This window comes from Aotus nancymaae, unplaced genomic scaffold, assembly GCF_030222135.1.
Source record: "Aotus nancymaae isolate 86718 unplaced genomic scaffold, 86718_ANA_hifiasm-v0.15.2.pri h1tg000029l, whole genome shotgun sequence".
Lineage (NCBI taxonomy): Eukaryota > Metazoa > Chordata > Mammalia > Primates > Aotidae > Aotus > Aotus nancymaae.
Window position 1 is genome coordinate 38,120,496 of NW_026988442.1, and position 144,179 is coordinate 38,264,674.

The following is a 144,179-nucleotide window of genomic DNA, read 5'->3' on the forward strand; positions in this document are numbered from 1 at the left end:
GGGGAATTTATCCCACAGTCCTTGTTCCTGTTGCCTGGCCACAGGCTGCCCCCATGCCTGGATGGGAGAAGTGAGTAGTGGACTTACAGGGTGTGAGAGAAGATGTGCTGACAGTGACCCACAGTTCTGATAGATCATCAGTGTGTGGTCCCATTCACACTCTGTTCATGAACCAGAACCACAGTCTCATGTTCATTGAAAACCATCTGTGGCCCCTTGGTTAATACCAAGCTGATAGTGTCCTTAAATGGTGAACTTTGACCTGCCCCATTCCCTATATGTATCCTTTCCTGCCCAGTCTCGCTCTCTGGCTGAAATAATTGAATCAGGTCATGTTAACGTTGGGCTGAGGGACGAAAGATTGTGTGTGTGTGTGTGTGTGTGTGTGTGTGTGTGTGTGATTTTCATTGTTAAGGGAGAGGACGGGTCCTTTAAGGTCTTACACACTTTGAAAATGTTGGTTAAACAAAGTAAAACAAGATTCTTTATTGCAGGACTTCTCAGAGCATTTACCTGGTAATGTGCTCTATGTTTATTCCAGAGCAATATAGGATACAACATTTCCCAAAGTAATTTGACTACACGACTTCTTTTCTTTTCATGGAGTATCACATTCCACTGTGTGCATAATGTTCTGTGGGAAAAGTGTCACCTAGATATGAAGGTACACCTTGCCCCACTTTGTGTTTAGCCATTTCTAAGGTGGCTTTGAAACTAGGAAGGATGAAAGATTGTCAGCTGTGGAAGCCCACACCCTCTTTTGGTTTGGTGGCTCTCAGTGGCTGGATTCTGAGCAAGATCCTGGAGGCAAGAAAATCCTTCTCACATGACTGTACATTCCCAAAGCCAGGGGAGTCAGTTTGGAAGACCTGACCTCCCTGTCCATGTCAGTGGCCATGGAAGTGGTGTGGTCAGAAAAGAGGGGGCCAGGGAGCTCAGAGAGAGAAATGCCTACCTTCACCCTCCTCTTCAACCCAAGAGGAGAGGTGCAAGGGGAAAGAGTGCAGAAAGAGAAAGGAGAACAGAAGTTTCCATTTGTACCGGATGGTTTTGTTTTTTTATCTGTTTGCAAATGTTCAGTGTAATGGTTTGAAACCCAGCCGTGTAGCTGCCGCCGCCCACACACAGAGCTGCTGTGGCACTGAGCTTCAGCAGGCAAACCCTACCACCAGCGTCGGCCATTAAACCCGAGCCCACACCAGGGCAGGCTGCACACCTACCCCCGGTGTCCCTCTGCCACCCCCACCGCCCCAGCGCCCCGAACACCCACCACCCTTCACACACACAATTTTTCTTTTTTTAAATTTCCAGCACTCGGTTTTTCTCTAGAGAAGGCATAAAGAGAAGCAGAGGCAGAGATGGGACGAGCAGGGAGAATGCTCCTGCCTCATCGGAGCCACCGGTTTTCGGGAGAGAGCGGCAGCCCCCACCTGCCTGTGGACTGAGCACTTAAAGGTGAGAGAGGACTTTGTGATTTCTTTGTGCACCTGGAGGTCTGGGATGCAAGGCCAGATGATGGGATCTTAATCATTGAGCCTGGTCTGTTGCCTCCCGAGTGATTCTATCAGGCAAGCATGATGGATGATTCCTTACAAGCACACGCAGTTATCTCTGACACGAGCCCCACTCAGGTCCCTGTGAGATCTTGCGAACCAAGGGGCTTCTAGCCCCTCCTCCCCACCTTTCAGCACAGCCTTGTAAACCTCTGATGTGGATGAAGGTGCCGTCCTGCCTTTGACTTGACCTGTTGATTTCCAGCTGGGGCTGCTGGCCCTTCCTCTCTAGAGAGTAGTGACCCAGACTTTTGGGGCCATATGGAATGGTCCTTCATCCAAGGGGCTTTGGGAAGCCAGTTTCCCTAGTGGCCCCAAGCCCAGTAATCAGAAGCAATCAGACTCAGCTGTCCAGCTAATCTGTATAAAATAGGTTTCCTTCCTAGTAGAAATCAACAAAGTCTAAAATAGAAGGGACTGTAATAGGAAACGAAGCTGCAGAGTTCTCTGTGGAATGCAACAGGCAGGGCATTGGCGTGGAAAATGCTAAGTGCAAATTACATGGCTGACAACCATGGGAGCAGGAGAAGGAGTGATCTCCTTGCTTATCGAGCATATCTCTGGGTCGGAGGGGAGCTGAGTGGGGGACATCGCTTCTGGAAGGTTTAGACCTTTCACCAAGAAGGAGAGGAAAAAGAAACAACAACAAAGATGGAGAAAAGGGGGCAAAAAGACCGGAATGTAATGTACATGTAGAAGAGAAGCAGATAAAAAGCTCCAAATTCTGTGCAGTCAGGGGATGAATCAGTTAGTAAAGATCTATTTTTAGTTTCCAAGATCTGCTGTTAGATTTTGCCTGGCATTAATTAATGTCACAGGCATGTTCCATGCACAGGCTCTGAAGGGCCCTCGCGTGTCACTCTAGCTGGAGGTGCCAGCCCTTCTGAATGGGAGCTCTCCAGTCCTTTGGGGTCTGGACTTCGACACAAACTTGTGTCCAGAATGTTCTGCTCTCTGACCTTGTCCCCTCCGGATGTATCCGTTAATCTCCTCGCCCCGGCCCTCAGATGTCTGGCCGCTGGCCAAGCGAGAATTGCAATTGTTATGCTTTGTTTTTTTTAAAGGAAAGGCTATACAGCTGAAATTGGGAAAAGACAAAGATGTTGGATCATGGCTTAGAGTTTAAAGAAAATGCTTTGAGGGCAGCTCTCCCACCCCGAGGAAAAAGAATGAGGCCCCTTCAATCTCCAACCAAGGCTGATTTTGACAAATCAGATTTCATAACTGGAGAACATCTTCCAATATAGTTTAGGCAAAGTGCAATATGTTAGCAAGAACTAATTATGTGACTGGGGTTGATCAGATATTGGCTGAAATTGTGTGTGAGGCTAATTACCCCGAAAAAATCTGTTAGTATTTCAGGGGTGAGGCTGTAAATCTGAAGAGCGGCTGAAATGCAGGAATTATTGTATGCATGGAGCCTTGCTTTCTGAGGCCGTAAGTGGGTATTAACAGGCGAGAGGGAGAAACCCAAGGCCACGTAGCAGCACACTGTTGAGACAGCTGTTTTTGTGTGTTTGCACCAATTATTAGATCAATGAGAAAGTATGACTACATCATGGACCTTAATTAGAAGAGACGTCCATTATACTCTCTGAAAGTTTTGAGATTATTATCCTATTTACCTAGAGCCTGACAGAGCCATTGACGCTAATTGTTCAGTGCCGGTCAAGGCCAATGTATAGCCTTCATTTAGTTCCTAAGTCATTTGTGGTTGGCCCATCCAAGACAGGGCATGGACAGTCTCATCAGAATAGGCTGGGAGGGTTTCCATGATGGCTTGTGGCATGGGGCTGGCCTCTCTGGAGGGAATCCAGGGGGTGTGCATGAGCTCTGAGGACCAATGGCAGAGTCCACGTTCAGTCCTTAGGAAGCATCGCCACTGCTACATTTCTGATGTTCTGAAGACGGGTTAGAACAGAGTGTGAGAACAAGCAGGGCACTGACCTTGGGCTTCATGTCCTGAGGCTCAATTCCATCCTCTTACCCAGCCAGGAGATTCAGAGGCCCTGCAGCCTCCCACCTCAGACCCACATACCTGGTGTGAGTTCTGCCCTCCTGACCACACCCCTGCACCTTGGACACAGCTTACCACATCCTTCCCCAGAGCATCTTGAGCCTTGAAAAGCAGGTGCAGTTGTAGCGTTCTGGGCTGAGAACACTCGAGTTCAGCCCTGGCCGGAGGCCATGAGGGGCAGAGCCAGGGGATGGTGTCTCCATTGGTAATGAGGGTCTCCATCCCTTCCAGGCTGGCCTTGTCTGTGGCCACAGGTGTACAGGATGGGTGCCCATCTTGATGGATCAGACAAGGTAAGGGGCTCTCAGACCCCATCCTTTGAGACTGGACCAGAGGTGCCATCAGAAAGTCAACTGAAGATTAACCAGCTTCTTCTGATGCTCAAAACCTAGGCTCTTTTTGCTGCTGTGCAGTTTCTTTCTGCATGTGGTTGTCTGATGAGCCAGATGAGATAAAGGGATCTGAGTCCTTGGGCCCAGTCTCCATGGCAAAGCTTTGGAGCCTTGCTTTCCTGGGTGGTAACGGAGGAAGAAAATGTGACTGTGGCTGGAGCTGTGCCGAAGATGGGCTTTGCTTGCGTCTCTTTGTCTAATCTCTGTAATGGCCCCATGAGGTTGGTGTCCTCCCCAGTACCATTTTATGGAGGAAGAAATGGAGCCTCACAAATTTCATTTTGCCTTTTGCACTGTATCTTAAAAATATAAAACATTAACCTTACACTTCGTAATATATCCATTGATCTTACAATAAAATGAGGTCTCCCTCCTCCAAAAAAATATCTTGAAGGAAAACGGTTCCCTCCTGGGTGAGCGCCAAAAGCCTGGGCTTAGCCTGTTGGAGACAGAGGCTGCAGAGCCCCTGTGTGGAGAGTGGACGCCCTCCACAGGGCCCCCGACACATGCCTCGTGCCTGTGATGTTGGCGCTGTGTGGATGGCGGGGCTGGAACTTGCTCTCAGGGCCCCCGGGAATCAAGCAAGGCTCAGTCTCCACAGCCTATCTTTGTGGAATGTTCCAGCTGGCTGGTGTGCATAGGGGAAGCTAAGCTGAGGGCTTGAGGGGGGGTTCTCATCCCACACAAGGCTGGGGCTCTCTAGGGAGCCCCAATGGCTGGACCCCCATCCAACGCCGGGGCCAGGGCAGCCTCCTTCGCCCTGCCACGGCCCGCCTCTTCCTCTGTGGCCTGTCACGGGCCTCACATCCTGAGAGGAGCCCTAGAAACGGGCTCTGTTGATAAAAACACACATACCCTTTGCCACAGGAAATGTGGCCTCACGTTCACAATGGTAACCACCAGGCTCCTCACAGAAACCAAAGAGGAACAGATTTTAGATTTTTACCTAAATTAGGAAGCACATGTTCTCTCTCTCCCCTTCCCTCCCTCTCTCCTCTCAGCAAGTCTCAATTTTCCTCACATGTAACCTCTGCCCTCCCTATCCTCAATTGGGAAGCTGCAGATTTAGGAAATAGAGACCATGTTTCTTTGAGTTTAGGTAAAAACTGTGAGAAAACAGGATATACGTTGTAATGGAAACCAGTGGGCCTTGGGTCACAGGTAGGGTTGTCAGATAATATACAGGATGCCCAGTTAAAATGTGAATTTCAGGTGAACAATGAATACTTTGTTAGTATAAGCGTGTCCCAAAGACTGCACAGGATGGACTTATACTGAAATATTTATGATTTCTTTGAAATTCAAATTTAACTGGGCAATCCTGTATTTTTATATATTTGCTATGACTGGTAACCATAGCATAGGGCCCACCACATGAGACTCAGAACCATCATCTGGGAAGAACACAGAGGCAAACTTCTCCATCCAGATTAATTCCTGATCTTCTGAGAATAACAAGCAGCCCACTATGGCCAGTACTTCACACCAGCACACACTCACATTTTGTGGGCAAGGCGCTCTTCTTGAGTCTGCCCAGTGGAGGTGTGTAGTTGTTTGTTGTCCAGGAGAGAAACTGAGGCCCAGGGAGGTTGGCATGATGCTCCCAAGCTCTCAGTCAGCTCCCGGCCTGTCTCTCTGCATAGTACTCACTGGCTGTGGGCGGGCAGGCAGAGCCAGCCTCAGAGGAGCAGTAATAACAGGTTAGCTTGGAAGTGCTCAGTGCAGAAATGAGAACGGCTGTGTCAACACATGCAAATTATATGCAAATACACTTGGCCTGCCTGCCCAGATGGGAGACCCATGAGCACAGCCTCCAGCCATCCATGGGTTTCCGGCAGGGCAGGGGTACCAGGCTGATAGTGGCTGGGCCCCCAGAGAGGCCCATGATCCCAGTGCACATGGGCTGGGACACACACACACACTTGTTCTCCTGGCGTGGATGAGGATGCAAGGGGGCTGGTGTGGAGGTGGATGCGTGAGGCTGGAGGGGGTGTGTTGATGTGTGCATGACCTGCCACCGTGATCTATGCATTTCCAGCAAGCCACGTGGCTTCCATCTCATGGGATAACCCCTCCTGAGGCTCTAGCACCCATCTCTGGAGAGAAGGAAGTGGCCCTTTCCCTGGGCACCCTCCTGCTGAGTTGCCCCAGGACTGCAGGCCTTTGAGGGGACTCATCCTAACCACAGTGATGCTACCATGAGCATTGACCGGGTGTTTATGATACACTGACCCTTTGCTGAGCATCTTGTACTTAATTCTTCCACATGTCAGGGGTTCTTGTTGCCCTGACTTGACAGATAAAAACCTTGAGGCTTAGAAAGGTAAAGTAACTTGGCCTCCACTGGTGAGATACCAAGCCAAGATTCCACCTGAGTTGTGCAGGCTGGTCAGGTGAATCGCTGCCAGGTTAATGAGAGATGGCTTTCAACACCGGCTCCTGAGCATGGACTTTCTGAAGAGAGTACTGTTTTGAAAAGTCCTTTATGGAGATTTGTAGTAGTTGTACCTAAGATTGTTTGGGATTTGTGCTCCTAGAATGAGTAGGGTTGGCCTCAAATACGGTGCCAACCGAGCCCCATGTGTTGGGAGATGTTCTCCATAAGGGAACACTGAGCCTTCAGGAGACCTGTGGGAGGTGGCTGCCCAGCCCCTCTGTCTGGCAGTGCGAGGGGAAGGTGTCCGCCAAACGCGGGGCTTAGCCGAATGGTGGAACATGCTGGTGCGGGGCCCGGTAGCCTCGACCACAGGTTGTCTTTGCCGATCTCTGACCAAGTGGTTTGGGGCAAGCTGCTTCACTGCTATCAACTTCCTTTTCTCACCTGCTAAGTAATGTTTGTAATGACAGCACCTCCCTCACACCCCACTGGTCAGTTGCTTGATCAATCATAATAGTTGTTAGTCATTGCCATTTGCCAGGCAACAGCTTAGGTGCTAGAAAGAGCTAGCAATGAGAAAAAAGTGCAGCTCTCACTTTTGAAGAACTTAGGAGTCCAGAGAGCTAAGCTAAATCCACCGCAACGTGAGACAGGCAGAGATTCACCTGCAAGTGTCATAGGGGCCTTGCTGCTGAGGTTTGGGAGCGGGGAGATCTCAGGGGGTTGGGGGGTTCCAGAGGGCTTTGTGGAGGAGGCAGCGAGTAGGTGGACAGATGGATTTTGGGTTTGTGGATCAAGAGGAGGAAGGGAATTCCTGGCTGAGGAACAGCATAAGCAAAGCATAGAGGAGAGCCTGGGGGCCTTCAGTTTGACAGGAGGGTGCACACGTCCATCCATGCATGCCGGGCAGTGGGCTCGGAGCTGGGGAATAGGGTAGAAAGTCACTGCACTTATGGGGATGGCAACGTTAAGCAAGTAATGATACATTTAATTTTGTAATTGCAGTTGTGATGAGCACTGGGGAATCTGAGCTGGTCAGGGAGCAGGCGCGAAGGCTCCCGAGGCTTCCCTGAGGACATAACTGAAGGTTGAGTAGGAGGCAGTAGGGATGGAAAGAGCACTTCGGGCCATGAGTGCAGCTCCCCAGGGGCCCCTGACATGGGCCAACATCCAAGGAGCTGAAAGGCCCACGAGTGGCTGCGCTGCAGGCAACCAGAAATGGGGCTTGGGAAGGGACTGAGGAGGTGGGCAGAGGCCGGCCCACGTGGGGCCCTGGTAGGTGGAGGATATTACCTTGTCCCAGGAGTGACGGGGCTACTGCAGGGTTCCAGCTAGAGTGGGGACGTGTGGGTGGAATTTTTTGTTTTAAAAAGATCCTTCTGGTGGTGGTGGAGAAGGCTTTGCCTGTAGCAGGGGTGAAGGAGAAGGTGAACTGGACTTTGGCCAGCTGTGGACTACACAACTTCACCAAAATCCCACTTTGACACAGCCACCATCCTCAGCCCAACACACTCAACAGCTCACTCTTTCCCACCCGCAGTGTCTCCTGCACACCCTGTTCCTGAGCTCAGCACCCACCTGATTTTCCCACCACCCTGGCTGCTGAGCACACTTGCATTGGCCCCCAGCCCGCTTGCTCTGTGTTCTTCCCAACAGAGCCAAACCCTGTAGAACTGGACCTGGAGAGAACAGGAAGAAGCCAAAAAGATCTTAAGCCTGCTCCAGACCCCTTGCCTGACTTTTGAGAAGGTCAGGGTCTGATTTCTGTTTGGCCCTCCTCTCTGGGCTGGGCGCATCTTCCTGGGACAGCCTCCACCAGGGAGCAGGAGGTTTGGCAGGAGCGTTGGATTGCTTCACCAGGGCAGTGAGTGCCGAGGCACACAGGGCCAAGTGCTTATTCATGCTGGATTCTGCCCTGGCAGCCTGGGTGTCCCGCTGCCAGGAGCTGATCGCAAGGCTGGACGGACATGTTTGATGGTCCTGGGGGCTCATCAGCACACCCTATGAAGGGCTAATGGGGGTAGGGGGCTGGCCACCCATCAAGCTGAACTCCAGGAGGTCAAGGACAGGGCAGGAGGAGGCTTTGGCCAGCATGGTCTTGGAGAGGGAATTACTGCCCTGCTACTTCCTACTGTGCCAAACTCTTTGAAAAAGCCACAAGCAATTTTTCCTCTCCCAAAATAGCTGAGAAGCTCCATCGGACGATTGCTTGCCAAGTACCTACTTGGAGCTGGGCTAAGAAAGTGAAATTTTCATCTACTTCTTCAAGGAGTGCACGGTCTGGTAGAAAGCCTGATGTATAAACCAGTCATTACAGGGCACTGTCCTGTTCAGGTGGCAAGGAGTGACTATGGTGGCATGGGACCCTAGAGGTGGTGGAAACTCCTGCAGCCTGGGGGGTCAGTCATGCTTCACAGAGGATGCTAGAAAGAGCTAGCCATGGAAAAAATGCAGCTCTCACTTTTGAAGATCTTAGAGTCCAGAGAGCTAAGCTAAATCCACTACAATGTGAGACAAAGATTCACCTAAAAGTGTCATAGGGACCCTGCTGCTGAGGTTTGGGAGCGCGGAGATCACTTCTTGAAGTGAGTTGGGAGATCCGGATCTGTTTTTCCCATGTAGGACTAGGGAAAGACACACACAGACTAGTGCTTCTCCGAGTATGCACATATGCTCATTCACACAGGTTAGTAACCCGCATAGAAGGCACACATCACCCTCTTGGGACGGGACCCAGGTGGTCCAGTCCCAGAGCAGCTTTATGAGCCCCAGACTCAGAGCAGCAAGCAGAAAACACCCTGAGAACTCAAGCTCTCTGCTCAAACCCTGTGAAACCGAAGCAGGCTCCATACCAATCCTCTGCGATGGCTGCCTCCTTTGTCATCCATGTGCCTCTCATCCTGCAGTAACTCCAGTGGCCCTCTTCTTCAGACACCATGACAAGTTCCTCCTTCTGCTCTGCCCCTGTTGCTTTTCTCAATGGCTTTCTCTATGGAGACAAGTCCTATGCCACTTGGAACAAAACTTCTCCTGTGGCCTAAGCCGTGTGTCATCTGTCCCCAGCATGCCGCCTGGCTTCTCTCCTGACTCTGCCCATTTTGTGGTGACCCTGACAACTCATGAGCCTTCTGCTGGTTTCTCCATCACCTGGAGAAGTGCCCACCTCAGTGCCTTGGCACTCACCCTACCCTCTGGCTTGTGCCCCGTGCTCTCAGATGTGCCCTGGGCTGAATCTTTCTTGTCTCCCAGGTCTGTCTCACAGGCCGCCTCCTACCCTGCCCCCGTGACTCATCATACCACTCTATTCCTTTTCCTTCATTGCTCTTTTCTCTAAAATCACTTCACTCATGTAGGTATTTTCCTATTTGTACCCGTCTCTCATGCTGAAATGTCAGCCCCGTGAGGGCAAGGGAGCCGCTGTCTTATTCTCCCCCAGTCTTACAGCCCTGAATGAAACTTGGGATGTGATGGGGACTCAGTCAGTATTTGCTGGACAAGTGAGTAACTGTTGAATACAATTTCCCTGACACCTGAGAGGGATAATGTCTTCTTCTCTTATAGCTTTTTTTCATTACAGTCTGCCTGTTTGGTGTTTGTCATTTTTTTCTCCCCAATTATCTTAATTATGCAGCACACAAAAGACTATAGAACAGTCTAGTAAAGGCAAAACCTCTCAGAGGTAGGAGGAAGGGAAGGAAGAGATTGGACACAGCCAGAACGCTTGTTAGCAGACGGGCAAGCAGGCAAGGCTGGGCACATGAATGCACTCATATTTTTGTCTGTGTCTGCACCTACACGTCTAGAGCACCCTGATGTGAATGGGGGCAGCTGGGATTTGGTGTTTCGGGTGATTGGCTGGGCTCTGGTGAGAGCTGGGACTGTTCCCATCTTGCTCATTAGCTGGTCAACTTTTCTTGCTCTGTGATCTTTGGAACAAGGGGGTAGCAAGTTGGGTTTATCTCAGGTGCTAAATCTTACTGGGAATGATTGCCTTGGAAGTCCAGGTAAAGCTGGCTTCATGCCCGACACAGCAGGGAAAAGTGCTTGGGCCAGGCCGCACTGTCCACCCTGAGTGTAGGAAGGAGGGAGGGGCACCATACTGTATTTGATGTGGCTGGATTAGATAATCCTGGAAGCATCATAGGCTCTAAAATTCCAAAAGTATCCCCTCCTTTGGGAATGGTAAGAGATGGGTTAGAGATCCTGAGTGAAAGGAGTAATTCTCCTCCTCCGGGAAGGCTTCATCTTCAGAGTCTGGCCTTGAGGAAACCCCTCCTAGAGAGGAAGAAGGGAGGTCTGCCTAAAGGGCACATGATGAGATGTGTGCTTCCTCTTGTGCTCAACTGAAGACTGAAGTTCTCAGCACTTAAAAGCGAGTCCCGTAAAATACTGTATATATTTAGTATATACTCTATGACTTTAGGGATAGCACCTGTGAGACCATCACCACCATAAAGGCCATAGACATATTCACCTCCCAAAGTTTCCTCTTGCCTCCTTTATTATTATTATCTGTGGCCAGAAAACTTAACATATGATCTACTCCCTTAGAAAATTTTAAGCACGTGGACCGGGTGCAATGGCTCATGCCTGTAATCCCAGCACTTTGGGAGGCTGAGGCGGGTGGATCACCTGAGGTCAAGTCCGAGACCAGCCTGGCCAACATGATGAAACCCTATTCTACCAAAATACAAAAAATTAGCTGGGTGTGGTGGTGGGTACCTGTAATCCCGGGAGAATTGTTTGAACCCAGGAGGTGGAGGTTGCAGTGAGCTGAGATCGCACCATTGCACTCCAGCCTGGGTGACAGGGTGAAACTCTGTCTCAAAAAACAAAAAACAAAAAGAAAGAAAATGTTGGGTATGCAATACAGACGCTCCACTGTACTCCAGGCCTCCAGAATTTAGTCGTCTCACATAACCGAACCTCGTGCCCTTTGACTCTCACCTTCTGCATTTCCCCCCTCCCTCCCTGGTGATCACCACTCTACTCTCCGCTTCTATATGTTTGACTGTTTTATATTCCACGTAGAAGCAAGATCAGATACTATTTTTCTTTCTCTGCCTGGCACTTAAAAGCGAGTCTCGTAAAAAGCTGTATATATTTAACATACACTCTATGACGTTAGGGATAAACCTGTGAGACCGTCACCACCATTAAGGCCATAGACATATTCACCTCCCAAAGTTTCCTCTTGCCTCCTTTATTCCCAGCATTCAGTGAAATAACACTGAGAATAACATCCTCCAGGTCCCTCTATGTTGTTGCAAAGGCAGAATTTTTAAAAGGCGGAATAAATATCTCAATTTTTTTTAAAAAAGAAGAAAGAGCTTCTAAAAGTCATTTAAAATTTTATTTTTATTTTTACTTTTTATGGGTACATGGTAGGTGTATATATTTATGAGGTATGTGGGATATTTGGATAGGGGCACACAGTGTGTAGTAATCACATCAGGGTAAACGGCGCATCCATCACCTCAAGCATTTATCATTTCTTTGTGTTACAAACATTCTGATCATACTCCTAATTTTTAAATGCACTAGAAGCGATTGTTGAGTATAGTCATTGGGTTGTGCTAGCAAACCCTAGCTTATTCATTTTATCCAACTACAGTTTTGTACCCATTAACCATCCCCACCTTTCCCCTACTCTCTATCTCGGTGAGTTAAGTTGTTTTAATTTTTACCTCCCACAAATGACTGAGAAAGAAGAAAACAAAATTAAAAACTTAAATGAAAACAAGTCCTGGCCGGGCGCGGTGGCTCACGCCTGTAATCCCAGCACTTTGGGGGGCCGAGGCAGGTGGATCATGAGGTCAAGAAATCGAGACCATCCTGGTCAACATAGAGGTTGCAGTGAGCCGAGATCGCGCCATTGCACTCCAGCCTGGGTAACGAGCGAAACTCCATCTCAAAAAAAAAAAAAAAAAGTCCTTCTGAAAGTGTGGGGGTGGGTCCCTGTGCTAAGGGAAGAGGGAAATGAAGCCATGCTGGCTCCTTCCTTCGGCTGTGGATGGGATTCCGAACTCTGGCTTGGGAGGCGAACTGGTTGGCTTTTAATTTGAGCCCTGCCTCCTTTCAAAAAGGATTTGAGGGGACTTACAGTAAGAACACACCCAGAGGATAGACAGTGGGAAATAAAGCCAGAGGGAGAGGTCAGAGGCCACCAAAAGGAAGAGAAAACCAAACCCTGGGAAGGGCCGGGGTCTCTCAGGCCAGGATGTGGATTCAAGGAACAGTCATCGTTTGGTTTCATAAGGACAAAGCATTCTTGGCTTGGAGGAGCAGCTGGCAGAGGCTAATATACAAATCTGTGTTTAAATCTGTTTATTGAAATGTTTAAACATATTGTTTTTGTAAATACATCCGAAAGACACTGATTAGCCAGCCCCCCACCAAGTGATGGGTGTGGCAGGGTCCCAGCCTTGCCATTTTGTTCCCCATCTGGACCGGTAAACTCTTCATTCTAAAAAAACTGTTAAGAAAGCAAACTCCTTACGTAAGAAACTTTTAGGGATGTGAGGAGGGGGAACCAGCTTTTCTTGTTGTAGTTGAAATATAAACATTTTTTCTTTCTGGTCTGAAAAATGAATCTACAGAAACAGTGGGTGACGCCAAAGAAATCACTTCAGGTGCTGGAAATGATTTCATTTTTACACTCCACGATTAAAAGTAACTAAGTGCTCAGAGCCGCATCTCATCTTCCTAAGTGGGAATACAACGCGCCCTGCCCTCCTCTGGCTTTGCTTCTGTTCCTCAGGCACTTTCATTATCTGTGATGTGGTAAGTCTGTGGCCTGCAGCGACAGGAGCTGCAGAAGGCGATGACTCTGGGGTAACATTGGGCGCTGGGAGGCTGTGTGCCTTTCCCCCAGGACGCCATAGTCACAGCCTGGCATGCGCAGGAAGCCAGCTTGATGGAGCCATCTCCGTCAATGTGATGGGAGCATTTCCAGAAAGGGTCCAGGGAGCATTTATTTCCCAAACAGTCTGTGCTGCACTGGGAGAGGGTATGAGGCGACAGGTCAGCAGAGGTGAGGGGAGGGCAGGATGCGAGGAACTTGCTTGTGGGTCAGAAGGACACTGTCTTGGCAAAGTTCTGCCCATTCTGTGCCCACTGAGCCACAGGTGATGGGGATCGTCCATTTTCTCTTACTCACTTAGCCTTCCCTGTAGGAGTTTCGGCTGGAGAAACCACCCCAAACCCAGGCCATCCCTGTTGTTCAAAGTATCAGACCATTCAGACCTGCAGACGGCCCATTTCCCAAAGGCTGGCATGCAACCCCTAGGGGCACTTTTGTTTGCTCTTTAACTTTTTACCTCCTTTATTTGACGTTAGGAGGGACTTTTGTTTTCTCTTTTTAATAAACTTTTTATTTTGGAATCATTTTAGATGTATAGAAAACCTGCACAGTTAGCACAGAAATTTCCACATCCCTTCACCCAGTGACCACCCCCCAGCCACATAGCATCTTACGTGCCCACGGGACATTTGTCATGATTAAGAAATGCACGTGGGTACATTCCTATGAACTAAACTCCAGACTTTATGTGCATGTCACCAGTCTTTTAACTGTTGTCTCTTTCTGCTCTAGGGTCCAAGCCGGGGTGGGTGGTAACTTTTCATATAACGTTTTTTTAAGTACCATAATTATGGAGTTATTTTAATGAATATTACAAAAAATATTATCACACCAATTATTATAGCTTGGGACTAATTAAATGACAAAAGCAAGTCAATCTGAAGAAGTATGTTATGAAAACAAATAAAGGTGATATGTGGTACAGCTCTTTACTTCACACCCCACCACAAAGCACCAAGCAAATCCCTAACAAAGTCCTGGCGGGGCTGCGATAAGCAACACAGTTCCCCTTCCACGGCCCAACAGCGCCCCTCTTCCTGTTTGGATGCTGCGCAAGGGAGGGAGGAGGTGGAGAGGAGAGGAACTCTCAGTGGAAATAAAGTTTCCATTGCAATTATTCAGCTGCTCCTTGACCCCCATTACCATGGATAATCAGAAACTGGCTGGATACATCATGCTTTAAATAAAAACATCACGGAAATGGCCCTGAGGATGTGCAGACAGATAATTGCATGAGTTCGTCCAATGACACTTCAGGGGGAGGCAATTTTCTATACGCACAGAGATGAGAGCAGCGGCCCTCAGCATGATGTCGCACATCTGTGGAGTGTTCCTTCCTGAAGGGCCTCCCCAGGTACAGCTTCCTGTTCCCTCGCAAAGGGCTGGTGATGATCAACCTCTTCTGACAATGGAGAGAGCGTGGGGAGGATGTTAAGGGGAAACAAACCCCAAGAGGGAACCAGCTTCAGTTGAAAGCAGAGCGCATGCCTTCCCAAGACAGGGCATTGCCGAGCCCCAGAGAAGAGCCCTGGGTTCCACCACCTCCCCTACAGGACGAGGTGTGACAGCACCTGCATTGGAATATAGACTGTGGTTTGAAGCCTTTGGCATCAGGCCCCACCTGGTGTGTAAGTTTGTGGTCTCTCCAGCAAGGTCAGGGAAGTCAGGGGGTCACAGTTCTCTGTCATTCAGCAGGTGTGGACTAAGGGCTGGCTCTGTGCCAGGCACCGTGCTAGTTGCTGGGTTCCATTGTGAGGCCAGGCACAGCCAAGGCAGAGACAAACACTCCTATAGTCACTCACAGCACCAAGCTCCACAGGTCAGAGAATGGGCAGATCCACAGGAAGGAGAGACAGGCTGCCAGGTGCCCAGCCCTGGGGAGCCTCTGAAAGAGGAGAGACGGCCACCCATCATGGCTCACCTTGGGAGGACTTGGGTCTTCACAAATTGTGTTCCTTGTTACATACAAGAGTGTTAGACACACGGAAATATCCATCTATTCGCATGCATTTATTTGACACATACTCTTGGGGCCATGAGTTCAATCCCCAGAAGAGGGTCATGATGTGGGGAAGAAAGGGTGTGGCCAGGGGCCGTGCAGGAGCCCAGGGAGACTTGTCTTATGGCCACTCTTGATCACACTCCTCCGAGGCCCCAGAGGTGCTCCTTCATCCCCAGCTATCTTGTGAGGCTGTGTTGGCTCCCAAGCCCCAATTTCCTGCTGAGACTCAGCTACACTCTTATCCCTGGGCACACCAGGTGGTTCCACTTGGAGTCTGCTCCAGCTCCTCTCACTGGGGCTTCCTGCAATGTGACTGCACAGATGAGGTCTGGAGAAGGGCCCAGGGACTGAACTGCAAAGGTGAGGGCTGTCTTTGCTCCTCCTGACCACAGCTTCTGGACAGGCACGTGTATCTGATGGTGCGAGGCCAGAGGGGCATGGCCAATGAGACAGTTATTCTTTCCACCTGTGAGTCTCCCCTCGACACACAGGGTATCTCATGCCTCCTCCTGGTTCTGCTGCTATTTCTTCTAGCTGCATGAGGTAGTTTTGTTTGAAAGAACAGTCAATGCGGACTGCTGTTTTCCGAATGAGGCTTGCTCTTGGCGAGTGAGTGTGATAGCTTTTTGTTTGTTTGTTTGTTTCTTTCAGAAAAAAAGTGTCTGAGAAAGCAAGTTAATTTTTGGAAACTATTTTTCATTTTCTTTGGTGACTGTTGCCACGTGCTTAATGCATTTGTTATTGGTTATGTGCTCTAGAGAGTCTGTCTGTACCATGGTGCTTAGAAAAATTAGGAGAGTGATGGATTTATTTGCTATATTGATATGACTCACATACCATGCAATACACCCTTTTAAAGTGTTGGATTCAGTGGGTTTTAGTATATTCACAAGGTTGTGCAACCATCACTGTGACCTAATTCCAGAACATTTTCAACACCCGCAAAGAAACCCCATACATTACAATCACTCTCACTTTTTTTTTTTTGAGATGAAGTCTCGCTCTGTAGCCCAGGCTGGAGTGCAGTGGCATGATCTCGGATCACTGCAACCTCTGCCTCCTGGGTTCAAGTGATTCTCCTGCCTCAGCCTCCTGAGAAAAGGACTACAGGTGTGTGCCACCCTGCCTGGCTAATTTTTTTGTATTTTTAGTAGAGATGGGGTTTCACTGCATTGGCCAGACTGGTCTTGAACTTCTGACCTCAAATGTTCTGCCCACCTTGGCCTCCCAAAGTACTGGGATTACAGGCATGGGGTTACATATTGCTACATGGATACATGATTTTATCATTTTTACGGCTTTGTATATTCCATGGTGTATATATGCCACTTTTTCTTCATCCAGTCCACCGTTGATGGGCACCCAGGTTGAATCCATGCCTTTGCTATTGTGAACAGTGCTGTGATAAACATAGGAGTGCAGGTGTCTTTTTGGGAGAATGATTTATCTTCCTTTGGGTAGATACCCAGTAATGAGGTTGCTGGGTTGAATGGTAGTTCTATCTTTAGTCCTTTAAGAAATATCCAAACTGTTTTCCGTAGGGGTTGAACTAATTTCCATTCCCACTAACAGTATATAAGTGTTCCTTTTTTTTCCTGCAACCTCGCCAACATCTGTTTTTTGACTTTTTAGTCATAGCCATTCTGACTATTGTGAGATGGTATCTCATTGTGGTTTTGATTTGCATTTCTCTGATAATCAGAGATGATGAGCATTTTTTCATATGCTTGTTGGCTGCTTGTATGTCTTCTTTTGAGAAGTGTCTCTTTATGCTCTTTGGCCACTTTTTAATGGGGTTGATTTGTTTAAGTTCCTCATAGATTGTGGACATTAGACCTTTGTTGGATGCTTAGTTTGCAAATCTTTTCTCTCTTTTCACGGGTTGTCTGTTTACTCTGTTGATAGTTTCTTTTGCTGTATAGAAACACTTTGGTTTAATTAGGTACCAGTTGTCAATATTTGTTTTTGTTGCATTTGCTTTTGAGGACTTAGTTTTAAATTCTTTGCCTAGGCTGACATTCAGAAGAGTATTTCTTTGGTTTTCTTGTAGGATTTTTATAGTTTCAGGTCTTAAATTTCAGTATTTATTTCACTTTGGGTTAATTTTTGTATATGTTGAGAGGTAAAAGTCCAGTTTCATTCTGGAATTAGAGTGGCATCAATCACTCTATTCAACATTCTTCTCCATATGGTTAGCCAGTTTCCCCAGCACCATTTATTGATTAAAGGGTCCTTTCTTTCACTGTTTATTTTTGTTGACTTTGTTGAAAATCAGTTGGTTGTAGGTGTACAGCTTTATTTCTGGGTTCTCTATTCTGTTCCATTGGTCTATGTGTCTATTTTTATACCAATGCCATGCTGTGTTGGTTATTGTAGCCTTGTAGTATAGTTTGAAGTCAGGTAATGTGATGCTTTGTTATCTTTGCTTAGGATTGATTTGGCTATTCAGGCTCCTTTTTGGTTCCATCCAAATTTGGAATAGTTTTTTCTAATTTTGTGAAAAATGACATTGGTAATTTGATAGGAATAGCATTGAATTGCTTTGGGCAGTATGGACATTTTAATGATACTGAGTTTTCTAATCCATGAGGATGGAATGGTTTTCCATTTGTTTGTGTTGTGTGTGATTTCTTTAAGTAGTGTTTTGTAGTTCTCCTTGTAGACATATTTTACCTCCTTGGTTAGATGTATTCCTAGGTTTTTTTTTTTTTTGTGTGTGTGTATGTGTGTGTGGCTATTGTAAATGGGACTGTGTTCTTGATTTGGCTCTCAGCTTGAACGTTAGTGGTATATAGAAATGCTACTGATTTTTATACGTTGATTTTTGTATCCTTAAACTACTGAAGTCATTCATTGGGTCTAGAAGTCTTTTGGTGGAGTCTTTAGGGTTTTGTAGATGTAGAATCATATCATCAGTGAAAAGAGATAACTTGACTTCCTCGTTTCCTATTTGGATGCCTTTTATTTCTTTCTCTCGCCTGATTTCTCTGGCTAGGATTTCCAGTACTATGTTGAATGGAGTGATTAGTGCCACATCTTAAAAATAAAATATTAATTCAAACAAATCCATATTGAACAAAATATCAACATTTACATAAAGATAACATCACAGAGATCTTTCACTGGGACCTTCCACCATAGTCAACTGCAGTGGAAATGCTCATTCTGGGCCCTCGGGAACCTCTGGGGTTATGTGTGGAGGCTCTGCAAACACTTATTCCATCTACATCTCCAGGAAAAAAACACCCAGGCTCTAATTCTTACTTGCCTGCACAGAAACAGCCTCATCTCCAATGCAGAGTATTTTGTACACCTACATTTCTGGGCAGCAGGCTCTGTTTATAGGTTGTTAGACCAATAGTAACAATTACTAAAGAGCTGAGCTGTGGCTCTTTTTTTCTCTCTCTCTCTGCTTCTGTCTCTTCCTGTTTTCTAAGGGTTGCTACTGTGACCTTAAGTAATGTATAGGAAATAATTTACTTCCTATTTCTGGGCCATACCAAGTTTCATCTCTGCATGAGTCTCTTCCAGGTTGCTTGAAATGGTGCTTTTCTCAGTTAAACGTGGAGTTGACATAAAGGCCAAGCCACAGGAGGCTGCCCCTTTTATTCTATTTTCTAAGGCTCAGGGAGCATCTCTCTGTTCTCTGAGATGCTGCCTGCAGAGTAGGAACTTGGAGAGAACACTAAAATGCCCTCTCAGCAAAGAGTAGTGAGCTCCCTACAGAGAGTGTGAGCAGGGGCCCTTGAGCTCATCTCTCCTCTGCGGGACCAGCCTGGTGGTCCTTTCTGGAACTGTGGGTGTCTTTTCTGGGCAACCAGATCATTGTGTTTGAATCAGTGCATCATTGGCTGAAAATACTCCACTCTTCATAAAGGTATGTAACATGCTCTATGCCATAAGCATATATAAAATATCAGTTAAAAAAAAAACTCTTTTACTGTGTTCTTAGTGATATATTTATGTTCAAGCACACAGTTAAAATGAAAATGCTACGTAAAACTGTGTCTGACCCAGCTCAAGTAATTCTCTTGTGTGCTTAATACCACTGCTGCTTTTGTCAAAATATTTACTGCAATTCATAATGGCTGTCAGAAACCAGGTCCACAATCCACATTCTACTAAATAAAAAAACATTCATGAGAAAATTTATTGCTTTATAAGCTGGTTTTTCCCCCCCAATGATGGACCTATTAAACCAAAAATGTGAATTGGCCAAGAGAGTGTGTGTGTGTGTGCGCGCGTGCGCGTGTGCCTGTATGCACGTGCGTGCATGTGTATGTATATATATGTGTATATATATATGTTTTATTAGCCCAAGTTTTTATAATATAATATAATTGAAATATCAAGGTATTTGATAGAGCTACTATTTATAGCAGTTCTACTAATCAACCACCCAAGGGTAATATATTTCAATGAGATTTATAAGGGCCAATAGACCGTGTATTTATACATGTATCTGGCTTCTCAGTGTCCAAAATAGCAAAGAGCTGGAGGCTATCTCAGATCAGCCATGGAAGCTATGCTCTGAGAGGTAATGTGTTTCTCCTTTCTCGTAGCAAATCTTTCTGTAAGAATGAAACCAGAGATGTTATCTACCAAAATGCAACGAAGGACAGGATACAACTTAGAAAAATGATAACATTAGCTGACTGGGAAAAACAGAATCAACGTCAGGGCCAGTTTAAAATAATATGCCTTTTAACCACCCTCTCTTTATTGCCCCAGCTAATAGCAAGTATTTAGGACCATAGGCTAATATTAATCAGAGAGAATGCTTAGGTTCTGTGGCAGTGTTAGGGCCTGTGAGATTTGCTTCCTTAGTTGTGCTTCTGCTGGGAAGCTGGGGAGGGGGTGGTCATGAAGGAGGAGTGCCATGTGAACAGGATTACCCAAAAGGCCTGCCTAGGGGAGATGGGCTCATCATCAGTGGCCATGGAGTTATCAGCTAGAGAGACCTTTCTTCTGGTAAAGACCATGAACATCATGTATGCAGAGAACCAAGACTGTAAAAGGGAGGTAGGGTAGGCTGTTTGGTTAAGGGATAGGGTGGTAATAGACACAGGGAGAATCTACCACGTCTAGACAAATCACATCTACGGTTTTATCTAATCCTTTGAACAAATGAACAGGAGCCCCACTTTTCAGATAAGGAAAACACAGCCTGGAGAGTTTAAGTGACTTATTCTAGGTTACAGGGTTTGTAGGTAGTAGAGAAAGGTTCAAAGACAGGTCTTATCTCCAAGGTCTGGGAACTTTACCCACCATGCTGCCTATCTGGGTGTGTCATGTCAGGGAAGACTGAGTTATGCTGAAAGGTCACACTCAGGAATTTCTGCAGAGCTGCTTTGGGGCATAGGTAGGAAGCTTGTTCTCAGCACTGGCCTGTCACCGAGTGAGAGGTCTTTGCATGTTTTTTGCTTTCCTTGTAGTTTCTTTTTTCTTTTTCTTTTTTTTTTTTGAGACGTAGTCTTGATCTGTCACCCAGGTTGGAGTGCAGTGGCATGATCTCAGCCCACTGCAACCTCTGCCTCCTGGGTTAAAGTGATTCTCCTGCCCAAGCCTCCCGAGTAGCTGGGATTATAGGCACCTGCCACCACGCCCTGCTAATTTTTTTCTATTTTTAGTAGAGACAGGGTTTTACCATGTTGGCCAGGCTGGTCTCAAACTCCTGACCTCAGATGATCTACCTGCCTTGGCCTCACAAACTGCTGGAATTACAGGCATGAGCCACAGAACCCTGCCCCTTGTAGTTTCTTTATGACATTTGGTATTCATAACAATGTTGGAGCTTTTCCATATATGGTAGATGGTAGTGTTGTCAATTTTCCTTTGAATATATAAGGGTTCATAAGGAAAAGTGAGTTGATATAAAGAAAATAAAAGGAAAATGGTCTGTGCGGAGTCAGTGTTTCTCCAAGGGTAAGCTGTGGTGCTCATGGCTAGAGTCACGGTTCTAGATACACTGCAGTATATAACATTGATTCACACGCTGGGAAAGTTGTGCCTGTTTTGATTCTATTTATGTATTTATTATTTTTATAAATTAGCCTCTTTGTTTTCAGATCATTGCAGATTAACCTGCAGTTGTAAAAAAAAAATACAGAGATCCCATGTATTTTTTACCCAGTTTCCTCCAATAGCAACATCTTGCAAATCGCAATCAGAATATTGACAATTATATAGTCAAGATACAGAACATTTCCATCACTGCAAGGATTCCTTGTGGACACCCCTACTCCCTCCTGCTCACCCCCCCCACCCCCACTACCTCTTAATCCCAAGCAGTTAAGGATTAGTCTGTCCTCCAGTTTTATAATCTGTCATTTCAAGAATGTTATATGAATGGAATCATTCAGTGTGGTGGGTAACCTTTGTGGATTGACTTTTTTCATTCAGCATAATTCTCTGGAGATTCATCCAAATCTTTCATGTGTCAATAGTATGTTTCTTTTTATTGCTCAGTAGTGTTCTGTGATATGGATGTACCACAGTTCGTTTAAATCTGGGCTAATTCCAGTTTTTGACTATTACAAACAGAGCTTTAGAAACATTCATGCACAAGCTTTTGTGTGAATGTAAGTTTTCATTTGTTTGGAATAAATACCCAGGAGTGCAGTTGCTGGGTTGAGTAATAGTTCCATGTTTGATTTGTTAACGAACGGCCACACGTTTTTCTGGAATGGCTGTGCCACTTCACATCCACACCTAAATACTGGCAGCATGTGCAGTATTTCCAGATCCTCTCCAGCATTTGCTGTTTCACTATTTTTTATTCTAGCCATTCTGACAGGTATGAAATGGTATTTTATTGTGACTTTAATTCGTATTTCCCAGGTGGCTAAAGATGTTGAACTTCTCTTCACGTGCTTCTCTGCTGTCTATAGACCTTCTTTGGTGATAATTTTCTTCATGTGTTTGCTCATTTTCTAATTGGATTGGTGTGGATTTTTTTTTTTTTTTACTGTTAAATTTTCATAGTTCTGTATATATACTAAATATAAGTCCCATCAGCTATGTTGTTTATGAATAGTTTCTCCAGATTTGAAGCTAGTGTTTTTATCCTCTTATAAGCAGGGGTTTGCAAAGGGCAAAAAAATTTTGACTTTGATAAGGTCCATTTTATTTTTTCCTTTTATGGCTCATACATTTTGTTTCAAATCTAGAAACCCTTTCCCACATCATAGATCCTAAAGATTTTCTCATATGCTTTTTTCCCCTAAAGCCTTTACAGTTTTATATTTCACATTTAAGCCTGTTTTAAGTGTTTTGAGTTAATTTCTTTATTAGTAAGATGTGACTTTAGGACAAGGGTTTTTTTTTTCTTCTCTTTTCTTTTGCTTATGAAAGTCAGTTGTTTCAGCATCATTTGTTGAAACAGCTACACTCTCTCTAAAAAATTGCTTTCAACCTTTTTCAAAAATCAGTTGGCTGAGGCAGGAGAATCACTTGAACCCGGGAGGCAAAGGTTGCACCGAGCAGAGATCATGCCACTGCACTCCAGCCTGGGAGACAGAGCAAGACTACATCTTAAAAAAAAAAAAAAAAAAAAAAAAAAATCAGTTGGGTATATTTGTGCAGATTGATTTCTGTGTGTGTTTTTTTTAAAATTATTCTGTTCTACTCATCTATGTGTCTATTCTGACAATACAGTCTTGATTACTTTGGTTATATAAGTTTTCAAGATAGGTAGACTGATTCTTTACACTTTATTATCTTTCTTCATACTTGTTTGAGTTATTTTAGTTCTTTTGCTTTTCTATGTAAATTTTAGAACAATCTTGTCTGTGCCCACAGAAAAAATCTTACTAGGATTTCGATAGGAATTGCATTAAACCTGTATATCAATTTAGGGAGAATTGACATTTTTACTACGTTGAATCTTCTAATGCATGAACACAATATGCTTCTTTATTATTTAGATCTTCTTTGAGTTAGTTCATCAGCATTTTGTAGTTTTCAGTGTATAAGTCTTGTACATGTTTTGTTAGATTTACAACTACATATTTCATTTTTCATTTAATTTTGGTTTCCAGTCATTCACAGCTAGTATATATATAGAGAGAGAAATGTAATTGACTTTTGCATGTTGATCTTGTATCCTGTGTCCTTGCTGCACTCATTTATTAGTGTGAGGAGGTTTTTTTTTTTTTTTGCAGATTCTTTGAGAATTTGTATGTATATAGTAATCTCATCTGCAAATAGGGATAGTTTTATTTTTTCTTTTCCTGCTTGTATTAAGTCTTTCCTTTCCCTGTATGCATTTTGTATTTCTTTCTTGCTTCATTGTACTGGCTAGAACTTTCAGTCATCTTCTAAATGGGAGTGATGAAAGTGACAGCTTCCTCTTTTTCCTGATCTTAGGGAGAAAAGATTCAGTTTTTCACCATTAAGTATAATGTAAACTTTGATGTTTTGTAGATGCTTTTAATTATATTAAGAGATTTCCTTCTATTTCTATTTTTCAAAGGGATTTTATTATGAATGGGTGTTGAATTCTGTCAAAAGCTTTTTCTACATCAGTTGATATAATTATGTGATTTTTTTTTACCCTCTTAATATGGTCGATTACACTGAATGCATTCCTGGAATCCTTGTTCAAGGTGTATAATTATTTTCTTATCACAGAATTCTATTTGCTGATATTTTGGGAGAGGTTTTGCATCTGTGTTCATGAGGGATGTTGGTCTGTAGTTGTCTCTTTTCATGCTGTCTTTGTCTAGTTTGGTGGCAGGGTAATACCTAGGTGCTTAAAGTTAACTGGGAAGTTTTATTTCTTTTTCGGTTTTCTAGATGAAATTGTGTCAAATTTATGTTAATTCTTCTTTAAAAGTTAGAATTCTCCACGTCAAGGCCTAGAGACTTCTTAGAAGGGAGTTTCAAAATTGCAAATTCAATCTGATAAATAGTTATAATGTGATTCTCGTGTGATTCAAATGATCTGTTTCACATTAGGTGGATCATGCATGATAGTTTGTGCGTTTTGAGAAATTGGTCCACACTAAGTCATCAAATATATGTGAGCTGAGTTACTTACAATATTCCCTTAAGGTCCTTTGTATGTCTGCAGGGTCTGTGGTGATAACCCCTGTTTCCTTCCTGACATTGATAGTTTGTGTCTTCTCTCATTTGTCCTTTGTCAGTTTTTGTAGAGATTCTAAAGGCCAATTTAAGGCCAGGCACAGTGGCTTATGCCTATAATCTCAGCACTTTGGGAGGCTGAGATGGGTGGATTACTTGAGGCGAGGAGTTTGAAACCAGCCTGGCCAACATGGTGAAACCCCATCTCTACTAAAAATACAAAAATTAGCCCAGTGTGGTGGTACGATTCTGTAGTCCCAGCTACTCGGGAGGCTGAGGCAGGACAATCACTTGAACCTAGGAGGTGGAGGTTGCACTGACCCGAGATCATGCCACTTAACTCCAGCTTGGGCAATAGAGCAAGCCTGTATCTCAAAAAACCAACCAACCAAACAAAACAAAACAAAACAAAAGAACCAATTTTATTCATCTTGTCTAAGAACAAGCTCTTTCTTTCATTGATTTTTCTCTATTATTTTTGTTTTGATTTGACCAATTTCTTCCCCCACCTTCATTATCTCCTTTCTTCCGCTTGCTCTGGGTTTATTATGCCTTCCTTTTACTACATTGAAGTGGTAAACACTTCTCTTTTCTAATGTAAACATTTAGTACTATAAATTTCCCTCCCCGCGCTGCTTTAGCTGTGTGCCACAAATTTTGCGATGTATTTTTTGTTTTCACGTGTCAGCGTACTTTTTGGTTACCCTTGGGGCTTCTTTTTTGACCCATGGATTATTTAGAAGTTTGCCATTTCATTTTCCTGTTATCTTTCTGTTGTTGATTCATAGTTTGATTCCATTGTGGTCAGAGAACATGCTTTATATGATTTTAATTCTTTAAATTTGTTGAGGTTCATTTTATGGCCTGGAATGTGGTCTATCTTGATGTAGCAGTCTAGGTCCAATCAGGAAGTAGGAGCCATACAATAGGCTAAACAAGAGAGGCTTAATAATACTAACTATAATGAACAGTGACTATAAGACATAAGGGAAATCCATGTGGCACCCTAGGATTGAGATTCAGCTCCCCAGTTGAGAGAGACAGCTTCCATTTCTCCCAGGGCACACGTGGAAGGAGTCAGACCTTCTTGGAGGAGATGTGATTTGGCCACTGGATAGCAGAGGAGTTGGCTGGCTTAGCCAGACTTGAGCTTATCTGGAATTGCTGGGAAAACAGTGGGCAACTTTCTGGAGTGCATGTGGGAGGTGGCAGGCAATCTACAACCGAGATGGGGGTGTGTTTTGGGAGTCTGGCACTAGTGGGACAGAGGTCTCCAGAGCTCCCAGGAAGACAGTGTGCAGGCTCTGTGTTTGCAGAAGGAGCAGATCCCTGTGAGCCCCCCAGCCACAGGCGGGCTGTGTAAGAGCTTATGTTTTCATGTGGGGGCTGCAGACAGGTTACTGCTGGGCTGAAGCTGGAAGATTGCAGAGGGAATGAGTCCTGGAGCCTGTGACTGGGGGAGGCTCCACAGCATATCTTCATATCCACACCACTGGCCCTCTCCTCGACCCCTCCTGGAAACTATAGGAAGCCTTTTCCTCCTGCAGTGACCCTCCAGTGTCCTCTGTTGGATAAACTTACCATTGTGCCCACTTTAAAGGAGAAAAGCTTTAAAAGTTTGCATCCTTTATCATACAGCATGTACTGAATGGCATTTTTGGAGCTGAGAGGCAATACATTTCTACCTGGCACAGTCTGTCCCTTTGCCTGTGCAGCCCCATGTGTACCCTTTACATACATTTGAACTTTCTTACAACGAAATGGTTCTATATTTCCACCTAACAAGATACATCCGTCCTTTCAGCGAGTGAAGTTCTCACTTGTTCGAAATAAGGAGACACAGTCATTGTACTCAGCACGGGCTGTAGCAATTTCTCCTCAAATTCAGTCACGATCTCACTGAATATTCTGTTTCCAAAAGCCTAAATTGTAAAGTTAACTTCCAATAACTCATGTATAAAAATTTAAAACATGAAGTAGGAGAAAGAAATAGAGAATGATTAGTAAAGATAAAATAAAACTCATTCATATAACACACATAGAGACGATATACAGATCCCCTCCAGTCCTTGTTTGTGTAACTGATCATGGAGTCGTAGTTCATATCTGTGTCTTTCTTCTTCCACCAGCCATTCCACATCTTCCTTGGCCTCAGCTGCTCTGGGTTCTTTATCTCCTGGAATATCTACTAACTCCTGAAAAGTTTGAGTATTTACTTTTCTCCCAAATCACAGTTGCTCTAGTACGTGGCAACAGGTCCCTTTGAGATGGCATAAAGAAAGATTTACAACGTGTCCTTGGGCAATAGCATAGTGTCCTTTTCAAGGGTACCTGGGTTTCCCTTCAATCAAGGGCCTGTAGGTCTGCAAACTGCCTTCGTTCTGAAAACTGGGTGAAGGGCTGTGAGTCTCCATTTGGCAACTAAGTCAGGTTACTTGCTACCACACTTAGAACTTTTCCTATGATTTCCTATGATATTAGGTGATATTCTAGTAGGCTGATTAGTCTTTCCCTCCGAGGGACAATGTGATCAGTCAGCTACTACTAAAGATCTCTGCAAGCCAAAGAATTCAGATTCCTGGCATTGCCCGTTGCTCTTGTGGTTGGCATGCTCACCTTGTCTTTGGCAATTAAGTGGTGCCACTTGGTCCTCTGCTATTCTGGGACCCCCGTTATCCACAGTGAAATAAGGGAGCCTGTCTCCATAGTGGTGTCCCCTACAGTCCTTCCTGGCCTGGAAAAAGAGCTGTCACAGATCTTTTTGGGGATACAGGTGTTCCCCTCATTAATGCATTTCTCAGTACCCTCCTGAAGAGGGGGCCTTCTGGGTCTTCGTGAGGAGTGCCGTTGGGAGAGTTGAAGGTTGCCTGTGATGCGCCTGGCCCAGCAGGCATATTTACCATAGTCTTTAGATCCTCTCCTCTGTGTCATGCCAGGGAGGCTTCTGCATTTCAGCCTTACTAAATGCAGGTCACCATCATTTCCAGATTTCAGTCAACCAGCCTAGTAAGCTGTAAAAGCCTTATTCAGCTGCACAACTAATACGTTAAATTGAGGATCTCTGGTAAGTGCACTCTTATCAATGAATTTGGTCCAATGGCTGGTGGTGTTTTCTGCCCTCCTTGGTATAAACCTATGGAATCCATTTGCACACACATGTTCCCTAGGTTTCTGCTGACACATTAGCAAGAGCCTTCAGCTCTTCTGGTGCGAGCCATTTACTCCTGGGTAATAGCAAGTGCCTGTCTCCGTGCTCAGATTTTACTCTAGTTAAATCTAGTTAAGTCTAGAGGGAACGGGCTGGTTGTGGTAGGTTCTAAGAAGGATCGGTATCCTCTTTAAAGGCATCTACCCCAAATGAAGACATCGTAAGGTTTTCCAGCTCAGGAAGTCTAGCCTCTGTGGACAGTGGAGGGGAAGCTGCTGCCACTTAAATGGGAGGCTCAGAATGACCTGGAGGCCAATGTTGTCAGTTTCTCTAGATACAGTAAGATGTCCTCACCTCAAGTTTTAGGATCCTATTTTTTCCTGATTAATGCTTAAACTTTGACATGAGAAGCTTGGCATGACTGTGAATTCAGCTGCCATTTTAATTTAGTAACTTGCACCATTAAATATTTTGTTGATTTTCAGCAATGTCAGCCCTATAGGCTACAAAACATAAGAGATTCTTTTGGGGCTGTCATGGAAGCTGTCTGATTCTCAGACCATGACTCAAGGTAGGAGTTAATGGGCCTGAGCTTGTCATTTTCTCTCTGTAAGTGCTCAAGGACACCAAAAGAAATCCATTTCATACTACATCCCATATGGTCATCATTCCTGCCATACAGCAGGAACAGAAGCCGCTTGAGCTTCCAAGGCACGTGCTTGAAACTGGCACTTTGCCACAATCGATCACAGGTGATGGCTTGATCAATTGTGATGCTGTCGCACATCATGAGTTACAAGAGTCATGTTTCTCATTGGCAAGGAGCTCAGCACCGTGCTCACATCCAAAAGCACAACCACATCAGTCCCTAAATCCCATCATTAGGGATTAATGGGACCATTCCCAGTACCAATTCTGTAGACGTCTGTGCCCAGTCAGAAGACAGAAACCACCCATTTGGTTATGCAGGGGAAATTTAGCACAGGAATGATTAGTTACAATGAAAGAGTGACTATAAGACACAAGGAAACTCTATAGGGTGCCCTGGGATTGAGGGAGAGTAGTCAAGGAACAACACACTTGGAAGGCATTTGGGTCTCATCAGAGAGGCTGTGATTTTAGCCACCAGAAAGCAGAGAAGCTGGCTGATTCAGCTAGACTTGAGATTGTACAGAGTTGCTAGGCAAACAGCTGACAGCCCTCTGGGGTGCTGCTGAAAAGCCGAGCATGCACAAGCAGAGATGCGGGTGTGCATCTGGGAGCCTGGGCACCAGCGGGATGGAAAGCTTTGGAGCTTGTGGCGTGCATAGAGGAAGTGGGGCTTGCAGAGGAAATAGCCACTTTGTGTGGACTTCTGGCCACGGGAGGCTAAGTGCTAGCTGCATGCGGCTTTAGCTCTCCTGTCTGGAAGGCTGCAGATGGATTGTCCCTGATCCAAGGCTGTAGGCTGCCCAGGGAACACTTTTGCAGCCTGCAGTTCAGGCTGGCTCTCTCAGATACCCCCACATAATGGTTGCTCTAGGTATCACTATACATACATATATGTATGTATGGATGTGTGTGTGTGTGTACGTGTGTGTATATATATGTAAGTATATATCTTATCACAGTCTGCTGGTGTTACTATTTTACCAGTTGGAGTGAAGAGTAGAAATCTCACCTCCGTACACTCACATTTAGAATTATCTTAAATATTTCTTTACATACATTTAGAACCGTTATCAGACAGTGTTATAAATTTTGTTTCAACCACCAAACATGATTAGGAAAACCTGGCCAGGAGTGGTGGCTCACTTGGGGGTCCAAGGCCGGAGGATTGCTTTAGCCCAGGAGGTTGAGGCTGCAGTGATCCAGGTACGCGCCACTGATCCATGTATGTACACTCCAGCCTGGGTGACAAAGCAAGACCCTGTCTCAAAACAAACAAACAAAAAAGCACCCAAAACAAACAGACACAAGAACTCAAAAGGAAACGTTGTTTTTATCCACTTCTTTACTCTTTCCACTGTTCTTTTTCCTGCCTGATGTTCCAGGTTCTTCTCTTTTGTTACTTCCTTTCTGTTTAGAGAACTTCATTCCTCGAGGGTGGGCCTGCTGGTGACAGATTCTATTTGTTTCTATTTATTTGAGAATATCTTGATTTCCCCTTCATTCCAGGAGGATATTTTCATATTTTCACTGGATATAAAATTTTGGGTTGACACTTCCTTTCCATCAACCTTGATAAATATTGTGCCCTTTTCTGCTTGCCTCCCAAGTTTCTGATGAGAACCCTGCTTTCATTAGAATTGTTTTCTCCATAGCCAAGGCACTGTTTGTCACTTGCTGCTTTCAACGTTTTTTATCCTTAGAGTTCAGAAGTTTGACTATGACATGTTTTGGTGTGAATTTCCTTGGGTTTATACTGGGAGAGTGGGGGCTGGTGGCTCACTCAGCTTCCTGAACCTGTAGCTTTATGTCTTCTGCCAAATTGAGGCTCCTGACTATTATTTCTTTGAGCACTTTTTAAGCCCATCTTCTTTCTCTTCTCCTTCCCGGACTCCAGTGACATGAATATTAGACCTTTTGTTAGTGCCATGGGTCCCTGAGGCTGTTGATTTTTTTTCATCCTGTTTTCTTTCTGTTGCCCAGATTGGGTAATTTCTTTTGTCCTATCTTCAAGTTCATTGATTCTTTTTTTCTGTCCTGTCCATTTTGCTGTGGATTCCATTGTTTCTATGTGTTCTTTTCTCCGATATCTTTGCTGGGGCTTTCTATGTTTTTTTGTTTCAAGCATATTTGTAAGTGTTCATGGAAACATGTTCATGGTGGCTGCTTCACAGCTGTCAGGGAATCCCAGCATCTCTTGCATCTTGGTGTTGGCATCTGTGCATTGTCTTTTTTCATTCAGTTTGAGATCTTCTTGGTTCATGGTATGACAAGTGATTTTTAATTAAGACTTGGACATTTTGTGATGAGTCTGGGTTTAGTGGCCCTTCTGTGTTAGCTGGCTTCCTTTGCTACTGCTCTGGCTGGGGAAGAGGTGAGTGGGAGTCCGGGTTCCCCACTCAGCCTCTGTTGGTGCCCGTTAGGAAGGTCCTGTTACCTCCTGGGAAGGATAGTAGCACCGGCTCCCTGCCAGGCCTTCATGGACATTTCCCTGTCTGGAAGAGCTAGGAATGCCTTGTAATTGCTTCCCACAGAAAGAGGGAGTGGATTAACACACTGTGGCATACCCACACTGTAAAATAGGACTTGGATGGCTCTCAAAGGTATTGTCCTGAGTGAAAGAAGCTAGACCAAAAAAGCCACATAATATGCGGTTGCATTTATAGAACATTCTGGAAAAGACAAACCTATAGGGACAGAAAATAGATCTGTGGTTGCCAGAGGCTGGAGGTGGAGGAAGAGATTGACCAGAGAGAGGAGGGATGATGTAGGGGGTGATGGTCTTCTTCATTTTGCTTATGTTGGTTGTTACAGAACTATATTTACTTGTCAAAATTCATAGAACCATACACTAAAGAGGGTGAATTTTACTGTATGTAAATTGCACCTTAATTTAAAAAAGTACATCCTGTTGAGAGATGGAGAAATTTGAGGAACATGATCTCTTGCCACCTCTCAGTCTGCAGCCATAGAATGGCCTTGGGTCCTAACTGACATACCTTTTATGAGTAACCCCCCCATCCCCCCTGTAATATGCACGTGCATTTTGCTTTAGTGCGTACACTGTGTCCATTTACAGAGTGCCAGTCATACCTTGTAGTTCCCACATGGGCAGTTTAAGAGGTAGGGTTAACTCATATAGTATTCTGAATCATGTCAGTATTTGGGATGCTTCTTCCTACCCTTTCTTTGAATTCAGCATTGCATCTGTTTGCTATTTTCCTGGGTAATTATTGTAATTATATAAAATAATAACCATCACCAATGCAATATTCTGAATTCATTATTTCACATCATAAACAAATCTGTTGATAGTCTGCTAGGCGATGGCAAATTGTGGTGCTATGTAGCCTTTTATTTTATGTTCTAAGTCACGAGGAATCAAGATAAACCTCCAACACAGCCAGGTCCATACTCGGAAGAGCTGTCCTTGGCACACATGACAGCCAGCAAAGGTCACCTTCAAAGTGGCCTTCAGTGGCAGAAGGAGAGCAGTCCTGGATAGCAGTTCTCATCCTTGTGCTGGCTTTGTCTTCTATCCGGCAATAAAGCTTTAGGCTTTGCTTTCTCCATCTGCCATAGAGGAGAGTAACAGTCACAGCAGTAATAAAGACAGGCCTCTTGTCATTTACTAAGCATGGCATCTCTAGTATCCATAATTTCAGGTCATTATGTACCCAGACATTGTTCTCTCCATTTTGCAGATGAGAAAACAAAGGCCCAGGGAAATAGAATACTTGCCCAGAAAGAATTTGAAAAAATACTGTTGAGCAAGCTAGCGTCTGTGGGTGCCGTTGCTCCAGATTCAGTGTGTCATGGTGCAAACATGCCAGGCATTCCCACCTCAGGGCCTCCATTGGCCTTTGCACTGCTGGAAACACTCTTAGCCCAGGTACCAGCACGGCTCATTCCACCACTAGGTTCCCATGTTAAAACCAGGTAAGTCTAGGGCAAACTAGGATGAGTTAGTGTATAGTACACCAGTACATGAAAGAGTGGGTGTTATGGAGCTGACCTTCTTGTTAGGGATGCTCACCTGCCCCATCTCATTTAAAATTGCACTCCTCTCTCCCTTCTTGACCCTTCTGAAGTTCCTCTGCCATGCTCCTACCCCCCTTCAGCCTACTGTATTTTTTCCCATGTTACCTGCCATTTTTCAATATATTATATCATTTATGTTTAAAAACTGTTGCTTGTCTGTCTGCCTAACTAGAATGTAAGTTTCATAATGTAAGCTCTTTTATTTACTGATGTACTATACCCAGGGAGACCAACTCATTCTAGTTTGCCCTGAACTTGCCTGGTTCTAAAATAGAAAGTCCTGCATTCTGGGAATCCCCCTAGTCCCAGGTAAAACAGGACCCTGTAACTTCTATCACATAAAACAGCACTTGGCATGTAGTAGATGCTCAATAAACATTTGAATAAATGAATAAATATTCGATAGGTAGAAACTAAACTAGAACAGTTGCCTTGGTTTTGCAATGGTCCTATGCTCCATGTAATGTCATCCTGAAGAGTGTTAATTTATTCTACCACTTTTTCTTTGAAATTTTACTAAGTAAAACCTACTGCTTTGTTAATGTGGGTGCCTCAAGCACTACCGTACAGCCCCCAGCTAGTGAGACCCGGAGAGGCAGACCCTGCAGTGTCCTCTAAGCCAAGGAGAATGGAGGCTCCATATGCCCACTCTCTCAGCCAGTGAGGGTTCTGCTGTACCATCAGCATCCTGTGGCCTTGCTTTCTCTTTATTTTGCATTCCAGCAAACACTTTGGACCTAAAATAGGTGTCAAAACGTATGCAAGTGCTTGAGCTGGACTGACCCAGCAAACGAAGAGAGTTTTACTATGTGTTAAAATGCAAATCTGGACTGTCTAGGCTTTTCACAGAAATGGATGACAAGGCAGAGGGGAGAGACCAGCTGACTACAAGTAGGCTCAGAAGGGAAGCAGAAGAACATCTGGTCTGAGCCATGTCAAAGACTGGGCGTTATACAAAGACAGCAAAAGCACAGTGCCATTTCCAGAGGGCTGAAGCAATAATAACTCCTTTCGGTGCTGATATCATTGTCCATTCCAGTTATGCACTCTGGGAAAAGTGGGTTGTCTGTGGAGTCATAGGCTATAAGGGCGGGTGGTTAGACAAGAATCACCACGGGGCAAAACTAACCCTAAAATTGTTCAGGCAGGCATCATGTTATTAGGCAGCATGTCATGCTATTCAGTTGCCTCAGCTGCCTAATACACCCACCCATAAAGCAGTGGCTTAGAATAACAACTGCTTATTTGGTTCATGATTCTAGGGGTCAGTATATTAGGCTGGGCTTAGTTAGGTGGTTCTTGTTGCGGCTGGATTTGTATGTCTGTGGTCAGCTGCCCGGCCTGTTGGGGACTGGCTGGACGAGGAGGGTCTCGTCTGGGGTTGCTCGGCTCAGCTCCACATGCTCTCTCATCCTCCTGGGGGCTCCCCTGGGCTTGTTCTCATGACAGAGATAGAGCAGAAGCATGCAAGCTTCTCAGGACCGAGGCACACCATCACTAATGCCACACGGTGTTGCCCGGAGTTGAGGAGTGGAGAAAAAGTCTCCAGATCTTGATGGGAGGAGTAGCAAAGTGCCCTTGCAAAGGCTGCGGAAACAGGCGTGAAGAAGGGGTGCTGTTCTTTCAGTCTGCTCACAGTACTTCTCAGTACTTCCAACTCAGCCAGTTTTTCTTTTGGTTTTGAATGTTGTCTTGTTTCCTTGTTTAATCAACAGATGCAGTGAGAAGCTTGTATTTTTGGCACATGTTGTCCGCAGAATACTGCAAACACTGGAGTCGTGTTTAGCAGTAGCTGTGAGGGCGGTGTGGGGCTGAGCCTGCTTAAGGGAACCAGGGCTTCAAGCCCCCTCCTTTCACCTGGGCATGATTGAGTTGACAGCCAAGCGCATGACCAAGTGACACAAATTGTGATTTTCTTTTCTTGTGCAACCTGTGAGGTTGAATTCAAGTGAATTAAATTTGCGTGTTAAGGGGCTCTGCTCTATAAACCTTTGGGAATTTCTGAGAAATCGTAGACTAGAATAGCATGGCTTGGCTCAAATAAGTGAGGAACGTCTTCAGAGGAGTTTCACCTAAAAGTGTCTTCCTTGTATCTCAAATGTGGTAATTTGGGAAGCAGGAGCTGGGAATGTCTTCCACTTTAAGCTCTCACTGACCCTGACATGGCGCTGAGACAGCTCTTATCAAAGTCAGGCCATTTCTTCATAGTCTTATCTAAGGATATAATTCAGTCACTCAACACATATTTATTGAACACCTACTATGTGCCAGGTAGTGTGCAGGGCCCTGGGCCATCCTGGGCCAATGATTGATATTATGCAGTCATTCAGTATAATGGTTCAGAAAGGGTCTCATGGCTTGAAAAAAATGTATTAATAACTCAATCTATAACTTCGATATATTAAAAGAAAATATTCCTTTACTTTATCATAGCTGATCAGACTTCTCTAAGATTAGTGGGAGGGGAAGAAAAAACATGTATTTATTGATTCCATTAGGCTTTTACTTTGGGCCAGGCATGTTTCCAGTTCATTTGAGTATCACAGGATGCCATGGGGGAGGTGTCAATATTTTTCCATTTTGCAAACAAGAAAACTGAGTCCCAGGGAGGCCGTGCATCCCATCTAAGTCACAGGACTTGGAAGTGGATGGTGGGATTTGGGTCTTCCTCCAGAGCCTGCTCTGTTTTAAACACTCTGCAGAGCAAGTGAAATAAACACCCAGTCTCCTTATGTCCTCAGCTGTTGTATCCTTTTATCCGTCCTCCACCCCCAGCATGAAGGACTTGAAGAGGGGGGTCCAGCCTGGAACCTCATTACAGAGAGACTCTTCCCACTAGTTGCCCCTGCCCTGGCACCCTGCGAACTCCACGACAGACTCTGTTCACGTCATGGGAAGACCACGGTGGCTCAGGACAGTGCAGCCCTGGGGTCCCCACTGCCCGACCGTGCCTCATACCAGGTCACACATGGACAGCCTGTGAGGATGACTCTTTAGAGAGTCCATCAGTGAGAAGATGGGGGCAGCCCCTGGTGTTACCCTCACTTATACCTGCTCCTGCCCTGGTTGAAGCCTGACCCTCCCACTTGCCTTCCTCCTCCACACCCATCCCCTTCTCCTACTGTCCAGCACTAGGAGAAGGGCAGGGCTTCCTTTCACATCCTGGATTTGTTTCCTGAGCCTGCAGTAACAAATGACCACACCCTGGGGGGCTCACAGCAGCAGAATTGATTCTCTTACAGTACAGGAGACCAGTGGTCTGAAATCAAGGTGTCTGCAGGGCTACCCTCCCTCTAAAGCTCTGGGGGTGGAGGTGAGGGGGTCCTTCCTGGCCTCTTTCAGTTATTGGTGGCTCCAGGCGTTCCCTGGCTTATGGCTGCATTGCCCCAGTCTCTGCCTCTGTCCTCGTGCGGGTCTTCACGTGGCCTCCTCCCTACATCCTCTCCTTTTCTTACAGGACACCATTAATCATTGGATTTAGGGCCCCCACTAAATCCAGTGTGATGCCATCTTGAGATCCTTAACTTCATGATATCTGCAAAGACCCTATTTCCAAACAAGGTCCCATTCGTAGGTAGCAGGGGCAGGACTTGGATGCTGTTTTGGAGAATACAGTTCAGCCCACTGCACTTCCCTCACATAACGCTGCCCTCACCGATCAGGCAGCTAGGCCCATATCTTTGCTGTGCCACTATTAGAGGGGCATCTTCTCTACAGGAGAGTTCTGGGTGCAGGTCCTCCCCCCTTGGAGTGTGAAACATTAAACAGTGAAGGTAATTTTGAAAAACTCTTCACTCTCATAAACAATATCTAGCTCTCTAGATGATCATCGTATTTTATTTTATTTTGAGACAGTGTCACTCTCGCCCAGGATGGAGTACAGTGGTGCAATCCTGGTTCACTGTAGCCTCAACCTCCTGGGCTCAAGCAATCCCCCCACCTCAGCCTCCTGGGTAGCTGGGACCACAGGCATGCACCACTATGTTCACCTAATTATTTTTTATAGAGATGAGGGTTTCACTATGTTGCCCAGGCTGATCTCAAATGCCCAGGCTCAAGTGAAGATGACCATCATACAAGAAATCTTTTTTACTTTTTGTTTTACTTAAGTTCTGAGATACATGTGCAGAACATGCAGGTTTATTACATAGGTATACATGTGCCATGGTGGTTTGCTGCACCTATCAACCCATCATCTAGGTCTTAAGCCCCACATGCATTAAATATTTATCCTAATGCTCTCCCTCCGTGTGTCCATGTGTTCTCATTGTTCAACTCCTACTTATGAGTGAGAACATGTGGTGTTTGGTTTTCTGTTCTTGTGTTAGTTTGCTGAGAATGATGGCTTCCAGCTTCATCTATGTCCCTGCAAAGGACATGAACTCATTCTTTTTTGTCTGCATAGTATTCCATAGTATACATGTGCTGCATTTTCTTTATCCAGTCTATTATTGATGGGCATTTGGGTTGGCTCCAAGGCTTTGCTATTGTATATTGTGCTGCAATAAACATATATGTGCAGGTATCTTTACAGTAGAATGATTTATAATCCTTTGGATATATACCCAGTAATGGGATTGCTGAGTCAAATGGTATTTCTGGTTCTAGATCCTTGAGGAATCGCCACACTGTCTTCCACAATGGTTGAACTAATTTATACTCTCACCAACAGTGTAAAAGTGGTCCTATTTCTCCACAGCCTTGCCAGCATCTGTTTTTTTTTTTTTTAATAATTGTCATTCTAACTGGCATGAGATGGTATCTCATTGTGGTTTTGATTTGCATTTCTCTAATGATCAGTGATGATGATCTTTTTTTCATATGTTTGTTGGCCACATAAATGTATTCTTTTGAGAAGTGTCTGTTTATATCCTTCACCCACTGTTTGATGGGTTTTTTTCTTGTAAATTTGTTTAAGTTCCTTGTAGATTCTGGATATTAGACCTTTGTTAGATGGGTAGCTTGCAAAATATTTCTCCCATTCTGTAGGTTGCCTGTTCACTCTGATGTTAGTTTCTTTTGCTGTGCTCTTTAGTTTGATTAGATCCCATTTGTCTATTTTGGCTTTTGTTGCCATTGCTTTTGGTGTTTTAGTGATGAAGTCTTTCCCCATGCCTGTGTCCTGAATGGTATGGCCTAGGTTTTCTTCTAGGGTTTTTGAGGGTTTGGGTCTTACATGTAAGTCTTTAATCCATCTTTAGTTAATTTTTGTATAAGGTGTAAGGAAGGGGGTCCAGTTTCTGTTTTCTGCATATGGCTAGCCAGTTTTCCCAGCACTATTTATTAAATGGGGAGTTCTTTCCCCATTGCTTGTTTTTGTCAGGTTTGTCAAAGATCAGATGGCTGTAGATGTGTGATGTTATTTCTGAGGTCTCTGTTCTGTTGGTCCATATATTTGGTCTATATATTTGTTTTGGCATCAGTACCATGCTGTTTTGATTACTGTAGCCTTGTAGTATAGTTTGAAGTCAGGTAGTGTGATGCCTCCAGCTTTGTTCTTTTTGCTTATGATTGTCTTGGCTATACTGGCTTTTTTTTTTTTTTTTTAGGTTCCATATGAAATTTAAAGTAGTGTTTTCTAATTATGTGAAGAAAGTCACTGTTAGCTTGATAGGAATAGCATTGAATCTACAAATTACTTTGGGCAGTATGGCCATTTTCACGATATTGATTCTTCCTTTCCATGAGCATGGAATGTTTTTCCATTTGTTTGTGTCCTTATTTCCTTGAGCAGTGGTTTGTAGTTCTCCTTGAAGAGGTCCTTCACGGCAGTCTTATTCTTCATGCCAGCTTAGGCTTCCCTGTTCTGTCTTCCTTCACTAGAAGGAATATCCTTCTCAGCTCCTTAATTTTGGGTGAATCCCTCCATCTCTCAGCACCTTATTCCTCTTGTTAAAATAATAACAGCACCTCCCTGCTGTGTGGATTAGATGGCTTAGGGCATGTAAAGGCCTTGGGCCCATGGCCTGCACATGGTATCACATGAAGGTCTGCTCCTGATGCTGTGAAGCTGCAAAGCTTAGGCAGATGTCTCAGGCAAATCAAGGTAACGCTGATGGGCTTGGGAAAAAGAAAAAGAGAAAATTATCTGAATAGTTTTCAGCAGATTCTTCCCATTTTGCATTATGCTGTGATCAGTGCTTGTAGGTAGCATCTGTTTAATCCTCTTTATCTCCATTTTACAAATGAAAATCCTGAAGTTAAGGAGCTTGCTGAGCCTCACTGGGAAGGAGAAAGTGGCAAAACCAGAACTCAAACCCAGGCTTTTTTTCTTCTTCCACCAAGAAGACAGGGGATGGGGAGGACTGAACACAGCTAGCAGCACCTCTGACTTGCCAAAGGCAACCTGACAGCAGGCTTCCCCCTCCACACATCTGTAGCCAATTGACCATCTACAGGGAAACCACGTCATTTGTGTATGAAAATTAGGTGATTGCAGGAGACACTCCTCTGCTCCAACTTGCCTAAGCTTTCTGCACACCATGCGTTTGTTTGTAAACTCTCTTCTGGCCTGCTCCGTTATCATAATTGTTTAGGCAAAACATATTTCATCACTAAACAGAATTAATTTGGCTGAAGTCATAGTGGGAACTAACATGTATTTGGCCCTGACAGGAAGCAGGCACCCTCCCCTGCTTTCAGAGAGGTGGTGTTTCTGACCAGCCACTCCCACCCTCAGAGACCTTTTCAGACCCTTCTGGAATCTGACAAAAGTTAGGGCTGCTCTTGCTCTCTGGGAACACTCACCTGTGCTCCTAAGGTAAGTTGTAATTTCACTTTGGGTCCTGGCTGGCCTAGATGCACATACGAGTGGGCAGGTGACTGAGAGGAGTCTAAAAGGGGGGGACATTTACAAAGTGTGGGCCTGGTTCTGGGATGTTGGGGTACCTGAGGGTTGGCAGCAGTGGGAGATTGTTACCTACCCCAGAGAGGACCACCTAGCAAAAGTCTGTCCCTGAGTAGAGGGACAAAGGCCACCTTGGAGCCAGGCCTGACCTTACCATCCTGCCTCTGACTTTCTAGCACCTCCCTTTGGGCAAACCTGGCTGGGTACCAGAGGACCAGGGAGCATGTTGCTACAGCCTTGCAGGTACGGGATCTAGGTCAAGGGTGTATCGGGTGAAGACTGGAAGTTAAGGGAGGTGCTCCTTGAAGTATAGGACCATAACACTCAGGTGTGTGCGATCATACACAGTAGTCCACAGAGACAAATTTTTAAAAATGTAACGAATTTGTTTTCATGGTTCTTAGGGAAAAATGATCATCTCTTTTTGGTGATGATTTATTTAGTGCGCCCCCTTTTATGCCCAGTTATTACAAGCATTGATTTCTTTTGGCTCCCTTGTTCCTACAATAGGCAAAACATGACATTATGGTTTATACCTTGCACTTCTTGGCTGGCGAGGATAAATATCTTTTCATATCTCTTTTTAAAAACTTTCAATTAAAAACTTTTTTTTGAAGTTGATAGACAATTTTTATGAGTAGTTTTAGGTTTGTAGAAAATTGAGGAGAAAGTACAGAGAGTTTCCATCCGCCACTTTCAGCCTGTTTTCCCTGCTACATCTTGCCTGACGGTGGTGCATTGGTTGCAACTGGTGAACCAACTGATAGACACTGAAGTCCATAGTCTACACAAGGGTTCTCTCGGTAGTGCACGTTCCATGGGTTTTTACAACTGTATAGTGACACATATCTGGCATTACAGGATCAGAACAGTCCCTTTCACTCCACCCACCTCTTCATCCCCTCCTCCCCTAACCCCTGGCAACCCCTGATCTTTTCGAGGTCTCCATAGTTTTGCCTTTTCCAGAATGTCATACAGTTGGAACCACACAATATGAAGTCTTTTCAGACTGGCTTCTTTCACTGAGGAACGTGCATTTAAGATTCCTCTATGTCTTTGTGGCTTGCTAGCTTATTCCTTTTGATCAGTGAATAATATTCCACTGTCTGGATGTGTGTTTACTGAAGAACATCTTGCTCACTTCCAAGTTTTTGCAATTACAAATACAGTTGCTGCAGACATCAGTGTGCCACTTTTTGTGTGAATGTCAGTTTCAACTCACTGGGAAATGATATAGTTTCCCTTCCTCCCATGTTTTTTTTTTTTAACTTTTTGAAAATTGTGGTAAAACATACATAAACTATAACACCTTAACCATTGTGAAGCGTACAGTTCAGTGGCACGAAGTACATTCACATTGCATACATCCCTTTTAAAGTAACAGTGTTCCAGCCATGAGGCTCTGAAAGGCAGGGTGGGGACCAGGTAAGCGTGTAAGTGGTCCCCATATGTGGCAGAGTGAGTGATGGTGTCCAGGATGAACAGAAGTTTGGGAAACTTGTAACTACACCAGCCGTCTTAACGCCCAAGTTCTATCTGCCTAACGTGTCTAACAATAATGTTATTAACTTGTCCACGGCCTTCTCTTTCAGGCCCCTACATGTAAATTCTAAAAACCTACTTATGGCATTTTCATGTTCTCTCTTTGCCCAGGCTCATTTATGGGTTGCTTCTGCAAAGGAGGGCTTGAGAAATTGTCACTTCTTCTCTTCAAGTTTCTTTCACCTTTTTGTTCCCCTTTCCTCCATCAAGCTGCATATTTGCACCAAAAGCTATGACTGTTTGTGGGGGGAAATTGGGAGGAGGTGGAGAGCTGCACACGTGGCAGATGAGGGATGTGCCAAGTTCCCTGCAGGCGGGAGTCTGGGGATGGTGACAGGGCGAGGACTTGGCATTCAGTCCAGGTGACCAAAGGGCTGTCCTGGACCCTTCCCTCACTTGTATAAAGAGGTAAGCCTTCTGGTGTGCCGCCTTCCCAGCCCCAGCCCTCGGCTTCCCCATTAGTCCAGTGGGGACAATAGGACTTGCCATCTCCTTGATTCAGAGTGAAGAAAATTATCTGTAGCCTTTTGAGGTTTTCCTGAGAAAAGTGCCATCTCCCTGGAGGAAAGTGTTAGTCAGCTCTCATCTTGCTGGCAGGGATCAGCTGTTCCTCAAAGGCGTCAATTTTGCTGTGATCACAGAACAGGCTGCAGAGAGCACAAAATGATCATCGTGGCAGGTGTGTCAGAAATGGAGCGCTCTTTTCCTGCCATTTCTGTTTGGAAGCCCCAAGTCTCCCACTCTATGGCAGTCAGTTCTGGGCTCCTTTTCCTCCTCCCCCTACCCCCAGATTGGGCTAAAGTGTGTGGGGGGCACATGACACTCGACCCTCAGCTCCTCAAGCAGACCCCTACTGAGAAACCTCTCAGGTGGTAACCTCCTCAATTTGGCCCCGTTTTCCCGGCCACTTCAGGGCCCTCCTGGGTGCTCTGGAATTTGTCCTGTGGCAAGAACTCTGTGTGCCTCTTCATGGACATGTGCTCTAGGCTATTGATGCTCTGCCTCCTGGCACCGCTGTTTCCAGACTTCCCTGGGGAATGGAGCAGGAATTGCCACTGAGGCAGGAGCTGGAGGGACTGACTCCTCCCTTCCTCTCTTCCACGACCTCCCCACCCACAACCATTAGAACCAGGGGATCAGGACAACAGGCTCATACTCATCCAGTTTCCTTAGGGTTTAGGGCTTTTGGAATTAAAATGCCTTTACTGAGTTTCTGCCACAGGAACAGACACAAGCCCTGCCCACCTGTGCCCCGACTCAGCATTTCAGGGCCAACTGCAGGCAGCACTTCTGTGTCCGATGGCTCCCTGTGGCCACAGAGTCTGCCCTGGGCATTCACACGTGGCTGGAAACACCAAGACACAGCTGCTCTCAGAGGCAGCCCCGACGCCGGCAGCTCCCTTGCCCCGGGATGCATGTTCTACATGATCTCCTGGTGTTGCCTGGTGGGATTAAGCTCCAGTCACCCACAGTGGGGACTTGCTGGACGTTTGTAGCTTCCTTCTCATCCAGCTTTCTCATTTCCCTACAAGTATTTCCTGGGATCACCTCCCAAATAAAATACTTGGATCAGAATCCTTTTCTCAGGAACCCACCCCGAGACAGCATCCCTTGCTAGAGGCGATGCATGGAGACTGCTGAGCTGACGGATGGGGGAAGAGACAAGGGGTAGGAGGAAGACAGGGTGGGGGAGGAATCGGTAGAATAGTTCAAAATATTATGGCATGTCATTGAAAACTGAAATAAATGGAGCTCTTATGCTATGCTGGGCACAGCTCTTGGTGTTTTCACATAATTTATTTCATCTGATCCTCCTGGTGGCTCTGCCCCAATGCCACTATTCTTAGAGCCAAGGAAACAGTCTCAGGGCCACCCACTAGCAAGATCGTTAAGCAGGGAAGGAACTCAGGCCTACTGATCTCCTGGGGAGGTTTCCGAAATTCTCAGCTAGTAGAAAGGTTGCCGTGTCTTGAGGTAATCTTTTATCTTCCATTCCTATTAGCTCTTATCCATTCCAGTAGCCACCTACTAATCTCTAAAGGTTTCTGCCTTTCCATCTCTCCTTAAACAATTATCGTGTCTCAGATTATTTGGAAGCCAGGGGCTCTTGTAGATGGCGTGCTGCAGTGAGATTCATAACGAGCCCGAGGTTTAGGAGAGGGACAGAGTGTGGTTGTGGTGGTCTTCTGGGTCCTCCCTTCTGCTCCTGGTGTGCAGGTAAGTGTTGAAGCCAGTTTGAGGATGAAAAAAAAAGGACTGGCTTATAGCATTTGCCGATTCTTGTGGTGTCAGGGCTTCCACTGCGGCCAGTTCAAGCTGTGAGCATGACACTACTGACGCTGAGGTTGGGAAGAGCCAGAGGCGTGACATTCCACACCGCCAGGGAGCTCCATAATGCCAGGGAGCGTTCCCACCACACCAGTTCATTCCACATAAATGGCCCCAAGATCCCTGAGAATGGAAGGTCCCATAGAATCTTTAGCAGGTGGTGAGCTCTGAGTATGTAGGAGCTGGTATGAACTGGATGTTTCTTCCCCGCACCTCCAAATTCACGTGTAAAATCCTCACTCCCCATGTGGTGGTATTAGGAGGTGGGGCCTTTGCAAGGCGGTCAGATCATGATGTGGAGCCCTCATGAATGGAATGAGTGCCTTATAAAGGGGATCCCAGAGAGCTCCACGGGCCTCTCCATGATGTGAGGGGCAGCACGAAGATGGCCACCTGTGAAGCAGGACGCAGGCCCTCGCCGGGCACTGAACCTGTCTTGGACTTGGACTTGATCTTGGACTTCCAGTCTCCAGAGCTGTGTGAAATAAATACTTGTCATTTAAGCCACCTAGTCTAGGGTATATTTGTTATAGCAGCCCTAAGTGCTTTAAAAAATTGAGTACCTTTGCTCCATGAAGACAATACCTTTTTAAAAAATTGAGGCAGTACCTTTTTAAAGTTGAGGTAAAATTCACATAACATTAAATTCATCATTTTAACTATTTTAAAGTGTACAATTCTATGGCATTTAGTACATTTATAGTTTTATGCAACTGCCACCTCTGTCTAGTTTCAAAACATTTTCATCTCCCCAAAAGGAAACGCTGTACCCAGTTAAAGCCTCATTCCCTGTCCTCCCCCTCCTCTGGCAATCACTATAATTCCAGGTTCTTCATACAAATGCAATCATAAAAGATGTGATCTTTTGTGTCTGGCATCTTTCACTTAGCATGACGTTTCCAAGGTGAATCCCTGTTGTAGCATGTGCCAGCTCTTCATTGCTTCTCATGGCTGAACACGCGCGACTCCACTGTATTGTGTGTTGCCTTTTGTCTATCCACTCATTAGCTAGTGGACATTGGCATCATTTTTCTCTTTTGGCTATTTTGAATAAAGCTACTATGAACGTGCATGTACAAGTTTTGGTGTGAACACCTGCTTTCAATTCTCTTGGGTATATACCTAGGAGTAGAGTTATTGGATCATATGGTAATACCATGTCTAACTTTTTGAGGAACTACCCAATTGTTTTTAAAGTGGCTGCATCATTTTATATCCCCACCAGCCATGTTTACGGGTTCTAAATTCTCCACGTCCTCACCAACACTTGTTATTTTATTGCTTATTAGTTTATTATTATTTTTTTACTATTGCCATGGTTGGTATGAAGTCCTAGCTCACTGTGGTTCTGATTTACATTTCTCTAACACTGATGGTATAAAGCATCTTTTTATATGCTTTTTGGGCATTTGGAGAAAAAAATCTATTCAAGTTCTCTGCTCATTTTTAAATTGGGTTTTTACAAAAATTAACTGGGTGTGGTGGTGCACGCCTGTAGTCCCAGCTACTCGGGCAGCTGAGGCACGAGAATCACTTGAACATGAGAGTTGGAGGTTGCAGTGAACTGAGATCATGCCATTGCACTCTAACCTGGGCAACACAGTGAGACTCTGCTTCAAAAAAAAAAAAATTGTGTTGTCTTTTGTTTTTGCATTGTAAGAGTTCTTTATATATGGATATATCATGCATATGATTTGCAAATATTTTCTCCCATTCTGTGGATCGTCTTTTCACTTTCTTGAAAGTGTCCTTCGATGAACCAAAGTTTTAAACTTTGAAGTCAAATTTATTTTTCTTTTGCTGCGTGTGTTTTTGGCGTCATGTTTAAAAATCCATTGCTAAATCCAAAGAAGTTATGAAGTTTTAATCCTTTGTCTTTTAAGAGTTTTATAATTTTAGCACTTACATTTAGGTCTGTGTCAATTTTGAATTATCCAGTTGTCATTTATTTGTTTTTAACATAATTTATTTAATTGTAAGCTTATATAATGTATCTTTTAATTATGGCTGTGTTTCACAACTGGCTTGCACAATTTTTGAAACTTTAACCATCTGCTGTCTTGAGCCAGCATGAATTGTGTAGCTGCTCAGTGTGCCACTACTCCTGTTTTTTAAAATTTATTTATTTATTTTTATTTATTTATTTTTTGAGACAGAGTTTCACTCTGTCACCCAGGCTGGAGTGCAGTGGTGTGATCTTGGCTCACTGCAACCTCCACCTCGCCGGTTCAAGTAATTTTCCTGCCTCAGCCTCCTACGTAGCTGGGACTACAGGCTTCTGCCACCATGCCCAGCTAATTTTTGTATTTTTAGTAGAGACAGGGTTTCACTGTGTTGGCTAGGCTGACCTCAAACTCCTGACCTCAGGTGATCCACCCGCCTTGGCCTCCCAAAGTGCTGGGATTACAGGTGTGAACCACCATGCCCAGCCGTGCCACAACTACGACACCCTGCTTAGAACACCTTGCTGCTAATGGCTGGAATGTGGATCGTTTCCTTGGGGAATGGAGCTGGGCCTGGGTGCAGTGTGCTTATGGAGCTCCTTGGGGATGGGTGTCTGTGGAAAAAGGATCTGGGGACCCCTGATTCTCTAGTCATGGGCCGGTCCAGAATTTCCTTCTTGCACCTGGCTTTTCCTTTGTGATATGAAGAGCACAGCTGGACCTCTCTTGCTCCCTCCCCTAGCATTTGCCAAGTGACTCTTCCTGGCTTAGAGGGAACCAGTTTTGTCCCAGCTCAATCTGGAAGGGCTTTGGAAGCCCCACCTTTGAGCAGAGACCTAAGTCTTGTTTTGAGGCTGAGGAAATGCTCCTGTCCTGGTGGTGTCACCAGATCAAATACAGGATGCCCAGCTGCACTTGAATTTCAGATGCGCGGTGCTCCGTGTTTTAGTATAAGCACGGCACATGTGAGATTTGGGACATACTTAGACCGAAAGTAATTCTCATGCAATACTTGGGACATACTCATACTAAAGAACTATGCATTGTTTATCAGATTTAACTGGGAGTCTTGGATTTTTGTTTGCTAAATCTGGCAAGCCTTTCTTTGGGTCCGTTTTTTTCTTACTGTCTTCATCCTGCAGCAGAGACTCAGAACCTCAGAGTGGGAAGGCCCTGATTTCCTGTCCATTTTGCAGATCTGGAAACTGAGTCCCAGAGAAGAAAAGGGATATGCCCAGGTGCACGGAATCACTGTGAACTTGGAGGACACTGACAAGCTGCATGACTTTTTCATAAAGTCAGCACATTTTCTGAGTGTCTCCTCTGCATGGGGCACTGTGCTGGTGCCAGGGGATGATGGTGACGAGCCTGCCGTGGACCTGTGTAGGTGGCGTGTTAAATAAGAGGCAGGATTCAGACAGATCTGGGTCCAAATCCCACTTTGCTACATGTCAGCTTGCACAAGTTACTTCTGCTCTCTGAGCCTCAGCTTTCCCTTTTCTCACTTGGGATGAGAGGACATTCTTGGGGGATTGTCAGGCTTCCGTGGGGTGAAGTGCTTGGTGCAGGTAGGGAAGATTGACTGCATGAGGAGAGAGGAGAGGTACCCGTGGTAAAATGCGCTTGTTTTCTGCAGGTTGTCCAGCATCCTGGGCTGTCCAGATGATGTGGAATGGAGGCTCCAGAACCCACCTGCCCTGCCCCTCCTGCCAGGGACCAGCCAGCTCCCACTCCTGGCCCTCCAGGGGCCCCAGGTGGCCAGGCCTCACCTCACCTGACCCTGGGCCCTGTCCTCCTGCCGCCAGAGCCGGGCTTGGCCCCCACTGTGTTCCTAAAGGCCCTGCCCATCCCACTGTACCACACGGTGCCTCCCGGGGGCCTCCAGCCGCGCGCCCCCCTCGTGACAGGCAGCTTGGATGGAGGCACCGTGCCGTTCATCCTCAGCCCGGTACTGCAGCCTGAAGGGCCCGCCCCTGCCCAGGTGGGGAAGCCGGTGGCCCCTACGCTGACCGTGAACATTGTGGGCACTCTGCCTGTCCTGTCGCCGGGCCTGGGGCCCGCGCTGGGTAGCCCAGGCAAGGTGCGGAATGCTGGCAAGTACCTGTGCCCGCACTGCAGCCGCGACTGCCTGAAGCCCAGTGTTCTGGAGAAGCACATCCGCTCCCACACGGGTGAGAGGCCCTTCCCGTGCGCTACCTGCGGCATCGCCTTTAAGACCCAGAGCAATCTCTACAAGCACAGGCGGACTCAGACGCACCTCAACAACTCCCGGCTGTCCTCCGATTGTGAGGGGCCTGGGGGCGGCCTCCTGGAGGAAGGGGACAAGGCCGGAGAGCCCCCTAGAGCAGATGGCAAGGGCGAGAACCAGAGCCAGGGGATGCGCGAAGGGGCCTCGGAGAGACCCCTTTCTCCGGGCGCCCACGTGCCCCTTGTTGCCAAGAACCTAGATGTGAAGACTGAGGCTGCTCCCTGTTCAGGGTCCGCATTTGCCGACAGAGACGCTCCTTGGGACTCTGCCCCCACGGTGTCACCCGGTCTCCCCGCAGCCGGCACGCAGCCCTGGCGCAAGTTGCTGGAGCATAAGTCCCCGACGGCCGGGAAGCTGTGCGCCCTGCAGAGGCAGCAGGCGACGGCCGTCGAGAAGCCCTGGGATGCCAAGGCCCCCGAGGGCCGGCTGCGAAAGTGTGAGAGCACAGACTCCGGGTACCTGTCGCGCTCCGACAGCGCAGAACAGCCGCCCGCGCCCTGCAGCCCCCTGCACAGCCTCTGGGAGCACAGCGCCGAGTCCGAGGGCGAAGGTGGCCTGGGTGCAGGGCCGGGGAGTGCGGGGCCCGAGCCCGGGGCGCGAGGAGCCGGCCTGGAGCTGGAGAAGAGGCGGCTGGAGGAGCGCATCTCGCGGCTCATCTCCCACAACCAGGCGGTGATGGACGATGCCCAGCTGGACAACGTGCGGCCCCGGAAGACCGGGCTGTCCAAACAGGGCAGCATTGACCTGCCCACGCCCTACACCTACAAGGACTCTTTCCACTTTGACATCCGTGCGCTGGAGCCGGGCCGCAGGAGGGCCCTGAGCCCCGCGCGCTCCACCTGGACGCCCCCTGACAAGTCTCGGCCCCTCTTCTTCCACTCCGTCCCCACTCAGCTCTCCACCACCGTGGAATGTGTCCCCGTCACCAGGAGCAACTCACTGCCCTTCGTCGAGGGCTCCAGGACGTGGCTGGAGCCCCTGGAGCCCCGGGATCCCTGGCCAAGGACGCAGAAGCCTCTGAGCCCCAGGGCCGGCCCAGCCTGCCTGGGTTGCCGCTCGGGGCTGAGCTCAGCTGACGTCCCCGGGCACCCGCGGGCCCTGGTCAGACAGGCCGCAGTGGAGGACCTGCCAGGCACCCCCACTGGAGACACCCCGGTGCCTGAAGAAGACAAGGAGGCAAAGAGAACTGCTGCGTGGGAGGCCGCGGCCAGCAAGGGCAGGGCGGGCGGCAGGAAGTGCGGCCAGAGGAGGCTGAAGATGTTCTCCCAGGAGAAGTGGCAGGTGTACGGGGATGAGACATTCAAAAGGATCTACCAGAAAATGAAAGCCAGTCCCCATGGAGGCAAGAAAACCAGGGAGGCGGGAGTGGGCAGTGGGGCAGAATTGGGCCTTCCTCTGCAGAAAAAGGCAGCAGGGAGCTCGGTCCCCACCCAAGACAGGAGGACCCTTGTCCATGAGGACATATCCACAGGGGTCATGCCAGAGCCTTGGGGAAATCCACCTGCCGTGGAGGCCTCTTTGGTGACTGAGCCCCCTAAGCATGGGGAGACAGTAGCCAGGACAGGAGATGGTAACCGACCCAGGGTGGAAGAGGCTGTGTCATCCCCCGCACCGGGCGGCAGAGACAGTCCCTGTTCAGGCAGTAGGAGCCCCCTGCTCTCTCCAAATTGGAGGCTGGAATTGGGGTGGCAGCTGCCCCCAGCACCTGGCTCCCTCAAAGGGGGTGACCTAGAGGCCCCCAGGCCAGTTTTGCCAGACCCCAAGCTGGAAGGAGGTGGGGGGAATGTTCAGGAGACCTGCCCGTGGGCCCAGACTGTCCTGAGATGGCCCAGCAGTGGCTCTGGAGGGGACAAGCTCCCCTCGGAGAGGAAGAAGCTGAAAGTGGAGGACCTGCACAGCCAGGAGCAACCGGAGCCTGTGGGTTCAGAGAGCCCATGTGGGCCCACGCAGGCTGCCTCTCTGCCATCCAAGAAGCAGGACACTGACCCTAGGGAGGTGCCAGGGGGCTCAAAGGAGAGTTCTGGGCCAGTGGGCGAGCCTCTGGAGTCCTCTGGAGCCTCCTTGGCTGCTGCTTCTGTTGCCCCAAAGAGGGTTAGGCTGAGGGACAAGGCACCCCCACCGTATCCTGCAGCCCCAGGCCCTGGGGAGCAGCCCCCGCTGGCCACTCCGCCTCCGGCTCCTAGAATCCTCCCTGCCCTGGCAGACAATGCCTTTTCCCCCAAGTACCTCCTCAGTATACCTCAGGCAGAGACCCCCTCACCACTGCCTGTTCCCGGGGGACCCAGGCACAGCCAGGACTCTCTCTGCAGCAGTGGGTGGCCTGAGGAACGGGCATCCTTTGTTGAGTCAGGACTGGGGACCCCTCTGCCTCCCAGCCCAGCCTCAAGCCTCTCCCCAGGTGAGGCTTACAGCATCCTGGAGGACCCCAGCTGTTCCAGGCCATGGGATGGGAGAAAAGGGACACAGGTGGGAGCGGACAAGGGAGACAGGTTGGCTACTAGCAGGCCAGCAGCCAGGGACTCAGCCTCAGGGGCTCCAAGGGAGACCACCTTCTCCCAGCCCACCCCAACGTGTGAGACCCATTTAGTCCAGGACACGGAGGGTGACAGCCACTGTATCCGTCGCCTCTGCATGGGCAGCACTTTGGCAAGGGCTAGGCCCTCTGGGGATGTCCCAAATCCCTGGGTACCCAGCTGGGAGGTGGGGGAGCCTCCTGAGAATGCCCCAGAAGACCCTCCTTCAGAGTCCCTGGCAGGGCCTGACCCGTGTTCCTCCCTCCAGCCTGGCTCCTTCCTCACTGCCCTCACTCGGCCTCAGGGTGTGGCCTCAGGTTGGCCAGAGCTGGCCCTGTCTTCCCACTCAGGGACATCCCGGAGCCACGACATCCACAGCCCCTTTCCCTCGCTGAAGGCAGAGCCGCGGCTCACATGGTGTTGCCTGAGCCGCAGCGTCCCTCTGCCCGCGGAGCAGAAGGCAAAGGCAGCATCTGTGTACTTGGCGCTGCACTTTCCCGGCAGCGGCCTCCGGGATGAGGGTCCGGACGGCCCTCCTGGGAGCAATGGAGGACGGACCCGAACAAGCCCTGGAGGAGGAGGGCCGGTGCAGATGTTCAAGGTAAAGCTGGGCTGTGCCCCTGGGGCCCGGGGTTGAGGGAGCATGTCATTAGCCCGCAGGACCTGTCGTGAGGGAGGGAAGTGTGAAGCCATCCCATGCAGCATCTGCTGTTCACTGTGTCTACTTGTTTGTTCCTCGGGGAGGCTGGGGATGCCACATGCACGGCAGGAAAGAACAAAGGCCCAAATGCAAACCAAAACAGAGTAGTGGAAAACAAAAATTCCACAGGAAAGAATTATTGTACTCGAGACACTGGGTGAGATATTCTCCATAATCAAATGTAAAATTTCCCTGAGCTTCCTGGTGACAGGCGAAAAATAAAATGAAACACTCCATCAGAGGGGCGGCTCTCTGGATCACTCTAAGATTAGAAAGCAGGAAGTCTTATTGAGAGATAGACTCTCAATAATTGAGAGAGTCATTACACTGGGGATTCTGGAGAAGGAATTACTGTTGATTGGACTCAGACCTCCCTCTGAGGTTCCTGGGAGCAGAGATAAAAGGGGAAATGTGGTGGACGCTCACGGGTGTTCTCACTTGGTGATGAACTAACGCAGAGCTTCATCTTGAGGTGGAGTTCACACACCTGGTTGTGATGACTGAGGCCTTAGTTCTGCTCTGGGGTAGCTTGGGCCACGGCCACTGAGGACGGTCCTGGAGGCTCAGCTCTAATTTAACCCTTGTGGACGGTGACAAAGGCCTGGAGACCAGAGCCTTGCACGTTGTTCAGCTTTCCCTAGGTGGAACTCAGAGTTGTGGGGAGTGCTGTTTCATCTCAAGAGTAGCAGGTAAATCAGGAGGGCCCCAGAGGTGTGGGGGCTCCCGGAGAGGTGGGGTTAGGGAGAGTAAAGGAGCTGGTCACTGTGTTCTTTGGCCTCCAGTTAACACCGATGGCATAGGCTTTCCTCTGTGATCGAGCCCAGGTGGGTTTCAGGAGGTTCTGGCCAGGAATGCTCTGAGTTGCCTGGTTGGCTCAGGCCACTTAGCAATGCAGTATTTCCATTTTGATTTCTGAAGACGGTCATCCTGTCTGCAGAGAGAGAACGCTTCTGAGTTGTCCTCATCATGAGGACTTTGAGTAATGTGATGCCAACATGCTTGATATTTTCAGCTCCCCTACCCAACAGTCTCAGGGGTGATGTCCCAGGACCAGGTGTCTGAGCCACAGCGGAAGAAAGGCCTGCCTCGTAGGAGGGCAAAGATGTCTCGTGGGAACAGCAAGCAGAGAAAACTGAGGATCAACTCTAAAAGGTAGGATGAGTGGCCACCTCTGTCATTTCCACACGTACCCTCAGCTCACAGTTTTGCAAAATCTCAAGAAGAACTTAAGACAGGATTCAAAAGGTGTCTGTGTGCTCCAGAGAAAGAGTTCCTGTTTCCTAGGGTTTAGAGTTTCGTGATTAAAGGACTGAATTTGTTTCCCTGTTAGTCCCCCGGCCCTTACAACCCAATGCCTGTGTGTTTTTCGATGGTACCTTTCTAAGGCCAGGAATCCAGCAAATCTTTGAAATAATTGCATTGAAAACACATCCATTCAACTTAAGTCCTGAAGTGACAGTGTGTTAATTATTTACAGCTTTTATTGCTTTCTTAATTATGCAAGCAATGAATGTCGTTTGCAGAAAAATTAGACAATACAGATGAGCAAAGAGAAGACAATGAAACATCCTAGTAATCTCAGCACGCAGAGATAATCACCAAGAACATTCAGGAGTGTGCCCTTCCAGTCTTTTCTTTGCGGTATGTGCATGCTTGTGTCCACTGCTAACGAACGGGAGGACCTACGGATCTTCCTGCTGCTCAGTCATTGTGTCTTTCTTGGATTGCAGTGGCACAATCTTGGCTCACTGTAACCTCTGCATTTGGGGTTCAAGTGATTTGCCTGCTTCAGCCTTCTGAGTAGCTGGGACTACAGGCATGGGCCACCACATCTGGCTATGTTTTTTGTTTTTGTTTTTGTTTTTTTTTTTGCATTTTTAGTAGAGATGGGGTTTTGCCATGTTGCCCAGGCTGATCTTGAACTCTTGGCCTCAAGCCATCCTCTCACCTTGACCTCCCAAAGTGCTGGGATTATAGGTGTGAGCCACTGCACCCAGCCTGTCAGTAATTTATCCAAAGCCTGGATATTCTTCAAGGGGCAATCCAAATTCCTAACTCTCCTCTGTAGCTGCTCAGACCCTCAGTGGCTAGAGATGACCTCTTCTCTTCTGGCTCCCCCTCCCACCTCTATCAATGGTCTGCCAGGACCATGTGTCCAGAGCTAACATTATGGAGCACTTGCTGTGCACCAGGCTTTCCCTAATCACTTTCTGGCATGGATTGTTTCAGGAGATCCCACAAGGTACTGCCCACAATGTGGATCGTATTATTAGCCCCATTTTTCTCATGAGGAAATGGTGACACAGAGCGCTTAGATGACCTCCCTAAGGACCCAGATTTGAACCAGTCAGTCTCCTTCCATAGCCTGTTTGCCAACTGGTGGCTTGTCTTGGTGCACCCCAGCCTGTCCTGGGCACTCTAGTGGCCTGGCATTTTCTAGATTTTTCTTGCAGTGCCTGAGATTCTGCATTCCTGACACAGCCAGGTGATGGTGCTGGCCTGACCCCCAGAGCAGGCTTGGAGGAGTGGGGCTTTCCTTTTCAGCATCCCTCCTTTCTCATCACTCAGGGTCCTAAGACAGAAGCACAACTCAAGGTAGTCTGAACAAAAGAAGACCCCCCTCCAGCCTGTGTAATCGGGGCCTCCAAGCCTCATCAACAGCCCTGGCCCAAATTTGGTGGTGTGAGAAGGATAGTCTTCCACAGGAAAATTCAAATGCTGCTCTTGGGGAAAGGGGAACACATTGCATTCAGATGGAGGAGTTGCATGTGGGTCTCTGGGAACTAAGGGACATTGGCCCGTGATTGTTGGTCCTCCCCAGTGTCTCACCAACAAGGAGGAAGCACTCAATTACATCTGACTGGCAACTGATGAGCCTGAAATCTCCAGGCATCATCAGGAAGATGTGGGGAGGGGAAGAGGGTAGGATGCCTCACAAACAGCTCCCACTTTCCCAAGACTTCAGCTTGACTAATTTGACAAATATTTACCATGCACCTGCTATGCGCCTGGTGCCCACACCTAGAGGTGGCTGAGGAAACTTTCTTAATCCAGAGTGAGGGTCCCAGACCGGAGCCCCAGGAGGCTTGGAGATATCTCCAGGACATCTTGCAAACTCACTAGCAGCTCTTGAGCCAAACACAATGCATGTAAGAACCTTGTTAGGCCAAGTGTTCTAAAATTTTTGACATTTACCAACCACATAATTAGAAGAAAAGATTTCTCACAAAAATCTAGATTTCTAACTTTTCTTGAAATATGGGAAGCTTTGAAGACACTGGCCCTGCCTCCTTGCATGGCAACAGCTGGCTGGAGATGAGCAGTGGCCACAGGTGAGAGCAGTGCTCTCCACTGTGCTCTCTAGCTCGCCTCTCCTAATGCCTTGCCCTCGGCCAGCTTCTTTCAGTTATGCTATCTGCCTGGCCCCTATAGCATTTGAGTTTGCAAATTTTGGTCTCAATAGTGGGTCTTGTGAGAATAGACTGCATCTCCACTCAACAAATCACAGCAAGAGTCCATGAATCGGTACAGGAGGGAGCAGGGGCATTGTAGAACAAGGAGGGGTCTGAACAAGGACTTGAAGCTCTAACCAAGAACCCCTGGCTGGGTGAAATGAGGAGGAAGCTGTTGAGCTTTTTATGTCCACAAACATTTATTGGTCGATCATGATTCATTCATCATTGATCCTTTTGTTGGTTCATGACTGTCTTTTGAGTTAATTCCAGCTTCAAGGCCTTTGCACCTGCTAGTCCCTGCACCTCCACCTGCACACTCCACCTCTTGCTCCTAACATGACTGGTTCCCCTGTCTCAGAAAAAACATCAGGACCGTGAAGGCATGGATGTCTTTGAGGGGAGATATTATTCTGCCTACCACACTATTATTCACCCACCCACACACGTGTGTTTGTAGCTATTTATCCATCCATCTGCTTACCCACCCACATATCTATCGTCTGTCCATCCATCTGTTTGTCTATCAGTCATCTAACTCTTGTGTTCTCTCCTCAAGAAGGAAGACTACTTCTTGATTCATTTTCCCACTTTCACTTCAGTTGTCTTGATGTTCTACAGAAAATGAGATACTGTAGCAGAGATTGCTCTATAGTCCTTAGCTCACAGAGAATGATAAAGTTCATGTATAAGAGTATTGGTTCTCTTCTAAGTAAAGTGGCATTGTGGGAATAGACTGCATATAAAGTATTACCTTATATGTTATATAACAACATATAGAAAAGAAAAATTAAAAAGATAATTATGTTGTTTTATATATTTGGCACCAATCGTATCAATCTGTATTTTCATACTTTGCAAATCACCAATAATATATTATATTTTGTGTCTTTAAAGTACATATAAACGTATCATACTTTTATCATTCTTCAGTTTGATTTTTAAGGTCCACATTGTGTTTTTGAAGATCTCATCATGTCAGGACATACATATCAAATTCATCCATTCTCATTGCTGTAGAGTGTCTCATCCATGAGTGAGAGTTTGCCCTTCATTCATAAGCTTCCTATGTTTGTGATTTTTAAAGTGATGAATATGATTTATAGGATTCCGTATATATCCTAGATCTGTATGTTTTATTTGCCTGTTATGTATACTGCAAATACGTTTCCAAGTCTATTACTTGTCTTTTTTTTTTTTTTTCTGTTGCACAGGCTGGCCTTGAATGCATAGCCATACCTCCTTAAGAACCAGGACAACTGGCCTGAGCCACCTAGGCTCTATTACTTGTCTTTTTAAGCCCATTTATTAATATGTACCCACATAATTGCCCATCTCTTGTCTTTTCATTTGTTTCTTCATGTTGCATCTTCCTTCTGGGATTATTTTCATCTGCGTAAATCATATTCTTTAGAATTTCCTTTAGAGAAGAAAATTATCTTAGCTTTTATTACTCTGGAAATATATATATTTCATCATTGTTGTTGAAAAATATGTTTGCTGGGTACACAATTCCAGGTTGACAGTTATTTTCTCAGCACATCAAAGCTATCATTACACTATCCTTCAGCTTCCATTTTGTGGTAAAGAAGCCAGCTATTATGCTACTCATCTGTCTTTTGAAAGTCTTTTTGTCTCTGGCTACCTTTAAGATCTTCTTTTATCCTTTGGTGTTCCATAGTTTTATTTTGATGTATACAGTGTATGTTGCTTTTTATTTGTTCCATTAGGAATCCACTGGACTTTTTAAATTTGTGGATTAGTGTCTCTCTGTAAAAAATTCTTAGCCGTTATTCTTCAAATGTTGCCCCATCCTGTTTGATCTCCTTCCTTTCTGAAATACTGAAATAATATATATTAAGCCTTTTATATCTTTTATGCCTCTAAACTTCTACTTTTAATAACTTTGTTTTTCTGTGCTATGATCTGGATACTTTGTTCAAATCTGTCTTTAAAAGTTTACCAGTTTTTTAATCCACTGAGTTATTTTTTGTAAAGCTTTGTTAAAGTATAATTAAATTTTAATAAGTAAATGTTGATATATGTATATACCTGTGAAACAAACAATATAACCAGGATCATGAGCATATCTGTCAAGCCCAAAAGTTTTCTCCTTTCCTTTTGTAATTCCTCCGTCCTGAAGTCCTTCTATCCCCAGGTAACCACTGATGTGCTTTCTGTCATTTAGGATAGTTTGTTTTTTCTAGAATTTTCTAGAAATGGAATCTCATAATACATGCTCTCTCTCTCTCTCTTTTTTTTTTTTTTTTGGCCTGGTTTTATTCAGTCAGCCTTACTACTATTTTGAGGTTCATCCATGTTGTGTTTATCAATAATACATTCCTTTTTATTGCTAATTAGTATGCCATTGAGTGAATATGTCACAATTTGTATATATGTTCATTTGATAGACATTTGGTTTGTTTCAGTTTGGGGCTATTACAAATAAAATGACTATATATATTCATATGCAAGGCTTCGTATGAGTAAGCTTTAAATTATCTTGGGAAAATACCTAGAGGTGAAAAGACTGTATCATATGGTAGGTGTATTATTAGCTTTTTAAGAAGCCACCAAATTGTTTTCCAAAGTGGTTGTATCATTTTACATCCCCACTAGCAGTGTATGAGAGTTCCAGTTCTCTACATTATTGCCAATGCTTGGTATGGTAATTCTTTTTAGTTTTAGTCATTTGAATAGTTGTGTAGTGGTATCTCTTTATAGTCTGAATTTGCATTTCCCTAACAAGTGATGATATTCAGCATTTTTTAAGTGGGCTTATTTAGTATTTGTATATCTTCTTTGGTGAAGTGTCTCTTCAAATCTTTTGTACATCAGAAATGAGTTGTTTCCTAATTACTGAGTTTTGAGAATTTTTAAATATATTCTGGTTATAAGTTCCTTATCGGATATGTGATTTGTAAATATTTTCTTTCAGTCTGTTGCTTGTCTTTCTATTCTCTTAGTAGCATCTTTTAAAAATAACTCTCTTTCACTTTGATGAAATTTAATTTACCTTTTTTTGTTGATTATGTTTTTAGTGTTATAGCTAAAAAAAAAGTGTGCCTAAACAGAGCTGCAAAGCTTTTTTTCTAAGTTTTTCTCTAAAGTTTTATACTTTTAAGTTTTATATCTAGGTTTATAATCCATTTTCACTTAATGTTTACATATGGTGTGATATGTGGATCAAAGTTCTTATTTTTGCATGTAGATATCTAGTTGTTCCAGCATCATTTGTTGACCTATTTGTCTATTTCAATGCAACCACCACACTGACTTGATTATGCTGCTTGACTCTAAGACTTAGTATAAAGCTAAAGTATTCCAAAGAGTGTGGTATTTGCATCAAAATAGATAAATAGATAAATGGAGCAAAATAGAGAAAACAGAAATAGACCATGCTGTGGTCAATTGATTTTTCATACAGACTCAAAGGAAGTTCAGTGGAAAAAGTATAGTCTTTTCATGGTACCAGACCTGGAAAATTTCTCCATCAATAAGTTGAGGTATCATCAGGCTTACCTCATCTGTTTCTCTTCTCTAAGGATCACTGCCTTTATTGCTCAATGTCCAATGCTCTGAAAACTATTGTTTCGTATCTTTTTTCAGTTCTTTTACTTGGGGTGGTAAATCTGGTTAATGTTCCAAAGTCTTGGTCAAAAGTCCCTGGCCTATTGCAATGCCTCTTAATTGATCTCCCCTACTTTTATTGGTCCACTAAATGTTAAATTTAATTGTTAATGTGTATTATGATTTATTTCCAAAAAGTTTTATTTAATTATTTTTCTAATTTGCTTGATTACTTTTATAGTCTCTTGCACTTGACTCTTACTTTCAATCTTTTTATTTTTTTTTTAAAAATGCAACTAATGTTTTGTATCTGTCAGTGACGACATATGAAGTCTTGGTGCACCTGTTTTATATATTAGCTCTCACTTATGTTAACTTATATCCTTGTGTTAAAATTCTTGACTGTGAGTTGATATTTTTGGAACTTTGAGACCTGGGTTGAAGATGGATTCCTCCAGTAAATATTTGTTTTGCTTCTGCCGGGTGCCTGTTTGTTTGTTGTTACGTTCCCTGGGCAGGTGGTGGGAGTAGGGAGTATTTATTTCTAATTCACCCACATGTTGAGAGTATGCCTTTCAGAGGTCTCAGCTTTCTGCAGGAAAGGAGGTTGGGTCTTTCATTTGCCTCTCATTGAAGAACATTCTGGCCTTTAAGTCCTGTACCCTGAACTGCATCAAAGGATGAAAATGGAAGGTCAGCCTCACCTAGTTTGGCAGATGCCTCAAAGTGAAAGCAATCTTACTTTTCCAGAGTATAGCTCTCACTTGGTTTTTGCTTTTGAACTATTTCTTATTTTTAATCAGAACATAAATAAATATAAACTTTAATTTTTTGTTACATTTTATGCTGCATTTTTAATTGTTTTCAGTATAAGGATAAGTTTGGTGGTAATCAGTCAGGGTATTGAGTCCATTGTGCTGTTGGAAATGGAGTTCTTATTTTTTAACCTTGATAATGATTCTTTTTTCATTAGAATTTGCATATTTTGATGTAGTGAAATGGGGCTGCCTTTTCCTTTATTGTTATTACATTTTGGTACATCTAAGAAATCTTTGTTTACTCTCAATTTCCTACTTTCACAAACATGCAGATATATTCTCTTATGTTTTCTTCTTATAGGAATTCATATATTCATATGGAAGGATTTATTTTTATTTTTGTTTATAAAGACAACTATGGACCATGGGTTAAATATGTTTTTTAACCTATTTTATCCATTAACTAGGCATTATTTATACATACATACATACATACATGCGTATAGTTGATTGACAGGGTCTCACTGTGTGCCCAGGCTGCAGGGCACTGGCTATTTATGGGTGTGATCATAGCCCACTACAGCCTCACACTCCTGGCCTCAGTGGTCTTCCTGCCTCAGCCTCTGGAGTAGCTGGGAGTACAGGCATACATCACTATACCTGGCTTGGTTTTTATATTTTTAAAAGCTTATCCATATAAAAACAGAAGAAGAATATGTGGCATAGATCGTCTGCAGCATACAAAGTCTAAAATATTTATTAGCTGGACCTTTGCATAAAAATCAAGCAGACCCCTGCATTAATCCACTTTTGCTCACTTACATGTTAAATTTTAGCTTCCCGTTTATACTTGAAGTTTTTTTCGGGGCCTTTCATTCTACTTTCATTCATCTCTTTGTTTTTTTGCCAACTACAAATGCCACACTGTAATGAAAATGGCTGTTTTCATTAATAAAACTACATGAGTTAAAGGAGAGGGATTAGAAAATGCAGGATCCACTTTCAGAGTGGAAACAGAAAAACACAGAAAATTCACACCCAGAAGCCTAATTGCCCTGACATTAACTAGAGGCATAGAGATCTGGAGCGCTCACAAAATACCTCTCTGCCTTGCCCAAAGCCAGTGCGGGACCATGGAATTGGATTTTATTGATTCATTTGTAACTGTGTACCGTGCTGTGTGAAGCATGAAACACTCAGACTTATTCTAGGAAGCTTCCAACAAATGGAACAATGAGTTGTGAAGCCCCAAGTGAATGGAAATGAGCAAAGAGGAGATTGCAGCTTGAATAGGAGAAGGGCACTCTGTAAAACCCTAAAATATACGTTAGTCATTGAAGGGTAGAGCAGAGAAGAAGAAAATCTTGGGCTCTGAGAATGCAGTTCTATTAGTAGATAGTGCCTTTCCTTATGGAGCGGATGTTTCTCTGTCGAAGCCACATGTCTATCCAATTTAGTCATCACACAATTTACCTATTCAGTGAGATAGCGCTCTCAGTAATGAGAACACAATCTCTTCAGTGAGGTAAAGACAAAGACCTACAGATGTGGCCCTGAGTCCACGTGGCCTCTGCTGCACGTGGCCCCCACCACACGTGGCCGAGACTCTTTGTCACCTTGACCACAGCCCCAGAGCTTTGACAGTGGTCCCAAGTTCTGCTTAGCAGGACACAGAGGCTTCACCATCCACACCTCCACTGCACTTCTCTTTGCTTTGTTCTTCCCTATGGGGTCAAAAGAGGAAAGTGAGGGAAATAGCACGTCAGATCTCATAGTTTCACTCCAGAAGGAATGTGTGCGGAGTGGGCTTGTACACGTGCAAGATCCAGTCCTTGGGTCTACTGTCCCTCCCTGAGAGAGCCTGATGAGGGTGGCAATGGGGTAAGGAGCACGTCACTCTCACAACCTGGCAAAAGCACCCTGGATAGGGTGCCGAGAGCACCAGCCACACCTTCAGGGGCCTTGCATGCTTGGCAATGGAGATGAGCTTGCAAAACCTTCCTAAGCCAGGATGTGGCTTCTCCAGGAGGGGGTGTACATAGAACATTCTGGGAGAACCAGGAGAGAGAGAAACGTGCCCTGCCCATGACAAAAACTAAACAGTGCTTTGAAGACATTGCCAAGATCTGCTTGGGCCCTTCTCGAAGGCAAAGGTTGGAATTCCATCTTGTTGAAGTGTGAATTCAGAGGCTAGGCTTCTCCTAGCTCTCTCCTCGTTATTTTGCTTGAGTAGAAAGACCCCTGCTTGCTCATTTTCTAAAAGTAAAACGTCCCTGCAGTTCAAACTGTGCTGTTCTTAACACCTGCAAGTGCGTGGCAGCCAGCCCCTGACTCTCAGGCAAAGGTGACCCGGCAGCAGGTGGAAGAAGAATTCTCTCTCCCTGCCACCCCTCCCTTCCTCCCTTTGTCCCTGCACTTTGAAATCTCTCTTCTCCCAGGCCCCGCAGGGGTCCTAACTGGTTCAGGGGTTTGTGATGATCGAAACAGCAGCCTGTCGCTCCCCACCCTGGCTCAGATAGCTCTTTCAGGAACCTGTGGTCTTGACAACTACTGCAAAGAACAAACCAGGCCCCCCCCGGGGGAATGACAGCTCCTGCCCCAGGCAGGGGAGACAATCCTGCCCAGATGAGGGGAGCATCTCCCAAACACAGAGGCCAGAAAAGATGAACAAAATGTCACTTTCTCATTGTTGCTACCAGGAAAAGCCAGCGCCCAAGAGGATACTGCATTCTGCAGATCTTATTTAAAATTCTGTGAGCAGCCCTGGTGATTAGGGGACTGCGGCTGGATCTTGGCAGCGGCTCAGACAAATGGGAAAGGAAAATAGCCAGTTCTGAGGAGCACTGTAGAGTAGAAATATTGTAAACTGAGGCTTGTAAAGGGAAGGGATTACTTGTGGCTTGACCAGGCAGTTAGAAGCAGTGCAAAGATCTAAAAGAGCTGAAGGCATGTTGCAGGCCTGGCTCTTCACCTCCTTCTCTTGCCTGTATAATGGGGATGCCAGACTAGGCTAAAGGTCTGTGGTTGCACATTCCTGTCAGTAAAATAATTTACAGCCTACATTCTATTAAATGCCTATTTGTTCATTTACAAATTAGATATATGTTTTACTCTATGAATGTATTATATACATTACAAAGGACATGAAACAATAGAAATAAGAAAGACTAGATGAAAATAAATGTAAATAGAAGCTCTAGTATTTTTCTTTCTCTACCCTCATCATGCCTTCCCTCCAAGATGTGAATACTTTGCTTTGAAGACAAACAAATCAGATGATCTGGTCAGGCTCCTTCAGATGGAAGGTCTATGAAGAATGCTGTCCAATATGGTGGTCACTAGCCACATGTGGCTATTTAAATTCATTAAAATGAAATACAATTTAAAACTCAGTTTCTCAGACACACTAAGTACATTTCAAATGCACAATAGCCACATGGGGTTAATGGCTACTGTATTTGTCAAGGCAGATGACAGAACATTTCCGTCATTGAAGAATGATCTGTTGGACAATCTGTTAAGCAAGTAGTCAAGACCATGAAGCTTAAGATCTCATTGCAGTAACTATCCTTGACTAAGCACTTGCTATGACAAAGCATCCTGGGAAGCATTTTGTGACCACCTCATTTAGTTCCTACAACAACTAAATAATACACCTCTGAAGCTAGGCGCATTGTCCTGGGAGGTGGGGGATGAGGGACGGAGGGATCGGGAGTTGCTCAGAGCTGACCAGCTAGTTAGATGTTGAGCCACGTGTTCTCATAGGCACCCCACAGGGACTTTTCAGATTTTTTCCAGGCATGTGCTCTCCGGGGTGGTTACTGCAAGTATGCTTCTCTCTTCTACAGGTACAAAGGGAATTTCCTGCAGAGCTGTGTTCAGCTGAGAGCCAGTAGACTTTGCAAAGCAACCTGGATGCGAAGAAGAAGCCACCACCCTCCCCCACTCGAGGGACTGAAACCATGCAGGACCCTTGGGCAGGCTTCTTCAGAAACAGCAGGTAATGTTCTCTTTGGAGGTGAATCCAGACTGGGCACTCGAAGGCACCCGCCTGAGGCACAGACACTAGGAACGTGGGCTGGGCAGAGCCAGCCTCATGTGCCGCAGGGGTCAGGCACAAAAGGGAGAGTGCCAGAGGCATGGTGTCTATGAGACAATCAAAGTGACCCTAAACTAGTGCGGAGGGTGTGTAGTGGAAGACGGAGAATTCAATATTGAGAAGTAACCTGCATCCTTGAGTACTGGCCACGTGTACCAAGCTCTGAACCAGGTGCAGGTTCCTTCCGGGACCCAGGAGAACATGAATCACAGCTCTTAGTGCCTCCACTTTCACCAAAAGAAAGCTCACTTGGTTCTTTCTGCAAGGCTATTATAAAAGCTAAAGTGGGTCTGTGGATGGGCTCGAGAGCCCATGTGAAGTAGAAAGATAAGCAGTTATGTGAAGCTGCAGGGTGCGTTGCTTACACGTGAATCAGTAAGAGGCACACTCTTCACCATGCTCAGAAATAAATAAAGGGTGAACTGAGGGGGGCTGCTTCCTGGAAAAATGGCTATTTTCAGCTGCAATCACTGGGCAACGGGGCAAATGGCGCAACTTCTCTGGACTTCAATTTCCTCTCCCTTTCTCCCCTCTCCCCAGCAGTAATGAGCCCAGCCTTAGCCTTGCTTGCCGAGTGTTGATTGGGAAAAATGAAGACCCTGTGGGAAAGGCTTCTGGGTTCTGGCCAGCAGCACCTGAATTACCATCCTTCTGTGGCTCCTTGTTTTCTGTTTGGCTCAAAGGCTAACCCTGGGCTCTGTCTCAGCCTGAGGTCTTTGGCCCTGGGGCCTCCTTTGCTGGGGCAACTCCACCGCCACCTTTGTGTAGCTCCAGTGCCCCCTACAGGCAGATGGCGCTTGCGTGCTCTCCCCACACCCCTGCTCCCCAACCCCCAAAGCCCTGCAGGGTAGGCAAGGACAAGGACTAGTCTTGTTCCCCAGAGAGAATTTAAATCCAGGCAGGAATTCATCTTATAGTTGGGTGGCCAGTTGTTGAAGAAAGATGGTTTTTGTTAAGGAAGGTCAAGGGTCAAGCCCCATATGGGAGATACTGGGATGCAGGGGGGTGGGTAGGTGGAAATTCCATCAGGGAACTGGCTCTGAGCTTTCTTTCTCATCTGCGGCTCTCATCTTCACCTCCATCTCCCTCCTCTGTATCCAGCAAAATTGCCTGTTAGGCTATGCTTGATACCACTGCCATCCATGGAGGGCACAAGAATGCACAGCGTCTGGGCTCTCATTGTTTGTAAATCATTTTTGCAGGAATGTTCTATTGTAAACCTAATATAATTAAAGCAGAATCACCCCAGCCACTGCCAACAGGACATGCTCCACACTTGGGGGAACAGTTGTCCAAGTTACCACGGGTAGCCTCGATGCTGAGAGCTATGGGGTCCACTGACTTCCCTTCAGGAAGAAGGCCCAGTGGCCAACAGGGTGGGGCTGGGTGGGGCTGCCATGTATGCAGACAGTGTTTGTTGGAATTGAAATCCGGCTGCGGTCTGACTTGTCCAGCTCACATGCTGCCTCTGAGCAGGGGGCTGTGTCAGCTGCAGCAGGGACACCTGCTCCTCTCTCTTCCTCCACAGGGGACTAAGGAAGTGGGTGCCCCTGCCTCATCTGCACCTCTTCCGTCCTCCTCCACAGGGATACATTTCCCTATGTCCTCCCCATGGACTAATGGAGGAGTCCCAGGGACCCTGAGCTCCCTCCGTGTGTGGGAAATCCCACTTCTATACATATCCTGTCTCAACATCAGTATTTCATTGCTTTCTTCACACCTAAATGAGCAAACTGGGGGTACCAGTGAATGTGAATAAAACCAAATCCAAGCAGAAAAAAAAAATCAGAAACAAAACCTGAATGTAGATCTAAGGAACAAGTGGCATTCCATAGCTCAGATGCCTGCTGGGAACACAGCTTCGCCACCCCATCCCCTTGCAGAGGTAGCACGGCCCCAGCAACAGCCTGGAATGGTGACAAATGTCTATGCTTTCATGTTTGTTATTTGAGCAGCAAGTTGAACCAGGGGCTTAGGTCCCTGGTGCCAATTTTCAAAGGCCCTCCTCTCCAGCAATTATGAGGGATGTGGAGGATGTCCACTGCAGGGCAGCTGCAGTGAGCTGCAGGATGTGGTAGAAGCCCTAGCCCAGGGAATATCAATCACCGCCTGTTCCTTATTGAAGTGTCAGAGAGGGAACTGGGAAGGCTGGTAGGGCAAACCAGCAAGCTGGGGTTGACAGGTCATGATGGACACCATGGAGTCGGAGGGTGGAAGAATGCTTTAAAATAAATACCACTGGAAATCAAAGGGGCATAGGGGTCTTATTACCAGCACTTGCCAATTCCAATATTTCACAGTGGAGTGACAGGCACTCTGAGGACACTGGGTGTTTGAAGACAAAGCACTGTCACTTCAAAGGAACACAGAGCTGAGCCTGGCCATCTACCACTTATAAACAACTTTCTCGAGTCTCCTTTGACCTGGCAGGTCCTGGATGGAGAGATCAGAGCTGGGTCCTCGGTAAAGGAGCTGATCCTGCCTGTGCGTGCATGTGTGTGTGTGTGCATGTGCATGGATGTGCTTGTGAGTGTGCCTGTGTTTTTTTCTTTCTGAGGAGAGATGACCTGTTTTCCTTGGTGGGATAGTGATGGGGTAGTCTGTTTTGGGTGACCCAAGGGGCTGTAACTTGGGGAAACTTGGTAGAATCCAACAAAGAAATTGAGAATGACCTTTGTGTAGATGGGGGTGGGTGGGATTTTTCAATTTAAAGGTAGAGAAACACCTTAGATCCTAAACTTTATGGGCCAACTAGAATAGGTAAAACATTCAGAAATACGAAGTCAAGAATACTTGTGTCCAGGGACTGAAATAAGATGTGATAGCCAATTTTCTTGTCTTCTTTAGTTTTTGGAGACACTTCCTATCAATAATTTAGGAGGATGAAGGAAAGAGGATTTTTTTAAAAAGTATTTTTTAAAAAAGATGTTTAATTTCCCTCTCTCCTAAACTATTCCAAAAGCTTGATACTAATCATTTGAATTAACAGATGGCTTGGCAGGGAAGTCATCTGCAAGCAGAAGGCCAGAGGAGTTATGAAGGATAAAGACCTAATTTATAAGATTGTACATTGATTGGAGTCTGTGAGACTCCCCTGACAACTGAGTCTTTTTTCCTGAATCCTAAATCCAGTAGTCCATCCCATCCAAGTTTCCAGCTAGTGGGTGCAGGAAACTTGAAATTTCTTTTTAGATATTAACTAAGGTGTATTTCCCAGACACCCTGGCTGAGTGTGACTAAGAACTGACAGAAGTGCTGCTGTTTTAAAGAAAACCCTTCCTCTTCACACTCGCTTCAGGATCAGGGCTGAAGGGTGCATTTAATCTCATAGACTAGGGCTGTCTCATTGAAGGGACTGGCAAAAAGGAAGTTCTTAGATATCGAGTCATTGACTGTCCCAGGGAAAACAGGGATCTACCTTATAATCCAGATGTTCCTTTTGGAACATTCCAGTCGTAAGGTTGGCTGGTTAGCTGGGAACATGAAAACTTCCCTAATAGACTGACTGCTGGTAAATTTAGACCCCATTCAGTTCTGTCTCTCTCTGCCTACCATCGCACCCATCCATGCCCTTCGGATTCATTTTCGCAATATCATGTAAATTGATTGCTAAATGAAATTGCAAATTGTGCTCAAGCTGTTGCGTTTTGTGGAGTTGGTAGAAATGACCATTGGAAGCCTGCTGATTCACACCCATTGGCAGAATCAGACTAGGTGACAAATGAACAAGAGGAAAGTGACAAAGATGATAACTCCAAGAGAGTGACTTGACTATCAGAGGCTTAAGAGAAGTCTTTGGAAAAACTGATAAAGCTCTATAGCATTTTCTTGGGGTGGTGGGAATTCTTCTTGATGATTTGCAATTAAAGTAAATGCAAGGTAAATAGTCCATTGGTCTGCCCTACAATTTTATGTAAAAATGTATATCCTCATCAATACTTGACTAAGTTTTGTTGATTTTAACAATTAGCTCATGGTTTGTCATTATAACCTCCCAAATGGAGGTTTATTTTATTTTATCTTAGGCTTATTAGATTATTTTCACAACTTTTGGTTTCATCATTTTTTTCCAGATAAAGGCTCGAAGTCCTTAATACTATTTACTGTGAAATTGTGGTATTGTGAATGAATTGGGAATGAATTCATTTTAGATGGCCTTTCCTCTGTAGCACTGATCTCAACTAATAAAGACCTTGTTTAGCGAGGTCATCTTCTCCACGTTTGCATCTGGGGGCCTAGCATTGTAGCAGGTCCTCAATAAGTGTTTGTTGAATGAAAAATTTAGCAAACATACATTTCTTTACCTTGAGGTTCCTGAAGCTTAGTCTCAGATGAAAGCACAATCAAAGACCAGCCCCGAAATCTTCTTTGAGCATGAACAAGAAAGAGCATGCCACCAGGAGTCTTGGTTTCTGATTGTACTTTGTGTCAATAATGGAGAGGTCCAGTGGTATCCAGTGGGATGGCAGTGGAATAACCACAAAATTCAACTCTATGGAATCACCATTTTCAACCTTAGGAGTCATCTTATGTCACTTTGGTTTTACGGATGGAAGCTCTGGGGAGGTAAAAGTAGTAACTGTGAACCTGCGAATGTCCTTTCCATGCCTTTTAACCTGACATCCTCTCCCACACTGTAGTGGGGTCGTGTTGTATAGGGTGGTGAGGTGTGTTTCCAAAGCTGGCCCCCCAGAGCACAATCCCTATAGTCAAAGTTATCTTTGAAAATCCTGCAAGTCTATCATAAGGGTATGATTTGTGTATACAACTCTGAACAGAAATTCTCGCGCAATTTCTGTTGGAGGACTGCTGAGATAAAAGGAGGAAAGAAAAAGGCCATCCATCCATGTGGGCTGCTTTGAAGATAAACAGCAAATCCTCCCACTGAAAAAGGGGTGTGAGAAATTCAAGTGTCCCTGCTTCACTGCGTGGTGTGTGCCATTTGGTTTTAGCATTAAGCCTCTAAAACTGCTGTGACATCTTAATGGATTGAGTTGTTTTGGTGAGGATTAATCAAGATAGTGGAGTTGTGTCTTCTTGGGTCAGAGAAGGATGAGCTTCAACAATCAGGGTGTAGGTTAAATGCAAGTTTGCTGGGAGTGTGCTGCTGTTTCGTTTCTCACCTGGAACGCCTTTCTTACTCTAGCACAGGAGCTGGGGGCCAGTTTTCCACTGGACAGCCACTCCATGTCACCTTGAGTCAGCTGGTACCACTCAGTCAAAAACCATCCCTTCCAGCCCAAGGGGAAATTCACAGCAAATCATGTCTTGAAAATGTTCTTCCCATTATTTTCCAAGTTAGAGTCTCACTTAGGAAGACAAGCTTCGCATGTCTCTGTGTGTGCGTCTGCACATGCACTCACAAGCTCTCGTGTCATTTTTCCATTAGAAAAAGCAATTGAAAAACTTACACACCCATACAAAGGGTGACGCCACTTCAAAAGCTGCTGACGATTCTCTGTTGTTGTGGTTATACAATTTCTGATGAGGTCACTGCTCTGAAATGAATATTTTTCAGAATGTGGGGAGGTGGGGGGATGAAGGCAACATCACTGATTTTGTTTGTATCCAAGTGGGACGTCCTGTTCTCCATGATGCTAACGCCCATCAACATACAGCCTTATCATCATTCTCCTAATACCACAGTTACTGACCTTTGGGCTACAAAAAGGAATCTCATAATTAGATTTGCCCTGTTTTTATGTTTATGGGCACATCTCTTTCTAGCTGATGATATACCAGCTTTGTAAAAAATTATTATTATTGAAAACCTTTGTGCTAAAAGGACCTGTTCCATTAACTGAGACCTGTTCTATTTACTTGAATGCTTGGGTACATTAAAACATTCCGTGGTATAAAGAGTGCTCTTACATATTTCCTTAGAAACACATTTTGCGGAACTGAATGGAGAACATTGATGTGGTTGAGGTTAATTATTTGGGCTTTTGCTGGGCACATTGGATGTCGTGCCGCTTCTCCTGGTACACAGACTAAAATTGGAACAGTGAAGAGGAGCTGAGTGTGGCCCTGTGCCCAGATGACACACTGAAGTCATATTGATTGAGGGAGATGTTTTATTGAACGATAAGAACTACATTGACTTTATGGTTTTGCAATTTCCTGCAGCTGGCATGGTTTATAACAGCAAACACGGTGAGGTTCAGGGCTACATTTCCAACGGAGATTTTAGAAAACTCTCTCAATAACTAAACTCAGGAGGCACTTTCAATTTAGGAAGCTCATACACATTTAGTCCCCTGGACAAATTTGCGATGAGCGACTTTTATCCTCGTTTTGCTGATGGAGAAACTGAGGCCTAGAGAGTTGTCCAGTGACTTGCCCAGAGGGACCCAGATGATTGATCTGGGGATCAACACTGGTTCCTAAATTGAAATCATCCAGCTGCTGCCTCGAGAACTGCTGCTGCACCTGCATGTCACCTCTGTGATTCTTTACTTATTTATTCCTCTAGGTGCACTTACAAAAAACTTGAGTACATTTATTTCAAAGAGAAGCTGTTTATCAATACTGAAGACGAAAAGTTAATATTGTGAGCCATTATGGGAACATCGAAAAAATACAAACACTACAATGTTTTTGGTAAATAAGTTTTAGCCGGAATCTGTGGTGAGCCCGGAAGTCCATGAGCCCTAGGAATACTCCTTCTGCTAAAAAGAGAATCGGACGTGTTAGGAAGTCATTAAAGATACATTAGCACTTAGCCGAGACTTTCTTCTTTCCTTAATCAGAAGATTAAGAGAGAATAGAAGAGAGAATAGCTTCATCACTGTGCAATTCAGTTTTATTTAAGTTTTTGCTTATGAATCACCTAAAATAACCACTAACCCCCAGACCCTTCCCTAGGCCCCTCTTTTGTTGGGCCATAGCCCCTGTTTTTCTGTCAGTAGGAGCCTCCTTGGCTTGCATTGTCTCATCTAGTGTTTCCTCAACTTTTGTAAGGCCTTGAGCTGCATGATCTAAACCACTGAATGCAGATTCCGCAGAACTGACTGCAGAGGCCATGGCAACATTCTGCAAAGACCTTCCTTGAAGAGCCTTGCCTTCTCTGCCTCACTGGGCTGGGGTGAGAGGCACTCGCCAAGAGTTTGGGAGGCTGCCTGAAACCCTGAATTTCTTATTTTTTTTTTTCTTTTTTTTGAGATGGAGTTTCACTCTGTCGCCCAGGCTGGAGTGCAGTGATGCCATCTTGGCTCACCACAACCTCTGCCTCCTGGACACCCTGCATTTTTAAGATTCTGGGACACTGATGTCCCCAAAATTTCAGGCCTCGACTGCAGTGTGCCCAGTCCTGTGGGCCTCCACTGCACCTGCACACATCCCTCTATGCACCCTGGCACACTGACCATCCATCAGGCATGTACCACCACCTCCTGCCGCAGACAGCATGCTGACGATTGGGCACACTGGAGGTTGCGGCCGCTTCCCCTGGTACACAGACTAAAACTGGAACAGTAAAGACAAGCTGAGTGTGGCCCTGAAATTTTTTCCTGAGAACAGGGAGCCATTGAAGGGTGAAGGGCAAGGTGCAGATAATCCCATTTCGGCTTTCTAAAGACCACTCTAGGCATGGTGGAGCAAGAATTGGGGTGGATACCGTGTGTGTGAGGAGACTGATGAGAGGGCCGCTGACACAGGCCGGACAGCTTTGTTCTTAAAAATCACTTGGAAAAAGCGATGCTCCACCTAGAGGAGCAAAAAAGTTAATTATTAGTTAACTTAATTCTTGGTTTTTAATTACACATGCAATCATGAATAATACTTATTTTAACACATTAAAATGTGTTCAGGTGTTCCATTTCACCACTACCCCCATCCCAGTGGCATCTTAGATAAAATGACAGTTTGGAGTCTGGGGTGCATCTGACAGATCTTCATGTCTCTCTCCGTGTGTGTGTGTGTGTGTGTGTGTGTGTGTGTGTGTGAGAGAGAGAGAGAGAGAGAGACAGCAGCATCACACTGCACATCTTGTTGCACAGCTTGCTTTTTTTTACTGAAAACTATTGTGTTGTTCCACACTGTTAATACATGTAGATCTATCTCAACTTCCTAAGCAGGGACAGAGCCCCTCTGGGTGGGAACACTCTTGTTTATGAAGCCATCCTCCTATTAATGAGGAGTTTGGTCATCACAGTGTTTCACACTTGCATGACACTCCTTGGAAGTACCGTTCATATCTCCTTAGCCCAGGCAGGGTTTCCTCTAGGGAACATCCAAGAAGAGAAATTGCTGGGTCTTTGTGTTGCACGTTTTAAACAGCTATTTTCAAATTGCTTCCCAATTTATATCCCTGCCAGTAGCATATTAAATACTTCTCCTTTCCTCAAGCTTATAAAACTTTTTCTTCTTTTCCCTTTGGCTGAGTAAAAGATGCTACCTTCCATGCCCGTGGACAGGACGGCCTTTCCAGGCCTCCTTCCTTCTCACTAGGGGTCTGTTATCCATTCCATCCATGGAAGGCTGGCAATCTCTAGTAGAAAAAAGAACATGGAAGGATGATAAGACTCGTTTTTTTTTTTTTAAATCACAGAGAAGTCAGTTTCCCTTGACCAAACTTTATGTCCACTGGGCACAATTTGATGTTCTCACCAAATATTAATAGATTTGTTCCTTAGCAGAGGCACGGTAGATCAGCATGCTCTGGGAAGGCTCTGTCTCTGCAAAGGACACCAAGGCCTTCCTCTGTGCCCAGCCAATTCATTAGATCCGGCTAGCAATTTGCAAAAGAGATGAGTTGATTTGCAGGCTGGTGAGCCCTAGCGTTCCTCAGCTACCTCCCAGAAAGCTCAAAAAAGCCCTGGCCTCCTGGGAGCCTGGGAGAGCAAACAGTAATATGCGAGGCTTTAGGCACAGGCTGAGCAGAGTCGTCATTCCTCATTACAAACAGAAGCTGGAGAGATGAATTTCTCAGCCCTTCCTGGTTAGGGTGGGATTTGGGGTCACAGTCCAGACTCCCGGGATAAAATGAGAAGGTTCACAAAGCCGTGGCTGCCACTATGAGAGCAGTGTTTCTTTTTTCAAGCTTTTATTATTCTCAGATACCCTGGTTATCTTATTTTGAAATGTTGCTACCAGAGGCAGAACTTTAAACTCGGCATGCCTGTATGAGGAGGGAATCTTTGGGGTGTAAGGAAAAGACACTCAATTCAAATTGGCTTAGACAAACAAACAGAACCCAATTCATTATCTCACAGAGCAGAGAGAACTGCTTCAAGCTCGGCTGGGTCCAGAGGCTCTGTGGGTGGGTGTTCATCTCTCTCTGTCTCTGGGCAGCTCTGATCCTGCCCAGCTGTTCCATGCTTGTGTGAGTGTGACCATTTTTTAATAACTGAGTTTCCAAACTCAATCTCATGGCCTCGTATGGTCATGTGGCTGTCCTTGACTCCATCACTGGGGATGCTGTGTGGCCGGGTCTGGGTCCTGCACCTTGTCCTTGTACTGAGGGTTGGATTGGGGCCATCTCTGCTACAGCCATTAAGAGGAGGCCGAGGAGGGCAGATCACCTGAGGTCAGGAGTTTGAGACCAGCCTGGACAACATGGTGAAACCCCATCTCTACTAAAAATACAAAAATTAGCCGGCTATAGTGGTACACACCTGCAGTCCCAGCTACTTGGGAGGCTGAGGCAGGAAAATTGCTTGAACACATGAGGTGGAGGTTGCAGTGAGCTGAGATCGTGGGACTGCACTCCAGGCTGGGTGACAGAGGGAGACTCTGTCTCAAAAAAAAAAAAAAAAAGTAAATGAGAGATGGTTTCCCCTAAACAGGAGGAGGGGGTCAGGCAGGTAAACATGGCAGATGGCCCCTGTTTCTCCATGCAGACATGGGGACAGCATCTTACTCATGGCTTAATGCAATTAGGTATGCATTTGTGAGCCATTGAGTGTCTTTTGGAGCCCCATGAGAGGAGAGAAACAGAAGATGGCTTGAGCCCTCACCTCAAGGAGCTTAGGAACCGGTTGGTGGACTGAGACACCTTTGTGAGACAGATGAGAGTCATGCGGCCTGAGGGTCCCAAGCAATTACTGGGGCCTGTTCTGTGCCAGGCAGTGTGTGGGAGGAGGAAGAGAGGCAAACAAGAACATGATATGGCCCTTGTCCTTAGGGAGAGCCCAGTGTGGCAAGGGGAGCCGGCACAGACTGGTAAACAAGTCATTACAAATGCAGTGCGGTGAGCTCGCTGATATGATTAAGCTTCCAAATGAGAGATCCTGACAAGGCTGGCTGGAGCGGAGAGGGAGAGTGGGCTAGCATAAACAGGAGCACGGCGGGGGCGCTTCCGACGCTCACCCCAAGGCCCCTCCATCCGGCCCCCCGCTGCGGAAAGGAGTGCCACAGGGCATGTGGGAGAACTGAAGGCTGTCACTCTTTATCATGTCTTCTTTCGTCCCTGGATCATAAAGGATTTTTGCTATATACTCTAAACTGCTGGGAACGGAGCACTTAACTACTATTTACTTATTTATCTAAAATGCTAAGTGCTCCCCTTAGCAATCACTAATAGATTCCTGTAGAAACGGAGCACACATGCAGAATTCTGATTTCTGTGTTGACAGAAGGTGGGAAGACAACAATAGCTAGTGCGCTAATGGCGGGTTCAGTGGGGAGGTGGGTGGGGAGGACGACAGAGTCATTGAAAGAGAAGGCTGAAATATGGGTATTTTAAAGATAAGTGTGTGTTTATGTTGAGAGTTGAGAGACAGAGGAGAGGGAGGGAGGGAGGGAGAGAGAGAAACTCTCATACCTTCAATCCATACTTGAAATGGGGACAGTTCTGCTTTTGAGAGACTCTGAAAACTGTTCTCATATTTAAGTTGGAAGAACCCACTGAGAGTGCCACAAATGAATCCTGAATTTTGTTCTGGAATTTTCTTATGCAATGTGCTAGAACCAGCAGCCAAACAGAATCAGAGGCTGAGGCAGGAAGAAAATGAGGATCTCAGGGATGGAACTCAACAGGCTACAAATGGGATACAAAGGGCATGACTCGCCCTCAGGACAATCACAGAGGCAACAGGTGCCCCTCGCTGGGCCTGGTCTTGACAAGGGGCCAGCCCTTTTGGTTTTGGAGGCAGATGACCCTGTAGGATTGACTCTAAGGTGTGAGTGGAGCCTACGGGAGAAGTAACTTTAGGGGCCACAGAATGAAACCTTCCGTGACACTGACTCATAATGGGGAGGTGATTCTCTTCTTAGCTCCCTCTCAAGCCTCTCGATCATGCCATGGAGAAAGTCTTATTTTGATTTCGTCTTTAACACCTGCCTAACCCCTTCCTAACCTCCCTTTTCATCAGAGAAAAAGAGGTTAGGTCTCAACATCTAGCTAGAGTTTGAGAACACAATTCTGCTTTTATTGTTATTTTTGCAGAATAATCCGCTGCTTCCGGTGCCAGACACTCCGAAGTCTTCTCAACCATCTTACTCCATTGACCTTGGAAAGCCAAATGTTTCCCTTTCTCTCTCTCAGCCTCTGAGGCTAAGGCTGGTACAGGATAAATAATTTTGCTTTCTGGATTTAGAGGAATTGGTTTGAGTCCTGACTTTTAGGGCAAGAGATGTTCCTTCTCATTGTCTCAGGTCCTCATCTGTATAATGGGGCTGGAGTTTCTGAGTCCATAATTCATTTCATCTGGTGCCCGAGAGCCCCATGAAGCCTGTCTGGGAATACCTGACACATGTGCCCTTGAGATTGAGGAGAGGCTCAAGTTCCATGAGACAGTGACTGTGAAAATGCTGTGTGAACTACAAAGGACTTTACAGTGTGTGGTTATCATGGTTGGGAGGTGGCGGGGGTGAGCATGTGCTGAATTTTCACCCCAGGTCTGGACAAGACGTCTTTAAGCCAAAGGAAGGAGTCAGTGAACAGTGCAGTTCCGTACTTCTCAGAGCAGGGAGCTCGTGGGGATTTGAGAGTATATTCAGGGCCCCTGAGTTTATGCTACATGCATCCACACGGTGCTTCCTGCCGGGGAAGTTCCTGCTCTCAAGGTTGAGAAAATAACGAAGCTGGAACAATCCTCCAAGCTCCAACTGCCCCAGAGGCCTCCCTGGCAATACTGTGCTCTGGTAGGGACCCCACCTTCCTCTAGGTAAATGGTTCATGCTGGCCCTCACCCCACTGCTGGCTGCTGGCAGGGAGCATGGGGAATCTGCTCCAAAAACAAGCATTGCTTCCTGCGGTAGCATTTACAGAGTTTCCTCCAAATGTTTTTCCTCATCTGATTTTCAGTGTGGCCCCCTGGGGTCAGGAGGTGATGCGTGGCCAGCCCCATCCTAATTAGGAACCTTGCCCAAGTTCATACGTTGAGGAAAAGAAATGCTAGCTCAGTTCCAAGGTTTTTCCCTTCCTAAAACTCTTACGATGTTGGCTTATTTCCTTAACTTCCAAAGGACATGAAAAAGTGATTTTTGTGCCACCTTTCGCATAGACATTAGCGATCATTTTCAGTCATTTTCAGCTTTCCAGTTTTGCTAGGAGGCACCTGGCGAGCCGGGACGGACAAAAGCCATTTTTCTAAGCACCAGCGTTTGAAATTATTAAGTGTTCATTAAGCACCCCCGGGTGCAAAGCACTCTCAGAGATGTTTGTTTCTCAATTTTCCATAATTTCCTTATTTTTTTCCCCTAGCTAAAGGCAGATTGAAAAATGAACTCAGTGCATTGGCGTCTGAATCATAGTTAATGCGCGACGCCCCCTCCCTTAACTGCGCTGTTTTCTTTCTGCCTCCTCCTGTCTCCCGGCTTATCAATGTGATAAAAGTTCTTCTTTTTAACCCCTACTCCGGGGCTGTGACTTTTGCTTTATTCCCGCCGGCATGCCAGGAAGCGAGTGACGCAGAGCCCCGAACCCTGCTCGCCCCATGGCATGGGCTGGCGGGGGTCGAGTGCAGAGAAGCCTCGAGAAGGCTGTCCGGCGCCTGGGCGGGCGGCGGGGCGGGTGCAGACCCCTGGCGGGGGCCTCCTGAGACCCCCCCCATCCCGGTGGGAAGGCGCCCGGGGGCCTGGAGAGCCGCCTCGCCACGTGGACGCTTCTAGAAGAACACAAAGCCCCGGCCCCCTCCGCCCCCGCCGGCGCCGAGCCTCGGTCTTGCAGGAGCAGAGAAAAAGGCTCTGTTTTTTTATTTTTCTCTCTCTTTTTTTTTTTTTTCTTTCTGACAGCAGCCTCACATAACCTCAAAAGTTACCCATGAATTTACCAAAACTTTTTGTGAAACTATTTTAACCTCTGGTGGGGGTTAAAAAACAAGCCTTGTGAATTTATTACCCGGAAACAAGCGCAGCGGGCTGGGGTTTGCAGCGAAGCCGCCTTCCAAGCTCCGCGCGCGCCCCCTAGCGCCCGCCGTGGGCACCGCCGCGCTCGGCTCCGTCCTCGCTCCGCGGCGCGGCTCGGCCTGGGAGGGCGGACCCCAGACCCGTGCAATCGGCGAGGGCACCTACTCGGAACGCCGGGGACCTCTCGGCACGAATTTGTGTTCGTAGGCGTTTCTGTGGTACAACCAAGGGGCAGGCTGAAGCCGAAGGAAGGGAGAGCAGGGTTTTGATCCAAGCCCCTCGGCTTCTGGAAATCGGCTGGGACCCCGGAACCTGGGTGCTTTGACTGTCGTCACGCCTCCGCACAGACGACCCCAGCCTGTGGATAACGTTTCATTGCCCTCATATAAACGCCCTTATGGAGAACGCCCATAGGGAGAAATGCAAGAGTGAATGTTCACGAAGAGGCTGGAGCCCCAGCTGAGAACAGAAGGCGGGAAGGGGGGGGGGGGCCTTGGAGGAAGCTGGGGCGGGGGGATTATTTTACTTTCTCAGGACCAGGGTGAGAGATGGGGGTGGAAGAAGAAAAAGGACAAAACGGGGTGCCGAAGGCTCCACTGGGTGCCCCCTGTCCGCAGGGATGTAAAGCAGAATGCAGGCTCCCCGTCGCTGCCCGATGACAGGACTCCCGGGACCCTACGGTTGCCAAGTGTGTGCGACGGTTCCATCCTCTCCAACCTACAGACACACTGGTTCTCTTTCAGAACTAGCCGTGTTTTTTAAAAGCACACGGAAAAATGTTAAAGAGCAAATGTTGTAACATAGAGATGCAGGAGCAACGAGCCGGCAGCAGCCTCCCCACAGAGGCAGCGGTGCGCCAGCGGCTAAGCGAGGAAGGAGCTCAGGCTTGTGGCCGACTTTCACCACCTGTAGTCATGTCATCCTAGGGACGTGTCTCAGCCCTTCTCTGCCTCAGTTTCCCTATCTGTAAAGTGGGGGTGATAGTATATCACCCAAAATATATCTAGAATGTGAAAGAGTGCTTCTAATCATATAGTCTCAGCTGTTCTGTGGTGAGAAGGCCAGGTGGCTGCTATTACTCTAGCTCTACAGGGAAGGCAGAACCTGGAATTTTACGTTAAGTAAAATCTCTCCATTTTTACAGGGTGCTAATTTAAACACACACACATGCAGACACACATGGATGTGCACTTGCACATACACCCCCCCCCCCGCCCCCCAGTCTGGGCACAAAGACAGTCAGCTAGTTTGAGACCTTTCCTCTAAAGGCTGCCAGGAGGCCACGGGACAGGAGGGAGGAAGGAAGAGGGCGTCATCTCTCCCTGTCATCCATCACCCCCGCATCCAGGCCACTTGAGCCGAACACTGAAACCAATGTGGCCAGCTCTCTTTTAGGGGTGGATGGATACGGGGAAACATGCCCTCTTTTCCGTTCCCCCTGGGAGGATATAGGAGGGAGGACTCTCACACCAGGAGGTCTTCAGAAGTCACGTTGGAAATGTGATGGTGTGTGGCGGGTGACTCACACCAGGAGGTCTTCAGAAGTCACGTTGGAAATGTGATGGTGTGTGGCGGGTGAGGGGACTCCCTCTTGTTCTTGGAGACCCTACTTTCCCTCGAAACAAGTGTGGGCTCTGCACGCCCAGCTTCTCACCAGCCCAGGCACCTTGCCACCTGGGTGCTTTGAGGTACCCGTGGGCTTCTCATCTGTAGTCTGGTAGCATCCTCTTCCTCTTCCAGGCTGACTTCTCATGTGTTCCAGGAGGCCCACGCAGCCCTGCATCCTAGAGCAGGAGACGACTGGCGGGGGCGCGGTGGGGAGCTCCTCTTCTCCCATCCCAGCCTTCCTTTGTCCCTTCCTGATGGCTTACCCTGATGCTCTCATCATCTCATCTGCTCTAATCGCCCCATTGCCTTGACAGATCTCACTGTTCTTTGCACATCATCCAGCCCTGGTAGCTTCACTCCTTCAAGCATCCATGCATTTAGCAGCTGTTTGCTGGGCAACTACTGGGCATTAGACATTGTTTCTTGAGGGACAAATCAAGCACATTTCTCTGACTTCCCATTGTCTCCTAAAACATTGAGACTTTAAAGTTTAGCAGAGAAGGTTTAATAGAGTCATTAAATCTGATAGAGAAAACAACAACAGGAATTACTTGCTACGGTGATTCCGAAAGGGCAGTCCAGAGAGACTGCTGAGAACCAGACATGGATTCTCATTTATCTTTGCCCAAAGTAAATATGTTATTGATTTTTAAACATTCACACATTAATGGTTGAAAAGTAATTGGTTTTGTATGTTTTAATATGAAAACAATATTTTAAAAATTGCTTCCTGGATTTGTAGGGTTTTTATGATTTTTTTTTCCTTTTCACTCTGTAGAGCAGAATACTGCATACTTTTAAGTGGTGGGGGAAAAGCTCTTTACTTTTATTCATCTATATCTATTGTGTTCCATTGTGTTTAATTTCAATAATCTGGATGCATTTAAGTAATATTCCATTATAGATTCAATGCATATATATTGTTTTTTTAACTTAAGAAATGGGGAACATTGTTTTGGTCAATTTTAAGTAACTATGCATTAAAGCTAAGAAAACCCACTTAACGCGGTTTACTCTGAAAGTTCTCCTTGAAGAAGAAGAGGTTCTTTTTTATTTTGTCAGGTTTTGTTTTTACCTTTCCCAATCTTGCCTTGGATTTTCCACAGCTGGTTTAGTAAGACTTGCTTGGGTCCTGACAGCTCGAGTCTTTCAGTGCCATTGAGGACGCAGGGCATATTTCTTCTCTGCTTCCAGTTTCACCACTCAATAAATTTGAGGAGTCACCAAGCAGTCATCTGTGTATAGATAAGGCAGAAAATGATGATTTCTCTATTATTTTGCTTAGAAGGATGAGAAACTAGATTAATCCATGTCTGTTGGAAATGCCTTTTTATAGAAAAGACTGACTTCTTTCATCAGAGTCATGATTTGTGGCTCCTATGCAGACACATTAGATGGTTTTCCAGGGGACAGGAGTAGGCAATCAAGCTTTGAATTTCAAGTCTGTCATTAGATGACATGAGGTCAGCTTTAGTCCACCTTTAATATGGTTGGGAGGGTGGTGGGGCCAGCAGGCCCCCATGGAGTCCACCCATCTCATTCTCTGGGGCATCAGAGAAACCGTGCAACATCTGTAGGAGTTAGAATGTTTTGGGGTGGATTACAATTCTTGGTAGAAGGAGACTAAAATCCATCTCACAAAGGTTTAAGCACAAAAGGGAATTTGTTTGCTCATGTGATGAAAGAGCCCCAGGTAGCTCCAACTGGATGCAGGGATGTCAACAATGTGACCAGGGCTCTGTTGATCCCTCTTCAAAGCAAGTGGACTTTCCTCTGGGTTGCCTTCATCCCTAGGCATGTGGTGGCTCCATGGCCCTGGCTTATATCCTACCCACTTCCTATTCAAAATCTCAGCATCAGTTTGGGTCTCATGCCTGGCCCCAAACCTTCTCCTTGGCCAGGTGGGTGGAATAAGCTCACTCCAAGAGATGGAAAAGAGTGATCATAAGTCAGCCAGCTTATATTGAGGAGAGATGTTCCCTGAAGGAGAACTGAGGTGGGGCGTGGCATGACTGTGAGCGCAGATGCTGATCACAGCCTAATCTGCTTTGTAATGGGTAGAGGTGCTCCGTGAGTTGCTCAGCCAGCAAGCTGCCTTCTCCATGTTTTGTGCTACAGTTGACGTTGATAGTACATGCTATTGGTGCCCTGCCTAGAACTCCTCTCCAGCAGGCCAGGCCTCCACCCATTCCCATCTTCGTCTCACTCCTCACTGCTTCTCTTATCCCCTCCACATTTCTCCTGGGATTACCCCCTTAATAAACCACTGTCACAGGAGCCCAAGTTATATGTAAATCATGAAATGCAGCTCTTTCTCCTTCATGCCCAATAGAAGGCTATCCCCTATTTTCTCAACACAAAGACTGAAAGTTTTGGAGCTGACCTGAAATAGATAAAGATATAGATGAAAAAGACAAATTTCTACTTACAATATTTAGTTTATTAATCTAGTTGCCTATGTCCCTTTAAATCACACGTTACATAAAGTCTTAGCTTGGGGACATTATGTTTTCTGCTCACATTTCGCAAAGCAATTCTAGCTGAACTTGTAGCATGCATCTTTGATAATGTCTTTGTCATCACCAGAGCCACTTGTTTGAGTCATCTAATAGAGTTTTCAGAGCATAGCATTTCACTTTCATCCCAGCTCTTTGAGATTTAGTCCTTTTAGAATCCGAGTACAATGCCGTCATAGAAATCCATCCATAGCCATAAGCACCCATTCACCTGACATTACGACAGTCGCCTTCATTTCTCCCGTAGGTGGCTATTTGTAATTTCCAGCAAATAAAACATGTTCTCTTTTGCTTTTTAAATCAGGCTTTAAGAGATTTGTTTACAATAGCATCCAATGCTCGCTTATAATTGTATCCCAAATGCTCAAGAATAATGACTGCATTTGTGTTAAAGGTTTCCCGTCCATCACCTTTCTCGAAACCAATTTTGTCAGATGATGTCTATAATGACCCAGACCAGCACTGAATGGCGTCATTTCAGGCTAATGTATCTTCCCAAACAGTGTTTTGTAATTTAAAATGAAGTAATTGAGAAAGTTCTCTGTAAAATGGGAGACTTTGTACAAATTTGATTTTAAGGTAACTATTTTCCGAGGGACAAATTTTGGAGGAAAAATCTCTTACCTTGAGGCATATCTGCTCCTTAGTATAATAGATGCTCTGAGATCTCATTAGAGGGGCTGAAATGGGACCAAATCCGCTTGCTTGACTCAGATGTAACATTTGGAAAGAAAAGTAGCATTTGCCTGGACATGGAGAAATGCCTTCTTTATTTTAATACAAACAGAAGTGGAAAAAGACCTAGTATCTAATTGAAGGATCCAATCATACAGCGATATTTGGGAGCAACTCTATTTTCTCATGCATTATTTTAAATAATCATTCATTGTAAGCTTTTCTTTTTTGAATACCCTCAAACTTCAGTCATATTGATTCCTCATCCATATTATAGTTGGTTACCATTGTCTTATGTAATAAGAATAGTAGTAGGAATAATCCTAGCTAACACCATTATAAACACCTCAGTGGGGTGTTTATGATGGATCAGTCACTATTATGGGCTCCTTTTTTGTCTCTTTTTGAAAAAAATATATGATAGTCATTTTGAAGATGAGAAAATATGCATAGAGAAGTTAAGTGACTTTACTGGAGGTTACAGAAAAAGCAAGAGCTATGAATCTAGGAAGGCTGACTCCAGACCCTTGTTAGGAAACGCTGGGCTTTCTATTTCAACCACTTAGATTATAGTCTGAAGTTCCAAAGTGCAGTATGCTTACTAGTGATCATTTGTAAATAAATATTCAGAAAAAATTTTAATAAAAAATATGCATGTTAATCATCATAAATATATAATGAATCCATGTTATATATCAGAGGCACCATAGGTATATTTGTAACACAGCAGTATCTACTATCAAACATATGTTTACCTGTGATGTAAGCTAGATATTGTTGTGTTGAAAACTACCCCAAAACTCAGTGTCTCATGACAACATGTATTTATCATGTATTTACTGCTCATGGATCTTTGAGTCAGCTAGGTATTGCTCTGGTTTTAGCCATGCTTAGCTTATCTTGCTGAGTTTGCTCATTCATCTGTGGGGCCAGCTGGGGGAAATGCTGGCAGGTTGATGGGGAAGTTGGCTGACAGCCAGCCAAATTCCATGCAGCAAACCAACTTCTATGCTTGTGAGTGAGGCCATCCTAGACCAGCCAATGAGGGTAGAAAACCAGCCAATGGGAACATCCTAGGCCTAGTGAGGCCATCTTAGACCAGCCAATGGGAACATCCTAGGTCTAGTGAGGCCATCTTAGACCAGCCAATGGGAACATCCTAGGCCTAGAGAGGCCATCTTAGACCAGCCAATGGGAACATCCTAGGCCTAGGGAGGCCATCCTAGACCAGCCAATGGGAACATCCTAGGCCTAGTGAGGCCATCCTAGACCAGCCAATGGGAACATCCTAGGCCTAGGGAGCCCATCTTAGACCAGCCAATGGAAACAACCTAGGCCTAGTGAGGCCATCCTAGCCCAGCCAATGGAAACATCGTAGGCCTAGGGAGGCCATCTTAGACCAGCCAAGGGGAGTGGAAGAACCTTATGTCTTCCATCCTCCCATGAAGGCTGGGCATGGAGAGAGAGAGACAAAAAAAAACAAGCAAATGGGTGCAGGAGCACAAAGGGCTCTTTAAAAATTGATATATATGAGAACATTTTTGGCAGTCCATGTGATATTTTGATACCTGCATACAATGTGTAATTACCAAGTCAGGGTAATTGGGATTTCCATCACCTCAAATGTTTATCTTTGTGTTGGGAACATTATAAATCTTATAGCTATTTTGAAACATACAATAAATTATTGTTAATTTGAATTTCATTACTGTACTGTCAAATACTAGATTTTATTCTTTCTAACTGTAGTTTTGTATGCCTTTACAAGTTTTTCTTTATCTGCTCCCTCCTCTTCCCTTCCCAGCCTCTGGTAACCACTCTTCTACTCTCTACCTCCATGACATCTACTTTTTTTTTTTTTTAAGATGGAGTCTGCCCTGTTGCCGAGGCTGGAGTGCAATGGCATGATCTTGGCTCACTGCAACCTCCACCTCCCAGGTTCAAGCGATTCTCCTGCCTCAGCCTCCCAAGTAGCTGGGACTACAGGTGCATGCCACCATGCCCAGCTAATTTTTTTTAATCTTTAGTAGAGACAGGGTTTCACTATGTTGGCCAGGCTGTTCTCAAACTCCTGACTTTATGATCTACCTGTCTCGGCCTCCCAAAGTGGTGGGATTACAGGCGTGAGCTACCACGCCTGGCCAAGATCTACTTCTTTAGTCTCACGTGAGTGAGAACATGCGATGTTTTTCTTTCTGTGCCCTACTTATTTCACTTAATATAATGACCTCCAGTTCTATGCATGTGGCTGCAAATGATAGAACCGTACTCCTTTTGATGGCTGAATAATATTCCATTGTGTATACATACCACATTTTCTTTATCCATTCATCCAGGTATGGGTTCTTAGGTTGATTCCACATCTTGGCTGTTGTGAATAGTATGGCAGTAAACATGGGAGTATAACTATCTCTTTGGTATAAAGATTTCCTTTCTTTTGGATAAACACCTAGCAATGCAAGGCTCTTGAGACCTCGATTGGGAACTGGCATATCACCTCTGTTGCATTCTACTGGCCACAGAGAGTCACAAGACCAGCTGAGATCTGAGGTGTGGGAAAATCAGCCCTACCTCCTGATGGTGCTGATGGGAGACCCTGAAAATCACATTGCAAAGGGCATGAATGCAGGGAGAGGTGAAGCATGGAAGCTTTTTTTCCCCAGCCAGTCAACCATACCTTCTACTTTAGACATGTGTAGCAATTTAGAACACATGTGCTAGAAACTTTTAATAAGCAAGTGATTTATTTTTCCATATAACAAGACATCTGGTTATAGGTGGTCTGGTTAGTATAACTGGTCCAGGATATCACCATCGACCTAGGATCCTTCTTTATTCCTGCCCCACCCACCCTAGGATCCTTCTCTTTTCCTGCCTCACCCACCCCTACTCTTTTCATTTAGTTTTGTGGGTAGCATGATCACTGCAGCAGGGTGAGGAACCATGCTTGTGTTTCAGGCAGGGAAAAAAACGAACCTGAAGCCCTAAGGGGTATGCCTTTCAAAAGCTCTCTGGAGGGCTTCCAGCATTTCCTCTGTATAACTAGTTGTCTAGAACTGGGTCACAAGACTACCCGGGCTTTGCGGAATTGGGGAGAAGAGTATTCTAAAGGGGAACTAAATGTCACTGGAGTCTTACTGGTGAGAAAGGGGAGAATGAGAGTAGACTGACGTCTCGCAGTGTCTGCCCCAGCATGTAATACTAGTTTTCCATCTGAGACAGTAATATAAAATTTATTTTAAAAATAATCTTAAGTGAAAAAAGAAATTCGTTAAATACTTTAATATAATTACTAGTCTAAGTCATACTTTGGCAAACTTTTGCTATGAAAGTCCAGTGAGTTAAATTTTTTTTTGTCTCTGCTAGTTATGCAGTCCTATTGCAACTATTTAACACTGTTGTGGGAGAAAACAGCCACGGACAAAAATGTAAACACATGAAACCCTGCCTCTACTAAAAATAAAAAAATTAGCTGGGCATGGTGGTGCGTGCCTGTAGGCCCAGCTACTTAGGAGGCTGAGGCAGGAGAATCACGTGAACCAAGGAGGCAGAGGTTGCAGTGAGTTGATATCAAGCCAGTGCACTCCAGCCTGGATGACAGAGTGAGACTCTGTCTCAAAAAAAGAGAAAAAGGACATGGCTATGTTTCAATAAAACTTTATTTATAAAAATAGAAGGCAAAAGAGATTTGGTCTGTAGGCTATAGTTTGCTGATCTGGTCCAGATAATTTGCAGATATAACAAAAACAGTGAAGGCTTAATATTTGGTGGTTGACAGACATAGCAAATTTACCAAGGTTATACGAGGATAGCCAAAGTTTAGGAACTAGGCTAAAGCTTAGAGCTCATACTGTAATCTTTTACATTACCATGGAATTAAATACAATACAGTTTTGGCACCATCATGAAGACTGAAAATACCAATGAGTTTGAAAAGATAAAGTTTGTTTCCTCTCACAAATAACCATGGGGTGAGAGCAGTCTGGGTCTAGTATGGAGGCTCCATGGTGTGCTGGAGGCCAGGTTTCTTCTGTCCTATTCCTCTGCTCTCTTCACCATACATTTTCCCTTTATTTTTTTGTGGTCAAGAATGACTGCTCCAGCTCCTGCCATTAAATCTGCATTCCAGCTGAAAGAAAGAAGAAAAGAGGAAGAGTACCCACTTTCCTGTAAGGACACGTGGTGGACGTTGCATGTATCACTGCCTCTCGTTCTCTTTAGCCAAAAATGAGTTACCCAGTTATTATTAGCTGTAAGGAAACCTAGGAAATGTACTTTTTAGCTGAACAACAATGTATCCCAGCTGGAAAGTAGATTCTTACTAAGGAAAAGGATCAGAAATGGGCAACTTGCATGCTCTGCCACATGAGCTAGAAATATAGATAAGGTGAAAGTCCACATATCTTTTTCCTTATAAAGAATAATTTGAGTTAGTCTTCATGCCGGAACAACATTTTCCAGGCACCATTTTCAGGCTAAAATTTCCCTTATGCCTGGACCATTAGTCACCCGAGGCAGTAGTAAAATCTTATTCATTATTGTGCTCCTCAGCACGGTATAAAAAGTCAAGTTAAAAAAAATGACAGAATTCTAAATTCTAGTTAGAGAAAAACGTGTTTTTGTTTATTTGTCTGAAGAAAGCAAGTGTGATACTGTTTCAAGAGTCTTATGACTAAGCACCCATGTTCATGTTTGCAAGCCTGGAGATGCACATGTCTCTTCAGTTCTTCCGATTTCAAACAGAACTCTCTGCACATTGTCCCCTACTGCCCACCCCTTGCCATTTGTAAAAGGAGGAACAAGGTCGTCAAGGCAGCTATGGGTGCTGCACCTGGGAGGTCAGTTTTTATCCTCGTCACTTCCAGTCAGTTACTGCTGCTTTCCCGCTATTGCCCACTGAAGCATTCTCAAATTATATGGTGAGCTACAGTAATAACAGTAGGAAAACCACCTTGCTGTGATTTACACAGAACAAGGTGTGAGAGACCGTCACCACTGCACGAAAGTGGCCCATTATTTGTATATATTTTGCTTTTCCTTCCCGGTAGACCCCACTGATCACTGAGGGAAAGCTTATGGATAGACCTATACACCCTTCCAGAAAATTAATTATGTAACGAGAGAAGAGAAACTCTGGCACGAGGAATACACAAACCTGGGTTGGCTCTCACTTTCTGTTACAGCAACGCTCCCTGCTGAAACAGGGCTGAAATTTATGGACACCTTTAATCCATTTCTTCATGGAAATACCTCCAAAATTCATATTTAGCCTTTAAAGAGAACTATCTTTTGAAGGAAGAAAAAAACCTTGATGAATGCAAATTGACATTAAATGGAGTTTAAAAAATGATCAGGGTTTTAAAATATGATTATAATCAGTGAGAATAGAGGAGCAGAGTCAAATCATTATTGATCTCGCTCATGGGGTTAGAAGGAAAGAACTGCTGTGAATTAATCAGAAAAGGAGATTTTCTGTAAAGCCTGTCCCTCTGTGAATTCTCCCCAGAGTCCACTTCATCCCTGGGACCCCTGAGACACTAGATGCTTCATTAACCCTTTGATAAACCTTCCAACAGGATCTACAATCATGTTAAAGGAGAAAACATCTCTGTGCAGAGATTGTCTCTGAGATTTTTACAAATGAAGTAGAAAAGTAACCAATGGTATAAGTTTTGGAGTCAGACTAGGTTTCATTCGTTCATTTCATTCAATAGATATGTAATGAGCATCTATTATGTGCCACACACAGTGTTTTAGGTGTTAGAAAAACTGATGATCATGACAGATCATTCATGGAGCTGATGTCCCAGCTAATGGGAGATGAGCCACCAACCACAATGAATGAATCAGACAACAACATACAATGATGTCATAAAGAGAGTACTACCAGGAATAACAGCCCCACATTTTTAGAGTACTGTGTTTCAGATCCTAAACTTGGTGCTTGTGGTATCAACTCATTTAACTTTCTCCACCTTCCTTGCAGGAAGTTCTAGGATTCCTCATTTATAGGTGAGGACCCTGAGGTGCACAGAGAGTGAGTGATTTTCCCCAGGTTACATGGCTTACTGGTGGCAGAGGCAGGATTTAAACCCGGCAACTGGCTCTAAGGCCCAAGTTGCTAGCAGCTGCCTTGTTACCTGCCTGTGCATGAAGGTGAGAGTCACCATTATCTTTAAAACCCAGAGGCACAGGAGCTGCTGTCTCTTCCCTTCCCATTCAATATTGGGCACAGGAAGTGGCTGGCGCAGTGAGCCCACCCAAATGATGGCCAGGTGCACCATTTTGGGCAAGGTTCTTCTCCCAGCTATTGCCTTTGAGTTCCTGCTGGTGCAGTCGGGGAAAAAAATCTGAGTAGCAAGAACACAGGTGGCCTGAGAATGAAGGGAAACTCAGTGGCGTCCATTTCCCCCCAGACAATAGGAGAGCCAAAACAAAGCAAACGACGGACCAACAGAAGCACACATGAAAAAAAAACTTCGGTTTTGTTGGGAAACAGCCAAGAATTGAGATTCTACAAAAGCCAAAGCCTCCACAAACGATTATTTCAGTGGAAGGAAAGTAAACAAGTGACCATCCATCCTCTTCCCCATCTAAAATACCTCACATTCAATAAATATGGAAGTGTCATGTCCCCCTTAGGGGACTGTGGCCATTGGAAGTTTTATTTCTCAGACTTAAGTCACTCTTCTGCTTTATCCCAAACTCGACAGGAATCAGGACGAGAATCTTAAAGAATTTTCTCAAACCCTCTCTAACTTTCCTGGCGATCAGAGCTGACAACTCTGTTCATTGCATGCCTGTTGTTGATGAGCTGATCCTAGGGTGGGTCACACACGCATGCGCATGCACGGACCTGGCCACCCGCATCCCCGCCTACTGGAAAGGAATTGAACAGGGAACAACTCCGATGGGCCACGCTCTCCTGTCTGCCTCCTCTCTTCTGATCGTGAGCAGCTTTTTCTACTGTGGGCTTTTGGGTTCCTTTCGAAGAAGATAAGTCAGCCAGGGGTCATGGTGGGCTACCTTGGGGTAGTCGCAGAACGCAGAGGGGTGCAGTGCTGCTGGCAGGCAGGGCTCGTCTTTGAGGAGCAGCCTCGCTTTGCTGCACGTGCTTTCACGAGAGTTTCATTCCTCTGTTCTTCCTGTCTTTGCAGAATTGTTGGACTTGTTGTCATAGTTGGTATTGAGAACTGCTTCATAATAAGCAATAAACATCTTCCAAACTAGAACTTAGAATGGTAGTCAAGGCCATCTTGATGGGTGTGTGATCAAGGTCCCATGCTCAGTTTGATGCTCCCCTGTTGTGGGCTTGAAATTCTTAATAATGTTGAGAAAGGCCCTTCATTTTCATTTGCACTTGGCTCTGCCAATTAGGTAGTTTGTCCTGATGGTACAATACCCCAAATACTGTTAGAGTGTCTTGGAATGAGAGAACTGAAAAAATCATGTGTTTATTTCAAGGCCTATCGGGGAAGGAATGATACCCTTATAGTGGCATCCTAAAAGAAGAGCTGTATTGTTCAAGTCTCAGTAAGGGAGAGAGTGTGGACCTCCAGAAGGTTTTTAGAGGTGGTCTAGATTTTGAGACACTCAAAGCAACAGAAGCGAAAGATCCACCCTGCAAACACAAATCCCTCTCCCAAGAAAGAGGAGTTTTCATCATCTTTTGAAGACCATCTAAGGAATTGGGCAGTTGTTGTTTTTAATAAACTTTTAAATTTACAACAGTTTTCAACGTACAGAAAAGTGGTAAAGATAATACAGGGAAGCCCCATGGAGGCTGCTTCTAGTTTCCCCTATTGTTAACATCTTACATTTGTATGGTACATTTACTACAATTAATGACCCACTAACTATTGACCCATGATTGCTGACTAACCTCACTGTTTGTTCAGATTCCCTGTTTTTTCCGTAATTCCTTCTTCTTGCCATTCAGTGTCTCATGTGACATTGAGTCGTCGTGTCTCCTAAGGCTCCTCGGCCCTGGCTCTTAGTCATTTATTTTTATAGCACTTCGGAGCACTGGTCAGGTGCCTTATGGGATGTCCCTCTACTTGGATTGGTCTGATATTTTCCTCATGATGAGTCTGGGGCTGTGAGTGTTGAGGAGGAAGACCACGGGGATGAGGTGACATTTTCATCATGTGACAGCCAGGGTCCCTGCCGCCAACATGACGTTTCCCTGTTGCGATGCTGACCTCGAGCACCTGGCCACGGTCGTTTTCTGCTTCTCTTGCGAGACTTTTGACCCGCAGGGGTTCTGCTTTTCTCTGCTGAAAGTATCTGGTGCCTGCCTCATCTCTCCGCCGCCGCACGTGTTTCCTTTCATCATAACCTCTGCCCCTGCCCCCAGGAGTTTTTCCATTCACCCCACTTATGTTTCCTGTGATGCAGGGTGCAATTAGTGTTTCCAGAGCAGAGTTAACCCAGGCCCTCAGAGCTGCTGTGGGAGACCAAGTTCACCACAGTCTTTACCCAAACCAGAACTTTATTGGAGACATAAATTACTTTTATTTTCCTTGAAAATATTTGAGATGAATTACATTAGAATTCTCATTGAAAATATCTATCCTGGACCTATAATCAGAGGAGAGATGCTATCTACTAAAGCAAGCAAACAAACAAACAAAAAAACATAGGCTATACTTTTGCACTGACACTCATTTTAAATTTTATTATTTGCCCTGTACTGTTTCATCAACTTTCATCTCTTCTGGTATTTATTAGCAGGTGGGCATAGCTTTCTCCCCATCAGAGAACGTTCAAAAGAGTGGAGCACACGACAGACTCTTTTCCAGGGAGCAGAAGGCCAGCTGATGCTCAGTGCTGAAAGACAGATAGCCTTGGGTCCTCACATGTAGGGGAGAAATATTTCCGAGGTAAATAGACTAATAATTTTTTAAGATAGAATTTTTGAAGGTTGCTTTTGCATAGTGAGGTTAAAAATGTCTCAGACAGGAAGGATATAGAATACAAATTTTTCACCCTGGCCATCTATCCGTCCCTTACCTTCTGTCAATGTACTGTGGCCTCCTGAGTCCGTCTGACTTCCTTGTAAATTCATTCTTCCTTCCTGGTCTGTTCGAGATCCCTCTGAAGTCAGAAGGCACCAGTGATGTGGCTGCACCTTTCTCTGCCTCTGTGCAGCCAGGTGAAGTACAGAGCCCGGGGTGTTGTCTGCCCCTGCCCAGCCAACAAGTCTCTTGGGCTAAACATGCCCTTTGGTCCTTTTGTATTTCATCTCTCTCCTCTCCCAGGAGGACAAATGAATAAGAAGGGCCTTCGTGGCTTGCTTGATTTCTCCCTTTGAAGAGCTTTTCCTTGAGGGCCGATTACTTTCCTCTTCATGAGGGGCCATTTTCTTTCTTCATTTCTTTTCTTTTTTTTTTTTTTTGAGACAGAGTCTCACTGTGTTGCCCACTCTGGAGTGCAGTGGTGCAATCCACATATGTGCACCACCATGCTTGGCTGGCGGGGGTGTGTGTGTGTGTTTTAAGAGATGGGGTTGCACCATATTGTCCAGTCTGGTCTCTAAATCTTGGGCTCAAGTGATCCTCCTTCCCAAAGTGCTGGGATTGCAGGCATGGGCTATTTTCTTATGAGCCCTTTGCCCTCAAGTGGATGACAAAGATGTTTTTAGTGGAAAAAGTCAACTCCTGCCCTTCTCTGAAGTCCATGCTACTGACAACTTTAATAATAACAGCCAAAGTTTTTCTTTTTTTTCCCATACCAGCTTAAAATGGGAAGAAAAAGATTTTTTCCTCCTCTTTTCCCCTTCCTTTTAAAACCGAGGGAGAAGTTATGAGCATAACAAAACTCTCATCTAGAAAATGTCCCCAAGCCTGCAATTACTGGAGTGTGGCCACCTTATTCAGAACTCCAGGACGCATTTCCACATAATGTCCCTTTTAAAGGTTATTATCTACATTGTGCCATTTCTGCTCCTCTCATCCTTTCCCACTGTCATTTATTAGAGGCTAGCTAAGGTTTCTCACCCAGAAAGAACCCTTATAATAATGAACTATACCTAAAAGCCTTTCCTAGTTAGGGGACCATTCAGGGAAGAAAATGGATAGAGTGGGAGAAGTAGTTTTGAGATCAGATAGACTAATGATTTTTCAAAATAGTTTTTACAGGTTGTTTTTCATAGTGGTTTTAACAACTTCCTATGGGGGTAGCAGGGCTGCGGGATGCTGGTTTAAGGGGGTAGCAGGGCTGCGGGATGCTGATTCTTTTCACGGACCTGGCCGTCTCTTACCTTTTGCCTGCGAGTGGTTTTTTTTGTTTTGTTTTGTTTTTTTCTGAGACAGAGTCTTGCTCTGTCACCCAGGCTGGAGTGCAGTGGTGCAATCTTGGTTCACTGCAACCTCTGCCTCCTGGGTTCAAGCGATTCTCCTGTTTCAGCCTCCCCAGTAACTGGGACTGCAGGCACCAACCACCACACTTGGCTAACTTTTGTATTTTTAGTAGAGACAGGATTTTGTCATGTTGGCCAGGCTGGTCTCGAACTCCTGACCTTAGGTGATTCACCTGCCTTGGCCTCCCAAAGTACTAGGATTATGGTCGTGAGCCACCATGAGCTTTGTCTCCTGAGTTTTCAGGAGCTCATGTAAGTTATTCTCCTCTGAGGACTGTCAGGATGGTCTCCATGCTTGGGATATTTGTGAGGTGCTCCCTCCATGAAGATGTCTTTATTGATGATAATTACTCATCCCAAACCAACCCTGCACCCCGTAGCCATCCTTGAGGGACAGCTTATAGTGCTATAATGCCCGGAGCTGGGAGGAGGTGGCACTGCCGGGCCTGATGTCTACAGACAGGCTTGTCTAAGCTTGACTAGTCCCCACCCTGCTTTCTCTTCCACCTCCCTAAAGTTAGATGGCCAGATTTTGCAAATAAAAATACAGAACCCCAGAATACATAATTTTTTTAGCATAAGTATGCCCTGAACATTGCATAAGACATACTTACGCTAAAAATGATTCATTGTTTACCTGAAACTCAAATAGAACCAGGCATCCGTATTTTATCTGCCAATCCTTCCCTAAGGCAAAGCGGTGGAGACCTGGGACCCTCGTTCTTTTTGGGATAGTCCTCTCTGGGGGACTTCATCTGCTTGAAAATTCCCCAAATCTGATTTTACTTCTTAATCCTGACTGGTTTGGGGGTTCCTGTTCATCCCTGCTCAACCTGGGCCTTTTCTCATAGCTGGGTTGATTTCTGGGCCTCCTGGGGTTCCTGTTCATCCCTGCTCAGCCGGGCCTTTTCTTATACCTGGGTTGATTTCTGGGCCTCCTGTTCATCCCTGCTCCTCCCAGGCCTTTTCCTATACCTGGGTTGACTTCTGGGCCTTCTGTTTTTCAAACACTAAACTGGCTACCTCAAAAGAGCTGGGAAGCTGGTTCCCATCTACCAAGCGTCCTGACCCCCCAGTTTCCCCTGGAATCAGTCTATCTCGATGTTCCTCTCTCTTCCTCTCTACCTCTCGTGTGATCTCTATCTGTCACTCCCTCTGGGCTGCTTGGCTTAGGTAAGGCCTGGCCTTTTCAAGACCTGGGCATTTTAGCCAAACACCGTGACCAGAGGGGAGGAGCGCCCACTCGCCTAGGCTCTCCAACCATGATTTCACCATAAAGAAAAGGCCACGTTTGCTTTCTTTGATTTCAAAATTAATACATGGAAGAAAAGGGGTTAACTTTCTTTTCTCTTTGAAATTCGTGAGGGAGACAGCATCAAAGCTGCACCCTTCTGGCTTAGAAAATACACTGAGAGGCTATAACGAGCGCCGAGATGAGATCTTATAGACGGTACATTTCTACGCTAAAACCTATTTTAAATTTTATTATGCACCTCATGCTATTTCATCTCCTCTAGTCCTCTCCCCCTTGTTTTTATTAAAGCCTGGGTATGGATTTCTTACCCTGAGAGAACTTTCATAATAATGAAGTATACTTGACAGTCGCACACAGCGGATGTTCGGCCGGAAGGTGTTCAGCAAGGAACACGGTAGCTTTGTTTTCCTCTCTAGGAGAGAAATAGCGAAGGCAAAATAGATGAATTTTCCCCAAATAGAAGTTTTGAAGGGTGCTTTTGCGTAGAGAAGTCGAAAACTTCATGAGGTGACAGAAAGCATGTGGATATTGCAGTTATTTTTATTTTGCCCCCAGCAGACAGTGGGTTTTCTCTCCCCTGACCCAGCATCCTCTGGGGTGCTGCCCACTTCCCATTTTTCTTCCCCTTTCTCCACATTGACTTTTTTTTTTTTTTAAATAAATTTTCATGGTGGCCTGACTGAGAAAACCAAACAGAACCCACTCACAGCGCTTTTAGCCCTCAGGTTTTGCTGGATGTTCATGCAATTTTCTCATTATTTTTCTGTCAGTGTTCATAGAAACGGTGTAAACTACTTTATTTCAAAACCATTATGTGAGTTTACTCCATGATCATTTAGGCTGTGTATTCTTTTTCTGATTTGAATTTAGTAGTAACATATTTTAAAAGATAAGCCAAGAAGATTTCTCAAATACATTTTTGATAACAACAGCTTAAGTTTCAAGTTTCCCGCCTTCTTTCATCTCTTCTTATTGGACCTTCATTTTACATGCTTGACTACTTAGTTATTATTTCCTTCTGTAAGCATTTTTGTTTTTCTTTGATGTGGAGTCTTGCTCTGTTGCCCAGGCCGAAGTGTAGTGGTGCAATCTCTGCTCTCTGCAACCTCTGCTTCCTGGGTTCAAGCAGTTCTCCTGCTTCAGCCTCCTGAGTAGCTGGAATTATGGGAATGCGCCACCACACCTGGCCAGTTTTTGTATTTTTAGTAGAGACAGGTTTCACCATGTTGGTCAGTCTGGTCTTAAACTCCTGACCTCAGACGATCTGCCTGCTTTGGCCTCCCAAAGTGCTGGGATTACAGGCATGAGCCACCGTGCCTGGCCATCTGTAAGCATTTTAAGCAGACCCTGTGACTTCTATAGAGAGACGATTCTGGGTCAGCAGTTTTATTTTTCTAGTTTTTTCTCACTCAAGAAAATACATAGACAGCCCTGTGCTATGGTGAACCTGTTCCTCCAGCCCCAAACCCTGCCCAAGATACCCTCGGGGAGGATTCAGGGAAGTACAAGCTTGGAAGACTTTCTAACAATTGTCTTCTCTCCCCTTGGGGAAGGTTTGCATATTTTTTCTTCTGTTCTTCTCATGCCCCCCGAGCTGCTGTCTATCGTCTGTGTGGAATTGTGTGCCAGCCACAGGTTCCCCTCCTGCAGCATTCTCTACCCCTTCTCCAGTTGGAATTTTCTGCATGTGTGATGTTGTTTACACTCTTCTCCAGACAAGAGTTAAAGGCTACCTCCCGTTCTCTGTCAGATCATAGCTGCACTTTTCCATATTGCTTTAGAATTGCCAGAGACTCCTTTTGTGAGCGGTAGAGCAGAATTCTTCAGGAAAGATGTAAAAGCTTTTTCTATACCTCAAAAAGTGGACTTTCTAGGCAGTTCTAATAATACATCAATTGCTATTCTTTTAAAAAGAATCTAGAAATGAGAATTACTGATTGGTTTGAAAATTATTTCTAGGGGAGTATTCTTTCTTTTTTATTCTCTTTCCTAAATGTTGCTTCTGTAGCCCTACCTGTATTTTCAGGTAAGCTTTTGGGTTTGTGTATAACTGGGCTTGTAAATGTTCGGTGCATTTTAACCACACTGATGAAATTTATTTGTTTATTTATTTATTTATTTTTATAAAGATGGAGTTTCACCATGTTGGTCAGGCTGGTCTTGAACTCCTGACCTCAGGTGATCTGCCCGCCTTGGCCTCCAAAGTGCTTGGATTACAGGCGTGAGCCACCACGCCCAGCCGAGACTGATGAAATTTACAGGAAGATGGAGATGCTGCTGTGTGTCTAGGAGATAGTCACAGTCTCTGAGGTTTAAAAAAAGTCCTAAATTCAACTTTCATCTCATGAAAGCATTTCTACAGCTGGTGTGAGAACAAAAGAGTGGCTTCTTAGAACTCTGTAAGAATTTGGCCCCTGTCTTCCTATTATTCCTCCATTCCTCTTTGTTAGCTCACATCCCAACTTCCAAGTTATACACGACCTTGAGGTTCAAGTCTCCATGATCTCTTCATAGCAGGGCAGAGCTAACTCTTGATATTTTATTCCTTGCTTTGGTCTAAAAGAGTTCCTAATCGGCCCCTTTTATTTTTTATCAGAATCCATAGAAACTATGGAGAAGCTTTTGCTGAAAAAAAAAAAAATGCTGCTTGAGTTGCATTGCTAAGGATGGCAGTTCCCAAAGTACTCATTTCTTTTGAGGTGGAAATCCTGAGAAAAGATGAAGCAAGCTGAAAGTGTTTCAGTGACCCCAGGGTCCACCCAGTTGAGTTTCTTTTATTATGAAGAAAACCACACTTGTAAAATAAGCCAGGAAGCATAGATTCTTGAGTAAATTTCCGTATGAAAGTTTTTAAAGAGTATTTTGGGCCATGTTGATTTCTTTCTACTTTATCTCAGTCCTCTTGCTCTTAAATAGTATGTGAGAAATGCTGTTGAATTTGGTACCTGTATGGGATTTTATATTGCTGAAATATTCTAATTGACTGTTACACTAATACTGTTTAGAAGAATATCTGGGTGAAAGGAAGTTTTCTGCTTCATTTTCCAAATGCTTCATTTTCCTCTACGACACAAAAATGAAGAGAACTGCAAGAGGAGAAAGAAAAGAACAATCGCCTCAGTGCTCCATGCGGCAGAACATCTAAACGTGTTATGAAAACGGAACAGTATTCCCCCAGCCTCTTTTGCTGGTTTTCTTGTCGGATTAAGTTTTACTAGTCTGAAATCTTGGTTTGGGCAAAGACCTAAATGCTCCTTCGACATTTGTTGTTTCACAGAGGCTGGACTTAGAATGTTTTCTTTCCTAAGATGATTAGGAAACCAAAATTGATGAGGCCAACTCTAATATTTTCTTTCTTGTTTCTGTTTCTAGTTTGACAGGAGCCCATTTTTTTCCCCTCTCAGGATTAATGAGGGCGAGAAGGGGAAATCTTTCTTCCCAGCTATTATCATGGAAATGGATCAATTTCTCCTTTTTAAGGATGCAAATCTTGAGGAAAAATGAGCTCTCTCCAATACCTTAATTATATTTCAAGAAATGGGCTGTTGTTTACGAACTCATCCAGTATTGAGAAATACTGAAAATAATCATTCAAACAGTAGATACTCTTGACTTCAATTTTGGCATTATATATTTCAGATGGTATTTTCAATAATTATATATTTTTTTCTCCGAATCTTATATCTCCTTTTGCTGTCTAAATTTTAGATACATACTTGTGGTCTGGGCACAGATTTTAACTTAAGGATTGATTTTTAGATGTGACTTTCCACTAAACATTGTTCAGAAAAAAAAAAATCTCTAAATGAGAAATCTTAAATTGATTGCCTTTCACCAAAGAAATAAGAGAAATGAACTACCACTGAGAAAAGTAATTTATGAAATAAAATGTATGATTACTTAGAAGAGACAAACTTTCAAAAAACTGCACTAGGAGAGAGAAATATCCTGGCGTGGGTTGCTAGATTTTTATAAATGGATTTTTCTTTCAATGGGTCCTCCAACAACATCTTTCTGAAGAACCAGTGCTGAGGCTTCATCACCAAGTCAGCCCTTCTTGGACAGTTTTATGAGGTGGCATTTTAGTGATTCCTCAGGCTGGCCACCTCTGACTCTCAAAGCAGATGAAGCATCTTTGTGAGATGGGATGATTCATAACCCATCTCCTCTGTGGCATTTACCACAATACCAATCATTGTGTAATTCTGTCCTAATTTTCTTCTTTTCAAGTACATGTATATGACATCAAGTACATAGAATAGAGCTTTTTAATTACTAGCAGTACACCTGTATTTAACTCCAGGACAAGGCAGGGTGGGGCTGAGGGAGACTTCTTTCTCCTTGTCTTATTTACTTTCCCTCTCGCTGGAATCTCTTCTTTTGAATTCAGCGCATAACTAAGACTTTAAGTGACCGAAATATTTTAACTGGATTTTTCCCCCGACTAACATAGTTCAGGAAAATTCCTCTAAGCCTGAAGCTATCAACGCAGCTGCCTTTCATTGAAAAAATAGAAAAGCAAAGAAAACTGCTCAGACAGGTATTTTTCAAGGTAAAAGGTTTACCTAATCATGTTTAAGAGGTCGAATAGCTAAGTATTATGTGAGGATGGTGATGTAATTCTCTGAAATCAAGTAGATGAGAGTTATTTCTTCTTTTTACCTTTTACACTTCTGTTACTCTGCCATGAGTAGATGGAGGATGATGGGAGGAGGCTCCCTTGGATCTCTGTCACAAATCACCTCAAAATGTTTTCCCAAGGAGAAACAAAATGGCAGCCTGAACTCTAGGACTCCCTCATCTACTCACTCCCTCCATGTTTCTCTGACTAGAACTAATGGCTCTGTACCATTGTTTTTCCTGTCAGAATTAATAGGGTGATATTCTTTTCCTAAAGCCATTAGTTAAGTAATATTGCTTACGGAATTGCTGAAACAGGATAACATCTCCTTCCCCAGGGTGTAAATCTTAAGAAATGATGAGGCAATTGCTTAAACACATCAATTATATTCCAAAGACTGAACTTTTCTCTCTACAATTTTCATTTAGAGTTAAAGTTTGAAATTAATGATCCATAAAGTAGATTCTCTTGATTCAATTTTGGCACTAAAGAATGCAAGTATTATTAGTAGTTTTTCCTTCATTTAGTTTTCTCTCTTCCTCACAATTTGTCCCCTCTTTATTTTAGAGCATTCTCTTCTTGTCTGGGCATGATTAAAATTTTGATTTACCAAAAGATTTTGAGCATACTTTCCCCACTAAAAATGTTTTTTTGGAGGAAATGGTAAGTGAAGTGTTCTTCAACTGATTGCCTTTCACCAAAGGAAGAGAAGACAAATGAGATCCATAGAGAAAAGTGGTTTCTGGGGAAAAAAAAAAAAGAGATTTAAAATTATTACTCAGAGAGGCAAAGTTTCAAAAAACATAGGATAGTACAGAAATGCTCTAGATTTGGCTAGAGGTGGAAAAATATTTTTTTCTCTTCTTTTTATGAATCTCTCAGTTTTTCTGTGTCTGAAAAACTAAATTTTAGTTACTGGTGTGTGAGGATTTATCTCTCTCTTTCTGCAGCCTGTTCTGATCTTCTGGAAAGAGGACTGACTTGACTTTTAGTTTGGCCTGAGATATTCAGGTATGATATGCTCTGGGGGTTTTCCTCATTATTTTGAGTCTGAGTTTTAGAACCAATATCATTAGGTGTCTCTTATTTTTCTTGCCAGCTGATCATGCAATATCATGTTTGTTGCAACAAAGAAAGCAGCATTGACTTATCCAAGGCAAGCCTGACAGCTTCCAGCCTCACTGCCCCTGAGGCCACCAGAGTTAGGCTGGCACACATCCTTCTACATCTTTCTCTACTCACATACAAATACCGACAGACACCTTTTTGCTGTTTTTTACACAAAGGCTCATACCAGATGTAGTAATCAGCAGTTCTTTTCTTCTTAATATATTTTGTATATAACTCTAGGCCGATATATATATAGATTGTTTTCATAGTGGCATACAATCCCCAAGTTTGGATGCACTACTATTTATCTGTTCAACCCTTCCTTTATTGATGGGTGTTCACATGACGCCTATGGTTTTCCTACCGCAATATTGCTGCAGTACACATTCTTGCCTAATTTCCCAAGGAGCAATTGCTGGATCAATGGTTTCATACTTATTTATTTCACCTTATAAGATACCACCAAATTACTTTTCAAAAACAAGTTTACTCTCCCATCGATATTTTTTAACAGTACTTTTAAAAAGAAACTTTGCTTCAGCAAGAGAGCAAACAAAACCAGGGTGAAGCTTTGCTATCAGAGTCCATGCATGTGAGTTTCTTAAATAACAAGAGGTCACCACCAACTGGCCTCTCATCTGCAAATTCAGGTCACAGATGTGTTGTGTAGCACAATGCTGCTGTTGTTTTGAAAACTAATTAGTTATGAACGTTTGAAAGCACATGAAATACCTATTTCGATTTTCTCCTGAAAAATGAACAGATCTGGTTAGCTGGACCTTCCGGCCTTCATTGTCTCAGTGGGCTGGAGCTGAGGGTCAGCCACCCCTGCAGCCTGGGATTGCTATTTGGCCATCCCCAGGCAGGTTCCTGAATTATGGGACTTGTCTGGCTTCTGTAACATTTGAGTTTGTGATCTTTGGTTTAAACTAGGGTTTCTCAACCTGGGCATGGCTGACATTTGGGGACAGACCATTGTTTGTTACATTGTGGGATGTGTGGCATTGTGGGATGTGTGGCATTGTGGGGTGTGTGGCAGTGTTGCTGGTCTCCACCTACAACATGCCAGGAGCATTCCCTCCACTCTGAGTTGGGACCACCCAAAATGTCTCCAGACGTCACCCTTGCTTCAGAAGCACTTGTGTTTTAACAACCCCACAAAATGCATTTTCCTCGGTCAATTTTGAGATAAACTTTTTAAAGACTGTTCCTGGGCAGTTTTCATTACTCTACTTGATGAAGGAGCACTGTTGAATTCTGTACACGACTAAGCTTTAAAGTCACCAAAATGTTTCAATCCAGCCCCGTTCACTGAGTTTGGAGAAAGTGTACGAGAGGAAAAAGTGATGAAAACACGTTCCTTTCATCTTAGGAATCAATGTGGAGATGACAGCGATTACAGGTGGTTTCTGAAGTAAAAGCTTTTCCTAATTACACACACATAAAAGCTACAATTTCTAAATACCGCATGAAGAGGGTTGAATAAAGCTCTGGCACAAAGGTAGATGCGGCCTTTGTTCACTTCGGTTTTCTTCGGTGGTTTCTTTCGTTTGTTCATCACAGGCCTGGGCCAGCTCAGCTCTCCCTTGGCAGACGCCCTCCTTGGGCTCACAGAATCCTCCTCTGAAGAGATTCCTGAGGTGTTTGGAGCCAGCAGGAGGCCGAGAGTGGTCTCTCTAGAGCCCTCTTCTCTCTCTGTGCCTTCACTCTCCTTCTCTGATAGGACTTCCGACATCTTTTCTCATTAGAATTAATGGAGAAGTATTAATTCTTTCCCCAAAGCTATTAGTTAAGTCATAGTGCTCTGAAATTGCTGAAACAGAATAATTTCTCCTTCACTGTGAGGCATAAATCTTGAGGAAAGATGAGAAGCTGTTTCAGGTATATTGATTATGTTCTAGGGAAGAGACCCACATAGACTATTTTCATTTAGCAACAAGAAATTTTAAAATAGTGATACGTAAAGTAGACTGGCCAGGTTCTGTTCTGGCGTTCAGTCTTTCAAATGGCATTTTCTTTTTTATCATCTTCTTTTTTCTTTCTCCAATTTCATAATCCCATTTTCACTTGGTATTTTAAGGGCATGCTCTTGATGTCTGGACATGACAGAATTTTTAACTTAAAGCAAAATTTTAAACACCGCTTTGCACTGCACTCAGGATTTCTGTGAGGGGAGGGTGGTTATCTTGATTGCCTTTCATCGAAGAAATAGAAAAGAGATGAGAATTACTAAGAAAAATGGTTGCTGAAATAAAAGATTTGTTTATGATTACTTAGAGGCAAACTTTGAAAAGATTGCATTAGGATAGTGCAGAAATACGCGAGGCTGTACTTGATGAATCTGTCTTTCTGGTCCGCTCCCACAACCCTCCCTGCCTGCCTGTGCATCTGAGGTCGGGGCTGCTTCTCACTGCTCACCACCCACTGACTTCTGGTTATTTTTTGATTGGCATTGACATCCGGCGTCTCCCATTCTATCTGACTTTCTTCCATAATTTTTAGCCATTTTTTTTCCCCAAAGAGGCTTATAAACAAAAAATATAACAGGATTGCAGAAACAAATGAATTTACTGTCAAAGAAACTTTAACATAATGTCAGGGATGCAACAGAAACTTAAAGAAAATGGGTTAAATAATTACATGAATGGATGATTCGGACTTAGAAAGCCATCCAGGACAGGGGTGATGTCAGATGATTGACTGTGCACGTGGTTTTGCTGTTTTCCATAGGTACAGGGTGTGTTGGGGTCCTATTTCGCGGCCACCTGCACCTTTGTGCTTTTTCTTTCATGGTATTTACATTTGCTTGGTGAATTTTTTTAATGTAATTATTTGCTTACTGAATTTCTCTCCCATTGAACTATAATTATCATGTGGGTGTGTCTGCCTCGTTTTCCAGGGAACAAATTCCCTGTGTTTAGCACAGTTCTTGGCACGGTTGTTGGCTGTACTCAGTGCTCGGTAAATATTTAGGCTCAATAACATAGGCTCGAAAACGAGCTAAAAATATTTGAATAAATAACTGTTCACAAAGTGATTACTTTTAGAGATCTGCCCAGCTTTATTTAAGTAATTGCTAGCACATTGTGGATCTTTTAATTGCAGGGATGCTTCTAAACAATTTAATCACAGATCAATTAATAGTCTAGGAAATTAATCCTATATTCTTGTTTATATTTGCAGCTTATTTAGAAGGTCTATTTTGTAGACTCATTTTTAGCCCTTTTTTAAAAATAATAATTCAGTCTTTGGAATCCAAATTCATGGAGTTTTGGTGTATTGGGACAAACCAAAAGAAATAAATTACTTACGTTTTTAGTTAATGATATTTGAGTAATGTATTTACAGCGTTTTAATAATGCCTAGACATTGGGCAGCTGGAAGGAGGTTTGGCATTAAAGATGTCTGCAGTTATATTTTAAGTTTCATCGTGTTGTTTCTTTATTTCATTTTCTTTCTAATTATTTTAGTTTCTTATAGCCTTTTCAAGATGGCCACATTTAAAATTGCTGTAACATTTTAAGCAGCCTCTTCCTCTAAATGCAGTCGGGCAATTATTTCTGAGGGAAATTATTAAAAAGGCAGCCTTTAATCAGGGAAAGAACAGAGCGGCGCAGAGAACTGTGATGAGAGATGGTCTCTCTAATAAGAGTCACATAATTGTATAAGAGCGATTGGATTTCCAAAGATTGCATTAAGACAGTGAAATTTGTAATTTCTGAAGATGTAGGAGGTGATTCATATAGTGATGCTGAAGCCAAAACAGAATCACATTCTTCTGTGATTTAAAATTTGGCTAGGGAACTACTTACTTTTTGAAAAGGGTCATTCATTTAAAAGCAACTTAGTGTCCTTCTTCAATAATCCAAATTGGTTTAACACACTTCAGTGACATTATTTGGGCATTTTTCACAATTATTAAAGCTAACTCACTTTTCTCTGTAGACTGTAGGGTCAAAAACAAATTAGATCAGTGAATTTTCTTCCTTTGCTTTCATAGATGAGTCAGAAGTTACTGGTCAAATGTGCATATGACCTTTCTGCTTAAGCTTAAAAACCAAAACAACCTGTTGGGAAGACATTTGGCCAATCTGATTATTTTCTCTACACTAATTGGTTTTACTTCTTCATTGGATTGAATGAATTGCCTGGTTGTTTTGTCACTGTGGGGCAGAGCTTAATTCACTTAGAGCGGGCATGATGGGGTGAAGGAAATGCACATCATCACCATTAATTTGTGGTAATTTTTCATGGGTGAGAATGAAACATATCTTGAATCCATCCTTTTTTCCCCTTTCTACTTCCAGTGCCCTAGTCAAGCCATCTCATCTGGCCCCTGGGTTATTCTAGTAAGCTTATAACAGTTTTTCCCACTTCTACTCACCTCTCTCCCCGGTTTGGCTTTAAAATTTAAACTTCTTACATGGTCACTTGTACTCTATGAGGTCTGAGTCCCTGTTGACTTCCCCACTGTCATCTTGCCCGTTGCCGCTTCATTCACGACCCTCCTTCCACACTGGCCTCCCATGGGTCCCTTACTCCTCCAAGCTGCTTTCCCCTTTAAGGTCTCTGTATTGCTCCTTCTAGAACATCCTTTGTCGACTTGTTCTTTCTCACCCTGAAGGTCTCATTTCTGATGTTGCCTTTCAGAGAGGTCCTCCTTGATTACACAAAACGGTCGTCCCTGGTATAAGGACGGAATAAGCCCCCTTGTTAATTTCTTTTCTACTCCCTGCTTATCATGACTCTGTAGCATGCTCCCCTCCATTTCTCATTAGTCTCTGGAATAACCTCCTGCTAATCGTTGCTACCTGTAGTACTCTCATGTTCAATCTCACTAATATCCCCATCCTCGATTTATTTCCTTTGTGACCCCCATCACAATACGCATCTGCTTCCTTGTCTTTGCTTCTCTTTCTTCATTATGGTAGAAGTTCTTGAGGGCCAGCGCCACCGTTGCTTTGTTCTCAGATTCTTCAGGGCGGAGCAAGGTAACATTGAAGGGGCCCAGGATGTGGTTGTTGAACAAGTGAATGGAATACCAGAAGCCTGGTTCTGTGCTGTTAGATTACCTGAGTACATGGGAGGGTCAAGGAAAGGTTGTGTGGAAGAAAAAGGCATTGCTTTCTTTCCCAAACCATGCACTTCTCTATGGATTTTCAAAGTTGATTTGCTCAGGATTAGCACACTCAGTAATCTAGTAACCTACCCCTTGAGATATAAGAAATAAGACTGTTCTTTTGGTTTAAGATGATAGAACACATTTATTTACCTCACTTTTCTTTCTCTAACAACCCACAAGAGGTTAGTAATTAAAGGTATTTGTAATGTACAAGCTCACAAGGACAAACGACATGGAGAAGAAATGATGCCACTGGTTTGAAAGCTGGAGTGTAGAGTCTAAGTGGGAACTGATGTAACAGACCCCAAGGATTGGAATTTTGATTTAACAGTGGAAAGACTCCCCACAACTCAGACATTCATGGTACCAGGTGTGGCTGAAAACAAGATTGAATGAAAGACTAAGAAGCAATCAGACTTCAAATCCCGCCCCACTTCTACTTCTCCGAGCTTAGTAACTTCCCTCACCCTTGCAGAAGACTAAGGGCTCAGTCTCTGGACAGCATACAAAATGCAGGGGGATACTTGGCATAATTAGTTCAGCAGGGGAGTGAGGGGACTAGATTGAAAATGAGGTTTGAGCAAATGTGAATACTGCATATGAGCCCCCAGAATCTCTTCTCTAATTTTGACTCCAGAATGCCAGCAGCCTGGCTTCTATTTCCCAGTCAGGAGACTGGAGGACTCTTCTTGTAGAAGCTGACCAGTACACATGGAGATCTGCAGATAACTACTCTGGGGTTTCCACTTAAACAGGGGAACCACATAACCCAACAATAGAGCCCATGCTTGATAGATTGCACTTGTGAAAAACACCAAGCCAGCCTTTGCATGCCCATTTCCTAAACATAAGCAGCTAAGATTGCTGTATTTCTCAGGAAAGCCACTAACCTAAAGACAGAAATAAAAACAAGAAAATGGAAACAAAGAAACTTGGAAGAGGGACTATGTAGCTGAGGTGAACTTCAACAACAAACCATTATTAACATGACTAGGGGTAAAGAGAAGATGTTACAGCCATGAAGTAAGAACAGGATGCTATAATAAAAGAACATGGGAAAGGACTCTTAGAAATTAAAAGCATAATAGCAGAAATAGAAACTCATGAATTGGAATATAAAGTTGAGGAAATTTCCCCAAAAGTGAAACAAAAAAAGACCAAGAAATAGAAAATCAGAGTGAAAAGATAAGAAAAATAGAAGATTACACCAGGAGATCCAATAACCCAATAAGGGCAGTTCTAGAAAGAGAGAAAAGACAAAACAGAAGAGAAAAAAATCAAAGAAGTAACAGATGAGTTCAAGAGTTCTATTGTACAATATGGTAACTATAGTTAATAACAATGCTTTGTGTTCTTAAAAATTACTGAGAGTATATTTTAAGTGTTCTTGCCACAAAAAAGATAAGCATATGGGCTAATAGATATGTTATTAATCCTACATTGTATATATATTTCAAAACAGTGCATTGTACATGAGGAAGAAAAAGGAAATAAAGAAAAACAGAACCATGTTTTTCTAAAACCTGAAGACATGATTCAGGTTGAAAGAATCGATTGAGTGCCCAGACAATGAATGAAGATAGACCCAGACTGTGGTGACACCAGAAATAAAGAAGAGCCTCAGGGAATCCAGAGAGGGAAAAACAAAAAGATTTCATCCGAAGGATCGTGAATCATAAATCACATTGTCTCCAGACTTCTCAACAACTAGGACACTATAGAGCCATGTTTGCAACCCCAAAGGGAAATGATTTCCAATTCAGAATGTCATACCCAGCCAAGCTGCCAATTACATCCAAAGAGTTGTACTTCATGTACCCTTTCTCATGAAACAACTAGAAGTTTTGTGTTAGGAAAGCAGGAGATTAAACCAAGAAAAAAGAAGTTGTAGAGGTTCAGGAACCAGTAAGGAGGTGAAGAGAACCAGGAAAGAAAGAGGTGGAGAGAATCAGCACGGTGGGGATGAATGTAGACCCGGGAGCACAGCCATGCCATAGAGAGCAGTGGTCTACTTGGAGCAAGTCAGAAAGTTTCAAGGAAACATTCTCGGGAAATGAAATGAAACCTCAGATAATTGGAGAAGTGGTTGGAAAATGATTTTAGATATTTAAGTCTGGCTGGGCTCAGTGGCTCATGCCTGTAATCCTAGCACTTTGGGAGGCCGAGGCAGGTGGATCAGCTGAGGTCAGGAGTTCAAGACCAGTCTGACCAACATGGAGAAACCCTGTCTCTACTAAAAATACAAAAAAATTAGCTGGGTGTGGTGGTGTGTGCCTGTAATCCCAGCTACTCGGGAGGCTGAGGCAGGAGAATCTCTTGAACCTGGGAGGTGGAGGTTGCAGTGAGCTGAGATCACGCCATTGCACTCCAGACTGGGCAACAAGAGTGAAACTCCATCTCAAAAAAAAAAAAAAAAAAAAAAAAAAAAAAAAAAGGAAAAAAAAACCACCACCAACAAAGAAAACAAAACAAAAGAAGTCCATAGAAAACTCAGTGAAATTTTTAGAAAAGCAAAATCATTATTAATTCCAGGGAAAGCAATTTTGGCAAGAAAAGCAACATAATCGTAGTATATTACATGATTCAGTGCTAAAGGTATTCTCCTAAACACAATAATATCAACATGGAATATTCTCCTGAACAGAAGCAGGCCATCAGAGTTAGAGAACTGTTGAGAGGATAGAGGGGTAAAAAGTGTGCTTGTGTCTGGGGTCATGAAGTTTGAAGAGGAGGGGAGCTAGAAGAAGAGGGAAACCTTCCTCTCTCCCCACGAGAAGTCACAGCTACTAATTCCACAAGATGTAGTTCTATAACCATGTTATTAGACTTTTAGGAGATAAAAATCAAAAGACTCCCAAATGGGGAAAGATGGATAGTTTGGCAGGGGTTGCTGTTTTTTTAATATGTAGATAGGCTTGACTTTTCAACTGCACGTGTGTACCTTTCATCCCAAAGCAAATTTAAAAGTGGGTCTAGTGCTTCTTCTCTAGTGACACGGTCCTTTTGGATGTTTCTCCGATCTCATATCATGATGGAACCTACCCTCCCTGAAATTCTGTGGTCCTTGTGACTTGTATGCCAGATCATTAGTGCAGGTGAAGGATAAGGGAAAGGCAGGTATGAGAAACCCAAGTCATTAGTGCGGGTAAAGGATGAGGGAAAGGCAGGTATGAGAAATGCTGTTTTGTGGACGTTGTCAGGGCCCTTCTTTCCTTCCACAATCACAGTAACTACCGCAACAAAACAACAGCATCACAAAAGCCAACCTCATCCCCTGCTGTCCAGCACTCCAGTGCGGATTAGGACACGGTTTATTCCTGGGTTCCCACCGTACATCGAGTGAAATGTCTGTTTTGGCTACTTGGTAGTATGGCCAGAGAATTCAAGCTGATCTAAATGTACCTAAACAGACATGACCAGGAAGACAACTCTGATGAGAAGCAACATGAAATATAGATGTATTTTATAATATGTATCATTCAGGAATTTTTCTACTTAGGGAATTGGTTTTGCCATTTCCTTCCTTCATAATATATTTTACTTGACCCAGTGTGAATTGGTTGGAGATACACTGAGTTCTTGCCCACACCCTGTGAGATGAGGATTAATGAGCTCGGCGGTGGTCATGAAGTCAAACAACCTCCCAGGAAATTACTCTTTGCTAATTTTATAATTCCAGATGTACGTAAATGTGCCTGTCCTGTTTCAGGTCTAAATTTGCTAGAGGAACCATCTTGTGCCACCTCAGAATCACCTCCTTGTTGTAGGAAGGAAGAGAAGAAGGAAGCTGACTGCAGACAAACCTCAGGAACCCTCTCTGTTGGTACAAGTTCAAGGACTGTCAGGGAAATGGACAAACAAACTGTGAAGGTGGGCGTGATGGTTTTGACCTGCCTCTCCCCATTCCTGGTCTAGATTTATAGCTCCGCTTGTTCTTGTTACTCTTGCTCAGTGTGGCAGAACTTGTGCGGATCACCTCATGAAGATTTGCAGCACAGAAAGCCCATAAGGCAAATACCTCAGAACATTCTTTGTCAAATGACTGAGCAACTTTGGTAGTGAAAACATTGGGATGGTTTCTTTAAAAAACCCAAGTATCTTATAAATGCACACCTGCATAGAGAGATGGCTGACAGACGGCACAGCAGCAACTCCCCAGGCAGATTGTGGGGCTGCGTGTTGAAAACCACTAAAATACATATCCAGACCACACTTGGAAAACCACTCATCTGTAAAAAAAAAAAAAAAAAAAAACCCTTCAATACATAGTCCTATAAAATAGTACATCATGAGCTTCATGAGCAGTGATAACTTAAAAAAGGAAGCTGAGAACTGGTTGGATAATTGAGTGGTTTTGTTTTTCACAAAGCCAGATAAAAGCACATAGAATCTCAGCAACCTATTTTGTATCAGTCAGAGCTTTATTCAAGTTAATGCACCAATTAGTTATTAATGGAAACTTATTGAGGGCATCATATTGAAGTTCACGCTTGGTAAAGAATCATTAAGACCTCAAGACCTGTTTTCATTGAGAACCATGTTCTGATCACATTTTTCTTTGTACCTATTAACCTTTTTTCCCCCCATTTTTTTCCTTTGCACTTTGTTGCAGGATATTTCTCCATCTGCTGTTGAGCATGGTGATTGTACTCCTCACAGCACTGCTGCCACATCAGGATTATCTCTGCAATCTGACACCTGCTTGGCAGTGGTTAATGATACGCCTCTACCTCCTGGCAGAGGTCTTGACCTTGGGTTGCTGGAGACTCAGCTGCTTCCCTCCCAGGATCCAGTCTCAACAGATCCCACACCATGCATTTTCTCAGATGCTCAAGGGCCTTCTTCCTTTGGGTCCAAAGGAACTTTTCCCCGCCATGACGTTCCTACCTCTGTGGCTGCCATTTGTGTTTCTCTGACAGCGAGAACAGATCACATAACCCAGGGAATTCACAGTGCTGAACCACAAGACCACAGCCAGACTGCAGGGAGGAGTCAGACACCAAGCTCCCCAGACAGCAAAGCCACAGAAGAGGGCAGAGCACAGACCCTCTTGCCAGAGAGACCTTCATCTGGACAAAGAATTTCAGATTTGGTTCCACTGGGGTCAACTGAAAAAACTCATCTTGAACTACCAGCTTCAGGACCAAGTTCAACTAGTTCACACCAAGAGGAAGGGAGACAGAAGACATTCTTTCCTCCCAGAGGCCAGTACAGGTGTGGGGAAACAACTCTCCCCTGCCCCCCTTTAGGAAGTGACGGTGGGAAATGTCAGGTATCTGAATTAATCACTCAGAAGGGTTCTGTGGTTCCTTCTAACCCAGGGCAGCCCATAGGAATTCCTGAAGCCCCTTCTAAATCCCTCAAGAAGAGGAGTCTGGAAGGAATGAGAAAACAAACTCGAGTGGAGTTCACTGACACCAGCAGCGACGATGAAGACCGATTGGTGATAGAAATATGAAGCTTCCAGAGAAAGATGGTGTCTTTGGCCAAAGACTGTTGTTGACGTTTCACAAGTAAATGTTGTCGGGTTGGCAGAAGAACTAAACTCTATCTCTGAAACACCTACAGATTAGGAGAGCCATTTTGAGTTCTTTGCAAGCCAACTCCAACTGACTCCAGACCCCCAGCTCGGCCACAGCCTTCCCTCGCTCCCCTTGGGTGTGCTCTGCTCATGTTCACGTGGTGCCAGGCAGGGAAGACATGGCAGGAAGCAAACTCTGCAGATGGCCAACGTGCACAGTGACTGAGCCTTGACTTCCAGTCTCATCTTCTGCACGTGTCCCCCACTGCCTCTCTGCAATCAATTGGCACTAACCAAGAAAGCCACGGTCAACACATTTCTCCACAAGTGGACCCCACAGAGTCGAGGCAACTGACTTTCTCTGTTAGTAAATTGAGGGTTTGCTTCCCAGGTGGAGAGCATGCTTGGGATAACTGGAGAAGCTTGACAAAGAGACAGGGGTGTGAATTGGGCAGGAAGATACTTCTGTTCATTTTGGAGACAAAATTCAGATACATTAAAAAACTGAAGCTTGTTCAGGGTAATTCACATCCTTAGTGGAGTTGTAAATATACTTCAAAATGCCTATGATCCAGTGAAATGCTGATTGCTTTTAAATTTTGCACAAATGGTCAATGCTTATTGTCAGATGACGCAAGCACCTGCTCTTGTGCCTGGTAACTTTCCTGTGGAGACCTCTGAGACCGCTGGATTTTCTAGCTCTTGCAAAGGAACATTGTGTTAAAAGTTAATAGAACTGTCTCTCTGTAATGAGTCATTTTTTTTTGAGAGGGAAAAAGTCACTTATTTTCCTCTGATTCTTTTTGTCATATTGTACTCTGAGGAATTTCAATTAGAGGGTTACATTTTAGTAATCTGTACAGCTTAAACTGATGCCTGCTCATCGTGACGAGAACCTTTTAGATTTCCTCCAGAAGCTTCAAGGATACAAAACTAATTGGAGTTTTGACGCTGTTTTACATCTCAGTAATTTTATTTTCGGGGCTTGGTGTTACTTTGCTGTCAAATTAAATCAGCCTCTGTATTGTGCAAGTCAGAACTCTACAGATAAAATTCCCCAGTATTCCAAGCCAGTGCGCCCCTGTGCAGAAGAAAATAGCAGATCTACGTCAGCCAGCCCAGTGAGCAAAGCCTCAGATCCACTGCCTTCCTCTCCCCCTCCTTTCATGGGAGAGGAGAAACTTGAAGAGGTTTACATTGCTGCATTTCAACAAAATTTTATACTTGCTTTTGGTATGATTTTGTACAATTTCAAATTTATAGCTGAGTTCTTTTAACTTTGATGTAATGATGTTCATATGACATCTTGTACTTCAAAGACACGGCAGCAATGCAGAGCATCTTACACATATGAATACACTTTAGTCAGTCTGTGCCTGTGACTAAGTATGGTCAAATTTCAAGTATCTTCATGTGAATTTTCCAATTTTGGTGTTATTCATAGAAAACTTCAATGCCAGACCAGCTTCCCTGGTTACTTAGCATATGTTTGTGGCCATTTCATATGCACTCATAAATATCCAAGGATTTCAGGCCCAGCCAAGAAAAACATAAGGGAGGTAAAAAGGATGTTGGACATTCACTTAGTGTACTTTTTAAACCCAACAAAAGCGATGTGGTAATTATCTCCGCTTTCGAATGATCCATGCCACTGTAATAAGAGAGGCAGTGTAGGCAAATGGTTTGAGCCTTGGAAGGAGACTGAAGTCCTGACTTTAGCTGGGAAATCTTGGTTAAGAGTCTCTCTGTACCTCAGGTTTCCCTAAGTGAGAATAAGACAGTTGGACAAGATGAATTGAATGTGTCTCCAAGTTCCCATGTTTCTGAGAGTGGTTGAGAGACAAGCTGCTCTCTCCTTAAAATGTGTGGACTCAATGGCTTGAAGACATTCCTCATGGGGAACCATTGCCACGGGGATCTTGCATGCAAGAAGTTTGGGTGGGGACAGAGACGAACTGAAACACAAGCACCTTCCACCAATTACTGCAGTGAAGAACCTGAGCCTGAAGAAGCTCCATCTAATCTTTTCCCCAGAATTCAGATTTTAGGGTGCAATCATCCAGCCTATACATGTGGCTCATAGTTCAAGAATTAAAAGCAAAACCAGAATACTCCAGTATGAATGGAGAAAACCTATCTGTAGGCTGAACTGGCTCCTTTGTCTTAGGAGGCACTGGTCAGGGGGGAAAAACAAGCTGTCTTCCAGATCCCTCCTTCCTGGGTGACTACTGTGGCATCAATGGGATCACTGGACGTAAAGCAGCAAGTCATAGCTCCAAATAGCACCAACTTGAGGATAACGGTGGAAGCTCTGTCCTTCTAGGAGCCACTGTTGCTGGCTGTCCCATCCCAACCTAGGGCAAATATGGCAGAAAGTTGATTTCCTCTCCAACTCCCTGTGTCTCTTACAAAGGTAGAGTAGGTTGCCAGGTAGTGGCTGGCAATGTTTACAAGTGTACCTTACTTTATATCAATATGAATTTGTGGAAAAGTTATATTTCAATGGATTTTTAAAAATAAAAAATGCATTTTGAATGACCCTAAGGGAGTTCGCTCTTGAAAAGCATCCTAAGGTAAAGTTTTTTTTAATGAAACTTTTTATAAGGCAATGAACAATCTCTGAGTTTTTAAATCTTAATTTTCTTATGGGCTTTCTTAAAGTGAAATGCAATTATAAGAATACATTTTAAGGGTAACATCAACAACCTAGAACCCAGCTTGGGTTACTGAAAATAAAATGTCAGTATTATCAATTAATAACTACCCCAGTTTTATACTCTGCAAGTGTATACTGCATGGTGGTTAAGGAAAAACAAATTTATTTAAGAACAAAGCAAACCAGAGTTTAAATATCAGGATTTCCTTCTTTCCCCAGTGCTGTTAATTTTATTATATCCTTAGGGAGGGGTCTTAACCAACTGGTGCCTTAGTTTCTTTCACAGAGAATAGTTCCAGGGATGCTGGCATCAACTAAGGCAAAGGGCACTGATTTTTTTTGCCATTCTCAGAAGTGACATTTCCCCATAACGTTCAAGACTCAGCAGGTTCCTCTTTCCAGCTGTACCTACACCCAGCTAGATCTTGTCGTGAAAGATATATGGAGGGAAGAGGCTTCAATCCTCCCTCCTTGACAGCCTACACTGTTAAGTGACTCAAAGTCATGTGATTTTTGGTGGACAACTAGAATCCTCTTTCTTGTAAAACATGTTGAAAAACAGCCCGTCTCTCCTGTTAGGCTTAACCCTTGAGATTTGAGGCAAAGCTAATAACCCCTTTGGTTCACATCTCATAGTAACCAGGAGAACCTATGCTTCATTTGCCAAGTGATTTAAAAAAAAGATGGAGGGGGGTGTCTCTGAATGTAATCAAAACACTGCCAATAGTATGGCGGGTAATGTAGGGCAAGTCAGACTTTTTCTTCCTCAAATCACTCTTGTAAAGCTGAGATCGGAAGGGTAACCTTGCAGAAGCGTGTTATGACCACAGTCCTTGGCATGAAAGATAAACGATTTGCTGTCTCATGCCAAAAAGTATTTCCTTGCATTTACATTCATTACTTAGAATGATCACATAATTCATTTTTTTCCCCAGCACAGAAATTTGCATTTTGCACAGAATTTGCCTGGTGCAGCAGGTTGTTATAGTTATGGAAACTGTCATCATTATCGGAATGTGCTGCTGCTCAACTCCCCAGACATAATTTAATATGGTGAGGAGAAAATGGCCTGCCCGGCTCTATGGGTGATCATATTTCCACTGCTGCAGCAAACCAGGCTTGCGTATTTTTCTTCAGTTGTTATTCCGATAGTTCATGAAGGGAGACACTTTGGCTTTTGAAACACTACATTTCTCAATACTTAAGCACAATTTCTTGTCCTTATTTTTCAGAACCCATTAAATGTAAGGGTCAGGACCTAGAAACTCTTATGTGCTAGATTTCTACCCTGTATGATTCTTTTCATCATCCATGCTTTGTACTTAGGTAGGAATATATATACATAATTTGGTCTGAAGAAGTATGGGAACATTTGAGCACATTACTTCACCACTGGAAGAATAGGAGCCAGGTGAAAATATCAGCCTCTGCCACTTGGAGCGCTAGAGGATGATGGAATGTCTTAGGTGGGCGGTCAGCTATTGAGGATTTACTACTCAATTGGTTGTTCACAATCAGGGAAGTGATTGGTTTCTTGGTTGCTGAAATTTCTTTATATGGTTAAATTATTTTGTTTTGATAAAAATAAAACTTAAAATGCAAGTGTCTCGTGATTTTTCAACATTTTAACCAAAACCATGCAAATCATATCCTATATGAATTGGACATCTGATTATTCCCAGTCATTGACCAAACAGTTCATCTGCTATACTGGTATCCCATTCCACTCAACAGGGGGATTTGGTAATGTCAGATGATCTCATTTTCTCTTGATGTTTCCTTTTCACACATGGCTTGTCATTATCTGCTGTATTTTATAGTCCGTAACGTAGTTACTGTTCTACTAAATCAAGGTTTGATTGTGTTTGTTTTGAAAAAGAAAACTTCTAAGACATTTAGACTCAAATAGATGTGCCTGGTGCCTATGTGGTCTCATAATTTATGCACTTGAGTTGCTGTTCTGTGGGCAATTTGGCAGGGATCACAGGCATAGACAAAGAAGATGTTAACAGCAACTGGTTTTAAATTCTTAAATGTAGTGAAACTTTGAAGACACAGGAGTGCACGATCCACAGTGCAATAATCCAGAAACTTTTCCTCTTAGAATTGATGTTTTTTGGACATTTAACATTATTCATTAACAGAAAAAACATCCTTGAAATCATAGCTTCTTATGAAGGTGATTGATGTACTCCTTGCAAGAATAAGTAGACTTACTTTTACAGCCCAACACAGTATTATTAGTCTATGTACATACTTCTTGAAGACACTTGAAGTCAATGGAGCACAATTCATTGAAAGGAAAAGTGGGATTGAGAATATGGAAGGAGCAGATACACTAATTGATAGCTCTTAATAGCTTTTCTCCAAACTCATCAAACTGTAATTATTATGATTAATTTCTTTGTTCCAAACCTCAGTCATTTGAGAACCATCTTAATGCTTTTTGCTATATGTATCAACATGCCACATGTGGGTATATTATTCACTTAATACTTTTATTTAAATTATTTCTGTCCAGAATTCACAGTTGCATTAGGACATGCTTCTAGAGCCTATGCATAGCAGGACATTAATTGGTGATAATTTAATTAAACTCCAAAATCATCCCCCTGCCCTGCTCCCTTCCACCTTGAGGAGAAGAGCCAGGAGAAAGGATGACATGTCTGTGAGAATAGATGCTGTTTATTGCTTTACCATCCCCAAGCACACTTGAACACTGAGTAGATGTGGAGAGCTGGAGTAGCCCACCCCGCTGGGGAGATGAGCAGCAAGGCTGCTGTGAACTTTGGTTGAACTTCAGAGAAGTGAAACCATAATAGGAGGATATGTATGTCTTGGGGTAGAACAGACGGACTTAGAGAGAACCAGCTTTCACTGACCTTGCTGCAAGATAGTTTTTAGCTAAAGTATGTTAACTAAAGTATGAGAATCATAACCACAGGCTGTTCTAAGTAATTGCACTCTCCCTCTGCCATGTGCTTTGTGAATGTATAAAATAAAGAACACTGAGACAGGTTGGGGCCGGAGAGACTGACATCCTCACCTCCCTGACTGCCTGGCCCAGCTTTCTCTGTCTGTGTCTGTGTCTTTTCTTTATCCCCCACTGTTCCCTCTTAGGTTTTTGAACCCTTGTGCAGCACGGGATGCAGCAAGTAGACACCAAGGAAATATTTATACAGAAAAGGATAGGATTTTACTGTGAAAGTAGATGCAACCCAAATGCTCTACAAACTGCTATAGCCAACTGGAACGAAAAAGAACGAACATCAGTGCTGGGTACCAGGTTGAGACAATCCAGAGCATTGGTTTGCACCTTCTTCCTTTTAGGGGAAACTGAGGACCAGAGGGTTTTGCCTAAGCTTGGGTCAGAGGCAAAGTAGTGACTGACACCAGGACTTCACCGCTAAAGTCCAACGTTTTTGCCATGACACCACCACCTTCTGTTTCCAAAATTTTCCATTATGCTCTACTGTCTTTGCTAGAAGTGGAAAGAAGAACACGTTTTATCAAGACTTTCTGCATCAGGGTTTGGAAATTTTGATGAATTTTTGGTTAACTGAAAATTTTCAGAAAATCAAATTATCTAGACTGCCCATCCCTAAATGTTCTACTAAATCAAGGTTTGATTGTGTTTGTTTTGAAAAAGAAAACTTCTAAGACATTGAGACTCAAATAGATGTGCCTGGTGCCTATGTGGTCTCATAATTTATGCACTTGAGTTGCTGTTCTGTGGGCAATTTGGCAGGGATCACAGGCATAGACAAAGAAGATGTTAACAGCAAAAAATACATCACCAGAAAGCCTTTGGAAGACAAACACTTCACATCTTCAATTATAAGACAACCTGATGCAGAAAGAGAATAAATTAATTTAAAAACCTCCTGCACAAAGAAAATAGTGGAAAAATACAAGTAGTTATCCCTTTTGTGCTAAAAACAAGTGATTTGGAGAAAATAACTGCTGGGGCTGAATGTGTTAGTCTTTTTATCTTTGTCTAGTTTTAAATTCTTAGGAGAGAAACAGAGAATAAGGAAAAAGAAGCTTTCATTGTTTCAACAAACATTTATTGGATATTTAGTATGTTGCCAGGCACCAGGCTACACTTTCTGCCACTTTTTCTACTTTTAAAATTACTTTCAATCATGTGAAAGAAACTTCTAGATGTCTCATTACTGATTCCAACAGTGGCTCTAGAAAGGCCATTTTTTTTTTCCTGAGGTTTTTGCAAAAACTGTTTTGGCTCAACTTAGAAGTGCAGCTGGGACTATAACTTGGTGTTTTTTCCTCTGGGAGCCTGAGTTCTGGGGGATTGGTTTGTCCTAAGCTTTGGGGGCCACCTATTTGCTAGGAGAGGGCCTTAGATTACTTGGGGATTATGAATATTTCATGTTGAATTCTCTGGGAAGTTGGCTGTGAAATGGGTTTATTAGGGAGTTACCATGGGCATCCACATGTGTGGAGAGGATGAGGAAGTGGGTAACAGCAGCCCTGGCCAACCCATGGGATGCTCTGCAGCCAGAATGGGTCTTTAAAGTTGCCTAGACCAGGACTTTAGACCACTGCATTCATCAGTTACTGGATGTGGGCTGCCTGGGGCTACCTGAGAAAGTTGTGACCTTGGGGCGGCAGCTCTCTGCAACTGAAGCAATCTCTGAAGGGACAGATTGCTAAAGGCTGCTTACTGACAATCTTTCACTAAGGGGTTCTGGGTGGCATACTACAGCATTCGCTACTGTGAGACTCCATTGAGGACTGACCTTCCTTCCTTCCTTTTCCTCCTTCCTTCCTTTCTCCTTCCCTCATTTCCTTCCTTCTTTTCTTCCTTTCTTCACTTTTTTCTTCCTTCCTCTCTTCATTCCTTCCCTCCTTTCCTTCCTTCCTCCCTTCCTTCTTCTTTCCTTCCCTCCTTCTTTCGTTTCCATCCATGCATCCAACATATATTCATTTTGTGTCTGCCATCTGCCAGACACAACCTGATGGAGAAGATGTCATTAAAAAAAATATTATACATTATTTGTTTACAACTTGATACATACTAGAAAGGGACCATACCAAGTGAGATGAGAGAAGATAACTGGGGGAACAAGAAACCAACAGAATCAGGGAATGTTTAGGCTGAACTCTGAGGAATGAATTAGGATGAAAGAGAAATGGATTTTCCAGGTGGAGGGAGCTTTGAGTTGGAGGAACTGGAAGGACAATAGGAATGGCCCAGGGATAGTATGGAGGGGAGAGAAGCAAGAGATGAGACAAGATTTGGGGATTTCATAGGCAGAGCTCAGGAGTTTCATCCTAAACACTGGGACCAAAAAGTCTATGCTATGTCTGGAGATCTAGGAATGAGGTTCTTCTGGGACCAGAAAACTAGAAGTTAGTTTAAAATTTAAATATACACTCCTACCTACAAGGTTTGTATTGTTCTTGGAAATGGGAGGTAACTAAGATTAAGGTAGCTTCATTCAGTGTGGCTCAAGAGGGAGCTCTTCTATGCTGCACAAAATTCCACACAGACTCATTGGGTTTTTTCTCAGCATCCCATTTTCTTGAGCTTTGTAATTCTCAACCTCATCTCCATGGAATAATCCAAACCAAAATGAAACATGTAAAGGGCCAGTCAACCACAAGGTTTGAGAACTGCAGTCCATAAACCCTTGGATAAAGGAGTAGATGCCTTGAATCACCAATTTTTGCCTTCATGTGGGTGAAAAGATAAAAGAAAAATGTCTCAAGAACACATTCAGATGAGTCCAAATGTCTGTAGAAAACTGTTGTGTCTATGGAATTTACAGAGAAAGAAGTTTCTCTTCTGACTTATTTAGAAACAGAATTTTAACCTTTCTTATTTTTTTCAGATAGATAAGATGGTAAATTTTATGTTATATGAATATATATGAACATATATATAAAATTTACCATCTTACCCACTCTTAAGTATATAGTTCAGTGATACTAAGTACCTTCACATCATTGCAAAACCATCCATCTCCAGAACTCTTCATCCTGCAAAACTAAAGCTTTTATAATCATTTAAACAACTCCCAACCCCTCCTTTTAGGAAGGGTTGACCTCCCTCTCCTTTCAGGAAGGAGGGGTTGCGGAGTTGTTTAAATTATTTCCCTGGAAACCTCCATTCTACTTTCTGTTACTAAGAATTTGACAATTCTACATCCCTCATGTAAAAGGCATCATATAGAATTTGTCTTTTTATGACTGGATTATTTCACTTAGCATAACGTTCTCAATGTTCATCCATGTTATAGCATATGTCAGAACTTCCTTTCTTTTTAAAATTGAGTATTCCATTGTGTGTATATACTGAATTTTACCATTCATCTGTTGATGGACAATTGGGTTGATCTTCATTTTCACGATTGTGAGTAATGCTGTGAACATGGATGTACAAATATCCTTTGGCTTTCAATCTATTTGTGTCTTTGGATCTAAAGTGTGTCCCTTGTAGACAACATATAGATAAAGCATGTTTTTTAATGCATTTTGTCAATCTCTTTGATTGGAGTGTTTATTCATTTACATTTAAATTAATTACTAATAAAGAGGAACTTACTTCTACCATTTTGTGATTTGCTCTCTATATGTCTTACAGCTTTTTTGTCCCTGATTTTCTGGATTACTGTCTCTTTTGTGGTGACTTCTTTTTTCTTTTTTTTTTCAATAGAGCGGTTCTTCCTCTGTCGCCCAGGCTAGAATGCAGTGGTGTGATCATCATTCATCGTAGCCTCAATCTGCTGGGCTCGAGCTGTCTTCTCACCTCAGCCTCCTGAGTAGCTGGTACCACAGGCAAGTACCACCACACCCACCTATTTTTTAATTTAATTTTTTTTTTGTACTGAAAGTGTCTCCCTGTGTTGCCCAGGCTGGTCTCAGACTCCTCTTGCCTTGGCCATCCAAAGTGCTGAGATTACAGACTTGAGGCACTGCCCCCAACATGTGTTGGTTTTTTGTAGTGAAATGTTTTAATGCCGTTCTCATTTTCCTTTTTTTCTTTTTAAGTTTTTCTTTCCAACTTTCACTTCAGGTTCAGGGGATACATGTGCAGATTTGTTACACGGGTAAATTGTGTGCCATGGGGGTTTGGTGTACAGATTCTTTTGTCACCCAGGTAATAAGCAGAGTACCTGATAGGTAGTTTTTCGATCCTTACCCTCCTGCTCTCCACTCTCAAGTAAATCCTGGTGTCTATTGTTCCCTTCTGTGTCCGTGTGTACTCAATGTTTAGCTCTCATTTATAGGCGAGAGCATGTGGTATTTGGTTTTCTGTTCCTGTGTTAATTTGCTTAGGATATTGGCTTCCAGCTCCATCTGTATTGCTGTAAAGGACATGATTTCATTTTCTATGGCTACATAGTATTCCATGGTGTATATGGACCACAAGTTTTTTATCCAGTCCACTGTTGATGGGCATCTAGGTTAATTCCATGTCTTTGCTACTGTGAATCATGCTGTGCTGTGATGAACATATGCATGCATGTGTCTTTATGGTATAATGATTTATATTCCTTTGTATATACACCCAGTAGTGGGATTGCTCAGTCAAATGATAGTTTTGTTTCAAATTCTTTGAGAGATTTCCAAAACTGTTTCAGGAACAGAATTTAAAGGCATTGGGATTTGATACAATTTTAGAAACTTTGATTCTTAATTTGGTGTTTCTCCCCACCACTCTCTACCCCCATCTTGCTGTCTCTCATTAGCTCTTCCTTCAGAGAGAATGGTGGAGGAGCATTTGAAAAACACACTTCTTTTTGTCTTAGGAAGAACGGGCTGTAACAATTTTGCAATCTTGCTTGGGCTTCACTCCGAACTCCTCACCTGCTAGGGTTGCTTTATTTTGTTCATCAGTTGCAGTCCTTATTTAACATAAAGTTTGAAAAGCTTAACCTTTTCAATTAGTAGCCAAGCTCTCCCCCATAGATCATCCAATTAAAAACCCGATTCCTGGGTCGGTGTCTACGCGTTGCCTTTTATTTGGTTCCTATGAAAAAGGTCCATATCCAAGAAGATGCATGTCAGGGAAGAGCACCTCAAAATGTCCTGTCTTCAAAGTGTCAGAAGATAAGGCTTTGGGCTTGGAGCCTGGGAACAGAAGGTGACTGTTGGTCTTTAATTAAGGAAACTGTTGCAAATGAAGGGCATTTAACATGTTAAACCACCAGTGGCTTGGAGGCAGCACGAAGCCCGCGGGTAACAAAGACGCGTTTGTTGCCCCAGCTGTCCTGGTACCTTCACTGGCCTGTACAGCTGACCTGCAGCTAAACGCTTCCCAGCAGCGGGGATTATAAGTGATCTTGGACTCCCTGGGCTGTGACAACTCAATTTTCACAAGTGGCAAAGAAAGTCAAGCTGCTGTCCCCTCCCGTGGGACACATCTGCCATAATATATTAACAGAGTTGGAGAAGAAGCAGGCCTCTGTCAAGAGAGACCTGTAGACATGGGGACATGCTGAAGAATCAGAATGTCATTGGGCAGATTTCATTACTATTTCATCTGGGAGAGAAAGGGCCTGTAAGGAGGATGGAGCAGGAAAAAAACCCTACAGATTGTGCTCTGATTTTATAACCAGATTGTTGGAAATTACTGACAGATTGAATAAAATAATATGCTTTGGAGCAGCTGGGAACATAAAGGTGGAAATTTAATTGACTTCTATCCTAAACCTAGGAGCTAGGGGATAGGGGAAGCTATATTATTAATCACCGCTGTGGTCACGCTTGGCAGTTTCATGTGTAGTGAGGAAATGTAGCTTTCAATTACATACATATGAATTTCAAATGACTACCTGGTGTAGGAGAGGAGAAAGCATGCGGACCAGGAGCTGCACCCCATGTGTGTATGCACTTGAGCAGAATCACATCACCCTGTAAAAAGTGCAGTTAGAGAATGGGGGTAGGGGCGGTGAGTGTCATGGTGGGGGTGGGGGGTAAAGCCCTAATCTGTAAGGGCCCCACCTTGTCTGCTATCTTTGAAGCACGTGTTCTTTTTCTTCCTGCAAAGCCCTTGCAATAGCCCTAGCCTGAATGGATTTCAGATCTGCCTTGAATATGAAATACCTCTGGATGCATTCAACCATTTTCTACCCTGAAAGTCAGAGGGACAAAAGGTGGATTGTGTGTGGCCTTAAATGATATTTCAGGAGTTCATAAAATGTCAAGATAGGATTAGGGGTGGCATAGGAAGGGAATTCTCCTAATTAATGGGAATTCTTTGGCATACAGAGCTGCAAGATCTTCCTTTGTTAAGCTTCCAGAGTTTTTCCTCTGGAATTCAAACGAAAGACAAGATTTTTGTGTTGGGGTTGATATAAGAACCATTGAGATTTTTCTTTAACAAGAAATGCTTTTACTTTCATGGAGAAGAGACCCCTCACCTCCGACCCTCCAAAATTAAAAAAAGAAAACAAAAAAACTTTGTCTTGCTTATTTGCACACTGAGTAGCTACCGTGAGTCCAGCCTGTGCTGGACACCCGAGTCCTAGAGGTCAATGAAGACACGTCCCCGCTCTCAGAAAGTATATTTCAGTCCCAGTGTCGGCATAAAATAAGGTCTGCCGAGTTATATTGCCTCAGCTGGAACTCTCACACATTCACTGGTTCATTCAACAAGCCGTTTGGAGGCCTAATATATGCAGACTAATAGTCAACTAGCCACCAGATAAAACAAAGAATTGAATTAGAATCAGTTCCATCTCTGACTAAACACACAGGCTTTGGACTCACACAGACCTGGACTTGAGTCTGGCTCTGCTCTCAATCTGTCTGGCTTTGCAACTTCTCCATGACTCAGTTTCTCCTTCTATACAATGGGGCCAGGAAGAACCACCTCCCATGTTTATTGCATTAAATGAAATCCTAACACCTACTGTTTAGTACTGTTCTGAGTGCTTTGCATCTACTGTTGAATATTAATGACTTCTTTCTCCGGCTGCTTCTGATTGAACCTGGAGTGTTTATTCATGATGTGGGGGCAGTTCTGGTCTTTGATACCTTAAAAGTGATTGAGAACCCCAAAGAGTTCCTGTTACACAATCTCTATTATAAAATAGCTACCCTCCAGCCTGGGTAACAAGAGCGAAACTCCGTCTCAAAAAAAAAAAAAATACCTACCCATATTTATTGTATTATAAATTAACACTGAAAACATTTGAAACTACTTGTTAATTCATTAAAATATAACAATAATAAACCCATTACATGTTTTTAAATAAAAAGCATTTTTCAGAACAAGGATTTAGAAAAAGGGGGCATTGTTTTCCAAGCTCTGCATATCTCCTTTAGTGTCTGTTGTAAATCACATTTCATGTCGTCTCTGAAAAACTCTGCTGTGAGCTCCTAAGAGAATCTAAGAATAAATGGCCAATTACATCTTAGCATTATTGTGAGATGGTGTGACAACTCCCTGACAGGGTCTGGAGGACCTCAGGTCTTACCTTGAGAACTCCTGTATTAAGTCACCTGCTCCTCACCACAACCCTCCAGGGTAAGTACTATCTTCAGTCCCATTTTACAGATGAGGAAGTAGAGGCACAAACGTTTAAGGAGCTTGCCCAAGGCCATGCAATTAAGAGTAGCGGAGCTGGCATTGAGACCCAGCTGGCAGTCCTCAGGGTCTGCGTCCCCACCACCACGGGTCACGCAGAGAACTCAGAACAGTACCGGCCACAGGAGGCTCTGGGCAACCGTGAGCAGCTGGATGTCCTTCTGTGACGGAGGTGATCTCACTCCATTCTCCTACGGTCAGTTCACTTCCTACCAAAGGCACTGGCATAGCTCTTTGAAATCCAGGTACAGCGCTTTGGAAATCGTCATTCATATTCTGAACATTTCTTTGATCACCTGAGTGTTCATTCTAAAGCATCTGCAGGGGCTGCAGCCACTCACGGAGGAAGACTACGTCCGATCACCTGGAGATCACTAGAATCCCCTGGCTTTCAGGGCAGCTCTCCTCACCTTGTGGTGAGGCCAAACCGTCACGCACGTTTGCAGACAACAAAGAAAACAGGTACATTGAAGGGAGAATGTGGAGAATGTCCCTCAGTGGAGACCTCTCCCGCTTTATCTCATGTGACCTGAAAGGTGGGAGTTGATTGAAATGACGTGCATCTGGGTCTACACCAGGAGGCCGAGCAGAAACAGGAGTGTTTCTCACTCTTTAAAAAAATCCATATACCATTTACTCTTTTAAGCTCAAAATACTCCACAGACTTTGCAACTTACCTCTTCCCATTTGCCCGTTAAAAAGGAAAAAGGAAAAGAATCGAGGGGAAGCCACATTAGAATTCATGGGAAGAAACGAGATTGTTTTTAAGACACAGGCAATGGCTTTCTTTGTTTTATTACCATCAGTGAATTATTGATTCAGCACAAAGGAGCATAAGCTCTTTGTCATATAAAAAATCATCAATACCACAAAAGACTTTCACAAACCAAGATGATGATAACTTACTTATATTTGCACAATGCTTTACAATTTATAAGGTGCTGTTCTGTACTCCACGGATTTAACTCTGTTAACTGTGTGGAATGAAGTTTTTGCCCTGGCTGGAGCCAGTAGGACAGCACAGGGATGTTACTTCCTCACCATCACGCCCCAAATTATGGAGAAACACTCCAGATTTAATCCGAAGTGCCTGGGAAAAGAAGTCATTAATATTCAACAATTTTGTAAAATTGCATTCCCAAATATGTCAAACTTTTGGAGAATTCACCTTGAAGAATCAAGAGGTGCAGGCCCAGCTTTGGGGAGTGATCCAAGCAGGGTCTTCTGTGAGCTTCGTTCTTTTCCTCCCTAAGCAGATGCAGCTATTCGCCAGGGTGAGGTGACTGATCTGTCCTGATTTGCTTGGGACTTCCCCACTTTTGGCATTGAAAAAGTCCAGTGTCCTGGATCCCCCGCTTCCAAGTCTTGGGCAAACCAAGACGATTTGTCACCCTATGTGTGACAAATGCCTGAAAGCATCACGCACTCAGAGTCCACACTGCCTTTTTCTCCATCTCTGTGGCTTTTATCCTGGCAGCTGTTGCTTGGAGCTTCACATTTGACAAGCGCATTTGGTGTTGCTGGCCAGCGCTGGCCTTACAGCCTAACCCAGGACCTGTGCCCCTCCGGTCTCCCCTCCCCAGCTCTGTCAGAGCAGTGAGGCACACTCATCCTCTTTGGGGAGATCCCCTTAGTGTGTTGGTCCCGACCAGAGCCAAAGGGCAGTAGAGGCTCTCATTCCCTCTCTGCATCCCTGTGGCAATGACTAAACCACCTGCCTTTGCTTGGCTGATCATACACTCTCACTGAGGACTTTGCATCTTGGGAGTGACAGGTAAAGACTTCAGGACCACTGGAGCCTGCTCATGGCATGGCAGTGGAGTTCTGAGTGTGCAGCGCCGGCTGCGGTGTCCAGATTCATGTTCTCTGTGGCAAGACCTTAGCGACTCAGCTTCCTTGGATTTGACTTGCTTTCTGAGTCTGATGCACCAACATTTTTGTCAGTTCTGTGAGCTCTTTGATGTCCTGCTGATCCATTTCTTCAATACGTAAGCTAGCTGGAGTCAGTTCTGATGGCTGCAACTTAGAACCCCACCAGCTATTCTGGGTCGAGAATGGTAACATTATCCGTCTCCACCAACTAGCTTTATCTGTCAGTGTATCCATCCACCAGTCTATCCATCCATCCAGTCATCCATCCGTCTGTCCCCTTTAATATCCTACTCCAGTCCCTCTCCCCTCTCTGCCCCCTGACCACCATGCAGATGCATTAATTCTTTGTTTGCATTTTTGTAAAATGTGCATTGTTGCTTTGTATGCATATACATACTGACATACAAATATTAAGTGTATCTCTTGATGAACTTCACATATATCTATACTCACAGTCACCAACCAGATCAAGATGTAGAAGATGTCCAGCACCCAAAAGGCTCTCTCATGCCCCATCGGTCGATCACTATCTCCCCCATCCGGAAGTAACCACTTTCTGACGTCTATCACCATAGATAAATTTCAGGTATGTATTTTTTATTTACATACATGGCCTTGTTATCTATCTTGCCTGTTTCTTCATGTTTTGCAAGCCCTATGTTGTTAAAACCCAATGTGTTGCTAGGTTTTCACCTTAGGCAACTCCTGACTTCTAACTCATGTATACTCCTCAGCAGGGAGGCTTTACCCGCTTAGCCTGGTCCAGCCCCCAAGCTGCCTCTGCTGCTGGTCATGGCACTGTGATCATCTCCGGAGTCCTCATGCATGGGAGTCTGCTGGATTTCTTAGTTTGCTGACAATCCAGAAGGTCAAGCTTTAAACCTGGGGGAAGTGGGGAAGGAGATTAACAGGTGAACCTTTTGTGAATTATGTCCCTGATGCTTTTGCTGAATCTTCAGTACCTCCCAGACAAGGGCGGTGTGGCCACTTTCTGGATGTAGAATGCTCCTCCCACCCTTCAATCAGATGCAAGAGACTCCCACTTCCTCTTAGGCGCGCTGCAGGATGACACTAGTGAGCCATAAGAAGGTCAAGTGTGTCTGCTGGTCCTTCCTGGGAGGGCTGCTCGTCTTTCCTGACACTCAGCAGCCTAGAAAGACTAAGAAAAGTCTTTAAATAAAGCCACAGGGAGGAAACAAAAGTGAGGGAAAGTAAAGCCAAGTTTGCCTATAAAATCTTTCGTGTTTTCCCATTCTGTGTCATCATCAGAACCACTGGCTGGGAACATGGTTCTCACAGCCTGGGAGGGCACAACTTGTCTTTATTTGGCTTCAGAGGCATCCAGTTTGTGGAAGAGTTTATGGGAGTGTTGCAGCAATGGTTTTTCCCCTGTGTAGTCAAAAGTTTGTGGACAAAACAGTCCAAAAGACAAAGACTGTGGAAGTGTCTCTCTGTCTGACCCACCCTGACAGAGCTGACTTGCTGAGGAAACAGCAAATCCTTCTCATCCTGTGCAATTTTAGGAAGATCAGGAAGGTTGTATGAGGAGGATTTCATAGCTGAAGCTGATAGAAAAAGAAAATAAATGAATAAAAGAAAATAATCACTGTCATCTGAGTACAGCATGAAAAATATCAACATGACCCTGATTTCATAATTCAAACCAGATGAAAAAAAAACTTCACATCCAACCCCATACCAATTCCTCTGATTTCTTTCTTTCTCTTTTTTTTCTTGAGACAGAGTCTCGCTCTGTCTCCCAGGCTGGAGTGCAGTGGTGCGATCTCAGCTCACTGACACCTCTGCCTCCCGGGGTCAAGCAATTCTCTTGTCTCAGCCTCCCGAGCAGGTGGGATGACAGGCACCTGCTACCATGCCCAGCTAATTTTTGTATTTTTAGTAAAGATGGGATTTCGCCATGTTGGCCAGATTGGTCTCAAACTCCTGACCTCAAATGATCTATCCATGTCAGCCTCCCAAAGTGCTGGGATTACAGGCGGGAGCCACCGCGCCTGGCCAGTTCCTCTGATTTCTAATCAATTTTGTTCTGGTGGCATTAACAGATTTCATGGAGGTGGGGTGGACTGTGTCAGTGGAACCAGCTTCAAAGCACACAGCCGCCAGGAGGGACAGTGTGGGTGACGGGCCCAGGCTCCAGAGTTAGGCAGGAAGGGAGCCAAGTCTGTAGTTTTCCATGTATCAGCTACATGATTTTGGGAAAACTACTTACCTTTCCAGACCTTCAGTTTCACGTCTGTAAAATGGGGGTTATCATTGCACGTCCTTCACAGAGTTAAACACACATGAATTTCTAGAGGCAAAGAGGCATTAGAAAGCCTGGCATGCAGAGGTGCCCACTGAATGTGAGCTCTGCGTTCACTGGGCAAGCTGCAAAGTTCCATCGGGGAGTGACCATGGAGACCCAGGGGCAAGGTGAGTGATGCTGGAACCACTTGAGGTCTGTCCCTAGGGAGGCACTGCACATTTTCCCTTTCAGGTAATATGCCCATCCACTTCTAGACACTTGTGCTACAGAAACAAGTGCACGGAGACTTTTGCAGGAGGAGGCAGCACTGTTTGTAACAGCGAGTGAGTGGAAACAACCCAAAAGTCCATCCAAAGGTCAGTGTCAGATAAGCCACGGTGCGTCCATTCAATGGGATGCTCCGCAGTGTTCCAAAGAACAAGTAAAGCCATAGGTATGGCAGGGAAGGGTAACTGAGTCCAAAAAGAAAAGTGTATACAAGAATTAATAAAATGTCTGCATTTTTTTTAATGAGACAAAGTCTTGCTCTATTGCCTAGGCTGGAGTACAGTTCGCCCTCCTAGGCTCGAGTGACCCTCCCACTTCAGCCTCCTGAGTGGCTGGGACCACATGTGCACATCCCCATGCCAAGCTTATTAAAAAATTTTTTTTGTAGAGATGGAGTCTTGCTATGTTGCCCAGCTTGGTCTCAAACTCCTGGGCTCAAGTGATCCTTCCACCTCAGCCTCCCAAACTGTTGGGATTACAAGTGTGAGTCACTGTGCCCAGGCCAGATGTTTGCATTTTGGTAGAAATAAGGAAGAAACAATGTGTTTATGCTGAGTGTGGAAGAACATAGTGAGAAAAATTTTTATCAAGCAGTTGGTGGTGGTTTTCTGGGAAGAAGGTGGTATTCTAAGTAACATGGTCATGTAATTGGCCCACATGGGGCACTTCGGGGAATGAAAGAGGCAGGCACTTTGTGAAACCTGTGCAACAGGTACTGACCTGCAGCCATGCAGGCCATCCGGGAGGCATCACAGGGGACTTACACCACGCAGGCCATCCGGGAGGCATCACAGGGGACTTACACCACGCAGGCCATCCGGGAGGCATCATAGGGGACTTACACCATGCAGGCAATCCGGGAGGCATCATAGTGGACTTACACCATGCAGGCAATCCGGGAGGCATCATAGGGGACTTACACCACGCAGGCAATCCGGGAGATATCATAGGGGACTTACCCTTTGGGCACAGAGAACTCAGGACTCTTGTTTGTTAGAGGCAAATCCAAGTCAAATCTGCTTGGGTCATAGTCCCTCTCCTTGAGTCTGGCATTCACTGGGACTGTGAATAAGCTGGGACTGGACAGGGGAGGTGGGACCTTTTCTATGAGGACCTCAGAGAGGAGAGCCAGTTCATGGGGGATGCAGTGTTGACCAAGTTGCTATGGGAGACAGGGAGAACGGATGCTGGGAAGGTCAAACACACAGAGGCCTTGCGGTCCACTGCGTATCTGAGCAGCATGGGAGTTTATAAAGGCTGAATGTTATGGGGAAATCCAGCTGGCAGAGGCGAGCACCAGGACAAAGGGCACCTTTCGAGAAATCCCTGTGTGTGATGCCAGAGGCATCTGAGGACTTAGGAACCACCCCCCGACCCCACAACCACCTACCATGAGAAATGCAACATTGTTAGTGAAGAGAGGAGAAGAAAGGGAGGCAGACGGCCTGGGGATCTTAAGGAAGTGTTTTCTTCCCTGCACTGGGTGTACAAGAAAACTGCTTGAAGGGCCGGCAGTGGGAATGTGTGAGAATGTGGTGCCCTGGATAGTTTGCTTTCCTTGATTGGAAGCAGCTGTGGGCCTTTGACTTTTGAGAGGGACAGAAAGTTTGGTGTCTTTATGGTGTTAGAGGTTATGCCCGACGATTTCCTGCCTCCTGGGCCCCACTGAATTGGAACCATTTTTCATCCCACCCAGACACCCAAGACTTACAGGGGTTCTAAGGAGGTCTCCGAACGCCCCTCTAAATCAATCTCCAGACGTTTTTTCCCTGGGAGTGTTCAAAGGATTCAATTATGGTGTGAGACTTTCATAGCCAGACCTCACAGGCTCCTTCCCTCTCTCCCCTTCCAGTGATTTGGGTCACTCATGATTCCGAGCAGACAAACTATCCCTTCGAGATCTTTCATGATCTATTCTCAGGAGCCCAGGTATAAACAGGAGCCTTAGAGCAAGGTCCTAGAAGTTACTAGAATGATCATCAGCTTAGAAGACAATGATTCTGAACTCACCTGGACAGTTTCCTCACCCATCAATTGGGAAAAACAATAGTAGCTGCCTTAGAAGGTTATTTTTTTTTAGCATATGTTTTTACTTAAATAAATTTTAATTTTAAAATCACTTTAGAGTTACAGAAAAGTTGCAAAGAAAGTACAGGGCGTTCCTGTAAGCCGGTCACCCAGGTGCCTCTCTTGTTGTATACATGTCATCTCACATTTCTCTAGTGCGTCTGCCGCAGCGGCAGCAGTAACACCGGCGCGTTACTATTAACTGCACGCCACGACTTATACCAACTGCACTCAATTTTTCCTACTGTCCCTCTCCGGTCCGGGGTCCCATCCAGGACACCGCCTTACATTTAGTTGTCTCCTTAGGCCTCTTTGATCTGTGACAATTTTCTCAGACTTGTCTTGGTTTTGACGACTGTTTTTTATTTTTTATTTTTTTTATTGCATTTTAGGTTTTGGGGTACATGTGAAGAACATGCAAGATTGTTGCATAGGTACACACATGGCAGTGTGATTTGCTGCCTTCCTCCCCTTCACCTATATCTGGCGTTTCTCCCCATCCTATCTCTCCCCAACTCCCCACCTATTTCCCCCCAACAGACCCCAGTGTGCAGTGCTCCCCTCCCTGTGACCATGTGTTCTCATTTTTCAACACCCACCTATGAATGAGAACATGCGGTGTTTGATTTTGTGTTCTTGTGTCAGTTTGCTGAGAATGATGGTTTCCAGATTCATCCATGTCCCTACAAAGGACGTGAACTCACCGTTTTTGATGGCTGCGTAATATTCCATGGTGTTATGTGCCACATTTTCCCTGTTCAGTCTATCATCGATGGCCATTTGGGTTGGTTCCAGGTCTTCACTATTGTAAACAGTGCTGCAATGAACATTCATGTGCATGTGTCCTTATAGTAGAACGATTTATAATCCTTTGGATATATACCCAGTAATGGGATTGCTGGGTCAAATGGAATTTCTATTTCTAGGTCCTTGAGGAATCGCCACACTGTCTTCCACAATGGTTGAACTAATTTACACTCCCACCAATGGTGTAAAAGTGTTCCTATTTCTCCACAGCCTCTCCAGCATCTGTTGTCTCCAGATTTTTTAATGATCGCCATTCTAACTGGCGTGAGATGGTATCTCAATGTAGTTTTGATTTGCATTTCTCTAATGACCAGTGATGATGAGCATTTTTTCATATGTTTGTTGGCCTCATGTATGTCTTCTTTTGTAAAGTATCTGTTCATATCCTTCGCCCACTTTTGAATGGGTTTGTTTTTTTCTTGTAAATCTGTTTTAGTTCTTTGTAAATTCTGGATATCAGCCCTTTGTCAGATGGGTAAACTGCAAAAATTTTTTCCCATTCTGTTGGTTGCCGATTCACTCTAATGACTGTTTCTTTTGCTTGCAGAAGCTGTGGAGTTTGATTAGGTCCCATTTGTCTATTTTGGCTTTTGTTGCCAATGCTTTTGGTGTTTTGGTCATGAAGTCCTTGCCTACGCCTATGCCCTGAATGGTTTTGCCTAGATTTTCTTCTAGGGTTTTTATGGTGTTAGGTCTTATGTTTAAGTCTTTAATCCATCTGGAGTTAATTTTAGTGTAAGGTGTCAGGAAGGGGTCCAGTTTCTGCTTCCTGCACATGGCTGGCCAGTTTTCCCAACACCATTTATTAAACAGGGAATCCTTTCCCCATTGCTTGTTTTTGTCAGGTTTGTCAAAGATCGGATGGTTGTAGATATGTTGTGTTGCCTCCGAGGCCTCTGTTCTGTTCCATTGGTCTATATCTCTGTTTTGGTACCAGAACCATGCTGTTTTGATTACTGTAGCCTTGTAGTATAGTTTGAAGTCTGGTAGTGTGATGCCTCCCGCTTTGTTCTTTTTGCTTAGAATTGACTTGGCTCTGTGGGCTCTCTTTTGGTTCAATATGAAATTTAAGGTGTTTTTTTCCAGTTCTGTGAAGAAGGTCATTGGTAGCTTGATGGGGATAGCATTGAATCTGTAAATTACTTTGGGCAGTATGGCCATTTTCACGATATCGATTCTTCCTAACCATGAACATGGAATGTTTGTCCATCTGTTTGTGTCCTCTCTTATTTCGTTGAGCAGTGGTTTGTAGTTCTCCTTGAAGAGGTCCTTTACGTTCCTTGTTAGTTGTATTCCTAGATATTTTATTCTCTTTGTAGCAATTGTGAATGGCAGTTCGTTCTTGATTTGGCTCTCTTTAAGTCTGTTATTGGTGTATAGGAATGCTTATGATTTTTGCACATTTATTTTGTATCCTGAGACTTTGCTGAAGTTGCTTATCAGTTTCAGGAGATTTTGGGTTGAGATGATGGGGTGTTTTAGATATATAATCATATCGTCTGCAAATAGAGACAATTTGACTTCCTCCTTTCCTATTTGAATACTCTTTATTTCTTTTTCTTGCCTGATTGCTCTGGCTAGAACTTCCAGTACTATATTGAATAGGAGTGGTGAGAGAGGGCATCCTTGTCTAGTGCCAGATTTCAAAGGGAATGCTTCCAGTTTTTGCCCATTCAGTATGATATTGACTGTTGGTTTGTCATAAATAGCTTTTATTATTTTGAGATACGTTCTGTCAATACCTAGTTTATTGATGGTTTTTAGCATAAAGGGCTGTTGAATTTTGTCGAAGGCCTTCTCTGCATCAATTGAGATAATCATGTGGTTTTTGTCTTTGGTTCTGTTTATGTGGTGAATTATGTTTATAGATTTGCATATGTTGAACAAGCCTTGCATCCCCGGGCTGAATCCTACTTGATCGTGGTGGATAAGCTTTTTGATGTGCTGTTGCAATCGGTTTGCCAGTATTTTATTGAAGATTTTTGCATCTATGTTCATCATGGATATTGGCCTGTAGTTTTATTTTCTTGTTGAGTCTCTGCCGGGTTTTGGTATCAGGATGATGTTGGTCTCATAAAATAATTTGGGAAGGATTCCCTCTTTTTGGATTATTTGGAATAGTTTCAGAAGGAATGGTACCAGCTCCTCTTTGTATGTCTGGTAGAATTCGGCTGTGAACCCATCTGGACCTGGGCTTTTTTTGGTGGTAGGCTCTTAATTGCTGCCTCGACTTCAGACCTTGTTATTGGTCTATTCAGGGTTTCGACTTCTTCCTGGTTTAGGCTTGGGAGGAGGCAAGTGTCCAGGAATTTATCCATTTCTTCCAGGTTTCCTAGTTTATGTGCATAGAGTTGTTTGTAATAATCTCCGATGATGGTTTGAATTTCTGTAGAATCTGTGGTGATATCCCCTTTATCATTTTTTATTGCATCTATTTGGTTATTCTCTCTTTTCTTTTTTATTAATCTGGCTAGTGGTCTGTCTATTTTGCTGATCTTTTCGAAAAACCAACTCCTGGATTTATTGATTTTTTGAAGGGTTTTTTGTGTCTCTATCTCCTTCAGTTCTGCTCTGATCTTAGTTATTTCTTGTCTTCTGCTAGGTTTTGAGTTTTTTTGATCTTGTTCCTCTAGCTCTTTCAATTTTGATGATAGGGTGTCAATTTTAGATCTTTCCTTGCTTCTCATGTGGGCACTTATTGCTATATATTTTCCTCTAGAGACTGCTTTAAATGTGTCCCAGAGATTCTGGTATGTTGTGTCTTCGTTCTCACTGGTTTCGAAGAACATCTTTATTTCTGCCTTCATTTCATTGTTTATCCAGTCAACATTCAAGAGCCAGTTGTTCAGTTTCCATGAAGCTGTGCGGTTCTGAGTTAGTTTCTGAATTCTGAGTTCTAACTTGATTGCTCTGTGGTCTGAGAGACTGTGTGTTATGGTTTCCATTCTTTTGCATTTGCTGAGGAGTGATTTACTTCCAATTATGTGGTCAATTTTAGAGTAGGTGTGATGTGGTGCTGAGAAGAATGTCTATTCTGTGGATTTGGGGTGGAGAGTTCTGTAAATGTCTATTAGGTTTGCTTGGTCCAGGTCTGAGTTCAAGTCCTGGATATCCTTGTTAATTTTCTGTCTCGTTGATCTGTCTAATATTGTCAATGGGGTGTTAAAGTCTCCCACTATTATTGTGTGGGAGTCTAAGTCTCTTTGTAAGTCATTAGGAACTTGCCTTATGTATCTGGGTGCTCCTGTATTGGGTGCATATATATTTAGGGTCGTTAGCTCTTTTTGTTGCATTGATCCTTTACCATTATGTAATGTCCTTCTTTGTCTCTTTTGATCTTTGTTGCTTTAAAGTCTGTTTTATCAGAGATGAGAATTGCAACTACTGCTTTTTTTTGCTCTCCATTTGCTTGGTAAATCTTCCTTCATTGCTTTATTTTGAGCCTTTATGTATCCTTGCATGTGAGATGGGTTTCCTGGATACAGCACACCGATGGGTTTTGACTTTTTATCCAATTTGCCAGTCTGTGTCTTTTGCTTGGGGCATTTAGTCCATTTACATTTAGGGTTAATATTGTTATATGTGAATTCGATACTGCCATTTTGATGCTAGCTGGCTGTTTTGCCCGTTAATTTTGCCCGTTAGTAGATTCTTCATTGTGTTGATGCTCTTTACCATTTGGTATGTTTTTGGAGTGGCTGGTACTGGTTGTTCCTTTCTATGTGTAGTGCCTTTCAGGAGCTCTTGTAAAGCAGGCCTGGTGGTGATGAAATCTCTGAGTACTTGCTTGTTTGCAAAGGATTTTATTTTTCCTTCACTTATGAAGCTTAGTTTGGCTGGATATGAAATTCTGGGTTGAAAGTTCTTTTCTTTAAGGATGTTGAATATTGGCCCCCACTCTCTTCTGGCTTGTAGGGTTTCTGCTGAGAGATTTGCTGTGAGTCTGATGGACTTCCCTTTGTGGGTAACCCGAACTTTCTCTCTGGCTGCCCTTAGCATTTTCTCCTTCATTTCAACCCTGGTGAATCTGACGATTATGTGCCTTGGGGTTGCTCTTCTTAAGGAATATCTTTGTGGTGTTCTCTGTATTTCCTGAACTTGAATATTGGCCTGCCTTGCTAGGTTGGGGAAGTTTTCCTGGATAATATCCTGAAGAGTATTTTCCAGCTTGGATTCATTCTCTTTATCACATTCAAGTACACCTATCAAATGTAGATTAGGTCTTTTCACATAGTCCTATATTTCTTGGAGACTTTGTTCATTCCTTTTTACTCTTTTTTCTCTAATCTTGCCTTCTTGTTTTATTTCATTGAGTTGATCTTCGCCCTCTGATATCCTTTCTTCTGCTTGGTCAATTCGGCTGTTGAAACTTGGGCATGCTTCACGACGTTCTCGTGTTGTTTTTCAGCTCCATCAATTCACTCATATTCCTCTCTAAGTTGTCCATTCTCGTTAGCATTTCCTCAAATCTTTTTTCAAGGTTCTTAGTTTCTTTGCATTGGGTTAGAACATGTTCTTTTAGCTCACAGAAGTTTCTTATTACCCACCTTCTGAAGCCTGATTCTGTCATTTCATCACAGTCATTCTCCATCCAGTCTTGTTCCCTTGCTGGTGAGGAATTGTGATCCCTTGTAGGAGGAGAAGTGTTCTGGTTTCGGGTGTTTTCGTCCTTTTTGTGCTGGTTTCTTCCCATCTTTGTGGATTTATCCACCTGTTGTCTTTGTAGTTGCTGACTTTTGGATTGGGTCTCTGAGTGGACGTCCTGTTTGTTAATGATGAAGTTATTTCTCTTTCTTAGTTTTCCTTCTAACAGTCTGGCCCCTCTGCTGTAGGACTCCTGAGGTCCACTCCAGGTCCTGCTTGCCTGGGGATCACCTGTAGCAGCTGCAGAACAGTAAGGGTTGATACCAGTTTCTTCTTCTGCTATCTTTGTCCCAGAAGGATACCCGCCAAATGTCAGTCTGAGCTCTCCTTTATGAGGTGACTCTTTGGATATACGGGGGTTAGGGAGCTGCTTGAGGAGACAGTCTGTCCTTTATAGGAGCTCAAGTGCTGAGCTGTGAGCTCTGTTGTTCATTCAGAGCTGCTGGGCAGGTACGTTTAAGTCTGCTACAGCAGAACTCATAAACCCCTTTTTTTTCCCAGGTGTTCTGTCCCAGGAGGTAGGGCTTTATTTATGAGTTTCCGTTGTGCTGCTGCCTTTTTTTTTCAGGGCTGCCCTGCCCAGCAAGGAGGCAGCCTAGTCACTGTCTGCCTGCAGAGGCTTTGCTGAGCTGCTGTGGGCTCAACCCAGCTGCCGTGTGAACTTCCCTGCAGTCCTGTTTATACGGGTGTAGTTAGAGCTGCCTTGGCAAAGGTGGCCCACCTCTGTAATGGCAGACTCTCTCTGTAATGGCGGGTTGCCTCAGCAATGGCAGGCTGCCTCAGCAATGGTGGACTACCTCTGTAGTGGTGGAGTCCCTTGGTAATGGCGGATGCCCCTCCCCCACAGAGCTGGACTGTCCCGGGTTCAGCTGTGCTTGCTGTGAAACTCTCAACCCAGCGCATTTCCTATTGCTGTTTTTTGTGTGTGTGCATGTGGGCGGGGGTGGGACCAGCTGGGCCTGATCACCTGGCTCCCTGCCTCAGAGCCTTTTTTTTTTTTAGTTGAATGGTTGACTCTCTCCCAGGTGTTCCAGTCGCCTGTTGAAAAGGCACTGGGATCCGTGTGATTTCCTGTGTGGCGACCCACTGCGCCAGCTGAAACAGCAGCGCTGAGATTTGTGACACTTTTTTGCCCGGGGATCTCCTGGCCTGGCTCCCTGTTACCCAGGCTGGAGTGCAATGGTGCGATCTTGGCTCACTGCAACCTCTGTCTCCTGGGTTCAAGCAATTCTCCCACCTCAGCCTCCTGAGTAGCTGGGACTACAGGTACGTGCCACCATGCCAGCTAATTTTTGTATTTTTAGTAGAGACGGGGTTTCACCGTGTTGACCAGGATGGTCTCGATCTCTTGACCTCGTGATCCACCCGCCTTGGCCTCCCAAAATGCTGGGATTATAGGCATGAGCCATCACGCCCGGCCAGTCCTGTTCTTTTTAATCAGATGAATGAGCAACTCTGCCTTCCCGGAGCTCCCCTCGCCGGCTAGAAGGGGACCCAGTCCTGTTTACTCTGCACCAGGAACCGCTGCGCTGGGGCACCAGCAAAACAGCCGTGCTGGCCAAAACAGCCACGCTGGCAACCTGTGGGGCTCCTCCACCTGGGTATCTCCTGGTCTGTGGGCAATAAAAATACATCTGGAAATGTGGCGTCCACTCACCCTCTGTGCTTTAACTGGGAGCTGCAATCCTGAGCTGCTCCTAACTGGCCATCTTGGATCTTCCCTGTTTTTTTTTTTTTTTTTTAATGGAGTCTTGCTCTGTTGCCCAGACTGGAATGCAGTGGCACGATCTTGGCTCACCGCAACCTCTGCCTCCCAGACTCAAGCAATTCTCCTGCCTCAGCCTTCTGAGTAACTGGGATTACAGACGCCCACCACCATGCCCTGCTAATTTTTATATTTTTAGTAGGAGATGGGTTTTCACCATGTTGGCCAGGCTGGTCTCGAACTCCTGACCTCAAGTGATCTGCCCACCTCGGCCTCCCAAAGTGCTGGGGTTACAGGTATGAGCCACTGCACCTGGCCAATGTTGGCAGTTTTAAAAGATATAGTCAGGTGTTTTGTGGAATGTCCCTTAATTTGGGCTTTTGCCAGACATTTTCCTCGTATTAGACTGGGCTTGTAGATTTTGAGGAAGAAGATGGCAGAGGGGAAGTGCACTTCTCGTCAGCCTATCAGAGGTCCAGGCTGTCGATGGTAATGTTGGCCTTGATCATCTAGGACTATATTGAGAATTCAGTGACATCACACATGTAAGATACTTAGGTCACATAGCAAACCCATGGTTAGACAGATAGATTAAGTGGATATTGAGAATTTTGACTTTGTCAGGTAATGTGTCAGTTTCAGACAAAGGATAATCTGACTCGATTCCTGTCCTCAAGGACCCTTTGGTCTGAGGTGTCGATGCCTCCTTCATCTCCCATCCAGTGACCTTGGTCCACTTTGCTTTGTTCAGCAGCTTTCTTTCCAGCAGTCAGTTCCTGCTTGGAGTTAGGGCTACAGCTGCTGGCAAGTGGGGTGTGTGGAAAACCAGAAAGTGAAGCACCATAGCAATTTCTGGCTGGGGTTTACAAGCCTAGTAAACAAAGGGACAGAGTCTTCCAGAGTGATGGCTCAGCATGTGGCAGGGAAAGTGAGCCGCAAGAAGGGAGGAGAGTCTCAGAACAATGTGGCCAAGATGGATGCCCTCTGGGGATCTTTTATGAGCTTCCTATGTAATGCAGCAGGATCCCTCCAAATGCCCACTTTTGGTTTTCTTGTATGGACAATAAGGACAGTGACATTTGACTGGCCTTTCTCAGCAAGATCTACTGAACCTAAGTCCTACGTCCTTGGGTACACAGAGGTGCAAAGCCACAGCCCCACCCCTGAAGAAGCTCACAGTCTCAGAATGTTGTAAGACTGCAAAGGCCATGGAAGTTCCATGGCCACTGAGTGGCCGGCCATGCAGAACAAGGAAAAATGTCCTTCATCTTTTACAAGAAATAGGTGCTTTTTAAAGGACAAACCTCCAACCAAGCCACAACATGGTCCGCGTGACTCCTCAGAACTTCAATGCATCATGTCCTCATGCTTTTCCATTGAAATATCTTAGGAAACATCTCAGCAATTTGCTTCAATTCTGCAAAATTTATGGTTTCAAAGAAGGTGTCTAAAAAGTTCCTGATACTTGTTTTCCTGGGTTCTTTTGTTCCAATGCACGTCTGGTTGAACTCAAATGGTTTTTTGTGTGGCTGAGGAAGAAGCGGTGGTTTGTATGTGTGCACGTTGCCTTTTGCACTTTTTGATTATTGGAACATTTTTAGTCAAACCCTTTTAATCAGTGAAGAGCCCACAGCACATTTAGGGCCGTAGGTGCACCATGGAGACTAGGGAAACCAGTTTTTTTCTTTTTTTTTTACTTTTGAGGGAAAGAGGAAGGTGCTACCTTAGTACTGACGATGCTTAGCCCGATCTCTTAGGACTTACAGATGTTCCACAGCTTACCAGATGGCCTCTTAGCACGGTGCTGCCCGGCAGGACTGTACATGGCATCTCCAGGTGGCACCATGCTGCACAGTGCATGTGCTGAAGCTCCAGAAGTTTTAAATTTTTGCTGTTTATAAATTACATTTATGTTAGCCACTATTTACATAGAAAAGTTCAAACCCCAGAGGAGTATTAACCAGTCCTAGAGCAAATCTATAAGACAATAGAAAATCAGAGGGCCCCACACTCTTTTTTCCTCCTCCTCCATTGATGAGAAACACAAGTTCTGCTTGGAGAAGGCAGATGGCATCAAAAGGATAACACACATCAGAACGTACATACCTGAGTTTTCCTTTGTAGACATGTTGGTGCTTCTGAACAGAGTCCATGTGTGGAAACAGATATACTTAACTCATTAAAGGTTCCTGACGTGTGTATTAGTTACTAGGTCCAGGTGATTCCCTGTTCTGTCTGAGCTTAAAAGTTGGGTTTTGCCCTTCGTAATCCACAGTCTCTTCTGGGTATTATTCACAGTGCCTGGCATACAAAGGGTTGCTCGGGAGCGTTTGTTGTCTGACCAACTGAATGCTCTGAAATGTGCAGTCCAGTGGACAAGGGTTTTCCAGCCTTGGCACATTGACACCAGTGCCAGATCCTTCTTTATAGGGGCTGTCCTGTGTGTTGCAGGATGGTGAGCAGCACCCCTGGGCTCTACCTTTTAGACTCCAGCAGCCAGCAACACTCCCTCCATACTAGTGACCATCAAAAACACAGGCAGACATTGCCAAGTGTTCCCTGCTGGGCACTTCACCCCCAGCTGAGCACCACTGATGTACATAAATCTACAATATCTAATTTTGAAGAATTTATTGAACATCTTCTATAAAAAAGATTAGATTGGATGAGAACACTAACAAATAAAATAAGATGAAACGAAAGTCAAGATTTTGCTCTCCACGCTACTTATGATTTAGAAGAGATTTGTATTCTCAAATGCTGAAGCAGAGCCAAAGCATGTGCATTCCAGGAGCTTCTAGGAGATAAATTGGTTTCATTCATCCTAAGCCACCAGTCACTATTCACCCGCTTGTCTGTTTGGAGTTATTTAATTTCTTCCTGAACGCTTCCCATCTTGCTCAAATTTGCACCCTGTCTCTGTCCTTCTCTCTCTTCATAATGAAGGAGGTTGAAGTAGGTAGAAGTTTGCTCATCACCCTAATCACACTTATTTATTTGGAACAGCGAAGTCCTCTTGAGATGACAAATTTGCTTTCTGCCAAAGTTATGCAGCTGACTGTTTATAACAGATCCTGTAATTAATTGGATTTTGTCACTAGAATGCATGCATTTTTCCCTTTGCTTTGCAAGTGTGAAAATCTCAGAAACGGCCTTGCAAGGTTGAAGCTTTCATGCACATTAGCCAGAGGGGACCAGACCTTCAGTACCTTCATTTTTTAATTGGCTTTTGATGTGGGACATTTCTTAATGACACAACCATCTTGAAATGAGACATTTCTTAATGACACAACCATCTCCTCTGTTGAATCTGTACAGCCTTTGGACATTCATTACGCCACAGAATTGGTCTCAGCTTATTTGGGAATTATTGTTTCTCCAAGCTTACTTAGACCACCTGTGGCCTCCTTTTTGGTTTATGTAATTATTTTCTCATGCAACCCATGCCTTGCTTGCCCAAGTGTCTAAGGCTGCTGCTAACCATGAAATCTTATTCATAAGTCTATTGTGAGGCAGAACAAAGGCACCCAGTCTACATAACTCTATCCTTACCCAACCTCTCCCACAAGACTTCTGTTTGCCAGAAGTGTCAGCGTTCTTGACTCCATTGGGGAAATATACCTATGGCAAAAAACAAATTTAAAAATCACATAGCTGACTGCACTCCTTCTGTTTTGCCTTAAATTTCATTAACCGTGCTTTGCCCAGAATTTTTTTAATCTGTGGAGATAAGTTTCCAATCATCTCCCCTCCCTCCTTCCTACCCCGAACATGCAAACTCTGGGAGAAGGGAAGGAGAGCTGTGTCAAGAGCAAATGTCAGACAACAAGAGATGATCATCTATTCCTCAGTGCCACATTCAAAGATTGATTTTAAATTAATTAGCCAATGCAGGAAAACAACAACAAAATCCCCAGCAAGATAAATTGCTCGATATGCCATGTTTTAAAACTGATTTGATCAAATCAGTGGTTGACCTGAGGTCCTGCCTAGATTGAACCCATGTAAACATACATAAGAAAACAGATTTTTCAAGGAAATCTAAGGGGCTGATATAGAATAAATATTTAAGTTAACCCAAAAACTGTGTAAATAGCAAATAATTTTGTTTCCTGTCACTGGCAACTCTGGAATAGTTTACTATTTAATGTATCTGAACATCAAAAGAATCCCTTAACTTGAAATATTTTCCAGAAAGTCATTAAATAACATATTTCTTCAAATCAAAACCCAAGCTGAAATGGAAGCCCTCATGCATATACCTATTGGTTAATTAAGGGCTGAGATTCCCTCAAGGGAAATGAACTGGTCAAAGAGAGGTTGGTTCCGTCCAAGGACCAGATAAGTTTGAACATTATAATTCAGGTGACCCCAAAGGAAAGAAGGGGACCTGCTAGAGGACTCTCAGTCACAAGTTGGCATAGACTTTTTTTTTTCCTGCTGCAGGTGTGAAATGGAATGGTAGGATCCTCTCACTTGTGCAAAGACCATTCTCCTCAGGACATCAGCCTCCATGCATCTATTGAACCAACACCACCCAAGTTTGCAGTGTTCCTCCCAGAGAAAGAAAGAGTTTAGTCTGTAACAAAATGGGGTGGTTTGATCCTTGGGGGCACAGCTCCATTGCAGCACCTCAGCTTCCCATTTGTGCAGAGAGGATGCTGGCAATCTGATACAGGACTTAAATGCAAAATGAATGCCACACTGGGGTTTGTGCCCTTTCGCTTAATAATCACTGTGTAAATAGTAAATAATTTTGTTTCCTGTTGCTGACAACTTTCTGGAACAGTTTACTGTTTAGTGTATCTGAACATCAAAAAATCCCTTAACTTGAAATATTTTCCAAAAAGTCATTAAATAACATATTTCCTTTCTTTTCTGCTGACATTTTTTTCTAAGAGATTTGGAGCAACTCTTTAGCTTGAAACTTTTATTATCTTTAAAACCTCTATTGAGACCATCCTGGTCAACATGGTGAAACCCCGTCTCTACTAAAAATACAAAAAATTAGCTGGGCATGATGGTGCGTACCTGTAATCCCAGCTGCTCAGGAGGCTGAGGCAGGAGAATTGTCTGAACCCAGGAGGTGGAGGTTGCGGTGAGCCGAGATCACGCCATTGCACTCCAGGCTGGGTAACAAGAGCCAAACTCCATCTCAAAAAAAAAAAAAAAAAAAAACCTCTGCCTCCGTTCTCCCTAAGACTGCCTTCAGAAGAGCTGCAGCTAATCCCAGCACATCACTCACATAGTATCCACTGGTTACATTCCAGTGCCCCACTCTGTGCTGGGCATCAAGTGGCAGCATGAACAAGGAGGCCCCATCCAGGGTCACGTGCTTGGCCGCACCTCCCCTTTCAAGAGTTGGTGGGAGCAAGATTTTGAGCGAGGTCACCGCAGGCAGTTATGCTCTGTAGGGGAGCGAAGAGGAGGAAGAAATGCTTTGCCTTGATGACTTTTCAAAGACTCAGGATTTCCCTGGATGCCTTTCTGGCTTTAAACTAAAGTGCTCTGAAAAAACAACTTGCTTGGCTACAATTGCCCTTGGTAAGTTTTTTTGGGGAAGACAGGAAGCTTTCTCCCCTACCCCGCCTTTTTTTAAAGAATAAAAAAATTTAAGTGTATTTTTAAAATTGTGGATTATATATATATATATACACACACACACACACACTCACACATATACATATATATATATAAATATATATAACTTAAAATTTACCATTTGAACCATGTTTTAAGTGTACAATTGGGTGACAGTAAGTAAGTTTGCACTGTTATACAGACGTGCCTTAATTATGGTGTCCCATCTTGAGAAATGTGTTGGTGGGTGATTTTGTCCTCGTGTGAACATCACAGAGTGTACTTACACAAAGATGTACTTACACTAGATGGCACGGTCTACTACACACCTAGCTGTGCAGTATAGCCTCTGACTTCTAAGCTGCAAACCTGTTCAGCATGTGACTGTACTGAATACTGCAGGCAATTGTAACAAAATGGTGAGTATCTGCGGCTCTAAACATAGAACTTTGCACAGCACTTTGCACAGTAAAAGTACAGCATTATACTCTTCGGACCACTGTCCTCTACGAGGTCTGTTGTAAATGTCTTTGTGCAATGCAAGCCTACACGCCATCACCACGATTCATCTCCAGTACCTTTTCATCTTCCCAAACTGAAAATCTGTACCCATTGAACACTAACGTCCCCCTCCTTGTCCTCCCTCAGCCCCTGGCAACCACCCTTCTACTTTCTGTCTCTATGAATTTGACTGCTCTAAGTACCTCACAGGAGTGGAATCATACAGTATTTGTGATTGGCTTATTTTACTTAGCACCATGTCTTCAAGGCTCATTCATGTTGGAGCAGGTGTCGGAATTGTCTCCCTTTTTAAGGCTGTGTTTATGTATTGCATGTATAAATCACACTTTGTTGATCCATTTATTGATTAATGAACGTTTGGATTGCTTCTAACTGAGTGACCGTGAATAACACTGCTATAAACATGGGTGTACAAAGATCTGTTCCTGTCCCTGCTGTCATTTTTGGGGGGTGTATAATTAGAAATGGAATTGCTGGATCATACGGTAATTATTCTATTTTTAGTCTTCGGAGGGGCTGCCATACTGTTTTCCAGCAGCTGTAACACTTGGCATTTCCACCAGTGGTGCTCAAGTGTTCCGACTTCTCCATGTCCTCACCAACGCTGGTTGCTTTCTGTTATTTTGATAATAGTCATCCTGATGGGTGTGAAGTGGTATCTCATTGTGGTTTTGATCTGTTTTTTCCTAATGAGGAGTGACTTTGAGCATCTGTCCTGTGCTTATTGGCCCTTAGTACATATGCTTTGGAAAAGCCTGTTTCAGTCCTTTGCCATTTTTAAACTGAGTTTGCTTTTTTGTTGTTGCGTTTTGGTTTTTACTTATTCTGGATGTTAATCCATTAAGGGAGAAGCAATTTGCAAATACTTTTTTCCATTCTGTGGATTGCCTTATTACTCTGTTGATGAGTCCTTTGAAGCACAAGTTTTTAATTTTGATGAAGTCCAATTTGCCTATTTTTTCTTTTGTTGCCTGTGCCTTTGGTGTCAAGAAATCATTGCTAAATCCTTTGTCATGGAAACTCATGGAAATTCATGCTAAATCCATGACAAAGGATTTATCCATGGAAAAAGCTTTCCCCATATGTTGTCTTCTAGAGTTTCAGAATCGTAGCTCTTACAGTTTAGGTCTTTGATCCATTTCAAAGGGTGTATGGTGTTAGCTAAGGGTGCAATTTCATTCTTTTGCATGTGGATATCCTCTTTTTCCAATACCACTTGTTGAAAAGATTATCTTTTCTTCTGTGGAACGGTTTGGCATCCTTATTGAAAATCATTTTCACACATATTTGATGGCTTATTCTTGGGCATGCCATCAGGAACTCTTGCTGTATTCATGCATTCTTTCTTTGAATTTGCCATATTTTTATGTTATCCATGTTCTCTATCTAGCTCTTCCACCAGATTACAAACTTCTTGAGAATGGTGCCTAGATGGTTTTCACTATTTTCTGTGTTGCCATTGCCGAGTGGCTTTATTTATTTATGGGGACTAATCTGATCAATGTAGTCAGGCAGGCTATACTGGCATAAATGACCTGGCGAGTGGGTTTGCATTGATCCCCATTTGAAACTTGCCCATCCTGAGCACGTTATAGGACGATTATGAGTATTCTAATGATTTTGCTCTGCCAGCCTCCTTCTCTAGCCAGTGAGCATCCTGGCAGTGCCTGGCCCATTCACTTCTTAATAAGTGTTTTGAGCAAACAGATAAGCCCATGGATAAATAGCTGTGGAGAATACAGAGTGGCCACTGGAGTCTGCTGCACTCATCAGGGGAGTGTGGCCCAGGGGGTTGAATCACAGGTGGATTCTCTTTTTCAGTCCCCTTTTCTGGATCTTCTTTCTGGATCTAAACTTTGGATCACCTCAGGTCTCAGCTTCAGATGTCTTCTCCATCTACATTTATTTCCAGGGTAAGGTTATCCTTAAGCTTTAAGTGCAATACATTTGCTGACAACTGCTGAGTCCAAATCTCCAGACCCACTCTCTCCCTTGTAAGACTAGTGAAGTCTCTGAGCCCTTCTGAGCCAGAGTTTCGTCTTCTATCAACAAGGGATACTATGATCTTCCCTGCTGCTGTGTATTATATAGATACTGTGTGCCAATGCCAGGCATCTGGGAAGTGGTCAGCATTATTTCAGTTTATCTTATTAAGAGTCAGCTGTAGGAAACCCCTAAAGACTACTTATATTATCAGATATTCCACAATAAAGGACATTTGGAAATAAAAGCAAGAGTTAAAATGTGGAAATCTGCATGCATGGCAGGCAGCTTAAGCCATCCCAGACTCCTCAAAGTGTGGAGAGTATATACTGTTTGTACTTTTCAATGTTAATCTGTTTTTCCAAAGGCTTTTTGTTTGTCAATTCCTTTTGTCTTCAACCAGGTAAGAGCAGCAGTATCAACAGAGGCCAGGGTGATTTCAGACTGAAAATGACCATGGTGTTGAGATGTAGGCCTGGTGATGCTGCAGGGCAGGAGAGCCCCAAAACTGGGGCTTTGCCCTGGAGGGTTCTTGCCTTAGCTCAGGAAAGACTTTAAGGATGAGCCAGTGGGGTTAGATGGCAGCTTTTATTGAAGTGGCCATGCACAGCAATGGCAGGGGGACGTGCCTTGCGGAGCAGGCCTCCTCCATAGGCAGTGCGCCTGGAGTAGCAGCTCAGAGCTCTGTGGTCATATTTATACACACTTTTAATTATATGCAAATTAAGGGGTAGATTGTGTAGAAATTTCCAGGAAAGAGTGGCAACTTCTAGGTTATTGGGCTACTGTCACGGAAAGGGTGATAACTTCCTGATGTTGCCATGGCAATGGTAAACTGACATGGCATGCTGCTGGGCATGTCTTATGGAAAGCAGCTTCCACCCTGTCCCTGTTTTAGTTAGTTCTCAATCTGGCCTGGTGTCTAAGCCTCACCTCCAGTCGAGTCCCATCTCCTACCTCTGAAAATGAGTGGGTTATGTAACCAATGCCCGGAGTCTATTTGCTGGGCTTGTGGTAGTGCGTTGGGGTTGCCCAGCCAAGAAAAGTGTC

General features: G+C 44.3%; 1 protein-coding gene across 3 annotated transcripts; it reads left to right on the plus strand.

The window, feature by feature from the left end:
* Positions 1-1,300: 1,300 nt before the first annotated feature.
* ZNF831 (zinc finger protein 831) lies at positions 1,301-110,741 on the plus strand. 3 transcript variants are annotated; one of them, XM_012467556.2, is made up of 6 exons: positions 1,301-1,455; positions 46,421-50,146; positions 51,258-51,397; positions 61,874-62,025; positions 106,391-106,551; positions 107,294-110,741. In XM_012467556.2, exons 2-6 carry the CDS (start codon positions 46,457-46,459, stop codon positions 108,137-108,139), a joined length of 4,989 nt encoding a protein of 1,662 aa, XP_012322979.2. In that variant the 5' UTR covers positions 1,301-1,455; positions 46,421-46,456; the 3' UTR covers positions 108,140-110,741. The 3 variants fall into 3 exon arrangements, with proteins under 3 accessions (XP_012322979.2, XP_012322981.2, XP_012322980.2); XM_012467558.2 differs by lacking the exon at positions 1,301-1,455 and adding an exon at positions 3,803-3,863; XM_012467557.2 differs by lacking the exon at positions 1,301-1,455 and adding an exon at positions 18,700-19,080.
* Positions 110,742-144,179: the final 33,438 nt, after the last annotated feature.

Bases quoted from the DNA above. Each gene is read 5' to 3' on its own strand.
- ZNF831 (XM_012467556.2), top strand. From the start codon at position 46,457: ATGGAGGCTCCAGAACCCACCTGCCCTGCCCCTCCTGCCAGGGACCAG. The intron at 62,026-106,390 runs GTAATGTTCTCT...GTCCTGTTTCAG, and splicing joins GGCTTCTTCAGAAACAGCAG to GTCTAAATTTGCTAGAGGAA. The intron at 106,552-107,293 runs GTGGGCGTGATG...ACTTTGTTGCAG, and splicing joins TGGACAAACAAACTGTGAAG to GATATTTCTCCATCTGCTGT.